At 45.1% G+C, this 144,179-nt stretch overlaps 1 protein-coding gene across 1 annotated transcript; it reads right to left on the bottom strand.

The window, feature by feature from the left end:
* Nucleotides 1-29,290: 29,290 nt before the first annotated feature.
* On the bottom strand, nucleotides 29,291-109,718 carry si:ch211-216l23.2 (uncharacterized protein LOC565061 homolog). Its single transcript, XM_056282734.1, has 9 exons — nucleotides 109,563-109,718; nucleotides 109,294-109,380; nucleotides 81,790-81,863; nucleotides 81,001-81,133; nucleotides 68,273-68,472; nucleotides 60,201-60,479; nucleotides 59,873-60,055; nucleotides 30,110-30,358; nucleotides 29,291-29,709 (listed from the first exon to the last, which is right to left on the bottom strand). The coding sequence occupies exons 1-9, from the start codon at nucleotides 109,622-109,624 to the stop codon at nucleotides 29,672-29,674; spliced, it is 1,305 nt and encodes a 434-aa protein (XP_056138709.1). The 5' UTR covers nucleotides 109,625-109,718; the 3' UTR covers nucleotides 29,291-29,671.
* Between the last annotated feature and the right edge of the window lie 34,461 nt (nucleotides 109,719-144,179).

Raw genomic sequence — 144,179 nt, 5'->3', positions numbered from 1 at the left:
GGTCGCGAACCATCTCGTCCTGAAGCGCGCCAAACTTGCATGAGCTAGCTAGCCCTCGCAAATTAGCTACATACTGCTGCACAGACTCACCAGGCAGTTGGTGTCGCTGACGGAATATAAATCGTCGAAGGAGGGCACTCTGTGGAGCAGCGAAATGGGTGCTCATAAGTCCCACAGCTTCGTCAAAGTTTGTGACGTTCCCCAGAGTCCCGAGCACACGATGACCCTCTGCTCCCAAGCAGTGTAGCAACAGAGCCGTCTTCCTAGTCTGGCTCACGTCGTCGAGCCCTGAGGCGATGATGTAATTTTCAAAACTATGTAGCCAGCGAGTCCATGGTACCGGAGGCTCGCCAGGTAATGCCAGGAAGGGGGCAGGTGGTGGGAGAGAGATATCAGCCATCCTCGTCGCCAATATTGTATTTAGAAATCACGTCAGGAGACAGCGCTGTCGCTCGACACAACCGCTGCGTTGCATTCTTTATTTGGACTGACACAGCATCACAGGCAGACCCGATCAAACAACCCAGAGCCCGCAAGCATCACCAATCGATCCCAGCACAATAGAACAGCACCAAATCAAATGCAGCACTGTCGATGTGTGCAGACATAACACATTGATCCTCGACCAATACTACCCCAAGTATTACTTCACACACTGCTCAGCCTCCCTGGGAAAGTCTATTCTAGTGTAGTGGAAAGGAGGCTCCGACCGACTGTCGAACCTCGGATCCAGGAGGAACAATGCGGATTCCGTCCTGGCCGCGGAGCAACGGACCAACTCTTTACCTTTGCAGAAGTGCTGAGGGAGGCATTAGAGTTTGACCTGCCAGTCTACATCTTGTTTTGTGGGCTAGGAGAAGGCTTACGACCGTGTACCCCGGGGCACTCTGTGTGGGGTACTGCGGGAGTATGGGGTACCAGGGCCGTTGCTACAAGCCATCCGGTCCTCGTATAACCAAAGTGAGAGCTGTGCCCGCATTCTCGGCATAAATTCAGACTCGTTTTCGTTCGGTGTCAGACTCCGCCAAGGTTGTCCCTTGGCTCCGATTCTGTTTGTGATATTCATGGACAGGATCTCAACAAGCAGCCAAGGTGAGGAGTGTGTCCGTTTTGGGAACCTCAGAATTGCATCTCTGCTCTTCGCAGATGATGTGGTTTTGTTGGCTTCATCGCAACGCGACCTCCAGCGCGCACTGGGGTGGTTTGCAGCTGAGTGTGAAATGGCCAGGATGAGAGTCGGCACCTCCAAGTCTGAGACCATGGTTCTCTACTGGAAAATGGTGGCTTGCCCCTCAAAGTTAGGGTTGAGTGTTGCCTCAAGTGAAGGAGTTCAAGTATCTCGGGGACTTGTTCACGACTGAGTGTAGGATGGAGCGGAAGATTGACAGGCGCATTGGTGCAGCATCAGCAGTAATGCTGACGTTGTACCGGACCGTTGTCTTAAAGAGGGATCTGAGCTGGAAGGCAAAGCTTTCAATTTACCAGTCAATCTTCGTTCCACCCCTCATCTATTGTCATGAGCTTTGGGTAGTGACCGAAAGGGTGAGATCGCGGCTACAAGCGACTGAAATTAGTTTCCTCCGTAGATCTTGATGCATGCGCAATAATCCAGCGAAGAAAATCAAAGAAGGGGTGCCCGGATGGCGTGGCGGTCTCTTCCGTTGCCTATCAACACGGAGATCGCCGGCTCGAATCCCTGTGTTACCTCCACAGTTGGCTGTGTCTGCGGGTGGGAAGCCGGATGTGGGTATGTGTCCAGGTTGCTGCACTAGCGCCTCCTTTGGTCGGTTGGGGCACCTGCTCAGCGGGGAGGGGGGACTGGGGAGAATAGCGTGATCCTCCCACGTGCTTCATCCCCCTGGTGAAACTCCTCACTGTCAGGTGAAAAGAAGCGGCTGGCAACTCCATATGTAACCCAGGGTTGAGATTATATAATACATAGCCATAGAATAATAAATAAATAACAACTGATACATACATAAATAATTGATAGTAATAAATATTGTACCTAAAAACAACTGAAATCCATACCATGTGGTTTATATTAATTTCATGTGAGGTTAAAAATGTTTTGACAATCCCTTTAATCCAACCCTCACTGCCCCTTTAAGATGCCGTGTGCAGCGTGCGCCCGGCTCAGTCCCCAGAACGATCTAGCTACGACCGAAAGCAAACAGAAAAGATATCTTCTGAACATTCGATGAAAATATCTCAGAAACATCTGAAAAGTGAAGATAAATACTTATAAAACCGAAGTTGTGCCTGTGGGACAGCCACAGAACGGTTTTGGTGAGTTTTGTTATAGTTTATGTCGAATTTCATTGCATGTGCTAGCCTGTGAAAGTAGCTAACTGTGCTAGTCTGTAAAAGTAGCTAACCGCTCTAGCCTGGAAAAGTACAGTAAACTAGCTAACGTCACAAGCAGAAACATTATAAGGACAAAGTCCAAATGTATTTTCGTTGTGTGGTGAAATATTGTTTATTTTGATTTGTTGGTTATGGACTGTTGATGAGAGGACTGTTTTGTGCATGGCCTGTTATGCAGGCCAGGTTTCTCAGGACTACGACAACGACGGATTCTTCTTCTGTGCGTGCACGTGAGAACGGCGCACACACGGACACTAGATGGCGAGCCCCACCCAAGGAACTCTTACCTATTGAAAGGACATATGGATCACCTCATCTACACCACCTCCATATGGTTTGACCTACCTGAACAGACCGTTGTTCCATCTTTCTGGTAGGATTGTGGAACTTTGGATTTCTCATTCTCAGTGAGGAACATAGACTGAGATTACAGAACTGATTATTCATTTGAACTTGAACCACAAGGACTATCCAAAGATTTAAAGGGTTACTTTCTTTATTTTGGTGTATTCTGATTGTTCAAGTTGATCTTGATTGGTGTTTCTCCTGTGAAAAAAGAGTGTTAAAGGGTTAGTCACCTCAAAAAGGTATTAGTGAATTTAAAGGTTAAAGTGAAGTTATACTTACCTGTAGTTACCTAGAAGGGAAAAAAGAATGTAACACTTACCTCGCACCTGAAAAAAAAAGATTATACTTACCGGTCATCTGCACCTGAAAAAGAAAATAAGAGTTAACTCAAGATAAAATAAATGGATCTAAACTTCAAATAAGTGATATAAATAGACGTCTATAACTTAAAAGAACTAAAGTTGATTAAATCAACCTAAAAACTTGAAATAACCTATTCTAAATTATAGAAAGGGTTAAATAAGAAACTGGTAACTCACCTGGTTTTGTGTAGTCTACCTTGTCAATACCTTTTGTATGTGTGTTGTTACGGCTCGCCCACCCCGCGCCATGGCCCGCCCACCCCGCGCCGGCAGCCAATCAGCTCGTCAGGGCCGGGCTTAGCCGTCAGGGCTGGGCTTAAGTTTGGTGGTCTCCAAGCGCCCGTTGTCAGTTCGTGCCGTAACCTCCTTGCAGTAGTGGCTACTCTTCCCTTATGGTGCTTTTCTCTCCGAGCTCACACCAGCCCTTGGTTTATGGTTTCCCTTGCAAAGTTTCCCCGTGGACGTATCCTGCCGTGTTCCCAGTTTGGATTACCCGCGAGTTTTTTCCCTTGGACTTCCGTTTTTCTTGTCGCTCATTGCCCTCCAGTGTTTGACCGTTGTATGAGCAAGGAATAAAGTACGCCAGTTTCGGCTAACCCCATCTCTCTCTGGTTTCGTGCGCTTGGGGTCTTCCACAAACCCTAACAGTACGAACTGACCATGACGACCCCAGCCGACACAGAGAGCATACCGACCAGTCCGGTTCAAGCGGCTCTCATCAGACAGATCCAACTGACCAACTCCCACAACCAGCAGCTAGAGGCGGCCTCTGCTGCGGTGAGAGATCTTCAGACTCAGGTCCAGCCCCTCCAGGCCTGTGTGGGTAACCTAACGAGCCAGCAGGCGGCGTTGGCGAGCCAACAAGCAGAGATCCTGCGGCAGTTGCAGACCATCACGGCGGCTCTCACCATCCAGCCGCCGGACCAGCCTGCCCCTGGAGTCGTGGGTAACCCGCGCCCTGGGCCCGCTGCCCCAGTTAACCCTGTGGGGCTCAACCCAGTTCCCCGGGAGCCCTGCCTCTCCAGCCCACGACCATTTGATGGCGACTTTGAGACCTGTGCCACGTTCATCATGCAGTGTGAGCTGGTCTTCCTGCACCAACCCAGCATTTTCACGTCTGATGCTGCCCGTGTCGCTTACGTGACCAACCTGCTCACAGGCCGAGCAGCTCAGTGGGCCACTGCTTTCTGGTCCATGAAGGCCAGTTTCTGCCTCACCTATGAGGACTTTGTGGCGGAACTACGGAAGGTTTTCCACCATCCAGTCGGTGGCCAGGACCCTGGTGCTCGGCTGAGCAGTATCCAGCAGGACAGTGGCAGTGTCACAGACTACTCGGTGGAGTTCAGGCTGGCCGCAGCTGAGAGCGGCTGGAACGACAAGTCACTTCGGGTCACCTTCCGGAGAGGTCTCAGCGATGCTGTCAAGGACCACCTAGCCACCCGGGAGGAGCCCACCTCCCTCGATGACCTGATCAAGCTCGCCATCCGCATCGACGGACGCCTCCAGGAGAGGAAGCGCGAGCGAGCCCTGCGTGGATCCCCGTCCATTCCCAAGTCGTCCAGCACTCCTAACAGGACCCCTACTCCTGCTCGCCCCACTTTCCCTGTGCCCGTTTCTCTCCTCGCGCCCCAGACCACGACGGGGGAGGAACCTATGCAGCTGGGGCGCACGCGCCTTAGTCCGGCCGAACGGGAGGCCCGGTTCAAGGTGGGTCAATGCCTCTACTGTGGCCGGAAGGGACATCTGATCAGCGGTTGCCCCACTCGGCCAAAAGACTAGGCTCACTGGGGCCCCGGGAGATCCTAGTGAGCCGCCTTTCCTGTTCCCGCCGTCCTGCCCCACAGAACCATCTAGTTAGCGTTACCCTGGCCTGGGCTGACCAGCGGCTCACGGTGGGATGCACTCCTCGACTCGGGGGCTGATGAGTGTTTCCTGGACTCAGAGTTTGCAGCCCAGGCTAACATCCCACTAGAGACGCTGGAGAAGCCCATGGAGGCCTTCGCGCTGGACGAGCGCTGCCTGGCAAGCGTCACCCAATGCACCCACCCTGTCTCTCTCACCATAGCAGGTAACCATGTGGAGAGACTTCGGTTCTACAGCATCCAGTCCCCGTTAGTCCCTGTGATCCTAGGGCGCCCCTGGTTTGTGCAGCATGAGCCACACATCGCCTGGGCCTCCGGTACATCATGGAGTGGAGCTCCTCCTGTCATGCTCAATGTCTCCAGGCTGCTCCCAGCCCATCCCCCCGACGTGCCCCTAGTGCCCCGCTTCCCGACCTCTCCTCTGTTCCCCCCTGAGTACCATGAGCTAGGTGAGGTTTTCAGCAAGACCCTTGCCCAATCTCTTCCTCCTCATCGGCCTTATGACTGTGCTATCGACCTCCACTCTGGGGCACCCCTTCCCAGCAGTCGTCTGTACAGTCTGACCATCCCCGAGAAGGCTGCGATGGACGAGTACATCTCCAAGTCCTTGGCAGCGGGGCTCATTCAGCCCTCGTCCTCCCAGGTGGCAGCTGGATTATTTTTCGTGAAGAAGAAGGACGGGGGCCTCCGACCCTGCATTGACTATCGCCAACTCAATGAGATAACCGTCAAGAACAAGTACCCCCTTCCTCTCATGAGTTCCACCCTTGAGCCCCTCACCCAGGCTACAGTCTTCACTAAGCTCCGGTGTGCCTATCATCTGGTCCGGATCCGGAAGGGGGACGAGTGGAAGACAGTCTTTAAGACGCCCCGGGGTCATTATGAGTACCTGGTCATGCCGTTCGGCCTCACCAACGCTCCGGCGGTATTCCAGGCTCTCATGAATGACATTCTCCGCGACATGCTCGACGAGTTTGTGGTGGTCTACCTCGATGATATCCTCATCTTCTCCAGGACCCTCGAGGAACATGTCCAGCATGTCCGCCGGGTACTCGAACGTCTCCTCTGGAACCGGCTCTTCGTCAAGGCAGAGAAGTGCCGGTTCCATTCCCCTTCTGTTGACTACCTGGGCTTCGTCGTTGAGAGGGGACAGACCCAGGCCGACCCCCGTAAGATCCAGGCTGTGGTGGACTTGGACTGGCCTGATCCCACATCATGGAAAGAATTACAGAGCTTCCTCGGGTTTGCGAACTTCTATAGGAGGTTCATCAGGAACTACAGCCGCATGGCAGAACCTCTCACCAGGCTGACCTCCCCCTCCCAGTCGTTCATCTGGTCCCCGGCTGCCCGCTCTGCATTCCAGTCCCTCAAGAAGAGGTTCACCAGCGCCCCGGTCCTGCTCCACCCCGACCCCAAGAGGCAGTTCATCGTGGAGGTGGACGCTTCGGACAACGGGTTGGGGGCTGTCCTCTCCCAGCGGTCAGTGTCTGACCAGAAGGTCCATCCATGCGCCTTCTTCTCTCGCTGGTTCCTCCCCGCCGAGGAGAACTACGATGTCGGGAACCGGGAGCTGCTGGCAGTGGTGGCTTCTCTGGAGGAGTAGCGCCAGCCGTTCACCATCTGGACTGATCATAAGAACTTGACGTTCATCCGAGCAACCAAGCGCCTCAATGGTCGGCAGGCATGGTGGGCCAGCTTCCTCAGTCGGTTTGACTTCACACTGACTTATCGCCCTGGGTCCCGCAACATGAAGGCAGACTCCCTGTCCCGACAACACTCGAGGAGGGAGCCAGCTACAGAGGAGCCTACTCCCATCCTTCCTGAGGCCAGGGTGGTTGGCGTGATTACCTGGGGCATCGAGACCGTGGTCAGGCAGGCGTTGCGCTCCCATTCCTGTTGATGAAGCAGTGGAGGTGCTCCATATGAAATTATAAAACGACCCCACCCTTAGCAAAAAGACCACCCTTAACACTGACCAAGTGTGTCTGCTCCTAAAACTGTCTTCAGCCCACATACTTCACATACAGGGGGCAGTACTATAGGCAGAGGCATAGGTGTGCTATGGGTTCCCCAGTCCCACCTGTAGTGGCCAACTTGTATATGGAAGAAGTGAAAAAGAGGGCTCTGATGTCCTATCCAGAGATACCACCTAACCATTGGTTCGGATTTGTGGATGACACTTGGGTTAAAATTAAACCTCACGATGTACCACGTTTCACCAACCACATACACTCTATGGACAACCACATCAAGTTCACCAGGGAGGATGTGAAAAATGACATGTTAGCCTTCTTAGACTGTGAAATTGCAATTGGTGATGGGGGACATTTGATTATTGATGTTTACCATAAACCAATACATACTGATCAGTACCTAAGGTGTGACTCTCATCATCCACCGGAGCACAAACTAGGAGTCATCAGGATGCTGTACCGCCGAGCTGACAACATTCCCACCGACAAAGTGGCCGAGGTAGGGGAGAAATCCCACATTAAACAGGCCCTGGTTAAATGTGGTTATCCTAACTGGGCATTTGTCAAAGCCAGGAAGACACCCAAACAGTGCACTAGCCGATCGAAGAGAGAAGGACAACAGCTGCCTGAACATAAACCAGTGGTGATTCCGTACGTGGCAGGCGTGTCAGAGAAACTGAAATGCATATTTTTCAAACACCACATCTCCGTTGCTTTCAAACCCCAAAACACGCTGTGCCAGAAGTTGGTCCACCCCAAAAACCGGGTCCCCTGGCACACACAGAGCAATACAGTGTACGCTGTTAAGTGCCAGGAGGATTGCAGTGACTTTTACATTGCAGTGGCGAACCATGGCCCTGGACCCTGGGCCTTCAGTAGGACCACATATGGCAATAATATGTTTCCCCAATGTACTACACTGGGGAAACTAAACAGACGCTACATTCACACACATACACACACACACACACACACACACACACACACACACACACACACACACACACACACACACACATATATATATATATATATATATATATATATATATATGATTGACAGTTGATGATTGCTTATGGCATGAAACAGATTTGTACTGTCAATTAAAGAATTATTTGAATAACTGGATTATTTTGCTCCTTGTTTGTTGAGCACTTTACCTACCATTGAGTGTTTCATTTAACAAAGTTAAATATATATATAGTATGTATATATAGTTTTTATTCTCCGGAAATCATCAATGGTGTTGGTCAGAGTGCTTAACAAATGAGGAGTGGAATATTATGACAGATGTAGGAAAAAACTTTAATTCATAGCAGAACAAGCCTGTTTCATGTGCCACGCACTTATCAGCTGCAAAGGTGGTGCACGAAACAGGCTTGTTCTGCTATGAATTTGTTTTTTTCCTACACCTATCTTTATATGTATTGTAGTGAATTCGGAGGGCAGTCCAAGACGGTCACCACAACCGGGACGCGAACCCGTGTCTCCCACTCACACGCAAAGTGATCCTTACCCTGACACTTGTGGCATGTCTGGCCGCGTGCGGGGCATTTTGGATCTCGGCCAATGTGATCAGAATTTCCACATCTATAGCACTTTCCGTCATTTTTATTGTCTCTGTTCGGTTTACCTTTTGTTCCGTGCTTTCCCTTTTTTCCTTTATGGTCAACTCTGTGTACAGTCCCTGGGGTAGCTCCGGTCGATGTGCACGACATGTTAGCCATTCACTCCTCGATGCTCTCACAACGAGCAGCTATGTCCAGTGTTACTGCTAGCGTCAGCCCACGACCCTCTTCCAACAGCTTCCTGCGCACATACTCCGATGTTCCCTTACTTAGAATAGCATCCCTTATTTGGTTATCAGAATCTCCCCCATATCCCCAGTCTCTCACAGCCTGTCTCAGGCGTGTAGCAAATTGCTGAACTGTCTCACCTGGGTTCTGGTGCATTTTTTGAAATGCGTGCCTTGCTAGCGCTGTGTTGACTTTGGGCACGACGTATGCATTCAAAGGCTCGACCGCCTTCTTGTAGTCCGTTGCATCACCAGTGTGCGGTAAAGTTGAAAAAACGTCCTGAACGTCTGGTCCAGCTAGATGTAGTAATAGTGCACGTCTCCTTTGCTTTGTAGCTTCAGGTATCTCTGCTTTACTACTGAATTAAGCAGCTTATACAGAATTTAATCTCAATAACTTGGACGACACATCGAAATTGCGGTCTCTTGCTAGGCGCGCTTTATTAGAGAGCGAACTGGCATGAGCATACCCACAATGCCCTTTCCACCCTGAGGGGCGTGGTAACCATAGACATGACAGTTGGTGTCAGTCATTATACATCTGTCGCCATTTTATGATGCTGTGATTGCAACAATCCCTAATCCTTTGTGAATAGTACACATGGCCTCTGAAACTCTAGTTAAAAGTCACACCCATATTTGTACAAGAAACTGGTTGTTGGTTTCAGTCGTTAGACACTGTATGGTACTGTATTGTTTATAAGGCTGGCGATACCTGCAGTCAGTTTAGACTGAAGACGTCACTTAGTTGAGTGATGAAACATATCTGTCAATAAACGTTGTATCCGGACGAATTGATTCAACCTTCTTTGATTTCCTCCGCAGGGTGTCTGGGCTCAGCCTTGGAGATAGGGTGAGGAGCTCGGAATAGAGCCGCTGCTCCTTCGCGTCGAAAGGAGCCAGTGGAGGTGGTTCGGACGATAAGGATGCCTCCTGCGCGCCTTCCTTTGGAGGAACGACTTGCTGGAAGGACATGTCCAATCTGGCCTAGGAACGCATTGGGATCCACCAGAAGGAGCTGGAGCGTGTTGCTGGGGAGAGGGTCGTCTGGAGTGCCCTACTTAGCTTGCTGCCACCGCGACCCTACCCCGGAGAGGCGACTGACAATGAGATCAATTTCAAATCAAATCAAATCAATTTTGTTTGTATAGCCCAATATCACAAATTACAAATTTGCCTCAGTGGGCTTAACAGCAACGCAACATCCTGTCCTTAGACCCTCTCATCGGATAAGGAAAAACTCCCTAAAAAAAAACCTTTAACAGGGAGAAAAAATAGGAAGAAACCTCAGGGAGAGCAACAGAGGTGAGTGATGAGATAAGATTTTTTTTAAGTCTTTTGGGTTTTTTTTTTTTTAAACTTAATCTGGGATAGGCTCCAGCATACCCACGACCCTGAGAGCAGGATGAGCGGCTTGGATAATGGGTGGATGTGTAGAGGAGCTCAATCAGGAGTCGTGACAACTTTCTCTTTCGGCTTCACAACGTGCACCATTTATTCCTTCGCCATAACAACAACGAAAAACCCGCGCAGCGGAAGTGTATCACTGTAAACGCGAACCGAGAAAACAGCAGCTGTAAACAAACGTTCCTACTAGCCCAATAAGGGGAATTATGTATCCCTATAACCACTACACACGTCCCCCCAGAATTCGCCTTAATACGAAAAGTCAGTGTGGCGAGGGGGGCGGATCTCTCTGCCCCAACGGCTCCACTGAACAGGAACTTGGGGCTGGTTAACCGGAAGCAGGGGGCGGCTCGCCGGGGGAGGGGAGCAGGGCCGGGGGGCGCCCCCGCCGTGGGGGCGGGGCCAGACCAACAGGGCGGTCTAAGTCCAGGTGAGCAGGCTTGAGGTGGTCCACAGAAACCCGCTCCAGCCTGCTGCCAACCTCCACCACAAAGTGCTTATCTCCAGTGTCCCGTACCTGAAATGGGCCGTCGTGCGCGTCGTGACGGATGAAAACATACTCCGCCGACCGCAGCTCCGTGGGGACATAGGACTGAGAACCGCCATGCTGAGAAGTGGGGACCGGTGCAAAAGCCCTGGCTTCCTCCTGCAGCGCAGTCCTTTGGCAGCTGGCGGACCAGGGAGCTGTGGCGGTGGGAAGGAAATCCCCCGGGACCCGAAGTGGCTGTCCGTAGACCAGTTCGGCGGATGAGGACTGGAGGTCCTCCTTGGGGACCGTCCTGAGCCCAAGCATGACCCAAGGCAGTTTGTCGACCCAGCGGTCGTCCTTGAGGGTAGCCCGCAATGCGGCCTTCATCGAGCGATGGAACCTCTCGACCAATCCATTAGCTTGAGGGTGATATGCTGTGGTGCGATGGAGCCTCATCCCTAAACCCGCGGCGATCTCCTCCCAGAGCGCTGACATGAATTGCGGCCCTCTGTCCGAGGAGAGGCCAGATGGGGTGCCAAAGCGGGCGACCCAGGTTCCGATGAACACTCGGGCAACCTCAGGCGCTGTCGTGGACGAAAGCGGGACGGCCTCTGGCCATCGCGTGGTCCTGTCGACCATGGTGAGCAGGTATGTGAAACCACGGGAGGGGGGTAGGGGGCCTACCAGGTCCACATTCACGTGGTCGAACCTCCTCTCGGGTACCATGAAAGGTATCAGGGGCGCTTTGACGTGCACCTTGGAGCGTTGGCACTCCACACAGGTGTCAGCCCAGTCCCTCACATCCTTTTTGAGTCCATGCCAGACAATCTTTGCCGCCACCAGCCTCTGTGAAGGCTTTCTGCCAGGGTGAGACGGCCCATGGACTGCGTCGAAGACCCGCCACCTCCAAGCAGTCGGAACGACGGGGCGGGGCTGACCCGTAGAGACATTGCACAGGAGCGTGGCGCCGGCGTCGTCGAAAGCCACATCCTCCAACTGCAGCCCTGTGACGGCGGTCCTGCATGCCTGCACTCCTGGGTCGGCGGCCTGGTCAGCTGCCATCTGGCTGTAGTCGAGTCCCAAATGGGCGGCCCCAGCGATGGCCCTGGAGAGACAGTCGGCGAACGGGTTGGACTTCCCAGCGACATGCCTCACGTCGGTGGTAAACTCTGAGATGTAGGCCAACTGTCGCTGCTGGCGGGCTGACCACGGCTCTGCCACCTTTGGCCATCGCGAACACCAGCGGTTTGTGATCGACGAAAGCCGTGAACTGACGGCCCTCCAGTAGGAAACGAAAGCGCCTAACAGCGAGGAAAAGGCCAAGCAGCTCACGATCAAAGGTGCTATATTTGCACTCTCTCAGGTTCAACTGCCGGCTGAAGAAGGCAAGCGGCTGCCACGCGCCGCTCACCCACTGCTCGTAAACCGCGCCGACAGCGTAGTCCGAAGCATCTGTCGTGATGGCGATGGGCGCTCCAGACACAGGGTGTGCCAGCATCGCCGCGTCAGCCAGGGCGGCCTTCACATCCTTAAAAGCCTTGTCCCTCTCTGCAGACCAGTCCACGGCGTGTTTGGGGGCTGTGCCCTTCAGAGCCTCATATAGGGGGTGGAGGAGATTGGCAGCCCGGGGGATGAACCGGTGGTGAAAGGACACCATGCCAATGAACTCCTGGAGGGACTGGGCCGTGTGTGGGCGTGGAAAGTCTGCGACGGCCTCCACCTTAGATGGAAGGGGGGCCGCCCCGTCCTTGGTGACCAGGGGGCCCAGGAAGTCGATGGTGCTCAAAGCAAACTGGCATTTGGCCGGGTTAACTATCAACCCCTGCAGGCTGAGCCTCTCAAAAAGGGCTCTGAGGTGGGACAAGTGCTCGGACACGGAGGCGCTAGCGACCAGGATGTCATCCAGGTACACAAAGAGGAAAGGCAGGTCCCGCAACACTGAGTCCATGAGGCGTTGGAAGGACTGCGCGGCGTTCTTGAGCCCAAACGGCATGCGCAGGAACTCGAACAGTCCGAACGGAGTTGTCACAGCCGTTGTGGGGACATCAGCGGGATGGACGGGCACCTGGTGGTATCCACGGATGAGGTCCACCTTGGAAAAGATCACTTTCCCAGCCAGGTGGGCGGAGAAACCTTGGATGTGAGGGACCGGGTAGCGGTCCGGTGTGATTGCGTCATTGCGCCGACGGTAGTCACCACGTGGACGCCACCCACCGCCAGGCTTAGGCACTATGCGGAGGGGTGACGCCCACGGGCTGCTAGAGCAGCGGATGATGCCGAGGCGCTCCATGTTCTCAAACTCCGCCTTGGCGACAGAGCGCTTGGTCGGGTCGAGGCGCACCGGGGGGCCAGTGGTGACGATGTGGTGCTCAACCCCATGTTTGGTCGCAGATGACGAGAATGTAGGCTGAGTGAGGTCAGCGAACTCAAAGAGAAGATGGAGAAACACGTCCTCGTTGGAGAGCATGCTGGACAGCCTGACGGAGCCTGTATCGCTGGGTGTACACGCGTGTGAAGCGAAGATGACAGCGTCAATCAGGCGTCGATTCCTGACGTCCACCAGCAGCCCATGAGCACAAAGGAAATCTGCACCGAGGAGGGGAAATGCCACGTCGGCGGGGACAAAATCCCAGCTGAACCGCTGTCAGTTAAAACACATGTCATTGTGCCTCGTCCCGTACGTACGGATAGAGCTGCCGTTAGCAGCTTCCATGGGAGGGCCGTGAGCGCCCGACAGGGCGTCCACACTCGATGTAGGTACGACACTCCTCTGCGCCCCAGTGTCGCACAGGAAACGCCGCCCCGAGATGGAGTCCTGCAGGAAAAGTAGCCTGTTGTCCTCCACGCCAACGCCCATGGCCACTAATGAGCGCTGGCCTTGGCGTTTCCCGACGAGCTGAAATTGCACGGGGTGTTGCACTTTCTTCGCCTTGGCCCCGAACGTTGCATGGTAAAAGCACTGTTGCCGGCCGGGGGTTGCCGCAGCGACCACCATTGAGTCACCAGGTGGTGGCGTGTGGGGGTGGGCAGGGGTGAGCGTGGACGTGCAGTGCTGCTGTTGGCTGGCCAGGAAGAACTTGTCAGCTTCTTCAGCTAGCTTGCGGCAATCGGTAATGCTGGTGTTAGCCAAAGCGGCCCGCACCTGAGCAGGCAGTTGTCACAGAAACAGTTGGACAAAGAGGAAATCAGGTGTGTGCGCCGGTCCCAGCAGATTCAGCATTTTGTCCATGAGCTCGGATGGCTTGCTGTCACCCAAGCCTTGCAGAGAAAAGAGACGGTGGGCCCTCTCGGCGTCGGAAAGTTCAAAAATCTTCAAGAGGTGATCTTTGAGCCCCTTGTATTTGTCTGCCGCCGGAGGATTTGTAAGGAGACTCACCACTCTAGTTGCAGTCGAACACCCGAGCGCCGATACCACGTCGTAGTATTTAGTAGCATCATCTGTTATTTTGCGGATAGCAAACTGTGCTTCCGCCTGGGCGAACCATGTCGTTGACGATGACTCCCAGAACTCTGGCAATTTGAGAGAAACCGCGTTGATTTCGTCAAACATGTTCGTTTGAAAGATTGTCTCTGATAACTACCAAGAGACAAACGTCGGGGTCACCAGTGTAGAGGAGCTCAATCAGGAGTCGTGACAACTTTCTCTTTCGGCTACACAACGTGCACCATTTATTCCTTCACCATAACAACAACCAATAACCCGCGCAGCTGAAGTGTATCACTGTAAACGCGAACCGAGAAAACAGCAGCTGTAAACAAACGTTCCTACTATAGTCCATGGGCCAGAGCCCAAAATTTCCTATTTCGGTACACTCAAGGTGGCAAAACTTACTTATAATTTTTGAAAGGATCCATGTCTGTAGATGATATTTTGGTATGATAACCATTCCTGAGTGGCAGCTGTATCACAGTTATCAGCTCATGAAGTTAACCACCCCCTAAAGTAAATTGCATTTTAGACGCTGGTGCATATCCTGGTTTAGCCTCATGGTCAGGACATTTTTCAATGTTCTATAATATTGTCTTTGGTATCATTTTAAAGGGGACCTTCTTAGCTTTCATTCAAGCCCTGTTGTGGATATTTCTCACAAATATAGAGGTCACTTGAGCTCTTCAACCCGTCAATAACACACATCTTTCTGCAATGTTCGCCTAAACTATATACTTTCTTTTAGCCCTGTGGCATCTAGGAATATCAGGGACACAAAACACAAAAACTGGAATACTCACAGGACTGTAAAGATTCAGGAAATGTATAATATACCCATACTATTTCATTGTGTGAGGTGATTGTGAACCTTAAATTAGAAGGGCATTATTACTAAGAAACTAACTAGACCAAAGCCAGTTAGTCCATGGGTCAGACCAGATATCGATATCACCCAAGGTGACACAACTTCACTGGTGCCATTTTATTTGGTACACTAACAGAAGTAAAATAATGCATGATAACCTTTCCAAATGAGCAGCTATTTCCTTTTTCTTTCAGGAAACCTGTTTCTGTGCCTCTCACGATTGTGTATTTGCCCAGATTTTTACAAATATAGCATTTCAACACCCCTGGTACTGATTAGCCTAGCTTAAACTCTGGGACAGTTCTTACTTGGCCAACAACCAAGGATAACCAGTACTGTGTACTTCCATTCATTGTGCTAAGCTAGGCTAACGTGCAGCCAGATAGCTTTCTACTAAACACATATAGAGGAAACTGATATCTATCTTCTTGTCTCACTCTGGAGAAGATTGTAAGCTAATTTCCCATAATGTTAGCATGTTCTTTTAATGTATATGTTAATATGATTAGTTAAAGTGGCTACAAGGAACTTTCATCTTGTGTTGATTTTAGCGGCTTCATGTGGACAAAATACAGCTGTTGCATAGCAACTAGGTAATGTATCTATTTGTGGCTATGTAAGATAAATAATGGTAATATGATGCTGGTGAAGCAAAGTAAACTTTGTTTTAGTAGTGTTCATACACCTAAGTTACATGTATTTGTTTGTATGTGGCAGGTGAAAACTGACTGAATATGGCCACTGGTGAACAAGCAAGTTTTTACCCAATACCAAAGCGCCCACGGGTGGAGTGCATTATCCACTGTTCTGATGATACAGATAAGCTGGTTTCACTACAAAGTGTCGACTCATGGAGAACTCTGCTCAGGGCAGCTCAGATACGAAATCATGCACCAGTTTTGAAACTGGCAAAATACATTCCTGAGGGACAGATTCCAGCAATCTACTACCACAGAAAGTGTCGCAGTATCTTCACTATGAAGCAAATTCTTGATGGCCTCCTTGCAAAAGAAAAGAAAAGTTGTGTCTCTGCTGAAGAGAAACAATCTAAGAGAGTAGCTCGACATGCTCCAAGTACATCTAGGACTTATGATGCAGAGTGCATATTTTGTCAGAAAAACAGCAAATATTCCAAGAGACCGAATACGAGAGAAGTACTGGTGCAGTGTCGAGAACTGCGAGCTGATGCAAAGATCAGGAGTGCAGCCACAAAGAAAAGGGACAGCAGAATCCTTGCCATTGTGAGTAGAGACCTTGTAGCAGCTGAAGGGCACTACCACAGGTCATGCTATAGACTTTACACCAAAGAAGAGGTTTCCAAAGGAGAGGTTGCCAGCAATGAAGATGATGATGCTGCAGCCCAGTATGAAGCTGCTGTGAATAAGGCATACAATGAGCTGTTCCTCTTCATCAGGATGGAGCTTTTTGGCAATCCTCAAGTGATGACAATGACTGATCTCTCTTCTAGACTGGTAGCTTCAATGAACTCCCAAGGCATTGCCCAAGTCAAGGAATCAACCAAGAAGCACATAAGGCGAAACCTGGAGAGTGAGTTTGCTGGAGCCTTGCAGATATTCCCTGATGAGAAAGGAAAATTCCTCCTCTATCCCGATAACTTGTCCATGAGGGAACTTGCCAAAGAAAATCAGTCTCTCAAAAGGGAGCTGCAGACCCTGAAAAGTGTCAGTGCACAAGATGTTATAGCCAAAGCAGCCATCAAATTGAGAGCAGACATTAAAAGTCAAGATGTTCCTCAAACCTGGCCGCCTGAAGTCAAACCAGAAGCAGAATGTCCTACCATTCCAGAGTCGCTCATTATCTTCCTGTACTCTCTACTCACAGGCTCAAATGATCCTGATCATGCATCCCAGAGAGTGCAGTGCCTTCTGCAGTCATTTGGCCATGACATAGTATATGCAGTGACATGTGGAAATACCAAGCCTTCCAAGCACATTGTTCTGCCATTCAGTGTCAAATCGTTGACAGGAAATGTAGAGTTGATAAACATCCTCAACCGACTTGGTCACAGTGTGTCCTATTCACAGATGGAAGAGATCAACACTGCCCTGTGTCTCCAGAAACTCTCATCATCAGGGAGTGGCATTGCCCTTCCAGCTAACATCCATCCTGGCATATTCACAACTTTAGCCTGGGACAATATCGACCGTCTTGAAGAAACTGTCAGTGGTGAGGGAACATCTCACAGAGTCAATGGGATTGCTGTGCAAGCAAAGCCAGTCAACCCACTTCCTGTCCAACCCATGCCCACTGTTCCCAAAACAAAGAAGAGAAGCATTGATGGACCCCCACCAATGTTACCAACTTACAATGCTGGACAACGGGTAGGGCCACCACAAAGCAAAAAGTCAGATGCCGATACTGCAGCCAATACTAAGCTTGCCAGAGAGAAAAACCTTCTTTGGGTCCTAGCACGCATGTCACAACAAGAAGAACAGTCAGTCAGCAGCTGGACAGGCTTCAACATCCTGACTCGAGGAGAGATGACGGTCATCCCCGACAATATAGGCTATCTGCCTACCATCAATGCTCCAGCGACACAAATGTCTACTGTCAACGAGGTGCTTAACCAGTCACTGAGCATCATGCAGTGCTTAGGCCTGAGGAAGATTGTCTGTGTCTTTGACCAAGCCCTGTATGCGAAGGCTGTCGAGATCACATGGAAACACCATGACAAGTTCCATGATATCATCGTTAGGCTTGGGGTATTCCACACCATCTGCACACTGCTGGCAATAATAGGAAAGCGTTTCCAAGATGCTGGACTCAAAGACCTCTGCATTGAGTCTGGCATGATTGCAGAAGGCACAGTTGCTGGTGTTATGGATGGCCGCAAGTACAACAGGGCAGTGCGACTACACAAGCTCCTGTATGAGGCTCTCATGCGACTGACCTTGAATGGTTTCCTGTCCTGGTTGGAAGAAACTCACAGGAATGACATGGTTCACCTGAATGAGACACTGAAGACCATTGACAGCCTTGGGAAAGAAGTCTCACAACATGCTTTGAAGGAGGTCCTCGAGAACAGCTCTTGTACACGCATCATGGATCTATTTGAAGTCTACCGTGAGTTCCTTAGAGGTGGAAACGGCAGCCTCTCGAACTTCTGGATGTCCTATTTGGACATGGTTGAAATCTTGTTGGGGCTCATCCGAGCATCCAGAGAGGGAGACTGGATGCTACACTTGGCTAGCATTCGAGCAATGATCCCATGGTGCTTTGCTTATGACAGGATGAATTATGCACGCTACCTCCCCTGCTACTACGCCCAGATGTCTGAGCTGCCCATCACACACCCAGATGTGTACACAGAATTCATGGAAGGAGGCTTGTCAGTCCAACTGGGCTCCACCAATCCCTTTGGCCGAATCCCTGTTGACCAAGCTATAGAAGAAACGGTGAACAAAGACACCCAAACAGCTGGAGGGACAAAGGGATTCAGCTTGAAGCCAGGAGCTGTGACCAAATATTATCTCACAGCTGAGTATAGAAGCATGTACCTCAGACAGCTGAGAGACCTGACAGGTCAAGGCAGGTGCAAATGGTCTCATCCAGATCTACAGAGTCCAAGGATCAAGAGAGATGAAGCAGATGTCCAGTCTCTCATGGACCTTACGGAGAATAACTGGCTCAATCCTATGTCCCCTGATGAGATTGATTTGGTTAGCCTCTCCACTGGCAACATGGCTCCACCTGATGTGACCATAGATCTCTTGAGAGCTCTTGAGAAAGGAGAAGAGGCCTACCAAGCATTCCAGCAAATAAGGTTAGATGCAGACCCACCACCTGTGAAATTCCACGACAAGATGACCAACCAAAGTCTGAAAACATTCTCCAATGTCAGCACAAAACAAGCTCATGGAAAGAAAGCACAAGATGTGGTTCTGAAGGCAGATAGAAACCTTTTCAGTCACATGATCCTGGTGGCTGAAAGCAGGAAGGTGAATCTGAAGGATGTCCTTGCCTACCCATTGGGCCCACTACCATGGGCACTGGCAAATGCTGATGGGTCCTTACGAAAAACAAACAAGGCTGCACTTGCCAGAGAGCTTGAAAAGAATGTATCTCCTGCAGAAGACATCCCAATCCCATCTACTTCCATCATTGATGGGATGAGCCTGGTCCAAAAAATGAATGGCACCAACAAAACCTTTGCACAGGTGGCAGAGTCAGCCTTGACCCAGGTCCTCCATGAGGGAGCACAGAGTGGGAGGATTGATGTTGTTTTTGATGTCTATCACCAGACTTCGATCAAAGATGCTGAACGACTGAACTGGGGTGGAGACATCACTCTCCAGTACAAGAATCTTGCAGGGGGACACCACGTCCAGCAGTGGAGAAAATTTCTGTGCAGTTCCTCCAACAAGACCAGTCTCATCAAGTTTCTGGTGGAAGAGTGGAAACTCCCACGATACAGAGCTATGCTGCATGGCAAGGTGTTGTACATGACCTGTGAGGAAACCTGCTACAAGTTGACAGAAGATGGGTGTGAGGAAGCAGCAGAACTGCACTCCACACATGAAGAAGCTGACACCCGTCTGCTCCTGCATGCATTGCATGCAGCAAATGCGGGCTCAAAGTCAGTTATCATCACAGCTGAGGATACTGATGTCATGGTGCTTTGTCTTGGCTTCCAGAAGGACATCACCTGTCCCATCTACCAGAAGTGTGGGACTCAGAACCGCACACGGTTTGTCGACATCACCAAACTGGCAAGTTCACTTGGAGACAGCATCTGTGACAGCCTAATTGGCTTACATGTCTTCACAGGCTGCGACACTGTCAGTGCATTCGCTGGTCGAGGGAAGCTGAATGCCCTGAAGATAGTGAGAAAGCACACTTCCTGCCAAGAGACTTGTAGTCAACTGGGACAGACATGGAATGTGAGTGATGAGCTGTTCCAGAAAATTGAGCAGTTCACCTGTCGGATGTATGTTGCTAATAGCAGCACTGCTGAGGTGAACAAACTGCGTTACCAGCTCTTCTGCACCAAAAGGGGAGAGGTTGAGTCCAGCCAGCTGCCACCATGTAGAGACTGTCTCTTTATGCATGTTCAACGAGCCAACTATCAGGCAGCAATATGGAAGTGCTGTCTGCAGGCTAACCCTGTGGTGCCAAGCCCTACTGAGTATGGATGGACAGACGATGAAGGCAAGCTGGCCATTTACTGGATGCGCTCCCCACCTGCACCAGATGTGGTCTTGGAAATGCTAACATGCAAGTGTGTGCATTCATGCAAAATGCCAAGCTGCATGTGCCTGTCAAATGGACTTCCATGCACAGACATGTGCAGGTTACAGACCTGCAGTAACCAAAAACAGCAGGATGGTTCCAGAACTGGACTTTGAACTTGGGGAGTCAGATGATGAGAGAAACGAGCAGTTTGATGAATGACAGTGTGATGATTCTGATGGTATTACTGTGGTAGTAGTCTACTGATGCACAGGATGTTGATTCTGGACTTGGTTACCCAGAGCTTGATAACAATAATGTAACCATATTCACATATACCCATTACCCTACCCATTACCATTACATATACCTACTAATGATATGGGATTACATGTATCATTGACTAAGTATATGTAAATGTCAATGTTGTTTAAAATATTAAAATAGTTCATTACCTCACTATGGTATTCCTTTTTATCATGTATTTTGATTGTGTATTTAAACAAATGTATAGAGACCAGTTTGTGACCTAACTGGCTTTGGTCTAGTTCTCATTTAAGGCTCACAATCACCTCACACAATGAAATAGTATGGGTATATTATACATTTTCTGAATCTTTACAGTCCTGTGAGTATTCCAGTTTTTGTGTTTTGTGTCCCCGATATTCCTAGATGCCACAGGGCTAAAAGAAAGTATATAGTTTAGGCGAAAATTGCAGAAAGATGTGTGTTATTGACGGGTTGAAGAGCTCAAGTGACCTCTATATTTGTGAGAAATATCCACAACAGGGCTTGAATGAAAGCCAAGAAGGTCCCCTTTAAAATGATACCAAAGACAATATTATAGAACATTGAAAAATGTCCTGACCATGAGGCTAAACCAGGATATGCACCAGCGTCTAAAATGCAATTTAGTTTAGCGGGTGGTTAACTTCATGAGCTGATAACTGTGATACAGCTGCCACTCAGGAATGGTTATCATACCAAAATATCATCTACAGACATGGATCCTTTCAAAAATTATAAGTAAGTTTTGCCACCTTGAGTGTACCGAAATATCGTCTGGCCCATGGACTACTAGCCCAATAAGGGGAATTATGTATCCCTATAACCACTACACATGGATTTTAATGTCATATTCTTCACCTTTTTTGAGGATGACCTGACGCCTGTCACGCTGTATTGTTGCGCATTTGACAAATAAAACAAGTTTTGAATACGTGTGTACAAACTGTGCTAGGAGAGGCGAGGTTAAAGACAAACGTGGGAGGACACACACTGGACGCCTCCGTTTTCCACCGGTTGACAGGATGGGGATCTACCGAGTACATATGAAGTAGTATGTAACTCGAAGTCATTTGTGCCATATCCACCATTATCAGACAAGACCAACACGGATTTATCCGATACTATAACGGGATATCAACGACTGCTGTCGCTTTTCGTGTCCACAATCCTTGATAATGCGTAACTTCGCATGGTGTTTCATCCCAGTTTACATTGTGTGTATTAGTTTAATAATCCTGTTCAGTGTGGAGTCGCAGCCAGAAATTCAGGAGAAGCCCGCATTATGTATTTCACCGGTTTACTTCAGGAGAGGAAGTTGCCCTCTTTTAAATGAAACGTGAGAACAATAACGATACGCTTATGAGTGTAAAAACGACGGTGAAAATATGTACTTTAGGACAGGCACGATATTCTATTTTGTTTATAGTTTGTCCTTAACAAGAAAAGTGAAGTCGCCATCTAGCGGACCAAATGTTCCTTCACGACCAGGTGTGAATCGCCCTGTACATGACTTTCTTTACCGTGGTTGTAGTATTCGTATTTGGAAGCACATTTTCAAGTCCAGAGAAAGCACTCCTAATGGAGTCAGCTGTATACTGCGTTAGTACATAACCTGGGCACAAAAAAAATCAGAAATATCACACACGCACGCACACACACAAACACCTTATTTAATTGCAGTGTGTGTGTGCCGCACAATGACTGCTGGGATAGGCTCCAGCGACCCTGAGAGCAGGATAAGCGGTTCGGATAATGGATGGATGGAAAATAACATTAGTGACCCAAGATCGGTGAAGGTTTAGCCTACCATATCAAAAGCTCAGCGAGTGGAAGTAACATCTAAAATGAAGTGGATGATACAGACGGCATTTTCCACCATCTATTATATTATAGTCTATATCTGAACGGTATGTACTATTTGTATGGCTCGCTTAATATTCAGCTCAGGCAGACTGGTGCACCTGTACTCATGGATGTAACAGCAGGCTAACAATCACTTAAAAAGCAGCTCCTATGCTGGTGGATCCCCTTACTGGATTGTGTGTCACAATTCGATCTTTGCTCTGTTTTAACGGTTCTCCTTCAAACAAACTTGGGAATTTTCATGTTGCAAGGATGACTGCCGCTTCGATCGATTCTGCAATCCATTCCCTCCCAGGCCATAAGGTAGAGATGGAGGGTCAGCTGCTAAAAAGAAAACACATAGCACCCACCAGAGGTATGGCCCCGAGTCACAACTCTGCCGACTTTAGACTTGCCAACACTGAAAATGACTTCCAACTCCACTTTTACTTCAGCACCAATGACTCGAGACTTCGCTTGGGCTTGAACTTTTCCCCCACACAGAAACGGCGGATGGGCACGCTCACATTAACCATAATGCCATTGAAATGCACCGTGAAAGGTCTAGTGTATACACAGTGGACATAAAAAGATACCCCTGTTAAAATGGCAGGGTTGTGTGATGTAAAAATATGAAACCAAGATAAATCATGTCAGAACGTTTTTTTAAACCAATAAAAATGGGGGGGGGGACACATACAAAACTTAGAATAACCTGGTTGCATAAGTGTGCACACCCTTTTACAAATGGGGATATGTGTTCAGAATTAACCAATCACATTAAAACGCATGTTAAATTGTAGTTAGTATACACCTGTCAATCAAAGTGACTGGTTAACCCCAAATAAAGTCCAGCTGTTCCTGTAAGATTTTCCTGTCATCTTCTTGGTTGCATCCAACAGCAAAAGCCTTGGTCAACAAAGAGCTTACAAAGCATGAAAGGGAACTCATTGTTGAAAGGTATCAAAAGGTACAAAAGAGTTTCCAAGCTATACCTTCTATGGAACACAGTGAAGACAATCATCAACAAATGGAGAAAACATAGCACAACTGCGACATTACCAAGACAGGACGTCCCTCCAAAATTGATGAGAAGACAAGGAGAAAACTGGACAGGGATGCTGCCAAGAGGCGTACGGCAATATTAAAGGAGCTGCAGGAATTTCTGCCAAGTCCTCGTTGCTCCCTACATGTTACAACAATCTCCCGTATTCTCCATATGTCTGGGCTATGGGGTAGGGTGGCAAGACAGGCCTTTTACTAGACTGATGTCTGTCGGACGTAGACACAAACCGCAACGAAAAGCAACACTATGCTCCAACTTACAATAGGCTAGCCAACAGTCTTGTTTATTTATTAATTTATCTTTTCATCGGCCTTCCCCGTTGGTGCTCTGGTCGGAGCCTGTGGCGGGACGGAGCGGGTTTTACCTGCTACACCAACTGCGCGTGCCGGCTGTTTTCTGAGATTTCAAGTAAGCTACTTTGTAAAACGGCTATGTGGCAAATGCTTTAACTGGTACTGAATTAAACGGATCGTTTTAACTACAGGATCATGAATACACATTAAATTATTTTAATGTGCAATGAAAAAACCCACAAGGTTGTATTGCCTCTGGTACAATGAGGTATTTAAATATATCTAAAAAAAATTTTTTCACATGATGATGCTGGTCGCGTGGCTTGGGTCCTGGACTGTTCTGATGGCATCCTGCGCATCATGTTCTTCATAAATTTTATAAGTCCATTATAATTGTGTTATCCTCTTTCAAATGTTGTATTCTGTAAATTGTGTAAACACAACATCCATTGCACGCTGTCCGTCTTGGGAGAGAGATCCCTCCTCTGTTGCTCTCCCTGAGGTTTCTTCCTATTTTTTTCTCCCTGTTAAAGGGTTGTTTTTGTTGTTTTTAGGGAGTTGTTCCTTATCCGATGAGAGGGTCTAAGGACAGGATGTTGTGTCGCTGTAAAGCCCACTGAGGCAAAATTGTAATTTGTAATATTGGGCTATACAAATAAAATTGATTTGATTAAAGAGATTGTACTCATGTTTTACACAGTTCTATGTTGTTTAGACCATCCAGAGATCGGGTGCGCGCGGCTCCCGTGGTCAGTGTAGTAGCTTCAGCTCAGTCCACTTCAGGACACTTGACGTTCTCTGTAATTAGGTGGAACCGTGGAACAATATGTGCAGGTATCGGCAATCGGCCAAAAATCAGTTGGAAAATATCGGCAGAAATCCAATATCGCACCTCCCTACTTTTTATATCCACTGTGTATAAGAACACACACATTTGGCTGTATTGGGGGTACAAGGCTCCTTCGTAGTTTCTGGATGGGGTGGATTGCATCATAAACCAATCATACCTAAGGATGTAGAAACCTGAATAAACAGGTGATGACAAAAAGTTTTACTAGAAATCCGTTATTCTTACAAGGAGTTTTAATAATTACTGGTGCCCTTAATTCAAACACAGCAAGTCTGACAATGCTCGCGACGTTTCCCTTAAATTGGTATAGCCTCCTCAACTTTGAAAACTCAATTAGCTCTGCGGTGATATTTTTAAGGATGCTGAAGCAAGCATTCAATGCCATCGCTTGCATTTTGAAGCATTTCAATGTGCTTCATATGCATGCGTTTATCCATTATTTAATGATGTGGTTGATGACACAAAAATACAAATATTGACATGTAACCTTTAATTGAAAAAAAACTTCATAATACTTTCACTTTTAACAAAAATGAAATAGGTAAGGTAACATTTTTTCTGTCAGGTAAATTACACATTTCCATGTACTTTTGATGTCCCAGAGGTTAACAACATTTTTCAAAACACACCTGAGAGAATGGAAGATTGCTGAGACTAACAGAGATCAACACTCATTCACATCCTGGACAGGTTCAGTTGAGCATTATGAGCTTATAGAATTTAGTAAATTACACAAATTGCATTTGAGGCAGTTGGATACAAAATAAGTTACTTATTCTGAAGCAACCAAGATAACCCAGCCACTGAGGATGCACAAGCCAGTGCATTTTTAGTGTGGTCCCAAATGGGAAGGGTTGCGTCATTAAGGGCATCCGGCGGAAAATCTTTGCTAAATCAAATATGCGGATCATAAATCAAGAGTTCCATACCAGATCAGTCAAGTCCCGGGTTACCAACGACTGCCACCAGTACTGTTGGCCAGCAGAGTGCTGGTGGAAACTATGCTACTCTCAGGCGAAGGAGAAGGAAGAGAGGGAAGGCATGTCCAGAGGCAGCGGGAGAGGAGGAAGGGTAAGGTGGGTATGTAGCACCCAAGAGTGGCTACTAATGAACAAGTATTATTGTATAAACTGTGTAAGTATTATTGAGCGGCACAGTGGTTAGCGCTGTCACCTCACGGCAAGAAGGTCCTGGGTTCGAACCCCGGGGTTGTCCAACCATGGGGGTCATCTAACCTTGGGGGGGGGGGGGGTCATCCAGGGAGAATATGCAAACGCCTCTGTGTGGCGTTTGCATATTCTCCCATGTCTGTGGTGGGTTTTCTCCGGGTGCTCCGGTTTCCCCCACCATCAAAAAGGCATGCATGTTAGGGTTAATACTCCTGTCTGTGCCCGTGACCAAGGCATTGGCAAGACAAACTGGAGTTGGTCCCCGGGTGCTGCACGGTGGCTGCCCACTGCTCCTAGCTACACAGCTAGGACGGGTTAAATGCTGAGTGTAATTTCCCCACGGGGATCAATAAATCATCTCAAAATCAAAAAAGAGTGTGGAGGTGAGAGTCGGAACTTTGAATGTTGGCACTATGACTGGTAAAGGGAGAGAGCTGGCTGATATGATGGAAAGAAGAAAGGTAGCTATACTGTGTGTGCAAGACACCAGGTGGAAGGGGAGTAAGGCCAGGAGCATCAGAAGTGGGTTCAAACTCTTCTACCATGGTGCGAATGGGAGGAGAAATGGGGTAGGGGTAATTCTGAAGGAAGAGTATGTCAAGAGCGTGTTGGAGATGAAGAACGTGTCAGACAGAGTGATGAATATGACGCTGGAAATCGAGGGTGTGTTGATGAATGTTATCAGCACATACGACCCGCAAGTTGGGTGGGAGATAGAAGAGAAAGAAAAATTCTGGAGTGAGTTAGATGAAGTGATGGAGCGTGTACCTAAGGAGGAGAGAGTGGTGATTGGAGGGGACTAGAAGGGCATGTTGGTGAAGGGAACAGAGGTGATGAGGAGGTGATGGGTAGGTATGGTGTCAAGGAGAGGTATAAGGAAGGACAGATGATGATGAATTTTGCAAAAAGGATGGAAATGGCTGTGGTGAATACATATTTCAAGAAGAGGGATGAACACAGGGTGATGTAGAAGAGTGGAGGAAGTGCACACAGGTGGACTATAGCTTATGAAGGAGGCGCGATCTGAAAGGGATTGGAGACTGCAAGGTGGTGACAGGGGAGAATGTAGCTAGGCAGCATCAGATGGTGGTCTATAGGATGACTTTGGAGACCAAGGATCAAATGGTGGAAGATGAAGAAGGAAGACTGTTGTGTGGAATTCAGGGAGGAGTTAAGACGGGCACTGGTTAGTAGTGAAGAGTGGCTGGATGGCTGGGCAAGCACTGCAGAAATAGTGAGGGGGACAGCTAGAAATTTACTTGGTGTGTCATCTGGACAGAGGAAGGAAGGCCAGGACACTTGGTGGTGGAATGAGGAAGTACAGCAAAGTATACAGAGGAAGAGGCTGGTAAAGAAAAAGTGGGATACTCCAAGAGATGAAGAAAGTAGACAGGAGTACAAGGAGATGCAGCATAAAGTGAAGAGAAAAGTGGCAAAGGCAAAGGAAAAGGCGTATGGCGAGTTGTATGAAACGTTAGACAGTAAAGAAGGAGAAAAGGACTTGTATCGATTGGATAGACAGAGGGACCGAGCAGGGAAGGATGTGCAGCAGGTTAGGGTGATCAAGGATTGAAATGGAAATGTGCTGACAAGCGAGGAGAGTGTGTTGAGAAGGTGGAAGGAGTACTTTGAAGGGTTGATGAATGAAGAAAGTGAGAGAGAGAAGGTTGGATGATGTGGGGATAGTGAATCATGAAGTGCGGTGGATTAGCAAGGAGGAAGTGAGAGCAGCTATGAAGAGGAAGAAGAGTGGAAAGGCAGTTGGTCCAGATGACATACGTGTGGAGGCATGAGGTATTTAGGAGAGATAGCAGTGGATTTTTTAAACTAAATTGTTTAACACAATCTTGGAAAGGAAAAGGATGCCTGAGGAGTGGAGAAGAAGCATACTGGTACTGATTTTCAAGAATAAGGGTGATGTGCAGAACTGTAGCAACTACAGAGGTATAAAGTTGGTAAGCCACAGCATGAAGATATGGGAAAGAGTAGTAGAAGCTAGGTTAAGAGGAGAGGTGGCGATTAGTGAGCAGCAGTATGGTTTCATGCCACAAGAGCACTACAGACGCGATGTTTGCTTTGAGAGTGTTGATGAATAAGTATAGAGAAGGGTCAGAAGGAGTTACACTGTGTCTTTGTGGATTTAGAAAGAGAAAGCATATGACAAGGTGCTGTGAGAGGAGGTATGGTTACAGAGAAGTATGTAGGAGTGGAGCAGGATATGTATGAGGGAAATGTGACAGTTGAAGGGTGTGCAGTTGGAATGACACATGGGTTCAAGGTGGAGATGGGATTACATCAAGGATCAGCTCTGGGCCCTTTCTTCTTTGCAATGGTGATGGACAGGTTGACAGACGAGATAAGGCAGGGGACTCCGTAGCCTATGATGTTCCCGAATGACATTGTGATCTGTAGCGAGAGAAGGCTGCAGGATGTTGAGAGCCTGGAGAAGTGGAGGTATGCACTGGAGAGAAGAGGAATGAAGGTCAGTAGGAGCAAGACGGAATACATATGCGTGAATAAGAGGGAGGACAGCGGAATGGTGAGGATAGAAGGAGTAGAGATGATGAAGGTGGGTGGATGAGTTTAAATACTTGGGGTCAACTGTTCAAAGTAATGGTGAGTGCAGAAGAAAGGTGAAGAAGAGCGTGCAGGCAGAGTGGAGTGAGTGGAGAAGAGTGTCAGGAGAGATTGCGGCAGAAGGGTACCAGCAAGAGGTAAAGGGAAGATTTACAAGATAGTAGTGAGACCAGCTAGGTTATATGGTTTGGAGACAGTGGCACTGACAAAAAGACAGGAGGCAGCGCTGGAGGTGGCAGAATTGAAGATGCTGAGATTTTCATTGGGAGTGACGAAGGACAGGATTAGGAACGAGTATATTGGAGGGACTGCTCAGGCTGGACTGGTTGAAGACAAAGCAAGCGAGGCAAGATTGAGATGGTTTGGACCTGTGCGGAGAGATACTGGGTATATTGGGAGAAGGATGCTGAATATGGAGCTGCCAGGGAAGAGGAAAAGAGGCAGGCCAAAGAGGTTTATCGATGTGGTGAAGAAGGACATGCAAATGGCTGGTGTGACAGAGGAAGATGCAGAGGACAGGAAGAGATGGAAACGGATGATCCGCTGTGGCGACCCCTAATGGGAGCAGCTGAAAGTAGTAGTAGATTCTGAAGCAAGCAAGCTGCTTTGAACAGCCTAGTGTCAAAAGGGTGACAATACATCTTTTCAAAAAATTACCTTCAAAGTTGACTCTAAAATACAGAGGTCTCTTAACACTCAGAATGTCATTCATGTTCAAAAACTGAAAACTCACCTCAGGTCTTTTAAAATGGTTGCACTTTGAGGCCAACAGGGGGAGCCATCAATTAAATCTAGAATTCAGCTGCCTACCATCTACTTACAAAGGTTTTGAACAGATTGTTCACTGGTGAGAGATTTGCATAAAAGCAAAAAATTAGTACTTGCAGACACTGGGGATTAAAAATCGCTAAACACCACCCTTACCCTTGGCTATGGAGCCACAATGACCAGGGGTTGGAAGCAGTGAACGAGGTAAAAAATACAGAGGCTAATTAAGTTCAGCTATAAAACAGTGGGTTCCCTTTGTTTATTAGCTGTGCTGTTTAAACCTTGAAGCAAGCACTTCAGTAGTATGAAGTCTGTGTGTGCTGAAAAGAAAATGTTATAATGAGTAAAGATGTGAACAACAAGAATTCAGGTAACACTTGCTATACGGGCTAGGCAGAACTAAGTGGGACACTGGACATTGAATATCCAAGATGATAAGCAGTGATGGTGGCAGGATTTTAATTAAAAAACCAACATACAGTTAAAATTTTTAGACATTAGAATACTTCATCAGGTTCTTTTGCAAGATCCTCTTCCTCACAGAGAGTAAGTAAAAACAAAAAAATCACGAGAGCTAACATGTTGGCAGCTCTGAAGTGAGGGTGGTTTATGAGATCCTAGATCTGCAGATCCTACGAGTGCAGATCCTGCACTCCTTCACAACTGCAAAGAACAAATATAATTTGCTCTGGTGACGTGAGCTATTCAGAACACTGTCACTCTGTGTGTGTCACTATCTCTTGTCATTTCTTAGCGGCGGGGTCCATTGGGTCGTGGAGGAGGGCCGCCTGAATAGAAGGCAAGAGAGGCAGAGAGGTGAATGAGGAAAGCGGAATTGGACAGAGATGACAAGCATGACAAGGTATTGTGAAAAGAAATCTTTCAGGTTATCCTCTACTTTAAAAAGTCCTGCTCCCCAACTTCTGAATTCTACTATACTGCTAACAAGTACTTTGTGTTATTAGGACTCTTGATGTAGGGGAATTTCTTCGATTTCTCCAACTTATTCAAGAGTATGTATCTAAAAGGAACGCTTATTGTAAAGTGGGAAAATTGCAACGGTATCCTTCTCAGGGCTGTGGTCCAGATGGAAAAATAAAGATTATATTAAAAAATCCTTTTAACTCCCATGTTCGAGAGAAAAGGTGTGAAATAACAGGCCTAACAGAAATACTGAATGTCACCAACCTTGAACCAGTGGGGCATGTGGACGTAGACTCTTGAGAGACGGAGGCGTTCCTCTGGGTCCGTGAGGGCCAGGTTGGTACAGTGAAGCATGGTGATGTGGAGCTCCACGGGGCAGAGGAGAACCATAGGAGCTGTGTGAAGAGGGTGGCCCACGAGGAGAGGGGCCTAATGGAGCTGGGGCCCCATGAGAGGGGCCAGGGGCCCGTTGCAAAGACAACAGAGGAGGAGGTTTACTCTTGGGATAGGAGCCTAGCATCAGACATGAGAAAGACATGACATAAGGTTTGAATTTAATCTTTAATGAGTAAATATAACCTTTCACACATTGAGCCTGTTTCCAAATTGTATGAATTGAGTTTTTTTTTTTCCTGTGGATTTTTTTTTCTCTCCCTTTTCTCCCCAATTGCATCCGGTCAATTACCCCATTCTTCCGAGCTGTCCCGGTCGCTGCTCTACTCCCTCTATCGATCCAAGGAGGGCTGCAGACTACCACACGCTTCCTCCGATACATGTGGAGTCGCCAGCCACTTCTTTTCATCTGACAGTGAGGAGTTTCCCCCCATTCCCCCACACCATAGGAGGCACTAGTGCAGCGACTAGGACACATACCCGCATCCGGCTTCCCACCGGCAGACACGGCCAATTGTGTCTGTAGGGACGCCTGACCAAACCAGAGGTAACATGGGGATTTGATCCAGCAATCCCCATGTTGGTAGGCAACAGAATACACCACCACGCCACCCGGACGCCATTAATTTAGTTTTTTCAAGATTCTGACATTTCATTCATGAATCCCAAAAAGAATAATGGGGTGAGGGGTGCTTTGGCAAGAAACATTAAACAAAATCATAGATTAACTATGAGATCTTCACTTCAATGTAGACTAAAACACTCAATAGATTTTAGTCAAACATGTCATGGAGAGCCATGTGTATGCAAGTTTTCATTCAAACCAAATACGACACCAACTGATTAGGTTTTAGCATAAGGTTTGCCAATAACAAATCAGCGGGGACTGTGCAAAACAAATTGTTTAAGGCTTCAGACATGTGGTTATGATACAGACTGACAGATCAGTATTGGACTTAAAAACTGTTGCTCAATTCAAGATATACTAATAGATTACTCCTTTCAGAAAAATTTAAATTTGGACTTAACAAGCCAAAAATCTCATGACCTCAAATTGGCATTGCAATTTGAGGTCATGAGATTTTTTCTTTTTCTTTTCATGAATCAGGGTTGAAAATTGGTAAGTTTAAGACCCCCGACATGTGATATGTGAACTAATGTAGCACAGCACTGCCAATATTGCCCCGTTGAGGCATTTTCTTGCTGAAGCCATGAGCAGATTGAGCTTTTCATGTCTTTATTGAGCAGGTAACAAATACTTTTTGTTAGCCTGACTTAAGTGGCTATCAGCCACTTTAATTCAGAACACTTTTTATAATATTTGGTCAAACTTTCTGGTGCTGTCAATGGAGGCAGAAAATGTTCCCTGTACCCGCTCCTTATCCGCTAATCAGGACTTTGGGAGCCAAGTTACGTTTATATATGTTTAGTTCTATAAATAAGTGCAGTCTGTATTGGATTAATAGCTTACGTAAACTGAGATAAATAAGTGATTTCATTGAATAAGTTAATTAATAGTAGTTGTTAAAAGTCAGCTAATAATCATTTGATTTAATTCATGTTGATGTAAGCGCGATAGTTTGTGAAAGGCAACACTATGTGAACTTTCTGTTAGAACGGTGATTTAGGTTACAGTCACTTTAAGGGATAGGTCTTGTGAGTTTACAAAGGGAACTCAGGAGAGCACACATTTTGTTTTGTGAAGTTGAGGCTCAAGTAGCAACCGAGCCACACGTGTTTCTTACCGTGGTACAGTTGCTGATTAAGGAGAACTTAACCTCGAACATTCCTGTAAGAAGATATGACAAACTGTGGAATAAAATACTTGTTTTATCCTTTCTTACATTAGAGTCCTGTGGAAGTTTTTTTCCTTCTTAAGTTAACGTACACGAGTTAAGTCCAGGCAATCATTAAGCTTCAACCCCCACATTCATTAAGAAACACTGCTCCAATTGGATGACGGACATTTGTTGAAGGGTTTAAAACCACAAGGAAAGAAGAATTACAACTAATTCAAGATACGGTGGCTGTGAATAAAGTTCAATTCTCAACTCTCCATATATACTAAAGGCGCCATCTGTTCCCAAGTGTTAGCTAGTGGACTAGCCCGACATCATCATAAAAGGAAATATACAGTTTCTTGTGGTTAGCCATGCTACTTTGTGGACGGTAATTATTAGACTCTGAACCGTCACACCGTCATCAGATTTAAGCCAGCTGGTGCATAAATTATGGAGCACGGAGTTGAAGATTCAGCTACAGTTGTGAAGCCAAGGGTGGTGAATGTCACAGCTAAGGCAGTGGAAGAAAGGTTGCAATGTGTCGTTAGCTCATGGAAGGCCAAGCTAGCTATGACAATAGGTAAAATGAATCAGATACACCGATTAATGGACGATATTAATTCAAACCAAATGAATGGTGGCGTTCAACAGGCTGTTTGGGGAGTTTTGTGAATTGCATGCCAATGTTAAAGGGATACTTAAACAAATTTCTGAAGAAGAAATGAACAAAGATCAAGCTAACTGGTTTGAACCCAAGGTAAACGCCTTCAGGGATTTTGCAGTGAGGGCTAAGGCTTGGATAGATGAGGTTCATCTACGCATTGTAGAAGCTACAAAATGCAATGAAGAGGTGCAGCCATCAGATAGCATATCCATGACATCTTTCTCAACATTAAAGCATGGTTCCAAGGTAGTTTCTGTGCATTCTTCTCATGCATTATCTTAAGCTTCATCTACTCGTCTAAAGACAGAATTGGAGAGAGCTACATTGCTAGCCCACGCATCCACTCTAAAACAGAGACAAATCTTAGAGGAACAGGAAGCTAAACTAAAAAGAGAAAGAGAGGAGCTAGAGATACAAACTGCTTTAGCAGCATCTGATGTTAAAATTAAGCTCTTGAACAAGTTTGAAGGGCTTGTTACCTCATCCAGAGCATCAATTCATGATGGAATGAACTCCTTCTTGTATTCAAACAAATCTATAGATTTTCTAACTCACAGGCAAGTAGTGTTTATCGCTCACAAACAGGCAAGGAGCGCAGAGTAATGACATTCTACACAATGTTTGAAGATCAACTGCTGCTACCACTCAGGCATGGGCAGACACACCAGACACTTTACAAGGTGTTGCTGAAATGTTAGTCTTTGCTAAGTAGCAAAGACTAACCAGTCTGCCCCCTCAGAACATTCCTGTGTTTAAGGGAGACCCCTTAGAATATTGGCTGTTCTTGCAGGCATTCAAACACGGAGTAGATGAAAAGACAGATAGCAGCAAAGACCAGCTCTACTTTATGGAGCAGTATACTAGCAGACAGCCCAGGGAGCTGATAAGGAGCTGTCTCCATATGGAACTCGAGTGTAGCTATCGAGAAGCCAAGAGACTTCTGGAAGAAAATTTTGGAAACGCTTAGAAGATTTCAGTGGCGTATATCAACAAGGCCCTGAACTGGCCTACCATCAAGTCAGACGACGGAGAAACTCTCCATTCATTCAGCCTCTATCTCACAGGATATCGTAATGCTATGACTGACGTGGAGTACATGGAAGAGTTCGACAATGCAGCTAACATGCATGCTATCATTGTCAAGCTCCCGTACAAGTTGAGGGAAAGCTGGAGAATTGTGGTCTGTGGTATTCAGGACAGGGAAAAGAGCAGAGCCAAGTTCAACAACCTTGTGGACTTTGTCAACAAGCAAGCAAAGGAAGCCTTGCACCCACTATTTGGTGACATAAAGGACTTTGCCTCAAAGAGCCAAGCTAAAGGTCAAGTGAATGAGAGGTTGCACAGGAAAAGTGGTAACAAGAGAGGCTTCACCACAGCTGCAACTATCGCCAGTAATCAAGCAGTGAGTCCCCAGTCTAAATTAGAATGTAAAGTTACTGGCAGCCGAGTCTGTGTATTTTCCAAACCCTGTCTCTTCTGTCAGGGTGGAGAACATGCTATGGAAAAGTACAAGATGAAGAAGAAGTCTCTTCATAAGGAAAAGATTGACTTCTTATGAGCAAAAAGCCTGTGCTTCAGCTGCCTGAAACAGGGGCATATGAATAAATCATGTAAGGAGAAAAAGAACTGCCAAGTCTGCACAGTCTCACCCTACAGTGTTGCACATAAAGGCCAAAAACGATGTTACGAACAAGGAGGTAGGGCTTAAAGAGGAGTCATTACAAGGTGAGGAAAGACTGTCAAGATTCAATTGTAAGTGGGCTTGTGGGTACAGATACAAGGACTTGTGGAGCGACAAGTGCTGAAAACACACTGAGCATCTTAGCAATAGTTCCAGTTCAAACCAAAACCAACAAGTGCCAAAGCATGACAACAACTTACGTTTTCCTCGACATTGGTAGTACTGCCTGCTTTTGTACTGAGGAATGAAAGAACTCAATCTGACTTCCGGTATGGCGACCGAATGAAGCAGACGCACAGAGAGCAGCTCCCGAGTGATTTCGTAAATCCTTACTATTCACATCAACAGTAAATCTCGAATTTATTCAGCGTTGCAGGAACGGGCTACAATATAAATTTTAACAATGTCTGGCAAAAATAAGACCAGTGCCCAGAGAGGAAAAACTACGATCACGGGCCCTACCATACCTCCAGAGCCTAAGCTAACAATGGCTACCGCAGAAGTAGCTAACTCCACTCTGACCATCGCCATCCTGATAGTTGAACTGGAGAATAGAGCAGCAATTTCTGCCGAAATACAAGCTTCAGGGGGCACTGCTGAGCAGGCTTGATGTAGGACGTGTTTTGCAGGTGCTCCGCCGAAATGTGACTTAATTTCTACTTTTTTGCACTAGTTTACACTTTTGTAGCCTTTCAAGCTTTATTTTTGCAGCTACTTGCTTTAAGTGACTTTTTTTTCAACTGAGCACGATCTATGATGGCAAATAGAGGGAAATCCGAAATCAGGTCGCAGCAACAAGCCTCAGCCTTTTCCTGAGCCAGAACCCCAGCAGCAGCCAGATGCTAATGAAGCCCTGCTAATGAATATGAGGCAGATGATGGACGAAATGCACTCCGATATCATCAGTAAATTTGACTCCATCATCTCAGGTGCTGTCAAAAGAGAGATTACGGCAGCTCTGGAGTCAATTGAAGCTAAACTCGCCTCTCAGACTGAGACTATAACTGACCTTGAGCGTTCGGCTAACGACCACGATAGCAGGCTAGCCGACCTTCAAGCTAATGTTAGCACACTTAACACCCTGGTCGACTCTCTCTCCAAGAAATGCGAGGACCTGGAGGGGCGGTCAAGATGGAATAATGTACGCCTGGTGGGCCTGCCTGAGGGTCTGGAAGGCCAGCAACCCACCAAGTTTACTGCCAAACTCTTACAAAGACCTATTGGGACTTGATGACAAACGTGTACTGGATTGGGCCCATTGCACCCTCCGTACAAGGCCCAAAGATGGAGAACCTCCACGCCCGCTTGTTATTCGGGTTAACCTGTTTCAAGTTCGGAACCAGATTCTGCGACACGCCGGGGAAGCCTCTCCTCTCTCCTACAATGGCAGGAGGATCTCGATTTTCCCGGATTTCAGTCCAGCGGTGGTCAAGAAACGGGCCGCCTTTGCCAAAGTAAAGAAGGAACTCCACTCTTGCCCAAACATCAAGTTTGGTCTTCTCTACCCGGCAACGCTTCGCATTACCTTACCCAGCGGACAAACTCACAGGTTTGATGACCCTGCTTTGGCATCAGCTTTTGTTAAGAAAAACATTAAAAAAGTTGTCGATCCTGATACAGTTTAGCTGACATGCTAACTGGCTAGTTGGTTAGCCGCTACTGTCAGGCGATAAGACTACATTTCCCATAGTACCTTGCTTCAGTGAAGTTAGATTTCCTATATGCCTATTTCACGCCGTGGCCATCTTGGATTTAAAAAAACCCAAGCGGTGGGAACTTAGCCACGCCCCCTTCTTGCTTCATTGAAAACACTGCTGGAAGCAACATGTTGTACTGCTGTGTACCGTCCTAAATTCATCTGACACATTAAGATGCCATATGGCTAAATGTTTACTCCTCCTGCTATTATTGCAACAGACATTATGTACATGTAGGCCTACTGTATGCATTGAGCTGCAGAGGTTGCGTGTACATTTAACTTTACTGTATGCATTGAGCTGCAGAGGTTGCACCATGTACAGCCAGTTAAATAATATTGGGGTGACCAGTTTCACTGTGACTAAAACATTAGAAGGGAGACAGAAGTTTGACGTTGAAAAATGTTTGCTCCTGTTTGTAGTCGCATTGGTGACTTAATAGCGGAAGAACATGAAGAGGAACATGAGGGAAATAGGTGAGTTGTTACTGTCAGTACAGTACAATTTTTCAAACATGTAGATTACTGCATTGTATAATATGTATATATATATATATATATATATATATATATATATATATATATATATATATATATATATATACACTCACTGGCCACTTTATTAGGTACACCTTGCTAGTACCGGGTTGGACCCCCTTTTGCCTTCAGAACTGCCTTAATCCTTCGTGGCACAGATTCAACAAGGTACTGGAAACATTCCTCAGAGAGTTTGGTCCATATTGACATGATAGCATCACGCAGTTGCTGCAGATTTGTCGGCTGCACATCCATGATGCGAATCTCCCGGTCCACAACATCCCAAAGGCGCTCTATTGGATTGAGATCTGGTGACTGTTGAGGCCATTTGAGTACAGTGAATTCATTGTCATGTTCAAGAAACCAGTCTGAGATGATTCGAGCTTTATGACATGGCGCGTTATCCTGCTGGAAGTAGCCATCAGAAGATGGGAACACTGTGGTCATATAGGGATGGACATGGTCAGCAACAATACTCAGGTAGGCTGTGACGTTGACACGATGCTCAGTTGGTACTAAGGGGCCCAAAGTGTGCCAAGAAAATATCCCCCACACCATTACACCACCACCACCAGCCTGAACCGTTGATACAAGGCAGGATGGATCCATGCTTTCATGTTGTTGACGCCAAATTCTGACCCTACCATCCGAATGTCACAGCAGAAATCGAGACTCATCAGACCAGGCAACGTTTTTCCAATCTTCTATTGTCCAATTTTGGTGAGCCTGTGCGAATTGTAGCCTCAGTTTCCTGTTCTTAGCTGACAGGAGTGGCACCCGGTGTGGTCTTCTGCTGCTGTAGCCCATCTGCCTCAAGGTTCGACGTGTTGTGCGTTCAGAGATGCTCTTCTGCATACCTCGGTTGTAATGAGTGGTTATTTGAGTTACTGTTGCCCTTCTATCAGCTCGAACCAGTCTGGCCATTCTCCTCCGACCTCTGGCATCAACAATGCATTTTCGCCCACAGAACTGCCGCTCACCGGATATTTTCTCTTTCTCGGACCATTCTCTGTAAACCCTAGAGATGGTTGTGCGTGAAAATCCCAGTAGATCAGCAGTTTCTGAAATACTCAGACCAGCCCGTCTGGCACCAACAACCATGCCACTTTCAAAGTCAGTTAAATCACCTTTCTTCCCCATTCTGATGCTCGGTTTGAACTGCAGCAGATCGTCTTGACCATGTCTACATGCCTAAATGCATTGAGTTGCTGCCCTGTGATTGGCTGATTAGAAATTTGCGTTAACGAGCAGTTGGACAGGTGTGTCTAATAAAGTGGCCGGTGAGTGTATATATTCACTAATCTTTCAATAGTGGATAGCTCTGTTCTGACACATCATCTTGATAACAGGAAAATGTGTGGATTTATAATGCTTCCCACATGTATGACATATCCTCATGTGTCCAGTGAGGTTTGGGCGACTCTACCTGATCATGACTACGACGTGAAGCCCCTTTCTGCGGAAGACCAGCTTGACGCAGTAAGAAACGCATCGCTTTCCTGGAGGACGAAAATAAAAAGCTGAAAAGTGAGCGTTTTGGTCTAGAATGCTTCCAGTGTGCCCCCAATCTGATCAGGTTTTACACTGGTTTTAAGGATTACCACACCCTCAAAGCACTCTTCCTAGCTTTACAGCCTACTGCAGAGTCCATGGTGCGATGGACTCAAATGCAAAGGAACAGCCATAACCTAGAACACATTTCTGTGTCTGGCTTCCATGCAGAGCATTTATCGCTGATTGATCAGTTTTTCCTGTCCTTGTGCCGTGTGAGGCAGGGCTTTTTTGCTCTGGATTTATCTGTACGATTCAATGTGTCGCCGGCCACAGTCAGCAGGAACTGTACGACGTGGGCCAACTATTTGCTCTTTATGTTAGGGACCCTCCCAATATGGCCTAGTAGAGCAGCAGTAGACGAGCTAATGCCACCAGTATTCAGGGAATTCTACCCAAACACAAGAGTGATACTAGACTGCACAGAGATCCGCATCAAGACAGCTAGTTCGAAGGTTTTGAACACCATGACATACTCCCATTATAAAAGTAACACTACACTGAAATCCCTAATTGGGATCACTCCCTCAGGGTCAGTTAGCCTGGTAAGTAATCTATACACAGGATGTATTTCTGATAAGGAGATAACTAAGAGGTCAGGTGTTCTGGACCTCTTAGAGTCAGGTGATGAGGTCATGGCCGATAAGGGCTTCCTTATCAAAGACCTGCTCGATGAAATAGATGTAAAACTTGTCATCCCTGCATTTTTAGGCTCAAGTGGACAGTTTAGCTGTGATGAGCTCACAGACACACAGAGTATTGCTGGCTTGAGAATACACGTCGAACGGTCAATAAGACGCATAAAGGAGTACCACATTTTTGATGGAGTCATACCCCTTTCACTAAGTGGAACAGTCAACCAACTGTGAACTGTGTGTGCTCTCCTAACAAATTTTCAGGGACCACTGTTTTAAACCTTTGTTAAATTCAGCTGACAAGAAATTACTGCACACAAACCTTAGATAGATTGAAACATATTTAACTTCATTTCAGTACAGTCCCATTTTTTAGCCCACACCTTGAGATGAGCAATCACTATCTTAGTTTAGTAAACAATTGATGATTTGAGTTGGTAGCGAGTTCCAGTTTATTGCTACACCAGAATGACAAGTTGACCGAACATATTTTAGATTAAAATTAACCAACAGTTTTGTTATTAAAGGACAAAGAATGAAAATATTGTAGATGGGACAATCTAATGTATAAATATTGAATGTACTGTATAAAAATGAAATGTATCTTATTTTTTATTTTATTGTGATTAAACAGCTTCTTTGAATACAGCCCTGTGTGTGTGTCTCTCCTCACTGGCACAGGAGAGGCAGAAAGTACTCGAAAAAGAAAAGATCCAGCTTAGTTTTCATATTGTGGTAAATGACGGTAGGTGCTCGAGGTTGGTAGTCCAAACCAGGTTTGCTGCTGGCCCCGGCTGCATTGATTTCCGAATGAGTAAGAAGGGAGGGTGGCTTAATTCCCACCGCTTGGTTTTTTAAAAATCCAAGATGGCCGCGGCGTGAAATGGGCGTATGGTTAGAGACCAGTCTATGCTAGAGACTGATGTTACCACTGTTTTCTGTTCACTTTTTGCTGTTTTTTTTTTAATCTTAAATTGTTTACAGTGAAAACTTGAATACACGTTTGCTGTTTAATTATGCATGAATACCTCAACTTCGAAGTTTTAACAACAGGAGTCACTTTTATGTTAAGCTTGTTTGATGCTGCAAATTCATGCTGCTTGTCTACTTTTTCTAGGGTGCAATAGTTACATGTAGCTGCTTAGACCTACATATTTACATTATCAGGCTATAAGCCTGTTTATTGTTGTATATTTTTATTGTTTCCTTAAAATGTCACATTTTCTTAGTGGACGCCGAGTAGTGTTTGGTGGGTTTTTATCAGAGCTACTAGGAGGCGTGATAGTTTGTGTGTTTTTTGGGGTCAAGTTGCGCGCATCCCGTTTGGGGGGATGCTTCTGCCAGTGGGTGGGTGGAAGGGCTTTTGGTTTTGGTTCGGTTTTGTTTTTCGTTTTTGTTCTTGGTCCTCTCTTTTTTTTCCCCTTTTTCCCCCATCTGTCAGGCATTTGTTTTCAATGTTTTTATGCTCTACTACTGTCACACTACTACCCTTGTATATAGCACTGTATAGGCTTAGTCTTGTCTCATACTAATTTAAAAGTGCCTTCATGGGGGGGGCATTAAATCCATTAGTTTAACTGTAAAGGACTCAATAACCACATAAAACGTAGCAAGGTGTTGCATCATCTTCACACTCGTGGTGCTCAGGTGATCTTTTTACAAGAAACCCATCTTAAAGCTTCTGATCACGCCAGATTGAAAAGGGCATGGGTGGGTCAGATATACCATTCTACATTCCAGGGCAAATCACGGGGGTTGCCATTCTGCTGCATAAATCTGTTCCATTTATTCATTCCTCTGTTATTTCTGATCCAAATGGTAGATTCGTTATTGTTACTGGCCAAATACATAACACTCACTTGATTTTGGGAAATGTATATGCTCTAAATTATGACGATGAGGTCTTTTTTAAACGTCTCTTCTCAACTCTCCCTGATATGTCTTCACACTGTTTGATTTTAGGGGGTGACTTTAATTGCTGGCTCAATCCTCAGTTGGAACGCTCCTCCTCTAAGGTTTGCTCACTTTCGAAATCTGCCAGAGTAACCCAGTCTTTCATGGAAGAGTTTGCAGTTTCTGATGCCTGGCGCTTTTTCAACCCTTCTAAAAGGGAATATTCTTTCTTCTCTCATGTGCATCACACTTTCACCTGTATTGACTTTTTCTTGGTTGATAATAAACTACTTTCATCTGTGTCAGACTGTAAATACAATGCTATTGTTATATCTGACCATGCTCCAATCTCAATGAACATTGTTTTTAAAAACATAATCAACACGCACTTACCATGGCGCTTACTATCGAATGAGGATTTTGTTAATTTTGTTAATTTTGTTTCACAACAGACTGACTTTTTTGTGAGTGTAAACAAAACACCTGACGTGTCTGCTTCTTTGCTGTGGGAGACATTAAAGGCATATATTAGGGGGGAAATAATTTCTTATTCAAGACATGACAGAAAAGTTAGAAAGGAAAAATTATCTAGGCTGGCAAAGAGTATTTCTCAACTTGACAACTTGTATGCTTCCTCCCAGTCCCCTGATATTTACAAGGAACGTCTCTCCTTACAAGCAGAGTATGATGCCCTCATGACTCATTGCACTACTGAGCTCTTGCTCCAGTTGAGATCCCGGTTCTATGAACATGGTGATAAGGCCAGCAAGCTACTAGCACACTAGTTGCACCAGTTGCGCCTTTAGAAATTAATAATATTTTTAAAGAATTTTATATATCTCTTTACTCTTGCTGATCAAGGTCCATCTCCTCCTAATTATGATACCATCTTTGACAATTTAGCTATTCCCTCTATTGGTCTATCAGACGTGAAAGTATTAGAGAATCCAATTACTATTTCAGAACTTAACACAGCTGCTACATCTCTGCAAAATGGAAAGTGCCCAGGCCCAGATGGTTTTCCGTCTGAATTTTATAACAGGTTTTGGCACAAGCTGGCCCCTTTACTATTAGATATGCTTAACGAATCACTTGTCGCTGGTCGTCTTCCTCAAACTCTTAATCAAGCCTCTATTTCTCTCTGTTGACTATTAAACTTGTTCTGAATAAACACGACGTTTATCTTCAGTGAAACCGACTTTATTCACTCCATTTCTTCACGATACCAAGCGACCAGCAACTTGCTCTCAGCATGAGCACCACCACAACTGCGCATGACAAGAGACTCCCGCCTAGAAGGGGCAATACACTGCACATGCATAACCTGACCAGAAGGGGAGCTGTCCTCCATTACATTAACTAAATAGGGATGCATAGAGATAACAACATGTTAACAATCTCATTCTCTTTTTTTAAAGAAATAAACAGAAAACAAAAAATGAAATTCACAGCGTGAATTATGGAACATACATTTCCAGAGAAATCAACATGTCATGGAAACATTTGAGAACAAAATCAATTGTCCATCCAACACCCTTTTAACCCAGGTCCCATTGTCCTTCACAGAGTGCCTTTAAGAGCACAAGAGCCGATGCTCCTTTCTTTGTGAGACAGTCAGCGAGCTGAGTTTTCGTGTCTGACCAACGCACCTCCTTGATCTTCTTGCTTTGTATGAGTTCTTTAATGCTACTGATTTCCAGCCTAAGTCTTTTCTCTGTGACTTGCTTTGTAGACTTGAGAGCATCATACAGAGAGTGGTTATCAGTCACACAGAGCACGGAGGGAGCATTCAGTTCAGCATTGCCAGTAGTTAGTTCAGAAAATAGTGTGGCCAGAAACATTGCATTGTCTACTCCATCTGACATAGCAAGAGTTTCCCCTGCGAGTGTACTGCGGACCACACGTCTGATTTTCTTAGAGTGCCAGCTGAGTGGGGAAAACTTCCCTCTTTCTCCCATAAGTGTTATCAAAGTACCTCCCTGTGAACCTCCATCAGGGAGGTTCCCAAACGAAGCATCACTGAATACTATCAAGTTCAAAGCATCAGTGTTTCCCAGATGTTGGAATCTGAGTGTTACCTTTTCAGATTTAAGCTTACGGATAACCTTATTAGCCTCATGAATAGATTGTACTGTTGCCCCTTTTATATTAGAAGCCAAACAACACGAGTCAAACATAACATCAAGTCTTGTTTGTTTAGCAACCCATAGGATTTGTCCTATTTTTGACCGTAGCTGCTCTCTTTCAGTGTCATTAAGGGGCTCACTTCTCTGTGTGGCCCGACCTGCTTGAATGGGTATAGGCTGCAGATTGTCAATGTAACTTTGTTGGTGTACCTGTACCTCACCGTTTACCGTTACAAAATCCATTCCTACATAAGAAAACTTTTCATGCTCCTCACGACCGACCTTAAACACAGATTTCAGTTGCGGAATTACGTTTGATGAAAAGTTTGATGTGCCTGCCCAGAGAAAATCATCTACATGACATGCAAGCACCCCAGTGACCTTACATTGCTCATCCAACCAATAAAATATTGCTGGATCCACCTGAGACACTCTACCACCAGTAGTCTGCATGATTTCCTTCACTTTGTTGTACCAATATAGTGATGCGTCTCCAAGTCCATAAACACATTTCTTAAGTTTCCATACAACATGTTCACAGCCTGCTTCTGTAGGGGGGCGGATATAAATATCCCTGGATAGCTCCATACCCTGTAAAAATGCCGATTTGATGTCCATAGAATGCACTTCCCACTGGTTTTGACATATCACTGATAACATAAGTCTAAGTGAATCAGTAGCACATGTAGGGGAATCCTTTTGTAGCTCTTGAATATTTATCTCTTCAAAACCCCTGGCAACCAGTCGTGCTTTAGGCACAATACCCTTAGGTGTTTCTTTAAGACTACAAACCCATCTAGTAGAGATACATTTCTGACCTGCATCTTTAACTACCTCGAAGACATTATTGTGCCAGTTCTTTATTTCTTCCTGTTTAGCTGCATCAAATGAGATGTCTTTCGTTATAAGTACATCAGCTTCTCTGTCTTTTTCTATGTGGAGATTATCAACTTCTGAGATATCAACTGATACCTTTTGCCCATCACTTCCATTATTCTGTAGATGTTGCATGTTATACCATGTTTTATATTTCCCTGTAGCTTTGCCTGCTCTCCCCAAGACTCTTGCTCTAAGTAGAGTATTGTCACCTCTGTTCATATATGTTACAGTCTGTCCTGTTTTTAAACTCATACCTACAGAGGGGACAGGATTATCATGTGCATTAGGCTTATGGGCCATTTCAGTTTGTGCAACATTACTTTCAGGTAACTCATTCTCTCTATTTTGTTCACTGGCTAAATCATCAGCTACATTGTTTATACCTTGTTGATCATTTCCTGTTTCTGTGTCTTGTTGATCATTTACTGTTTCAGCATCATTTTCATTTTGTACCATTTGTTCTTCGTTAACCCTTGTGTTCACCTTGGAAAGTCTAGAGTGATGTACTCGCACTAAGATTCCACCATGCCTTACAAAAACAACAGCTCCATCCTGACCAATAACAATTCCTGGTCCTTTCCACTCATTACATTCAGCTCGTTTGTAATACACCTTGTCACCCATGTCATATTTTTCATCTGTAGCTCTGAGCTGTTTACGTAGTGCTCGTCTTATCCTTTCTGAGCACTCTGCTTCAGTGAATGCTTTTCTAGCAGCATGTAGGGCCGAAATGTGCTCTCCTACTCTAGCACTCATAGTAGTACCCTCTAGTGCGGGTGGTTTATCAACCAGTACAGAAGGAAGGTTAGGATTCAAACCATACACAAGTTGACGTGGACTGTAGCCGTGCACATTATGCATACTGTTCTTAGCCATAAGAGCCCAGTCCAGGGCCGTTTCCCAGTCACAGCCACTTTCTCGCCTGACCTTCAGAATGATGTCGGTGAGGGTCTGATTATGCCTCTCCAGTAGTCCGTTGCTCCAGGGACTGTATCCCGCTGTTGTTTTCGTCTCAATGTTAAAGTTCTCAGTCATATCACGGAACTCTGCATTATTGAATTCTCCTCCGTTATCGCTGTAGAGCCTCTGGGGGGCGCTGTGGATTCCTATCCATGTATGAAGAAATGACTTGACGATCTCTGAGGACTTCTTGGTTTTTACAATGCTTCCTGCGCTGAACCTTGTGAATTGATCAATGATGTGGAGGTACCATACCCCTGGTTCCAACTCATGCAAATCTACTGCCACCGTTTCATTAAACGTTGAAGCAAGAGGCAAGCCCACAGCAGGCTTTGGCTTCGTCTTGCTGTATCTCTGGCAAATGTCACAGTCCTGTACTATGTGCTGCAAAATCGTGTCACACTCTGTGTCTTTATTTCCAGAGCTATGGATGAGCCGCTGTAGCCTCTCGGCGGAGGCGTGACCGAACTGTTTATGCAATTTCAGAAGAACTTTGTGTTTCTCATTTGCGGTTATATTTTCTGTGACTGTGAGGACCTCATCTTCATTCAGGCTGTTCTCTGGAGCCGTCAGTGCTTCAGTTTCTATTGGCTTTGTTTCTGTGCTCTTGTCTCTGATATCTATACAATAGTGTCCCGAGCTGGTTAATTCAAGAGGGATATTTTGATTAAACATCACAGCACTATCATTCTCCATATCCAAAATGGTCCCTGCCCTTTTCAGTGAAGTCTTACTCAGAAGCAGTGGGATATCAGCTTTAACTACTTCAGTTTCCACTTGACATTTTGTCTGTCCTATTTTTGCAGGCAGTTTCAGTATTTTGGAGGAATGTACTATATTCCCATCTCCAAAGCGAAATGGTCTGCTGCTTGGAATTTCACTTTGCGCTATCTGGTTCACTTGGCTTTGACTGAGGTCTGCGACAAAATTTTCCAACCACTTTTCTCCGCATACTGTGCGGGTACATGCAGTATCAATGATAGCTGTCCCTAACGACTCAGTCAGAAAGATCTCTGATGCTGATTCAGACAGCGAGGCTTTGGTAAACAATGTGTCCTCTACTTTTGCTGGCTCTTCAGTTAGCTTTACTGGCTCGCTATTCTTGTGGGGACAGTCCTTGGCCCAATGGAACGTGCTCTGACATACAGCACATTTTGATCGCCTACCGAACCTATCCAGTGGGTTAGTACCTTGTAACGGTGGCTTTTGTTGTCCAACCTGTGTTGTCTGTGACTCTTGTCCAGCTTGCTGCACAACGTTACTTGTTCGTTTAAATCTTCCTCGCGAGCGCTGCTCTGTGTAGAACACTTCATCTTTTACTTGTATGCCATTAGTCGCGTCGACTTGTATTTTCCCTCCAAAAATCCTCCTGAGCGCGGACTTCATTGCCGCAAACGTTAGATCCATACATGCTGTCAGCGCCATTTGCCTACTCCTCTCGTCTAGACAAGCCGTATCCAAAAGTTTAAAAGCCAATACGGCATCGGGAAGAGTCATATCATACTTTTTCATTCTATTGTATCGCTGCTCAAAGTCAATCACATAGTCCGCCATGGACACAGAACTGTCCTTCTTGATACAGTCAAAATACTAATAAGCATCGTAAGCGCGGTCCCTCTCTTCTCTGAGAAACATTCCATCTAGTTTTGCAATTAAAACGTCCATACCCCCATCTGTATTCAAGTCTGCAGCGGGTATTTCCATGGCGATATCCCTTGCCCTTCCTTCAAGCCCCAGGACGACAGCAAGGGCCTGTTTCTTCTTATCCAGCTCAGTAACGAGCTTCCACATAGCAACTTCATTTTTCCAACTCTCGTACGGTCGGGACTCATCGAACTTCGGTGGAACTTTGTAGCTAGCAGAAGCCATTTTCTGCTAACCATCGACTGCTACCAATGTTGACTATTAAACTTGTTCTGAATAAACACGACGTTTATCTTCAGTGAAACCGACTTTATTCACTCCATTTCTTCACGATACCAAGCGACCAGCAACTTGCTCTCAGCATGAGCACCACCACAACTGCGCATGACAAGAGACTCCCGCCTAGAAGGGGCAATACACTGCACATGCATAACCTGACCAGAAGGGGAGCTGTCCTCCATTACATTAACTAAATAGGGATGCATAGAGATAACATGTTAACACTCTCCTCTTGAAAAAAGACAAAGATCCCTTAGCTTGCTCCTCTTATTGCCCAATAAGTTTACTGAATGCTGACTTTAAATTGTTATCCAAATTAATAGCACTATGCCTTGAATCTGTTCTCCCTTCTATAATTTCTCAAGATCAAACAGGATTTATTCGAAATAGGCATTCATTCTCTAATCTTAGACGTTTGTTCAATGTAATTTATACTATTCCGCCTTCTGACACTCAAGAAAGAGACCTTGATATCTGTAACAGCCATTTATTTATGTGTTTATTTGGAGTCAATTCACCTTTTGGTCAGTGGATGGCAGTTTCTTATTGTGGGAAGTGCATTTATACAAGTGGGTTAATGAGGTCAGGTGTGGATGCTAGGTGGCATCCAGTTTTTTGACCGCGTCCGAGGCGTCAAGGATAGAGTAGCAGTGTAAAGTTACTATAGGCTACCTAACTGTGAGAAAGATGAAGTTTGATGTACTTGAATGCAAAGAAACGCTGTAAAAGAAGTGTGAGTAATAAATGAAGAAGCAAATCAACAGTAACGTCTGGACATTGTTTGTGTATGCAAACAGCTGATGACGGCACACGTTAATTACTTTCACTGGCATGCACCAGTGACTTATTGGAAAGCCATTTACAATATCTTTAGATGCCGAGAAGGCGTTCAATAGAGTGGAGTGGAATTATCTTTTCTTCGCTTTAGAGAAATTTGGCTTTGGAAAAAAACTTTATTTCATGGATTCGGTTACTCTATTCTTCTTCACATGCTTCAATTAGGACGAATAATATTAACTCTGACTACTTTTGCCTTTTCCGCTCTAAAAGACAGGGCTGCCCCTTAAGTCCTTTGTTATTTGCTATCGCCATTGAACCCCTTTCAGTAGCACTCCAATCCAATCCCCATATTACAGGCCCAGTAAGAAATGGTATGGAACTGAAAGCCTCACTTTACGCGGATGATCTCCTTTTATACGTTTCTGGCTTGCCCACCTCTGTCCCTGCTATACTCGCCACTCTTCAGTCGTTTAGCGTGATATCGGGATACAAACTGAATTTGAGCAAAAGTGAAATATTTCCCATTAATACCGCTGCTAAAGATTATCCCTTGCATAATCTACCCTTTAAGATTGCCCAACACAGTTTCACATATTTGAGAGTTAAAGTCACGCAAAAAATGGAGGATCTTTATAAAGCAAATTTTGCCCTTTTGCTGACCCGAATTAAAGGGGATTTGGATCGCTGGTCTGTTCTTCATCTTTCTTTGGATGCACAAGTCAATACGGTCAAAATGAATATTCTCCCATGCTTTTCCTATCTATTTCAATGTATACTGCTTTTCCTCCCTCAGACGTTTTTCCACAAAGTGGAAAGTATGATCCTGGAGTTTGTATGGAATAAGAAGGTTCCTAGAATGCATAAGCAAAATCTACAAAGGCCTAAACTGCTCGGTGGCATGGCACTGCCTAACTTTAGATTTTATTATTATCCACTATAAGAATTTTTAAATATTGGCTTCAACTTGAGGCCTTTCAACCCCCTACAGCATGGCTTATCATAGAATCCAATTCTGCTAAACCTGCGTCGTTAAAAGCTTTGCTACACTCCCCTATCCATTCCTCCACTTCTCCATATACTAAGAATGTAATTGTTAAAACATCTCTTAGAATCTGGGTTCAGTTTAAGCGCTTCTTTGGCCTACAGACTTTTTCTACCTATGCTCCACTAGCCGCCAATCATGTTTTCCCTCCTTCCCTGATGGATAGTGTCTTTTTAAGGTGGGAAAGGCTTGGCATCAACACCTTTAAAGACTTGTATATTGATAATGTTTCTGCCTCTTTTCAGCAATTGTCAGACAAATTTTCACTTCCTAAGCAAAATTTTTTCAGATATCTGCAGGTCCGGAGCTTTGCTCATAACACGCTTCCCATGTTTCCCCACCTACCTAACGATTCTGTTCTAGATAGTTTCCCGACACCAATCCCAACCTCCCAACCTTAAAAGGCTCCATCTCATATATTTATAACCAAATTTATCTTTTACATCCAGACTCCTTAAATTCCATTAAGATGTTATGGGAGAAGGATCTGGGGAAGGCAATATCAGAGGACATTTGGGCGGAGATTTTAAAACGAGTTCATAAATCCTCTATTTGCGCGAGGCATAGCCTTATTCAGTGTAAATTGGTTCATCGCACCTATTATACTAACGCCCATTTGTCAAAGTTCTATGATGGGATGTCCCCTGTATGCAACAGATGCCAGCATTCACCTGCAGATCTTATACATATGCCCTGGCTTTGCCCATCTTTGTATAAATATTGGACAGAAGTTTTTAATATAATTTCTGTAATAAGTGGGGGAAAAGTCGAGCCTGACGCTTTTGGTGCATTGTTTGGAGTCTTTCCTATGTTACCAACTCTCTCTGCAGTTAAAAAAGACCTCCTGGCTTTTACCACATTTTTAGCCCGGAGACTAATAGTAATTAAATGGAAGTCACAGGTGTCACCTTCTCATATTCACTGGGCTTGAGACGTTCTCTATTTTCTCAAATTAGAAAAACTTCGACTTTTACTGAGTGGTTCTGCTGGTAAATTCCAGAAATTATGGGGTCCGTTTTTTCAATTTATTAATCACATAAGTTTCCCATTTATTTCGGACTGATAAACTTTTTATGGTTTACAGTGGTACTAATACTGGGCTGGGTGCAGTTTAACTGCTGTTATACCAATTTATTGTCTAGTAGGGACACCACTGTTTGCTGACTGATGTTTTGTTTTTGTTTTGTTTTGTTTGTTTTTTTCCCCCCTCTCTCTTTTGGCTGCTTTTTTTTTTTTTGCTTTATTTTTTTATTGTTATTTTCAGTTTATTTTCTGAGGCAGTAATGCTGTTTTTGTGTATAACATTTTGATTGTCACTTTTTTTACAGTATTTTGATAATAGGGAAGTTTATTGTATATGTACATGTACATTTATACCTGTTTTGGATAATTTTTTTGTAATGCACTGGAGGCGCACTTGTATTTTCATGTACAACTTAACAAACAAAGTTTGGGGGGAAAAAAAGAAATACAAGCTTCACTGTCTCCTATTCAAGTGAGCTTAAATGCGGTTCAAATCAAGGTGGAGGATTGGGGCTCTCGTATGATTACAATGGATACTGCCCTCTCTGACCATAGCGACAGGCTAACCAGCATTGAAACAGCTGAAACAACTCCAAACTGAAAACAGTCATCTTAAACACAAGACAGAACACCTCGAAAATTGCTCTCGTTGGAACAACGTCAGAGTAGTTGGACTACCTGATGGTTATGAGGGACGTTAAGCCACAGATTTTCTGTCTACATTTTTCACTGACATTTTGCAAGACGAATCGTTCACCTCACCACCAGAGCTTGAAATGGCACACCGCATGTTGAGAGCGAAACCAGGGGAAGGAGAACGGCCCCTACCCATGATCATTCGTTTTCTACGCCACAAACAGAGGGACCAGGTACTAACCGTAGCGAGAAAACGAGGGCAACTTGTATATCAGGGTCAAAGGATCTTTATTTTTCCAGACATGAGCAGCGAGCTGGCCAAGAAGCATGCCACATTCCTAACAATCAAGTCCAAACTCTACTAGAGAGGTATTAAGTTCACACTCCGCCATCCAGCTATACTTACACTAACACACCAGGGTGTGGAGCACAAGTTTCACACTGCAGAAGAGGCTGAAATGTTCTACAATCAACACCTGGCGAACTGAGTTGAGTAAACAAGCTCGCAACGTACACAGCTCCTGAAATACTGCTGAGGCTTTCCTATTCAGTCCGGGCCATGCATCAGTTATATAAACAATTAAATAATTCCAGGTGTCACGGTGGTTGGCTGATTTGGCTACCGCGCACCTCAGCCCTTTTTTGAAATGTGATTATTTCAACTGGACAAAAGTTCCTCGTTATAACACTAACGTTTGATTTTGGATTGTGGACCTCTGCCATTGGAATATGGACATGTGGACTAAACATTAATTCCGGACACTACAATTGGACTTTTTCACCACTGCCGCGATCGCCATGATATCAGCTTCCTCAAACCAAGTACACAAAAAACTGAGTCCCTTCGGCCAACTACGCCACCCACCGAACATAGTAATCTACTTCGGACTTTTCTTTTTTCAAACTGCAATCATCTCAAAATCAGAACCTGCTTCTTAAATGGCCTTGACCCTTCAAGGTAATGGTGTGGAGTCTGTGTGTGTTTGTGTGTGCGATTAAGCGTGTGCGTACGTGTATGTGTATATAGTTGCATGTGCATATGTATGGGTATGTAGATGTGGACGTGCACACATATACATATACTAGGTTATTTTTTTCTGGCATTTTTGTGCTACTCTGCTCTGTTCCTGTTTTATTTCTAAATCTGTTGATGTGTGCTTACAGTACATATGCAAGCTCGGTAGTGCTCTCTGTTCTAAGGATAGAGGAATAAGAAGGATAGTGCTTTCATTTAGTTATTCCAGAGGTTAATAAATAGTTTTGACTGCAGCTCATCATAGGTGGGAAGATGAGCATAGGTACGGGGGGGGGTATGGGGGTATGTTTTTGTTTTGCTTGCTTTTTGTTTTGCTTGTTTTTTGTTTTGTCTTGTTTTTTTGTTATTTTCCTCCCCATTACCTGTTTTTGCATTCGGATTGGCATGTGTCTGTCACTCTTCTTGCTGCAGTACCTTACTGGGTTTGCATGTATGCCCGACGACTTTTCAACTGAACCAAATCATCGTATCTCATAATCATTTGACTTTCAGAGACTGTTATGACGAATAACCCAAGCAGTTCGGTGGGAGTGAGAGGCTCGATCAAAATTATCTCATGGAACGTAGGGGGCCTGAATGGACCTGTGAAGCATGCTAGAGTATTTTCTCACCTGAATCATTTAAACACAGACGTCACATTCTTACAAGAAACACACTTGCATAAAATAGACCACCAACGACTTAGCAGACCCTGGATAGGTCATATTTTTCACTCTACATTCAACCTTAAAAACGAGAGGCACAGCCATCTTGATAAATAAAAAAGTAAATTTCATTCCCTCTAACATCATCTGTGACTCTAACGGGCGATATATTATAGTAGCTGGCTCCCTTTATCAAACCCTGGTTGTTCTTGTCTCTGTATATGACCCAAAATAGGATGATGAAGATTTTATGAAGAAACTTATATCGTCACGTCCCAATTTACACACTCACAAGCTAATATTTGGAGGAGACATTAATTGTGTGATGGATTCCAGTCTAGACAGATCTAGCTCTAGAACAGTTACACCTTCCAAGATGTCGCAAGAGCTGGCTACCTTTATGGATCAGTGCGGCTGTGTCGACCAATGGAGATTCTCTCATCCAACTGATAGGCACTATTCTTTTTATTCACATGTCCATAATTCTTACTCCTGTATATATTATTTTTTTATAGATAAGACACTTCTTCCCACAGTAACCTCAGTTGAATACTCCTCTATAGTTAATTCTGACCACTACCCTGTGATACTTGACTTGAGCCTTGAAAACCATCATAGAGAGAGTCACTTCTGGAGACTGGATTCCACATTTTTGACCGACGCTAAATTTTGTAATCTTATCACCCAGTCTATTGACCTCTTTGTGGAGACTAAAAAAACTGACGATACCAGTCCATCTTTATCATGGGAAACCCTTAAGGCATTCCTTGGGGGCGAGATAATTTCATATACCACTCACCATAATAAGGTGCGAAAGAGATGACAACGTGAGCTTACAGAGGCAATAGCTGATCTAGACTTTCTCCATCTCCTGAACTGTTCAAGGAGAGACTTGCTCTCCAAACTGAATCCAATCTTTTGTCCACAAAGGATGCAGAGAAGATGCTGCTTAAAGCTCGGGGAACATTGTACAAACATGAGGATAAGGCAGGGCGCCTTCTCGCACATCAGTTGAAGGGGAGTATGGCCTCACAGCAAATTTCTCAAATAACCAATAACTCAGGTTCACTGACATCTAACCCCTCTGAAATTCATGAGACTTTCAGAGCCTATTATTCTGATCTATACAAATCTGTTTTACCTGATAATGCTGACATGTTAAATTTCTTTAATGGGCTCAATATTACTAAATTAACGCCAGCACAACACAAAAACCTGGAGACACCTCTAAATATAAATGAAATAATGGATGCCATCAAGTCAATGCAAAGTGGGAAATCCCCAAGACTGGACGGCTATCCTGCGGAATTTTATAAGAAGTTTTCCAATCGGTTGGCACCTTTGCTTTTGGAGATGTTCGAGGACTCTCTCTGAAATGGCACACGACCACCAAAACTTACCCAAGCCTCTATTTCACTGATGCTTAAAAAGGACAAAGATCCCAATTTATGCTCTTCTTATCGACTTATTTCGCTTCTTAATGTTGACGAAAAGTTACTTGCTAAAGTCCTTGCAGCTAGAAACGAGACTATTTTGCCCTCTATAATTTCAGTTGACCAAACAGGATTTATTAAAAACCGTCACTCCTTCGCAAACATACGGAGACTTCTTAACATCATTCACTCCCCAGCCCCTCCATCTAATCCTGAGGTGGTTATATCTCTCGATGCAGAAAAAGCTTTTTATCGAGTTGAGTGGAGCCATCTGTTCTTCACATTAAATCAATTTGGGTTCGGAGAGAAATTCACATCCTGGATACGCTTACTGTATGCTTCCCCACAGACCTGCGTATGTACCAACAATCAGCGATCACAATTCTTTCCCCTCTCAAGGATGCCCGATTTCCCCCCCTCCTTTTTGCCATTGTTATTGAACCTTTATCAATTGCTCTTAAGACTGATAAGTTATTTTCAGGTATCAAAAGAGGTGATGCCAAGCACAAAGTATCCTTGTATGCAGATGACCTACTCCTTTGCGTTTCCGATCCAATAAGTTCCATTCAGCATATTTTAGCCACTCTCCAATCCTTTAGTAACTTCTCTGGGTACAAACTAAATATACAGAAAAGTGAATGCTTTCCTATTAATCAATTGGCCCAGGAAATACCCCAGTCTAATATTCCCTTCAGATTATCTAACACCAGGCTTAAATACTTAGGAATAAATATTACAACTTCCATCCACTCTCTATGTGAGGAAAATCTTACAGCTCTAACAGCAAAGGTGAAAACTGATCTGCAGAGATGGAACAGCCTACCCCTCTCCCTAGCAGGTAGAGTACAATCCATTAAAATGCTCCCCAGATACTTATACTTATTTCAAAGCCTACCTATTTTTTTACCAAAACATTTCTTTTGTCAATTGGATTCAATAATTTCCAATTTCATATGGGGGGGTAAAATCCGACGAATTCGTAAATCTATGCTCCAGAGAGGGAGGTTACAGGGGGGACTCAGTCTACCAAATTTTCAATTATATTACTGGGCTGCTAACATGCATAAAATTGCGCTCTGGATCTCAGACACTGATTATAATTTGATTTGGTTAGAAGCTAACTCTTTTCATTCTTCATCCCTAAAAGCATTGGTGTGTAGCAGTCTTCCATTTAAGCCTAAACAGCACTCCTCTAACCCCATAGTAAATACCACTCTGAAAATCTGGCAACAAATTAGGCAACAGTTCAGCTGGACTTCTCTGTCCCTAGCTACACCTATCTGCAACAATCAACTCTTTCAACCAGCCAAGATTGATTCGAGATTTGCCGTCTGGCGCATTCAAGGCCTATCCTGCCTGGGTGATCTTTACGTTGATGGCCTGTTTGCTAGCTTTGCACAATTAGGTTCCACATTCAAACTTGAACATTCTGATCTGTTTCGGTATTTTCAAATTCGCAACTTTGCCAAATCCAGCACCCCAGCATTTCCGCAGGCTCCGCTGACCTTGGGCATTGACCATCTTCTTGCAGTTACTGACTTGTCAAAAGGCCATATTTCTTTTGTATACAATCTTTTATCAGCAACAACTTCCCCTGCTCTGCTTAAGATCAAGACAGGCTGGGAGACTGAACTATGTATCACTCTGTTCGATGATTGGTGGGACACTGCAATACGTTCAATACACTCATCCGCCTCTTGTGTGAGGCTTGGTCTCATTCAATTCAAAGTCCTTCAAAGGATCCATTTTAGCAAAGCAAAACTATCAAAGATTTACCCAAACCTCTATGGTTTTTGTAACAGGTGCTCTCAAGCACCAGCAGACTTGACTCATATGTTCTGGTCATGCCCGAGTTTGACGGAATACTGGAGGTCTTTCTTTAACCTTATATCGGAGATATTGGAATTGAAACTGGACCCATCGCCTCAAATTGCTATCTTTGGTGTCCCTGAGGAGGGAGTTAAAATGACTGCTAAATAAATTAATGTAATCTCCTTTGCCTCTTTAATTGCCTGTCGCCGTATTCTCCTCCTATGGAAGAATCGCTCAACCCCCTCAAACATGTCCTGGCTACGGGACTTAATGTCATTTTTGAAACGGAAAAAGATCAAATTTGCTGTCCGGGACTCAGGTGAAAATTTTTACAAACACTGGCAGCCTCTTATCTCTCACTTTGAAACGATGCGCTCTATCCCATTGGACTAGGGCAGTGGATGTGTGATTTGGTTTAGACAACGGTGTACTATTCTGAGATGTGCATTTGCATGCATATACATATAATGTATATATAGGTACATTGGGCATGCGTTTATGTTGGTGGGTATGCATGCAAATATATCAATATGCGAGTGCATACACCTTCGACTGTGGCCTCATGGGGTGCAGGCGGCGTTTGGGGGCAGATTGTCATGTGGATTTGGTGTATTACCAATTGTCCATACCTTTTTTTTTTCTTTTCTTTTTTTGTTATGTATGTTTTATGTATGTACAAGTATGTTGTACTTTGTCTTTGCTTATTTAATTCACTCATTTATTATTATTATTATTATTATCATTATTATTATTATTGCTGTTGTTGTGGTTGTTTTTGATGTTAGCTATTAGGGGGGAGACAATGGTTATCGATGTCTTCCCCTTTTATATACGTATACGTATATGGGTTTTTTTTCTTTGTATTGTGTGCTTTTGTTGAGATGCAGGGGTTGGGTGGGGTGGAAGGGTGGGTGGGTGGGTGGGTGGGTGGGTGGGAGAAGAAAATATGAAAAATGGTGACTTGTATTCCCAGTATTGTTTGTTGTTTGCTTGTGTTTCACCAATAAAAAAAAATTTTTTTAATTAAAAAAAAAAGAACTCAACCCCATAAGCAGAAAGACACGCATCTTATTAAAGACCATAGGGGAGAAAAAGATAGTTAGCAGTCACATGGTGTCTGGCTTGGAGGTGAACAGCTTAGATTGCAACAATTTTCTGGGGCTCCCAGATACAGACCATTCTAGTAACAAAAGGTAACATTCTTTTACAAGAGGATGTCGACAAGTGGCCTCATCTTCAGCAGGTGTTACTCCCAAAAATAGATGCAGCGATAAGACTGCTTATTGGGACTAATGCACCCAAGGCTATTGAACCCTGGCAGATCACTGCCAGCGTAGATGACAGCCCATATGCTGTAAGAGCACGACTTGGCTGGATCATCAATGGACCTCCCCGGGAAGGCACTGGCCACAGTACAATAGGTGGGCTGATACAGGTTTCAGCCAACCGTATGTCAGTTGCCAGACTAGATGAACTCTGGAGTCAGCAGTTCAAGAGTGACTTCCCTGAGCGCGAGCAAGACGATAAGCTGGAGATGTCCAGAGAGGATCTTCAGTTCCTTGACATGACCTCACAGTCAGCTAGACTTCTGGAGGGACATTACAACATCACCCTGCCACTGAGCAATAAGGACATGAAGATACCCAACAACCATAAGATAGCTGAACAGCACGCTCTGAATTTAAGGTGGAAGTTTGTAAAGAATCCAACATTCCATGCAGAGTACTCAACGTTCATGGGTGGCATCATTGATAAGGGCTACGCCATGAAGGTACCCAGCAAAGACCTCAGCCGTGATGATGGTAGAGTTTGGTACCTACCGCACCACGGGGTATATCACCCCAAGAAGCAGAAGGTCAGAGGGGTCTTTGATTGTGGAGCATCTTACCAGGGCACCACTCTGAATGACGAGCTTCTTCAGGGAACAAATCTCACTGGCACTCTCCTTGGTGTCATCACCAGGTTCAGGCAAGAGCAAGTGGCAGTGATAGCCGACGTGGAAGCAATGTTCCACCAGGTTAGGTGCCAGATAAAGACTCTGACCTTCTCTGGTTCCTCTGGTGGACATCAGGTGACATCAATCAGGAGATGGAGGAGTACAAGATGGTGGTGCACTTATTCGGTGCAGCCTCATCTCTGAGCTGTGCCAGCTTCACCCTGCGGAAATGTGCCGAAGACAGCAGCGATCAATCCAATGTCCAAGCAGTTGACATGGTGCTGCACAACTTCTACGTGGATGACTGTCTTAAATCAGTCCATTCAGGAGAAGAGGCAGTGTTGCTGTACCACACCTCTTAAATCAATCCATTCAGGAGAAGAGGCAGTGTTGCTGTACCACACCTTGCGAGCTGTATGTGGAAAGGGTAGATTCAGACTCACCAAGTGGGTAAGCAACAGCAGGGCTGTGCTGTCTGCCATCCCAGAAGATGTGAGGGCAACAGAGGTTAAAAGCCTTGACCTGGATCAAGATGCGCTTCCCATAGAGCGTTGGGAGTTCACTAGTGTACCCAGTCCAACAGCTTCAGGTTCAAGATCATCATACCAGACAAAGTGCCCACCAGGAGAAACATCCTATCCTTCATCAGTTCTGTTTACGATCCATTAGGTATCTTGGCACCAGTTGTGCTCCCAGTGAAGGGAATCCTGCAAAGGCTCTGCAGACTAAAGCTACGCTGGGATGTCCTGATAGCTGATGAGTTTGCTCGAGAGTGGTCTGCTTGGAGGACAGGGCTTCACCAGCTAGTTGACCTCAGTATCACTAGGTGTTTCAAACCTGCAGGTTTTGGTGAAGCAGTATTCAGCCAACTGCACCACTTTGCTAATGCTAGTGAAGAAGGTTATGGGACAGTTAGTTACATCCTACTGAAGAACAGCAGCAACGAAGTCCACTGTGTGTTTGTCATGGGGAAGGCCAGACTGGCTCCACTTAAGCCCATGACTATCCCGCATGGACAGGGAGCAGAACTGCAGCTGAATCTCCAAGAGTCTGTGTTCTGGTCAGACAGCACAATTGTGCTGAAGTATATCAGAAACAGAGAAAGCAGATTCCGCACTTTCGTTGCTAACTGATTAGAGACTATCTTGAAGATCTCTAAACCATATCAGTGGAGATATGTTAATACCTGACAGAACCCTGCAAACTACACGTCAAGTAAAGAGCGAAACAGAGAAACCCATCCAAAGTCATACTTGGTTGCTGGGGCCAGGTTTTCTTACCAAGCCTATGGCTCCCACCACGGAGGAGTCTCGGAGAGGTTGATCAGGTCTTCAAGGAAGATCATGAGCATCACCCTTAAGCTACAGACACTCGACGAGGAGGGCCTACACACCCTGTTACGTGAGGCAGAGGCCATCATCAACTGTTGGTCTATAACCAAGGTGTCCAGCGATCCAAATGATCTGGAAGCACTTACACCTAATCATCTCTTGCTCCTCAAGACCAAGCCATCTCTACCCCCAGGCCTGCTCGATAAGCAGGATCCCTATGCACGCAGGAGGTGGAAACAGATCCAGTATATGGCAGACATATTCCGAAAGCAATGGACAAGATAATATCTACCACAGCTGCAAGAGCGCCACAAGTGGTCCCATCCATCTCACAACTTCACCACTGGAGATCAAGACTAAGACCAGTACACTGGATAGGCCCATCATGAAGATTTGTCTCCTACAGGAGGCTGAATGAGGCAGTGGTAAAGACTGTCCTCCAACTGGGGCCAAATGCTAGTAACCTCTGAGCCCCAAGGGAAATGGTAAATCAAGCAACGAAGAAAGAAGACTGCTTAAATAGGAGGAGTTCGATTTCTTTGGCGCCGCGTGTTGTATATAGTTCGAAACTGTCCCCGGTTAAGAGTACAATTAGGGGCTGGTATGTGGGAGCCAAGTTTTGTTTATATGTGTGTAGTTCTATAAGTAAGTGCAGTCTGTATTGGGTTAATAGCTTATGTAAATTGAGATAAATAAGTGATTTCATTGAATAAGTTAATAGTACTTGTTAAAAGACAACTAATAATTATTTGATTTAATTCATGTTGATGCAAGTATGATATTTTGTAAAAGGCAACACTATGTGAACTTTCTGTTAGAACGGCGATTTAGGTTACTGTCACTTTAAGAGACAGGTTTTGTGGGTTTACGAAGGGGACTCGGGAGAGCACACATTTTGTTTTGTGGAGTTGAGGCTGAAGTAGCGACCAAGCCACACGTTTCTTACCATAGTACAGTTGTTGATTAAGGAGAACTTAACCTTGAACATTCCTGTAAGAAGATACGACCAACTGTGAAATAAAATACTTGTTTTATCCTTTCTTACATCAGAGTCCTGTGGAAGTTTTTTCCTTCTCAAGTTAATGTACACGAGTAAAGTCCAGGCAATCGTTGAGCTTCAACCCCCACAAGGACAGTTCTTGGCAAGCCAGCATCTTCACTGGTCTCTACTTACTGTCAATCAGTTTGCGTATTCATGAGAGTCTTAGAAGTGAGGAGGTGTTTTCTTTGCAGAATGTTTTCAAAATATAGCTAGCTCTTGCAAATTCCTGCACAGGATCGATTGACCTCAATATAAGCCTGATATTTATAATAATGAACTGATAATATTTTATAATCATGTTTTTGAACTTAGACTCATACATGAAGAAATTAAGAGAAAAATTCAGCTCAAACTGACTAAAGCACACCAAGAACAATTTGACCAAGGCTTGGACTAGTTTCCTATGGCCCATAGGCTAGGCCTCCTGCATAGGGTGCATTTACTTAGGAAACTTTACTTCCCCCAAAATACTGAGCAACAAAAACAGTGAATTAATGTGTTAAAAATGCAGGCCAATTTGGCAGCAAAAAAAAAAATCTACTTTGGAAATGGGATAAAATCTTGAGCAAGGGGGAAAATGTGTTCAGTCTAACCTGGTGAAGGCAAGAGAGGAGTGGGCTTAGGCTGGGAGATGTCCCCCATGGGCCCAGGCAACTGCCCCCCTGCACCTGGTCCAGGTTGGGACTGAGAGGGTCCAGGTGGAGTAGGGAGCAATGGAGGAGGCTTCCCCAGGCCTGGAGGTAACATGTTGTCCCTCGCCCCCTCTTCAGTGGAGGCTGGAGTGAGAAGGAAAGTAAGTTGAAGACAAAAAAAAAGCACAAAAAGAAGATCAAGAATTCTATGAATTCATAGATGTGTGTCTGTGGAAGAGCAGCAAGAGTATGGGTGTTTAAAGGTATTAATATGTTTTCAGTGTGACACCCTGTTGATGGTCTTGACGGGAGCGCAAATATTCTGCGATGGTTGCCAGCTCTTCTGAGTATAGGTGCATCCCGTCTGCCAACAGCAAGAGAAGCTGGCGTGTGTCCGAGGGCACAGCATGGCGCTCAATCTTCTCTCGATCTAGAAAGTCATCCAGCAGCTGGGATGCCCGTGCCGCCACATCTGCAGGGTCCCTCAGTGTGGGTTCTTTAACAAGTCCACGTCGGTACTCTGCTGTGACAAAGTCCATGGCTTGGTCCTTGGGCATGTTACGGTGGACTAGGTGGAAAATGGTTGGATTATTAGTGAGGTGTCAAGGTTTAAGGGGAAAAGGAGAAATGATAAGTCAAAAACAACATCACCTGCAATAAAAGCAATCACAGTTCTGACTGGTTTGTGATGATGAGTCCTTGCGGATATATATACATTTTTAAAATGGCATGTTAATTAAGCTATTTTAAGATGAAAGCGTTTTGATGCGCTTGGAGCGATAATCAGTTAAATCTTTTTGATATGTTGTTAAGGAAGTGATTTTATCAATTGTTCAACATTTTGTTATTTACAGACCATATTCCTGCACATTTTTACTGGTAGTATAGGCCTGATGTGATGGTGCAGAAAATAACCAGTGCAGTGTGGTTATTGTTCACATGATGCAAGTGCAGCTTGCATCAACTTAGTGGGCCATTACATCATATATCATTTTTCATGTATTTGCTCAGAATGTATTTTTTTGTTTAAACTGAGTAATTAAACCTAATTTTACAGTTTGTAAAGACAATTAGGACATTAACAGTTTGGGTTATTAATATACTGAGTGGTATGAAGCATGTTAGTGATACAATAATATTACCTGGTACAGTATTGTTATTTTTATACTTGAGTATGAATATTTCACAATTTATTTCTATTTAAAAACGTGAAGATGGTTTTTTGTAAGTTGTTAACACAACATATTGTCATGAAAAACTTTAAAATGAGAAAATAAAAAAATTACGTTGGATTTTCTCGTGTGCAAATGTCAATGATATTGGTTGTGAAAACACATTTTAGTGTATTAAAAAATTGCAACAGTCACCATCACAAATGGTGGACCTAATCAGATTATGTATATTTTTATCAACTGAAAAAGCACAAGAATATGCAATGAGTATTGGCCAAGTATTTCATTTGCCGTCCATAAGTACCTCATAAGGAAAACTTGAAAATGGTATCAAAGTTAACCCATGTAGTTTTTTTAGTTGATTTTGGTAAGCCTTTGAGACAAGTGGCAGTATTTCTCCAAAATCAATACCAAATTTAAATCTTGTTGCACTACGTGTTTTCCTGGTTTACCCATTTAAATCCACGAGAGGCAAGAGAGGGAGTAAGACTGCAAACGCCTGATGTTTACTGAAGGGGTAAAGCAAAAATAAATCACTGAACTGTTGTGTATTACTTTTGTAAAAAACTGCACTTGATAGACAGAAATGTTGGAAAGTCTGCATACAGCTCAGTGGAGTTCAGAAAGGTTGAGAATGACAACTCTACTATCTGTCATGGTTGTGTGGTCTGGGCCATTGGGGCTCGTCTGTTGCCCATCCCCCAATTAGTATTTCCGCTCACCATTTACCTGAGTAACCCTGATTGCCCCATTTACCTGATTGCCCATGCTGTACTCACCTGATCCCCAGCCCTTATTTGGCTTGTGGTTCCTGTTCCTGCCCTGCTCACCTGTTCCCCATTTCCCTGATTGGCTCTCCAGCAGGTTATATGTTCCCCCTGGCGCTTTGTCGGATCGTCTCACACAGACACACATAAACACATATTGACTCTTGGTCACCGGATGCGCCACGTCCTGTACACGTCCTGTACCCTGAGCGGTCGTGCCGCCACCTCTAATGTCTGTGCCCCGAGCGACTGTCCCGCCACCTCAAGACACCTGTACCCTGAACGGCTGTCCTGCCACCTCAGCTGCCTGTGTCCCAAGCAGTCCTGCCTCTGTCCAGTCCATGCAGCTGGCCTCACAGGCAGCTGCCCTGCTTGTGCCGCCAGCCTCCCGAGCGGCTGCCCTGCCTACGTCGCTGGCCTCCCAAGCAGCGGTCCTGTCTGCGTCGCCGATCTCCCGAGCAGCTGACCCCATCCGCCGGAGCTGCTCTGCCCTTCAGTCCTGCATCCTGGTCACCCTCCAGATCAGTTGCATCCATCGGTCCAGTCCTCAGGCCATCCGCCTGAGATCCTTGGCCCCATTCATCCACTCCCAGACCTCTTGGTCCCGAAGCCCTGCCCCAGACCCCTCTGTCCCCCCGCTTTGTGCTCCTGGTCCGTTTGTTTGGGACGTCTGGAATCCGTCCCTTGGGGCGGGGGTCCTGTCATGGTTGTGTGGTCTGGGCCATCGGGGCTCGCCTGTTCCCCATCCCCTGATTAGTATTTCGGCTCACCTTTGCCCCATTTACCTGAGTAACCCTGATTGCCCATGCTGTACTCACCTGATCCTCAGCCCTTATTTGGCTTGCGGTTCCTGCCCTGCCCTGCACACCTGTTCACCATTCACTAGTTGGCAAGCCCGTTCCTGCCCTGCTCACCTGTTCCACATTTCCCTGATTGGCTCTCCGGCAGGTTATATGTTCCCCCTGGTTGCCCTGGTGCTTTGTTGGATCGTCACAAACATACACACAAATGACTCTTGGTCACCGGATGCGCCACGTCCTGTTTCGAGCCTTCCCTGCTGTCTGTAGCGTCTGTTCATGCTGCCTATAAGTTCATTTATTTTATTAAAACGTTTTTCTAGCCCAGTCTGTTCCTGAGTCGTGCATATGGGTCCTCTGTTCCTGCTCCTGGTGTGACACTATCTAGTCAAACAGAATAAAACATCACCTCAAAGTCAGTCTTGAATCCATTGAAACAGTGGAGCTCTCTCCAAGAGGTCAACACTTGACCAAGGTTCAATATCCCCCATTAATCTAAGGAGCCTGCAATAAAACACTAATTTCCATCCTCAACTGCATCATTACATTTGCACATTTTTATCTAACTAATTGTCGACGAGTCATGATTAGAATATTAATGTGGAAAGAAACCGACCTTAAAAGAAACAAGTCCACAGAATTCTATGCATCAGATTCAGGACTCATGACTCTCAAGTCCATGAAAGTGGAAGCCCACGTCTACTTAACACCACTCACCGGCCAGCTAGGGGCGTATTAGCTATGGCTCTGGCCAAGAATGGAAAAGCTCCCTTCTCAACATTGTCTCAAATCATCCTACCATTAGCTAACTTGTCTATAACAGAGGAGGAGGAAGCCCAGTGTAACAGCCCAAGATATACCCCCTGGCCAGACTATTCCTGGGCATAAACTTGACTAGCTTGTTTTATACCCTGGGTATATTATGGGCAAGTCCAGTTTATACCCTGGGGTATTATTTAGGCTAGGCTATTTCATACCCCCATAGGCCAGATTATACCCCCCACATTCAGACCCGGGGTTAAAGTGGGCTAGCCTGTTTTATACCCCGGGTATATTCTGGGCTAGTCCAGTTTATTACTCTGGGTATTATTTAGGCTAGGCTATTTCATACCCTTCTAAAACAGATTATACCCAATTACATTACATTAAATTACATCACAGTCATTTAGCTGACAATTTTACCCAAAGTTACTTACAATAAGTGCATTTAACATAGGAAATCAGGAGAACTACTAGTCATCAAAGGTCATAAGTGCATCTTCACTCTAAACAGCATCTAAGAGCAAAACCAGTGCTAAAGTAAAAGCGCAAGAAAGACTTTTTCTTTTTAAATGAGGTAATACAATAAGTGCTAAGAGCAAGTAACAGGGTAGTAGTTCTTGAAGAGGTGAGTTTTCAACCTGCGCCGAAAGATGGGCAGTGACTCCGCTGTCCTGACATCATTGGGGAGTTCATTCTGCCACTGTGGAGCCAGGACAAAAAAGAGCCGTGACCGGGTCGATCGGCAGCAAGGGCCTCTGAGTGACGGGGCAACCAGGCGTCCCGAGGCAGAAGAGCGAAGTGGTCGGGCGGGGGTGTAGGGCTTGACCATGGCCTGGAGATAGGAAGGAGCTGTTCTTTTCACTGCCCTGTAGGCTAGCACCAGAGTCTTAAACTGGATGCGAGCAGTTACTGGGAGCCAGTGTAGGAACATGAGAAGGGGAGCTGTGTGGGAGAACTTAGGAGGGTTGAACACCAGACGAGCTGCAGCTTTCTGAACAAACTCCAGAGGTCTGATGACTGACGTCGGGGCACCAGCAAGGAAGGAGTTGTCATAGTCCAGCCGGATGACCAGAGCCTGGATGAGCACCTGTGCCATTTCGTCAGTGAGGAATGGGCGAATCCTCCTGATGTTACAGAGGAGAAATCTGCAGGAGCGAGCAACTGATGCAACGTTTGCAGCAAATGACAGTTGGTCGTCCAGGATCACACCCAGATTCCTCGCAGTCCAAGTTGGCGTCATCACGGTGTTGTCAATGGTGATGGCCAGGTCTCAGTAAGGGCAACTTCTCCCTGGGAGGAACATCAGCTCTGTCTTGTCCAGATTGAGCTTCAGGTGGTGTGTCGCCATCCACTCCGACATGCCAGTCAAGCACGCAGCAATGCAGGTCTCTACTTGTGTGTCAGAGGGAGGGAAGGACAAGATCAACTGGGTGTCATCGGCATAACAATGGTAAGAGAAGTCATGCGAGCGACTAACAGAACCCAGGGATGTCGTGTACAGGGAGAACAGGAGAGGACCCAGAAGCGAACCTTGTGGAATGCCTATAGTCCGTCTGCAAGGCTCTGACACAGATCCCCTCCATGTCACCTGGTAGGAGCAACCCGTCAGGTAGGATGCAAACATTGAGAGTGCAGAGCCTGTGACACCCAGCCCCTCGAGGGTAGAGAGGGGCTGGGTGTTAATATTAATTATCCAGATTAATACAACGTATTCCATTGTGTCACTGATCTCACCTAGCACCTCCATTGGTCTCTTGGGTTGCTGGGCTTTGTCCTCTATGGTGTCACAGGGGCGGTCAGGAATGGTTGGGTGCTCGAGGTCATGGAGAATATCTGATGATGATGTGGCATTTGTGTAGTAGATATTGAGGTTACTGGCGTGGTAGGTGTTACTTAGGATCTTCTTGGTTTTTACATTTTTTTGCTTGAAATGGCCTTTGCTGAGTGACTCAACAGTATATGGACCAGTCCAGCGAGGCTCCAACTTGGATCCAATCCTGTTGATATGTCGACTGTTTTTGATGTAGACTATGGACCCTGTAATAATCTCTTTGTTGCTTTCATGGCGACGATCATAATTCTCCTTCTGACGAGACTGCACTGGCGATGCTGTTGGAGACTGTGGAACAGGGGTCTTTACAAATGGTGTGAAGTGTCTGCAGAACATCAGGGCTGGCTGAGTCTGGAAGTGGTGCAGGTCGATGGGCAGCTTGGCAGTGCGGCCGTACATCACTTGGAAGGGCATGCACTTTGTTGAGGCATGAATAGATGTATGATAAGCAAACAAAATGCCTGGAATGTAACTGATCCCAATCATCGGCTTGGTCGCTGACAAGGTTACTCAATGCAGCCTTGAGTGTCCTGATATCACGTTCCTTTTGGCCGTTTGACTGTGGGTGGTATGCAGAGGCTACATGTTGATCTGTCTGGAAACAGTCCATAAGCAAGTCAATAACTTTGGTCACGAATTCACGACCTTGGTCACTGATAAGGGTGTCAGTGCAGCCTAGTTGACATACAACAGAATAAAGGAACTCTGCCACTGACTTTGTGCTCTTGTCCGAGATAGCTGAGGCTTCAGACCACTTGGAGAAATGGTCAATAATGGCGACGATGTACTTGTTACCGCTCTTAGTTTCTTGAAGAGGGCTGATAATGTCAATCCCAACCAGACTCCAGATCTTGGCAAATACAGGTATGGGGTTGAGTGACGAAGCTTCTTTGCTAACTTTGGAATTACTGACAAAATACTTCGGACATGCCTTCACGTATTCTTGTGCATCATTCGTCCTGCCTCCAGTAATATCACTGAGATGTTTTACTGAAGGTTTTCTCTCTGCCAAAGTGCCCTCCTGTAGCTGGATTGTCATAACAGGCCTTCAGACTGTTGGGCACACGGGTTTTGACAAGAGCCTCCTTATCTCTATGGAAGAGAGTTCCACTGTCAGCACAAAGTGGCTTTGCTGTTTGACGAAACTGAGACTTTGCATTCATGTGCTTGGCAGGATCCAGGTCATAGATATGCTGAGGATACTTTCAGACAGAGCTGGTGTAGAAGTTCAAAATCTGGTTGTACAGGTTATCATCCATGATGGATTTTTGTTTGAAAAAAATGAATAAAATTGAATAATACACATGTAGGCACCCAAAACTTCACACTTCCCTTTGCCCTTCCTTCCTTCTTTATTTTCTTCCTTCTGTTTGCTATTCCTACAAAAACATATTTTATCATTGTAATTATTTAATTACATGTATAACAGTTACTAGGGCAAATTGTCACATGGCCATTCCTAGCTATAGTTATTAAAAATATAAAATTAAAGTATTCACTGCAGCGCCACCTAGTGATGCAGTTCCATGAGTACTGAGGTGCATGATAAAACGGAGGTGTACTACATACATGTAAACTTTCAAATCTCTATCACCTTCCTAGCCAATTAGCTTTTGGCTAACTAGCAACTGTTTTTAGCCCTTTTAGCTAAGCTAATACATATTTTAGCTTAAAAACAACGAAATGACAGCAAGAACTTGCTTTTTAACACATATATGTTCACTAGGAACCTTCCTAACCTTGATCTATCAATCTGAAGGACATTTGCATGCATTAACAGTGTGGGGGGGTATAATCTGGACTAGAGGGGTATAGTTTGGCGGGGGGTTAATCTGGCCTGCTACACCAGATCACCCAAGGGAACGAAAAGGGTAAAAAGGAGTCACAGCCTGGGGCTGAAGTTGTAGAGGCACCGAACCTGAAATGCTCCCTTCCAAGAAGCTGAGACGACATAATAAATCTAACAGTTAGCCTAACGTTAGCTGTATACACCACACGTTAGCTGTCTACATCACATTTGCGTTATGACAGAAAATGAGAATTGACATGCAGACAGAGCAAGAAAGAGCAAGCAAACTTTTAGCATCTTTTTCAAAGAAAATGAATTAATTCAATATTAATAAATGTCACCAAATCCTGCTTCTAGCATTATATTAAGTGTTTTTAATGCCTTAGAATCCATGAAATGGTACTTTAGGTTTTATTAAAAATCAACCACCCCCAGCATAATACAATTACCATCAAGCCACTTTCATAGTTTAATAAGTCAAGTCTTCTGATATTTTTAAGACATGGGCAATGAAAAATGTTTAAATTCATGCCAACAGATTTCTTGGGAACTCTTGGGCCTAATCCAAGAAATCATTTAGGTAGATTCTGCAAAGAACTTGTGTGGCAAGAATTAAAATGACAACAGAAGAATTGAGATGACACTTAGGGAAAGCAAAAGAAAGCAACTCCTATGTGTTTGACAATGGAATACTAATGGGTTTTGTCACAACCAATATAAGAGAAAATCCAACATAGATATGTTTGACCAAGTTTAAGCTTTAAACTCATGTCAGATTGTAATTCAAAATGAAATTTCAACATTGAATGTCTTTTTTCAAGGGCTGATTAGGTGTGTGCAATTTTCTGTGTAAATCTTGAAATGCACTGACCAAGTTTTTTTTTTTTCAGATTAAAGAGGGCATAAAGGATTTCCTATTTGAAGAGAACTAGAACACATATTGTTATGACTTTTTTGGAGTGCAAATCCACTCATCAGAGTTTGGCTAAAAGTGGTTAAGTGTTCCAGTAGGGAAACTAAATGCATTTTTGGTGGATGCACAATCCTCATTTTGGATTTGATCCATTTTCAAATTAAGTGACAATATAGAACATTTGTTTTAACAAATCAAGAACGACATTTTTACATTAAGATTTCAGATGTTTTCTTTTTGTGTGATAATGCCTCAAAGAAGCATAGGATGGTGGTGCGACCATTTAAGGAGGTTTTGTTTGATTTAAAGGGTTGAGGCATAGGGACTTACTTTTGAGGGAATCGGAGAATATGATAACAGTGCAGGAGGAGAGCGCTACATTTGTCTGCTCCACCAGAATACATAACGGTGAGCCGTCTGCTCGAACATCCTGCAGGGCCCGGGTTAGGCCCGACTCCGACTGAAGGTAGAGCATTTCCACAGACAAGCCACGCTCCTGCAAACACTGGCCTAGCGTTTTGGGGTAATCCCTTTGAGAGGAAGAAAAACACTTATGTCATTCAGAAATTATGAACTTGGCGATTAACCTGGAATGTGGGGAAACCTGGTAAGTGAGTAATCAACTCACTTTGAACCTTGTACTGGAAAATCGGTGATTTGTGTTGGTTTACATAATGAAAACGTCCAAAGTATTCATTATTTGTGCAATGAAATCTATATGAACATGATGTTTTTAGATTTAGCCAGCACTTAAGAGTATGTTGCGTAATACAGTAGAGACAAATTTTTTGACTCTCTCGAAAGGCATTTTATAATGCAAGTATTATTTGGGTTAATCTCTTACTGAAAGAATGAACAAAAATGTATTTATTGCCAGGCTAAAATACTGGCATTTTATGCAATATTCATTTATCAATATACTAATAAATTTGGTCAAAAGACTTTTTTGCGAGCTTTGTTATTTATGCAAACGTAGTGGTTTTGTGCCAACATTGTAGCTTATGTGAAAAACAATGCTTTATAAAATCAGTGTTTTTGTTGCCAATAGAGTACATAACATATCTGCCAACAGCGATTTATTTACTCAATAGTTACACATTATATAGATTAAAGCACTGTTAGCGTTGTCACAAATTTTGATTCTGTACAGATACAAGTCCAAATGTCATGGTTCCAATTTAAAGCAAACTATAAATTAAAAAAAGTAATGTGAAAATTAAAATTTACAAAATATGGATATTGGCGAAATCAATTCAGATGTCATAGGACCAGAGATACAAGAAAGAAGGTGCAGTTTAGGGATATGAACTAAAACCGTTTTATAGCTTGCTTTCAATCGACAAGATACAGTCATTAGGATAAAGTCAATTTACCATTTAACCTAGTTTAGATTCATTTCATCATTTTGCAAGGATATGTTTGGGGAAAAAAACCTATTAAAGAGGGAAATATTTTGCCACAATGACATGTGTGTGTGTGTGTGTGTGTGTGTGTGTGTGGGGTTCTGTTTTGGAGTTCATATAACAAATGAAGATGTGTCACAGATTTTGAAAGCAATACCCCTGCTCACCCCATTATCTTAAACCATTATCAGCCCAATGCTTATGCTCACTTGGATAACTGCACCCTTGGAAGGAGGATAAATCAGCAAAAAAAAAAAAAACCGGTGAACTCATTTTTACATCATCGTCATCGGTGGTCACTCAGGGTCGAGTCGGACTGTCCTCCTTCTAGGTCCTCATGGGTATCCTTGTGGGAGGATGCCTACAGGTGACAGCTTTATACGTGGAGAGGCTGATGTGCCTGCAGCCACCACATGGTCCTTGGCAGGGGGTGGCCAGAGTCCAATGGCATGGAGAACCAAGACGATTGGGGACCACTCTCTGTTACAGCCATCATCCACCTTCACTGCCGTTGTGACCTGGAGACATATTCCGCCAGTTCGGCCGTTGAGGTCTTTGTTGGATCACGCTTCGCCTGGAACCTCCCCCTTGACCTATCAGCCTTGGGTGACCCTACCAGGAGCCAAGCTCTGGATGGCATAGCTTTGGGGATCATTAGTACACGCAAGCTTCTCCATGGCAAGGTGGCGATCCAGAAGATTTTACGTCATACAGCTTAACTCAAACCATGCAGGTTGCCTGATGCTGTCCAAAAGATTAGCTGTTGATGTGGCAAAATCAACTATTATTCTGCCTTTTGAATAAACTAGGTTAGAGCACTTTGAAATATAAAATTCACCAAAATTAACAATTTTAACAATTTATCTGTGAAATATACAATAGTTGACTAAATTGTTAAAACTGCATTATAGATTGAAGTGTTTTGTTCATAAGCCATTTAACATGCAGCTGTTTCAACTGTGTCTGTCATTTGTATTTAATACCACTAACCTTCACTAGTCAGTCTTCACATGTTCAGTTCAGTTTATTCCTTTTTCAGTCTAATATTTAACATTTGTTTTATCAATATATTGTGTATCTTTTTCAAAATGACAAATACTATATTATTGTCAAATGAAGTCCTTGCATTTTCCCGCAACAAGGAGTAAATGCAAAGCAATTTGCTTCTTCATTTAGCATCAGCTCAGTAGAGCATCAATGTGAAAATGTCACCATGTTTTGAAAATGTGTTATTTTGATTTATCAATGCACAAAAACAAAAAATAAAAAGTTGTACATTAACGATATCAAGTTTAAGTCTGTTTGAGATGAGTCATTTTGTGAAAAAATGTAATATAAGACCCATTCCAGCTGTTGAATCAACCCAACAGCAATGGGCCCCAATAATGGTCTCCGATTCAAGAACGTTCAAATTTAGGTAAGCAGACTGAATGAAAATGTTGCAGTTGGAATGAATAACAGTTAATTTGTTAAAATTAAATTTAGGATGGTGGCATACACTGCACATTCCTAAGTGCTGAAATTTTAAATTTGATTTAAGAAACATTGTTACAATGGCTTAACGTAAAGGAAGACAGGGGTATAATAATGTGAATATGCGTTTTTATTATGAGAATCTATTCCTAGCTGTTTTTTAAGAACGTGTTTCAATGTCAGTCTGCTGATCGGCAGTGTTTTTTGAATAATTATTTTTCAAACTGAATACTTAAAAAAGCACCTGGGATTCAACTGATTAAGTATATGATACTATGTGTGAGTGATGGCCTTAGTCAACCTTTTCCCTTATTTTTGACTTTTTAAAAAAAAGTGCCATGCGATATATTTTGGCTTTCCTGAGGAGCAATATGACTAGTAAATTTGAGCAGAGGGTGCTGAATGTTACCAACTAAAACAAAGTAAAAGGGGCCAAAGTGCTTTGTATCCGCTACCTTTCTAATGTTTTTTTTCTGTTAGATTTTGTTTGTCTTGCTTGCTTTGATTTATTTTTATCTACAACACTGAAGGATAAAAGTCAGACTTCAAGGAAAAATTACAGCATCTTTAATGCAGACAAAATATGTACTTCCCGTGAAACTGCAGACTGTTGCAAATCTGCTGCAATTTTAAAAATACCATTAAAGGGAACAGAATTAGAAAGCTCCAGCCATATATATACACCATTAAAGGGAACAGAATTAAAAAGCGCCAGCCAAAGCTCCAGAATACTCTAAGTGTTCTGGATATGCCTTAAGCATATCTAGAATACTAAGTGATCATTTGATCGTGGAGTAACTGTCAGTGAAGTACGTCCACATGGTATGCAGAAAACAAGATGCCTTTTCAAGGTTATCCACGTAAGTGCACTGTAAAAAATTAAGTGAACCATAACAACACTTGGAACTAATTTTCACACTTTTACGCATTTAGACCATTTATGGAATTCAAGAACAATGTTCAAGCTGGTGTAAAAATCCAAACTGTGGATATAGTGATATGTTTCCAAAGATGGGGCCACGTGGGCCACAAGAACCATTTATTTCGATTCTCTGAATTAACCCATCTCTAGATGAAGGGTGAAGGGATCAAATAAAACAGCCCAGGGGACCACGCTGTCCATCAACTCAAATCCAGTTGATAATATGGGGTTAACACTCAAACTATATTCTTTCAATTTCTTTATGCATGCTCAATAATCCAGGTAAAAAACTCAAAGAAAGAAAGGTGAATCACTTCATCTGGACATGACGTTTATTGAGAGAAACATTTCATCACTCATCTAAGTGACCTCTTCTGTCACAAGTGACTGTAGGTATCCCCACCCATATAAACAACACAGTGAAATAACAACCGAAAACGATCAGTTTCATATGCAAATTGCCGTGAGCATTAACTAGAGTTTCAATGGCAATGTGTACTATTCACACAGGATTTGGGAATGGAGGGGGATGAAATTGTCTTGTATGATGTTACGTCTGTCTTCATGTGCATGCCTGCTGATGAAGCAGTGGAGGTGGTCTGTATGAAATTACAAAATGACACCACCTTTTGCAATAGACCACTCTTAAAACTGACAAAGTGTGTCTGCTCCTGAAGCTGTGTCTTCTGTCCACGTACTTCACATATGAGGGACAGTACTATAGGCAGAGGCATGGGTGTGCTATGGGTTCCCCCCCAGTCTCCCCTACAGTGGCCAACTTGTATATGGAGGATGTGGAAAAGAGGGCTCTTATGTCCTATCCAGGGATACCACCTAACCATTGGTTCAGATTTTTGGACAACACGTGGGTTAAAATCAAATCTCAGGATGTACCACATTTCACCGACCACATCAACTCTGTGGACAACCACATCAAGTTCACCAGGGAGGATGTGAAAAATGACAGGTTAGCCTTCTTAGACTGTGAAATTGCAATTGGTGATGGGGGACATTTGATTGTTGATTTTTACTGCAAACAAACGCATACTGATCAGTACTTAAGGTTTGACTCTCATCATCCACTGGAGATACTAGGAGTCATCAGGACACTGTACCACCGAGCTGACAACGTCCCCAGCAACACAGCAGGCCCTGGTTAAGTGTGGTTATCCTAACTGAGTGGTTGTCAAAGCCAAAAAGACATCCAAACAGTGCACCAGCCAATCAAAGAAAGGAAAAGGACAACAGCTGCCTGAGCATAAACCAGTGGTGATTCCGTATGTGGCGGGAGTGTCGGAACAGTTGAAACGCGCATTCCAAATATCACGTCTCAGTTGCTTTCAAACCCCAAAACATGCTGCACCAGAAATTGGTCTACCCCAAGGATCGGGTTCTGCGGCACAAACAGAGCAATATAGTATATGCTGTTAAGTGCCAGGAGGATTGCCATGACTTGTACATTAGGGAAACCAAACAGACGGTGGCGAAAAGGATGGCACAACACATAAGAGCTAACACGTCAGGCCAGGACTCCGCAGTCTACACCCATCTACAGGCCAGCGGCCACTCTTTCAGGGGTGAGGATGTGCACACCCTTGATAGGGAGGAACACTGGTTTCAACGGGGAGTCAAAGAGGCCATCTATGTGAAGAGGGAATGACCATCCCTGAACCGGGGGGTGGGGGGGGGCAAGCGTAAATCTGTCGCCATCTTACAATGCTGTGATTGCAACCATTCCCCAATCCTCTGTGAATAGTACACGTGGCCACTGAAACGTTAGTTAATGCTCACTGAAACGTTAGTTAATGCTCACGGTAATTAGCATATGAAACCGATCATTTTCATTCATTATGCCACTGTATTGTTTATAGGGTTGGGGATACCTATAGTCAGTTGAGACTGAAGAGGTCACTTGAGGGTGATGAAAATAATAAATAAACGTTGTGTCCAAAAGAACTGATTCAACTTTCTTTCTATATTCATTCAAAAACACTACATTCACCAACAAAACCTTTTCCTTAGCACAAATCAATTTGCTTTCTCAATTCAACCATATGTGGCACCGTTTATGAAAAAAAATTAGTGGTACCAATAGGATTGGGTATCACGCTTTCTAAAACAGTGTTTTAAAGAGGACTTTAATTCTACAATTGCCAATTTTGATCGAGTGCTTTGAAAACTGAAAAGGAAGCAAAAACTCAAAATGAAAATTTACTTTTAAAATTCACTTGGCAAATTGATAAAAAATTTAACAATCTTAAAAAAACAAAAACAAATCAAAAAAAGAACGAACATGTTTTTCTCTAGTTCAGGTATGGGATAATACTAGGTGGCATGATGCTTCTGGAGTAAGGAACTATTTGGTTCCAAGGAACACAAAACAAGTACCAGTCTAGGATGTGAATCTTGACCAACAAAACAGAGGAGCTGGGCGTCCAGGTAGCATTGCGGTCTATTCCGTTGCCTACCAATCAATCAATCAATCAATTAATCAATCAGGATTGGCGGTTCATATCCCGCGTTACCTCCGGCTTGGTCGGGCCCCCCTACAGACAAAATTGGACGTGTCTGCGGGTGGGAAGTCGGATGTGGATATGTGTCCTGGTCACTGCACTAGTGCCTCCTCTGGTCGGTCAGGGCGCCTGTTTGTGGGGGGGGGGGGGGAACTGGCGGGAATAGCATGATCCTCCTACACGCTACATCCCCCTAGCAAAACTCCTCACTGTCTGATGAAAAGAAGTGGCTGGCGACTCTACATGTATCGGAGGAAGCATTTGGTAGTCTGCAGCCCTCCCCGGATCGGCAGAGTGGATGGAGCAGCGACCGGGAAGGCTTGGAAGAGTGGGGAAACAATGCCAGATACAATTGGGGAGGAAGAGAGGGAAAAAACCCAAACAGGGGACCTTACAAATCATCAGGCCACCCTCCTTTAGGTACAGTACTATGGCATCTCCAAAGGGGTTAATTATACACCTTTCACTTAGTTCTTGGGAATTACAGATGAAGTTAATTAATGTCAGTGTTTTGGCATTTGATGTCATACTCATTTAGTTCTACTAATACTACTTTCAGCTGCTCCCATTAGGGGTCGCCACAGCGGATCATCCGTTTCCATTTCTTCCTGTCTTCCTCTGTCACACCAGCCACCTGCATGTCCTCCCTCACCACATCCATAAACCTCCTCTTTGGCCTTCCTCTTTTCCTTTCCTGGCAGCTCCATATTCAGCATCCTTCTCCCAATATACACAGCATCTCTCCTCCACACATGTCCAAGCCATCTCAATCTTGCCTCTCTTGCTTTGTCTCCAAACCGTCCAACTTGACCGGTCCCTCTAATATAATCATTCCTAATCCTGTCCTTCTTCGTCACGCCCACTGAAAATCTTAGCATCTTCAACTCTACCACCTCCACCTCCACCTCCTGTCTTTTCGTCAGTGCCACTGTCTCCAAACCATATAACATAGCTGGTCTCACAACCATCTTGTAAACCTTCCCTTAAACTCTTGCTGGTACCCTTCTGTCGCAAATCACTCCTGACACTCTTCTCCACCCACTCACCCTGCCTGCACTCTCTTCTTCACCTCTCTACTGCACTCCCCGTTACTTTGGACAGTTGACCCCAAGTATTTAAACTCATATGCCTTCGTCACCTCCACCCCTTGCATCCTGGCCATTCCACTGTCCTCCCTCTCATTCACGCATAGGTATTCCGTCTTGCTCCTACTGACTTTCATTCCTCTTCTCTCCAGTGCATACCTCCACCTCTCCAGGCTCTCCTCAACCTGCACCCAAATCTTGCTACAGATCACGATGTCATCCGCGAACATCATCGTCCATGGAGACTCCTGCCTGATCTTGTCCGTCAACCTGTCCATCACCATTGCAAACAAGAAAGGGCTCAGAGCCGATCCTTGATGTTATCCCACCTCCACCTTGAACCCATCTGTCATTCCAACCGCACACCTCACCATTGTCACACTTCCCTCATACATATCCTGCACCACTCCTACATACTTCTCTGCAACTCCCGACTTCCTCATACAATACCACACCTCCTCTCTCGGCATCCTGTCGTATGCTTTCTCTAAATCTACAAAGACACAATGCAAACTCTTTCTGGCCTTCTCTATACTTCTCAATCAACATTCTCAAAGCAAACATCACATCTGTGGTGCTCTTTCGTGGCACGAAACCATACTGCTGCTCACTAATCGTCACCTCTCCTCTTAACCTAACTCCCATTACTCTTTCCCAAATCTTCATGCTGTGGCTGATCAACTTTATACCTCTGTAGTTGCTACAGTTCTGCACATCGCCCTTGTTCTTGAAAATCGATACCAGTATGCTTCTTCTCGACTCCTCAGGCATCCTCTCACTTTCCAAGATTGTGTTAAACAATCTAGTTAAAAACCCCACTGCCATCTCTCCTAAACATCTCCATGCCTCCACATGAAGTTCCCTAATGATATTAAATATTTGTTTAGCCACTTCTACTTACTATATGATTTCGACAACATAATCATACATCTCAGGGGTTTGTTTACCTGTTAAGACTACAGGCTTACATGTATTTGCATATTACCATAACTTGGATCTACCGGCAGCACCTAAACCAAATTGAGTGCACAAATCATCAGAATGAGAATTATTATGACATGCCAACCATTGACCTTAATAGTCGATTGGCATGTCATGTAATGATATGATGTAAACCCTGACAAGGTAACTTGATATCATCTGATCATTTGATATCCTTTAGCAAAGCAAGGGTTGTGTTTAAAAAGTCTTAAGAGCCTATTTTACCAAGTGCACTGACGTCATTTGTCCAACCTATGTAGGAGTCGTTAAATAATATCAATTCATGCTGTCATTTTCTGAGACTGAAAGAAACCCAGCCTCTGAGGATGCACAAACCAGTGCATTCTTAGTGCCGGTCCCAAGCCCGGATACATGGGGAGGATTGCATCAGGAAAGGCATCTGGTGTAAAACCTTTGCCAAATCAAGTATGTAGATCATAAATCAGATTTCCATACCGGAGTGGTCGAGGCACAGGTTGCCAACGACTGCCACCAGTACTGTTGGCTAGCAAGGTGCCGATAGAAACTATGCTACTGTCGGGAGAAGGAGAGGGGTAAGGCATGTCCAGAGGCAGCGGGAGAGGAGGAAGGGTCAGAACTTTGAATGATGGCATTATGACTAGGGATGGGTTATCGTTAAGATTTTAATGGTACTACTACTCTAACAAATACTGCTTATCGAGTCGGTACTTTAATAATACCCTTATGGGTTTTTTGTTATTTTTTTAAGAGAAAAAAAACCCCAGATGTGACATTGCTTTATTTTCTCATGTCTGGACAGAGCGTTGCCTTTAATCATTAACTCATGTTTGTATAATTTATGTAACCCCATGTGGGCTCTAGGCTGCTAGCATATGTAACATACCTGAGGTGGATGGGAACACGAGAGATGAACTACAAGTTGAGTAGTCGAAAACTGCCTTTCTCCACCTGTATTTGATGCACTTTCACTAGATGTTTCTAAAGACCGCTTGTGTTTCCGCCCTTAAATGCAACAAAAAAAAAAGACTTGTTGCACTTGTGATGAACATTGTCAGCATCGAATCTAGTCAAGTATAACCAAACTTTTGACCATTTAGTTCTCTCCGCTATCGTCGCGAAAAGCAGGCTCTGTGAGTCTGTGTGTGTGAGTCTGAGAGCTGACCCTGGCTTACAGGTCGCACAGACGACAAGGATCCGAGAGAGAGAGGGCTCTCTTCTGGATTGGGAATAGCAAAAATGCATCATAGACGATGTCTTAATCTTATTGCAAATTAGAAATGGAGTTGGTGAGATAAAAGTTACAATAAAGCGTTTATGTAGCCTAAATAAATAGGAAATTTATTTTCTTAATTTCTCCAATACCGATAACAGGACCGTTAATGTCAGAGATTATTAATACTATGGTCTTTATTTATTTAGCACTGTTGCCCGTTTAATACTGGGTTTCGGTACCCATCCCTAACTATGACTGGTAAAAGGAGAAAGCTGGCTGATATGATAGAGGAAAAAAAGGTAATTATACTGTGTGCAACACACCAGGTGGAAGGGGAGTAAGGCCGGGAGCATCGGTGGTGGGCTTTGAACTCTTCTACCATGGTGTGGATGGGAGGAGAATGGGGTAGGGGTAATCCTGAAGGAAGAGTATGTCAAGAGCATGTTGGAGGTGAAGAGTGTCGGACAGAGTGATGAGCATGAAGCTGGAAATCAAAGTGTGAGATAGAAGAGAAAGAAGAATCCCGGAGTAAATTGGATGAAGTGGCGGTGAGAGAGTGGTGATTGGAGCAGACTTCAAGGGGCATGCTGGTGAAGGGAATGGAGGTAATGAGGATGTGATGGGTAGGTATGGTGTTAAGGAGAGGAATGTGGAAGAACAGATAGATGGTAGTGGATTTTGCAAAAAGGATGGAAATGTCTGTGGTGAATACATATTTCAAGAAGAGGGAGGAACACAGGGGGACGCAAGAGTGGAGGAAGGTGCACACAGGTGGACTATATCTTATTTAAGAGGTGCAATCTGAAAAGGGATTGGAGACTGCAAGTTGGTGACAGGGGAGAACTTAGCCAGGCAGCATCAGATGGTGGTCTGTAGGATGACTTTGGAGATCAAGAAAAGGGACAGAGTGAAGGCAGAACCTAGGTTCAAATGGTGGAAGTTGAAGAAGGAAGACTGTTGTTTGGTGTTCAGGAATGAGTTAAGACAGGCACTGGGTGGTAGTGAAGAGCTGCCGGATGGCTGGGCAACCACTGCAGAAATAGTGAGGGAGACAGCTAGGAAAGTACTTGGTGTGGCATCTGGACAGAGGAAGGAAGACAAGGAGACTCGGTAGTGGAATGAGGAAGTACAGTAAATCATACAGAGGAGGAGGTTGGCAAAGAAGAAGTGGGATAGTCAGAGAGATGAAGAAAGTCGACAAGAGAAAAATGAGATGCGATGTAAGGTGAAGAGAGAGGTGACAAAGGCAAAGCAAAACGCATATGGCAAATGAGAAAAGGACTTGTACCGATTGGCTAGACAGAGGGACTGAGCTGGGAAGGATGTGCAGCAGGTTAGGGTGATGAAGGATAGCGATGGAAATATGCTGACAAGCAAAGAGAGTGTGTTGAGAAGATGGGAGGAGTACTTTGAGGGGCTAATGAATGAAGAAAATTAGAGAGCTAAGGTAGGATGATGTGGGGATAGTGAATCAGGAAGCAGTGGATTAGAAAGGAGGACGTGAGGGCAGCTATGAAGAGGATGAAGAGCAAAAAGCGGTTGGTCCAGATGACATACTTGTGGAGGCATGGAGATGTTTAGGAGAGATGGCAGTTTTTAACTAGATTGTTTAACACAGTCTTGGAAAATGAGAGGATACCTGAGGAGTTGGGATATGTGTGCTGGTACCGATTTTCAAGAATAAGGGTGATGTGCAGAGGTTTAACTACAGAGGTATAAAGGTGATCAGCCACAGCATGACGTTATGGGAAAAAGTAGTAGAAGCTAGGTTAAGAGGAGAGGTGATTACTAGTGAGAAGCAGCATGGTTTCATGCCAGGAAAGACCACTACAGATGCGATTTCTGCTTTGAGAGTGTTGATGGCGAAGTATAGAAAAGGTCAGATGGCGTTACATTGTGTCTTTGTGGATTTAGTGAAAGCATACGACGGTACCGAGAGGGGTGTGGTATTGTATGAGGAAGTCGGGAGTTGCACAGAAGTAGGGAAAAGTGGTGCAGGATATGAGGGCAGTGTGATGGTGGTATGGTGTGCGGTAGTAATGACGGATGGTTCAATGTGGAGTTGGGATTACATCAAGGATCGGCTCTGAGCTCTTTCTTGTTTGTAATGGTGATGGACAAGCTGATGGATGAGATCAGACAGGAGTCTCCATGGACTATGATGTTCACGTATGACATTGTGATCTGTAGTGAAAGTAGCGAGCAGGTTGAGAAGTGCCTAGACGTGGAGGTATGCACTGGAAAGAAGAGGAATGAAAGTCAGTAGGAGCAAGACAGAATACATATGCGTGAATGAGAAGGAGGAGAGTGGAAAAGTGAGGATGCAAGTAGAGGTGGCGAAGGTGGATGGGTTTAAATACTTGAGGTCAACTGTTCAAAGTAATGGGGAGTGTGGAAGAGAGGTGAAGAAGAGAGTGCAGGCAGGGTGAAGTGGGCGGAGAATAGTGTCAGTAGTGATTTGCGACAGAAGAGTACCAGATAGAGTGAAAGGGAAGGTTTACAAGATGGTAGTGAGACCAGCTATGTTGGTATGGTTTGGAGATGGCAGCACTGACGAAAAGACAGGAGGCGGAGCTGGAAGTGGCAGAGTTGAAAATGCTCAGATTTTCGTTGGGAGTGACAAAGATGGACAGGATTAGGAATGAGCATATCAGAGGGACAGCTCAGGCTGGATGGTTTGGATACAAAACAAGAGAGGTGAGATTGAGATGGTTTGGACATACGTATGTGGAGGAGAAATGCTGGACATATTAGGAGAAGTATGCTGAAGTTGAAGCTGCCAGGCAAGAGGAAATGAGGAAGGCCAAAGAGGAGGTTTATGGATGTGGTGAGGGAGGACATGCACCTGCATGTCCTCCCTCACCACAGAGGAAGATCCAGAGGACAGGAAGAGATGGAAATGGACGATCCACTGTGGCGACCCCTAACGGGAGAAGCCATAACAAGAACATTTCCAGAGAATTAAGAAAACAAATCACTTTAATAACTGTCATAAATCAACTTCCAAGACAAAGAAGTGAGCAGATCTCAGCAGTTGTCGTTTTGAGGGGTGGGCAGAGGCCACTTTAGCTCAGAGCGTATACAGTCTATCAGCAAGGATAACTAGAGTGATAGGATTACACGGGATCATTTTTGGTCCTACAATAGAATGGGAAGCCACTCCACTTACGTGGTGTGCTCAACTGTTTTCTATAACAAGAAAGCACGCAGTCATACTAGGGATTATCTTGAATATACGAGTATGTCACATGATAATAGTAGGTGGCCTATGGTTAAACCTTGACCAATACTTGTAATGACATGGACAATGGTAGAAGTTATCTCCTTTCATAACACAAGTACTACCATGTAGGAGTACCTGAAGAACCTCAGTCCAATGTAATCCAATAAACCTGAGGAAAAAACACATCTCTAATTCTCTGTCTTACACACACCTCTTGATGTGGGCATACATTTTTCTTTATTCATATCTTTGGAAATACTCACATGCACTGGTTAGTGACAGAGAGCACTACACAGTTGGCAGGCTTCTTCTCCTCCTGTACCTGTCTGTAGAACTTCTGGTACAGAGACTTGCGTCTGTCCGCTGGGCTGTAGCCCTCAGTCTTGGCTTTTGAAGCTGGTGAAGATGGGAAAAATGGACGGAAACAAAGCAGAACAAAGAATAAACTCTCGTCTAGAATGGTGTGTATTTAAGTGAAAAATCTTGACAAGCTCTACCATGTACCATTATATGGTCTTAACCCACAAAGCAGAAGTTGAATTCAGTGAGTGCCAATCCTCACATCCGTGATGTTGCAAATTGGCAACAGTTTAAATAAAATTTGAGTATTTTTAGTTTCTATTTCCAATTTAACACAAACTGCTTGATTCTCAAATCTTTTTACAAAAATCGAACTATCACTGGATGATAACAGTAATAAACAGTGCTCGTCACACCATAAAATATTTAACATTGCCATCCTGAAATTATAGGCCAGAGGCCAAACGCTTTCATGGCCTTTTAAGTAGTATTGTTCAAATAACAAAACAGAATAGGAATATGATCACTCTAGATTTCCTAAGACATCAGAAATTTCAAAACATGAAGCAGTCCTTTGTGCTTGTTAAATCTACTATAAAATAAATGAAATTAAAAAATATGTATGAACAGTTTCATTAATAGGCATGTTATTTTTGGTTAAGCCAGTTTGCACTCTCAAATTGACTTCTGTGTTTAAAATGATACAAATCCTTTTTGTCAATTTACAGTAAATTGAGACAAGGAAACCTCACCATTTTGTTGATGCTGGAACCCTTCATACTGCTGGTTACCACTGAAGTTGTGTTGTTGATCTAGCTCTTCATAACTGAAATAACAGAATTAAATGAGCATTTTCTTAAATTACCATCAATGTAGTTACTGGTGCCAGGTAAAAATAGATTTTCCAATTCATTGCCATCTTTATTCAAATGATCCGATATCAATTCTCAAAATTCCCAGATCAATCTTTTATGTGTACTTTTTCCAGAGAATGCATGAAGAATTTCACTAAATATTAACTTCTGCACACCTTGCATCTCTCAGATGCTTTTAGTTTGCCTTGCGCTGATTTTCTGCTGAAATAGTATGGAAACTTAGTTTGCCAAATTACATTTTTGACAACAATGGCTGCTGCTGGCCCCACTATGCATTTTGCTGCCACTTCATCAGATCCTAAACCACCTCTGCTTGAGAAGGCATACATATCACAAAGTTACTGAGGCAAGATACATTTGAGGCTAGATCTACATACTTTAACTCCCAATATTTCTTAACTAGGTGTCAGGGTTCAAAAAAAGATTTTCTAACACCCAAGGTCCACAGCAAGAGTAATATGGAGCACTTGCTCAGCCAGCTTCAGTTTAAGGAAGTAACAAGACTGGGTAAACCTAGTATATGGCTGGACTACGTATGGTTAATGTATGACGTAGTGGCCAATTTGTTATTTGTTACAGGGCTAATCAGGGATAGTCAGTGGTAGTGTCTATAATGTGAATTACTGGATACTAAATGTTCATCTACCATTTTCTGTAGTGGTCCCAGTAATATTTTTTGTTAAATATTCCGCTCTTAGCATTTCAGTAGTATCCACAAGCAGCAATATAATCCATTCACTGGCATGTGATAAATGTGGAATGAGCTGGAACCGCTGTGTCGATTCATTTTGAAAGAGCAACGGCCAAAAGGGAAACTCTCACTTCCTTGTTTACCAGTGACATCGTTGGTCGGCCGACCTATCATGTAACTTCAGTTGTTGGTCACCTGATTCAGCAGCCCAATCATGTAGCTTGTTAGCCCACACCCCTTTTCCACCAAATTAGCTTTGGTTCTTGAACCAGTTTTGTTCAAGATTCTTGGAACCTTGGTACTATCTAGCAAACTAGCCCACCCAAAGAAATTGAATCAAGTGCAACTGGACTTAACCAAGTCCAGTTGCACTTGATTCAAATCCTTTGGATAACTGTGACCTGGATGAATGAGAACATTCACAGACAAACTAGCCCACGTTTCCAACAGTTTTGAACAGAACCATTGTAATTGTGGATGTGTCATCAACAGAAGGTGTTGCACAATATACAATGGAAGTAAACAATAATAGCAAGATGGAAGATCGCATTGATTACCTGTGAGCTTTTGTTCTGTCATTACAGATACTTGTTTTTATCCAAAAAACAAACATGGACCAACTATTAATGACAAGACGTAGAAGACTATTACGTGCAAGAGGAATGGTCATGACCAAATCGTAAACAAGCATTGGGTTTCGTTGGCAGACCACTGTATGCTCTTTTTTTCCAATTATTTCTCATGACTTTCCTCCATTGTTGCCTTCTCCACCCCTCTTTCCAACCTAGAATATGACACGCCCACAGATATCTGCACAGTTCCCACTTCAGGTCCTACTATTTTTTGGTTCCAGCTGGGATCAACTTTTTGGGTTCCAAACAAATTTATTCTTGGTTGAAATGCTCTGAACAGGTCAAAATTGGTTGTGCGAAATGGAACGGAACCCATTCCATGTTGGTGGAAAAGGGATACCAGTCACTAACATGATCACTGACTGGCATTCAAGACTGTAGGGCTGCCCTGCTGGCTAGTCCAGCCAAAAATCAGAATATGGATAGATACCTAAATAAAGTAAGATGACGTATTCGAATACCTAGCGGGGTACACTAATGACTATATCAATCACTAAACACTAGATTTTTCTTTTACTTAAAAAAACAAAAACAAACAGTAACCTGTTGAGCATTACATAAGATTAAAATAATCAAGAAATTAATACAGACTCAAACATTCATCTGTTTCTAGCAAGTTTTAAAGAAGGGGTATGGAATAGAGAGAGCCTTGTGTGGGACTGTTTAATCATATTCCCGCCCGCTCCTGCTGGATTTCTGACCATTACCTCCCACACCCTAAATGTATGTGTTACATTCCTGCCCGCTCCCGTAATGTGTGTGTCCACTCCTGCCTGCACCCACAAACTTTCTGACCATTCATGCCCGCACAATAGAGTTCCGTTGATTCTGTGTGTTCTCCCATCCTGCAGGGAAAACACGTTATTTTACTTTGTAGTATTAATAAAGTGATGCATACCTGTCAGTAATAACTTAGTGAAATTACATTCTAGTGAATAATTACATTATACTAGTGAAATTACAGTTACTACAGTGCAATAAGTACACCTATTCTTGAGCAAAATCACACTGTATTTACTTATTTTAGAACGTGTTGTTGGCTGTGGTTGATTGCTTTGCTGAGGTTGTTTTATTTCGTTTCATTTCCCTGTGTCTTCTAGCACACTGACCAGGAGTAGTGCTCCTAATTTCACTGTATTCTGTACCATGACAATAAAGGCTTTCCATTCTATGTCAATAAAGAGTATATTAGAGGGACAGCTCAGGTTGGATGGTTTGGAGACAAAGCAAGAGAGGTGAGATTGAGATGGTTTGGACATGTCTGGACATTTGATAAGTTTAGTTTTGTGTGATGTTTCTGGTTATTGCTGTTACATTGATATATGTTCTGTTTTTGCTTGTTGACTTTTAAATTAACTATTGTACTGTTAGACCCCAGGAAGAATAGTCGCTGCTGAGGCAGTGATTAATGGGGATCTGAAATAAAGAATAAATAATGTGTGGAGGAGATGCTGGGTGTATTGGGTGAAGGATGCTGAAGATAGAACTGCCAGGCAAGAGGAAAGAGGAAGGCCAAAGAGGAGGTTTATCAATGTGAGGGAGGATATGCAGGTGGCAGTGTTGTAGTCAAGACCACCTAAACGAGCCCAAGTCAGGGCAAGACCAAGTCAAGACCAAGACTTTGAGGGGTTGAGACCGAGTCAAAACCAAGACCAAGGCAGGGTGAGACCGAGTCAAGACCAGGACTAGACTAATGCGAGTCCCACACTGCATGACACATGTACAATAAAATGCGGAACATGCAAACCATGGGGGCATTTAAAGATGGCGTAGAGGATAGATGCAGTGAAACCAGCTCCTATTCCAATTCCTTTATTTTAACCCATTTCTGTGCTACGCAAGTACCGAAACAACTACTGCTGGCTTTTACCACAATTCAACACCATTATATTGGATATGTCCCCGAAAAAAGCTGAAGCGGAAGGAAGACAAAAGCAGAAAGACAAAACTCTGACCATGGCTAGCACTAGCATTAGCTCAACCAAAGCTAATACCAAAGTGCCACCGACATGGTTTCTTGAGGAAATGGACAAAGCGATTAACAAAATTCAAACCTTGTTGGACCACAAGTTGAATGTTATATCTGAGTCGGTGGAAACACTTATCAGCGAAAACCGTGTTAGTTTCAAATAAGACAACTGTACTTATTTAAATTAGCTTTATTTGCGCTCTCAACAGCAAGTGGCCACAGCCTACCGAACATTTCAACAAATGCCTTTCACTAGCAGCGCGCCTTTCTCATAACAGGAGGGTTACCATAAAGACTGCAGTAGAAGTGACTAACAAAACAGGCTACCGTATGAACTGTATTATAGGCACCAACAAACATTAACTTAACAAACTTAACAATCTCCCCTCTTTTTTAAAAACAAAAACTGCAAGGATAATATGTCAGGAAAACAAAACAAATGCTTAGCTATCAACAGTCAGACTCGGTCATCTAGCTTCCATTGTCCATTATTCAGTGCCTTAAGCAATACCAGGGAAGAGGCTCCCTTTTTGGTCAGACAGTCTGCCAGCTGTTCCTTTGTAGCTGACCACAGAATACGATGAATCCTTTTCTTCTGGATAAGTTCTTTGATGCCACTTACTTCTAGTCTCAGTCGTTTCTCAGTCACTGACTTAGTGGACTTGATGGCATCCACAAGGGAGTAGTTGTCTGTTACACACATCACAGGTAGGGTGTGCTGTTGGACCTTTCCGGTGGCAAGTTCAGAGTAGAGCAGTGTTTCTCAACCCCGTCCTCAAGGAACCCCTATCCTGCATATTTTCTTTGCAACCCTGAATAGGTACCTGTTTGTAGTTATTAAACCAATCAGCAATGAATTTTGTCAGATGTTGCACACCTTCCATAATTAAGTGCTGCAAGATGATTGGTTGAGTAAGTACAAGCAGGGCTACCTATGCAGGGTTACAATGAAAATCTGCAGGATAGGGGTTCCTTGAGGACTGGGTTGAGAAACACTGGAGTAGAGGGAGGACAGAAATATGGCATTATCAATACCATCAGCAAGGGCAAGTGTCTCTCCTGCCAGCGTGCTCCGAACCACTCTTCTGATCCTTTTTGATTGCCAGCAGATTGGCGAGAATCTTCCTTCCTCGCCCATCAGCACAATGAGATGTCCTCCTTGTGTTCCCCCATCTGGGAGGTTTCCCATGGAAGTCACTGAAAACAACAAACTTCAAAGAGTCCTCATTTCCTAAGTTCTGAAACTTTAGGGTGACACGTTCTGATTTCAGTTTTCCTACTACCTTATTTGCTTCATGCATGGTCTGTACAGTAGCATGTTTTAGATTGGCTGCAAGGGCGTATGTATCAAACATGATATCTGGCCTACTCTGTCTAGCCACCTATAGGAGTTGTCCTATCTTTGACCTTAGTTTGTCAGTCTCACACTCTGTGAGAAGAGCATCACGCTCCAATGCTCTTGATGAGTCTATGAGAATGGGCTGAAGATTCTTTATGTAGATCTCTTGTTGTATGTGCACTTCTCCATCTACTGTGGCTAGTTCCATCCCCACATAGCAAAAGTTGTCCTGTTCTTCACGTCCCACTTGGAAAACTGTTTTGAGATGGGGAATGATTGTCGTGGCAAATTTGAGAGAGCCACCCCAGATAAAATCATTCACATGACAGACAAGGACACCAGTCACATTACAATATTCATCAACCCAGTAAAAAACAGCAGAATCAACTTGTGACATTGTGGTCCCTTTTTTTAGCATCGTTGCTTTGACTCTGTTATACCAGTAGAGTGATGCATCAGTGAGTCCATAGACACATTTTTTGAGCTTCCACAATGTTCCCTCACTTTTAGCCTCAGGAGGTGGGTGAACGTGGATGTCCCGAGACAGCTCCATTCCCTGAAGAAAAGCTGACTTGATGTCCATAGAGTTTAATGTCCACTTTTTCTGACATAAACTGACATGAGTAGTCTGAGGGACTTTGATGAGCATGTAGGGGAGTCCTTCTGTAGATCTTTAGTGTTGAATTCTTCAAAACCCCTAGCCACAAGACGCACCTTGGGTATTATACCATCAGGGGTTTCTTTCAGTGTACACACCCATCTAGTGGACAAATGCCTTTGACCCATATCTTTTACCTCCTCAAACACCCCATTATTCTTCCAGCTACTGATTTCATCTAGTTTAGCCTTATCAAATGAAACACCATCTGTGACTAATACATCATTTTCCTGCATATCAGAGCATAGTTCTACACTATCCAGTGGATTAACCTGAAGATTGTCTACCTTAGGACCTTAGTCTGTCCTTTTGTAGAACACCTTGTCCCCAGTTTCATACTTCTCATCTGTTGGACGAAGTTGCTTTCGTAGAGCTCTTCCGATTCTCTGTGAGCACTCTGCCTCTGTGAAAGCTTTCCTTGCTGCATGTAATGCTTTTATGTGCTGTCCCACCCATGCACTCATGCACCCATGAGTGCATGGGTGGGACAGCATCTCAAATTTACGGATCCTGTTGTATTTCTGTTCATAATCAACAATAAAGTCCACCATCAAGATGCCATTTTCCCTCGATATTCGAGGAATAGGCTTCATAGGCCCGGTCCTTCTCTTCTCTCAAAAAACCTTGTCAAGTTCCCCAATCAAAATGGTCATTCCATCATCCTTATTTAGATCATCCATATTTATTCCTAAAGCAGTCTCCCTCGCTCTACCTGTCAACGATAGAGCCACAGCCAACGCTTGCTTTTTCTTCTCCAAGTTCATCACCCGTCTCCATATTTTCACTTCATTTTTCCAGTTTTCATACGGCTTCTTTTCATCAAATCCAGGAGGCTGTCTGAAGTCATTCGAGGCAGCCATCCTCTGCTACCAATTGTTAGTTTCAAATAAGACAACTGTACTTATTTAACTGAGCTTTATTTGCGCTCTCAACAGCAAGTGGCCACAGCCTACCGAACATTTCAACAAATGCCTTTCACTAGCAAGCACGCCTTCCTCATAACATGAGGGTTACTGTAAAGACTGCAGTAGAAGTGACTAACAAAACAGGCTACCGTATTAACTGTATTATAGGCACCAACAAAAGTTAACTTAACAAACTTAACACCGTGCACTGGGGCAACGTGTTAAAGAGATCGAAGACAAGCAGGATAGCTACATGGAAAGCATCAACTTCGTACTCCAAGATCTCGATGACTACAAAAAAAAGGACAGAGGGAGAAATTAACAATCTAAAAGAAAAGCTTGATGATTTGGAAAACAGGGAGAGAAGGCAAAATCTAAGACTGGTTGGCTTTCCAGAAAGAGTTGAGGGGAAAAACGCAATCGCCTTCCTACAAGAATGGCTGCCGAAAATACTAGGTCTAGAGCAGGGGTCTCCAACATGTTGCTTGCGAGCTACCGGTAGCTTTCAAAGTAGCTTGCCAAAGGGTTAATGAATCATTCATAAATTTGAAAACTTGATGAGTCAAATTTGTTTGGTCACTTGGAAAACCTGCTTACATTTATATCCAATCAAATTCACTGGTGTCCCGCCCCCTCCTTATACAAAATGATTACTTGCCAAGTAGTTGTCAATCAAACAGTTGCGCTGCTGTCAAGCTTGATGAGTCAGTGGTGATGTGAGACGGACAGCAACCGTGACCGCGGCAGCTGCCCATACCAATAAGAGGCTAAAGACATACCATTTTCAAGAAGACTGGGAAACTTTTGTTTCATGAATGTAAATGACAAGTGTGTGTGTCTGATCTGCGGAGCTAGCGTGTCAGTCGGTAAAAGATGTAACGTGGAGCACCATTTCACCAAAGTCCACAGCAATTTTTCACGGGACTTTCCTGCAGGTAGCAGTCTACGAAAAGAGAAGATAAAGGAACTGAAAACTACGCTTCAAAGACAACAGTCTCTGTTCACAAGACCAATGAAGAAGGCCATTGCAGCAACAGAGGCTTCGTTTAAAATGGCGCACATCTTAACGAAGCACAAAAAGCCCTTCACCGATGGCGGGATTGTTAAAGGAGGCTACGACTGCGGTGGCTGAAACGTTATTCAGGGATCATAAAAGTGAGACAGAAATTTTGTCTGCTATTGCCGATGTACAACTTGGTGCTAATACTGTGGCAAGGAGACTGTCTGCGCTGTCTGTGGATGTGGTAAAACAGCTGGACTCGGACATGAACAGGTGCAAATGGTTTTCAATTCATTATAATGAGTCTGTCGACTCCAGTGATACAGCCCAGCTAGCCGTTTTCATTCGGATGGTGTTTAATGACTTTTCCACCAAAGAAGAGTTTTTGACCTTACTTCCACTGAAAACCACAACCAGGGGAGTTGATATTTACAATGCAGTGAAGGACTACTTTTGTAGAAAAAAATATCCCTATTGAAAACCTGGTGTCTGTAACAACTGATGGAGCCCCTACTATGACAGGTCATCACTTGGGATTTATTGCGCACTGCACAGCGGACCTGGACTTTCCAAAGTTTCTGAACTATCACTGCATCATTCACCAACAGGCTATATGCGCAAAAGTTATGAAATTTGACCATGTGATGGCGCCTGTTGTTAAGATCATCAGCTCCATTCGAGCAAAGGCTAAGCAACATCGGAGCTTCAAGTGTTCCTGGAGGAATGCTCTGCGAAGTATGAGGATCTTCTCCTCCACACTGAAGTCAGATGGCTAAGTCGGGGTAAGATACAACAGCGCTTTCTTTCCTTACTGGGTGAAATCAAGGCATTTATGGAAACGAGGGAGGAGGATACCACCCTATTATCTGATGCAGAGTGGCTACTTGATCTTGCTTTCCTGACAGACGTAACTGAGAAAATTAATGACCTGAACCTACAGTTACAAGGCAAAGATAAAAAACATATCGGATATGATCAGTGCTGTCAATGTGTTCAGTGCAAAACTGTCATTGTACATTCAGCAAGTGAAAAACAAAAGGTTTCAGCACTTCCCCTGTGTCTCAAAGATGTTGGAAAGTCACACAGGTGCAGCCAGCGCTTTAAATGTTTCCAAGTATTGTGACCTCGTCAAGGCTTGGACAGAAGTTTGCAGACAGATTCAGTGACTTTGAGAAACTTGAGCCCTGTGTGACATTTATGGCCAACCCCTTCATGGATGTGGACATACGTGAGATTTCAGCACAGATTGCTGAACTTTTCTGTGTTGATCTTGTAGAAATGGAAATTGAGGTAATAAACCTTCAAAATAATGTGCAGGTAAAGGCTCAACAGCATTCTCAGCATTCCTGGAGCTCTGAAGCAGCTCTGAAAATGTCTGCTTTGTTTGGGTCTACATACCTCTGTGAGTCGGCCTTTTCTGACATGAATGTCATGAAATCAAAGTTCAGAACAAGACTGAGAGATGAACATTTAAATGACTCCATAAGAGTGAACCTGAGTGGATACACTCCAGCATACACCTCTCTTGTTGACTCCATGCAGTGCCAGTCATCTCACTAACTACAAAAGACTGAATGTGACATGTGGACAGATATAACAAAATGACAAGTGAGTAAGAAATAATATCTGTGTATTTCTAATTGCGTTTTGTTTTGACAACATTCATATTTTAATTTAATAGTGTGAGATGGACTAGAAAGAAATGCACGCAGAAATACAAAACGCACATGCAGGTGAATTAAATACTTTTTCTGATGTTTTAATACAAAATGTGAGTTGTGGAAACCAAAATTTGTGAATGTCCAGGCAAAACAAGCTTATTCAGTTTGTTTGGGTTGAAATAAGCTATGAGAATAAATGTTACAAAACACGAGTGGCTCTCGGCCATTTTCATTTTGTAAAAGTAGCTCTCAGAGGAAAAAAGGTTGGAGACCCCTGGTCTACAGACTGGGGGCTCAATTGAGATTAGAGCAGGCTCACCGTACACTCCAGTGGCATCCCGATGAAGGTGGCCGACCTCGGGCCCTAGTGATCCGTCTGCTTCACTTTGCAGATGTGATGGAAATCTTCATCATAATAATAATAATAATAATCATACCCCAAGGATATGATTGATAAGGTATGATATGGCCAAACCAGTTTCTTACCGTAACACTGAAATAATCATATTTAAGGTGATTAAACTTCCACGGAAAGGGGGTAGATGGGTATTTTTCTTTTAAGTATCTAACACCCAGTGTGGGAAAGATCGAGTGATTCAGCGACCCGGAGAGAGAGAAGTTCACAACACTCAAACGCACACAAGTACTAGGGTTTGACTAGGTAAACAGTTATAAACAGGCGGCGTGTAGCGTTTATGTCGGGAGCAATATGCAACTGACATTAGCCAACGTTGATGTAACGTAACTTTATATACAGTAGTTGCATAACTTTATGTGGCCTGTCTCGTCATTGTTTATCACAAGCAAAAATGTAACTTGAGAACAACAATTTGTCACAACGTGCCCTGTCCCCGCAATCTCTCACAAAGGTAACACTGCATTAGCTACATCCCTCAATATATGTTAACTAAATTAGGTAGCTTGCGCACCTAGTTAGGTGGCATATAGCTGGCAAGCAACTCAAACTAGCGCCCTGAAACATACAGTAATACATAGGTAGCTAATATGTATAGCTAATATTCGCTAAACCTCGGAGGCCATTTTCCATAAGAAGAACTACACGAACTCCCAGGCTGGCGTGAACTACAAGTGGAACTACCCCGTAATCGGCCCTCTTAAGTGTCGTGTTTCCATAGCGATGTAGGAACCACCAGGCTCATAAGACCCCCTCTGAACCTCGTCGGTGGTGTAGTAAGCCAAAAAAGCCTGCATCTCCTTGTCTGTACATTTTTCAGCTGATTTCTCCATTACGCTTGATCAAAATTCTCTAGTGTTGTGCTTGCTACCACACAGCTTGGTTGCTGGCTTATAAAAATGGCGCTTGTTGAAACCGAAGTAGTAGGCTGGTTGCGTCCGACCAGCTTGTTACTTCTGTTCAACCAATCACCGTCGAGCCCCGCCCAGCAGGTTTTCAGGGCCGCTCAGAAGTACCTACCCCAGAGCAGCGACTACAGACGTTCCAGTAAAAGTCCCATTAAGAGTGCCGGTCAGGGGTAGTTCCTCAAGTGGAAACACGAGCAAAGCTGCTGGCCCCCTAAAAAGTTCGGGTAGTTCCGCTGGTGGAAAAGTGGCTTTTGGGTAAGGGGCTAAGAGAGTTCTGATGAGTTTTGGTACAGAGGCAGATCACCAACATTAGCTTTGCTAGCGTTACTTAAACTTAGCTTACCTTTCTTTATGCTTTCTTTCTAAGTGCCGATAAAAGTTTGATGTGGTCCCAGCCATCTCAGTAAGCGTTGCATTGCAGAATTTACATATTGCTGTGTATTTCCTTTTGGATGCCGTTTTGCAGATGAACTCTTTGTGGTTTAGGTAGCCAAAATGTATAACAAAAGATTTTGCGGATATCTCCTCCCAGACAGCCACAGCTTGTTGTGGTCTTGACTGATCTTGAAATAAAAGCCCAAGTCCTCTTTGTCTGAGACCAACACAAAACTGAGTAAAAATGCAGTCGATTCCGAGATGAGACTCTCAAAAAATGGTCTTGAGATCGGTCTCGAAACCAAGACCGAGCTCAAGTACTACAACACTAGCAGATGGGTTGGTGTGACAGAGGAAGATGCAGATGACAGGAAGAGATGGAAATGTTTGATCCACGCTGGCAACCCCTAACAGGAGCAGCCAAAAGAAGAAGATTTGTTTATACTAAGACGGTCACAAATTACTATTTTCTTATCAAATTATTGATTACTCAAGTTAATTTGATAAGAAAAAAGTAGTGACGTGTTTCAAAGCCAACAATGTAACAAGATTCAGCCTTAATTTTCTTGACAAAAACTGCCCAAAAAAAAAGTCATCAGCAACATTTTTCCTTTAAAAAAAACCAAAGGGATTACCTAAAAGAATTTGGTAATACCTTTTGCAAGAACTTGCAAGGTGGGTACTTGCAGATGATTGGATAATGTTATAGCCAAAAATAACACAATGCTCATGCTATGAAGCCAGAAACAAAAGTTTGCATTTAATGTCCTTGCCACCACAGATAGTTTTGGGACAAAGAGGAGAAATTATATATGGACAAACATTGCATATGACCCCAAGGAAAACAAACTGCAATGAAAGCCATGTGGAATGGAAAAATCATTGCAAAAAACAAAACACAGCAATCATCAAAATGCAGAGCATTAACCCAGCTCTGCTTACGTTAGCATGAATTTCAGGATGGCACACCCGCAAATGCCTCTTCAGTTTAGTTGTTTTTTTCTACCAATTTTCATTTCACACTGCTTATACACTGCGTTTTGTTTTATGGCCTGGGATACACAGCGAGGTGGTTTATAATGTGATGTCTGTGTGAGGGACTATCACCTCTGTGTGGAACAACCCACAACCTCCCAATCACAAGTCCAGAGGTCTACCACATAACTGTACTGCTGGATACTTACGTCACTATTAATTCCATGAGAAAATTCCAGGGAATTTCAGTCGACTAAAACTGTTTGTTGATTAAAACTACTTTGTTGATTAAAACTACTTTAGTTTTTATCGACTAAAACTAAGCTAAAACTAACAATGACTTTATGCATACTCAATAATCCAAGTATTCAAATCCTTTTCGACCTATATTCAATTGAATACACTACAAAGACAAGACATTTAATGTTCAAACTGATAAACTTTATTGATTTGCAAATATTCACTCATTTTGAATTTGATGCCTGCAACATGTTCCAAAGAAGCTGGGACAGGGGCAACAAAAGACTGGGAAAGTTGAGAAATGCTCAAAAAACACCTGTTTGGAACATTCCGCAGGTGAACAGGTTAATTGGAAACAGGTGAGTGTCATGATTGGGTATAAAAGGAGCATCCCCGAAAGGCTCAGTCGTTCACAAGCAAGGATGGGGTGAGGTTCCCCACTTTGTGAACAACTGCGTGAGCAAATAGTCCCAACAGTTTAAGAACGTTTCTCAATGTACAATTGCAAGGAATTTAGGGATTTCATCATCTACAGTCCATAATATCATCAAAAGATTCAGAGAATCCAGAGAAATCTCTGTACATAAGCGGCAAGGCCGAAAACCAACATTGAATGCCCGTGACCTTCGATTCCTCAGGCAGCACTGCATTAAAAACCGACATCGATTACGCCTGCATCAGCAGAACCAGACGGATGTTCTGCGGTTGAGAGAACGTAGTTATGGAGGCCGATAGCTGACATTTGGGGCCAATATTCAGTTGCAGTAAATGTAAAAAAAAAAGTTGTGCCAGTCACGTGACGCGGAGTTTGAGAATGGCTGCTTGAAGACCGTCTCCGACCAGCGTGGCTTTTAAAATAAGTTTTAAATTATAGTTGAACGACACCATAGTTAACTTTTGCTGAGCTAAAACAAAGTTACAACCAAAGAAATGTCGGGAAAAGAAAAGAAACACCAAGGAAAGAACGCAACGTCAAAAAGAGCAGACTCTCCTGATCGACCTAGCAGCGACAAGCGTGGTGGGTTGGCTGACGTAACTGCTAACATCACAGACAACAAGCCTACTGCTAGCAACGTGGCCACTGATAAAGAATATATACACCCTCCTGACAAACATGTCCACTGGGCACAACAACAAGCTTGATGAAATCCAACGAACCATCACCTCCATGGAGTCCAAACTCACTGCCATTAATACACTCATGTCCGACGTCGAAGGTTGGCTAGGCTTCCTGGAGGATAGTGAAAAGGCCCTGAAAAAGGACCTGCCTGCCACCCGGGCCGAACTTGAGCAACTCCGGCTGCGGGTGGAGGATCTAGACTCCCGAGGCCACCACAACAACTTTGTGTTCGTAGGCTTTCCCAAGTCCTGTGAGGATAAAGGGGCTCTCTCATTTCTAACCGAGGTGATCCCGGATATCTTGGGTCTGGACTTTCCCAAAGGTTTGGAACTGGACAGAGCCCATCGCACACTAGCCCCACGGAGAACAGACGACCAACCACCAAGGGCCATTGTGGCTAGGTTCCTGCGCTTTCAGGACCGTGAGTGGATCATGCAAGCAAGCCGAAACAAGGGTAAACTGGAATGGAGAGGGCATCGCATCATGATCTTCCCTGACTACGCAAAGGCGGTGAATGACAAACGCAGACAATTCAAGCAATGCAAGGAGATGCTCCATGAACACCGAGTTGCATTTTCCCTGCGTTTTCCAGCAGTGTTGGTCATCAACCCTAAGGGTCAGGGAGGACAGCGACATGAGTTCGAGGACCCGAGAAAAGCCCTAGAGTACATCAAGACCCTGTGACTGACTTAACTTGAGCCCACACACTTGACCACTGATCCATATGGGCCATAGACTTCTGAACATCGTTCCTCACTGCCCATAGCCTACATGGCGCAGCCAGTAGGCTAAAATTAGAACATAACTGTTTTTCCCCTAAATCAAGCCTTGGGCAGGATTGCCAATCGCCCAAAGACGTAACGTACAGGTAACGTCCAAGCTCATTTGAAACGTCTGTTCTACTTTACAATGAGCTGGCCTGTGTTTACCTGACTAAGTCAGGGTTTATTTTATTAGTCTATACTTTAGTTTTCATTTCTTCACTTAGGCTAAAGCCGTATTAGGCTATTGTTTTCTGTTCTCCATTTGTTGGATGTGAATTTTGATTTTAGCTTTAAATGTTGTAAGGCAATCGTCTGACCACATGGGGGGGTGTATGAGTGCGTGTGAAGGAGTTGGTTACAGGCAGAGCATAATGTTAACTCGCCTGACAGCCTAATAGTTTTGTTATGTCAGTGCACTTTGCTCGAGGTTGAAAACAGGCTTTGCATACTTGCGTAGTGTTGGTAACATTAACATGTTTGCTCATGGTTAATTGTGTTAAATTAGGCTACCATTTTGCTCTTTAGTTCATGAGCGTTGACGTCGTTCAATCATCTGCAATAGTTGAAAGCCATGCCCGTTTGGTCTGAGAGCAGCGTATTTCTACGAGTTGCGGACCATTCTGTTTTGTTTTAGAGCTAAGCAGTGTTACTGCATGGCAGAGTTTACACAACTCACAGCTGTTCATGTGTTTGTTTCTTTGAATGCCCACGCTATGTGTTGTTCTTGTTTTTTGTGTGAGTCTACTAAGGCAGATAGGGGTATGAAAAAACATATTGCACACGCGCAGTATGCAGTCACATAAGGGAGTGTGCTACTTGAGCCTAAATGTTAAGGGTCTACATTCGCCGTTTAAGAGGAAAAAAGTTTTGTCTTATCTGAAATCTAAACACTGTGATGTAGGGTTTCTCCAGGAAACGCATTTACTAGATCAGGAGGCAAGAAAACTACGTACTGGGTGGATGGGATATGTGTCTGTAGCGTGTGGATCTAGCCGCAATAGGGGGGTGGCTATACTGATTAATAAGCATCTCCAATATAAATGCATTAAGGAGACCACAGATGATTCAGGGAGGATCTTAGTAGTTCTAGCTGAAATACAGGGCCACTCAGTTATTCTAGCTAATGCCTACGCGCCCAACATTGAAGACCCATCCTTTATTGGTAGGTTGGCGTGTAAATTGAGGGAGATGGGAGACCACCCAGTCATCATGGGGGGAGATTTTAATCAGGTGTGGGATCCTGTTTTGGATCGTCAGCCTTCAAGGCCCCAACCCCGTAGGTCAGTGAGTGTATTGAAGGATATGTGCAAGGATCTGGGCCTGGTAGATGTATGGCGCCTACATAATCCAACTTCCAGAGAATATACATACTACTCCCCACCTCATGGCACACTCTCTATGATTGATTACCTCTTTATCTCAGACTCCATTGTATCCTCTCCAATATCCTCTAGTATTGGTAGTATTCACATTTCAGACCACGCTCACGTAATGGTCAGCATTCCCCCCTTTAACAAGTTGAATAGGACTCCAAGATGGAGGATGAATTCAAGCCTTCTTCTGGATGCTGGCTTCAGAGAATCCTTAAAAGCCCAAATAAACCTCTATAAGGAAACTAATCTACTAACATCCCCATCAATGGGAACAGCATGGGAAGCCATGAAAGCCTTCCTAAGAGGACATGTCATTCAACATGCCTCTTTTAAGAAAAAACGGAATATGGCTAAACAAATTGAATTAGAAAAACAAATTGAGACAGCTGAGACCGCCTATATACAAAACATGACGCCTACTAATTTAACCTCACTTACACGTCTTAAATATCAATTTAACTCCATTCTCACTGAGAAAGCAGAGTTTGCCCTATTCAGAGCCAGGCAAAAACAATTTGAAGAGGGAGACAAAGCAGGGAGAATGCTGGCCAGATACATAAAGCAGAACGAGACAATGAGCGCCATAACAGTGATTGGAGATCAGGGGGGTACCCTATTATCAGACTCCTCAGATATCAATGCAGAGTTTAGACAATTTTACACCAGCCTGTATACCTCTGAATTGCAGGCGAACAGTGAGGAAATCCAAACCTTCCTTGGTAGTCTGAACTTCCCCACTCTGTCTGATGAGCAGCGTGAGTTATTAGACGGGCCCATCACTGTTGAGGAGATAGTAGAGGTCATTAGAAGCCTACCATCAGGTAAAGCCCCTGGCCTTGACGGCTTCACAGCTGAATTCTACAAGTGCTATGCACTGGAGTTAGCCCCCATGCTATTAGATATGTACACAGAGGCGTTTCAAAATGGCTCCCTTCCCCCCTCGCTGATGGAAGCAGTTATTACTGTAATTTTAAAAAATGGTAAAGATCCAGTAGATTGTAAAAGCTACAGCCCCATCTCATTGCTTGGCTATGATGAAAAGGTGCTATTGAAACTACTAGCCAACAGACTCAACAAAGTCATCACTACCCTGATCCACCCTGATCAGGTGGGCTTTATCCCCAAATGTAGCTATGCTGACAACATCAGACGCCTGATAAGACATTATGTGGGCCACTCGTGATGCGAACTCCCCCTCAGCGGCCATATCTCTGGATGCAGAAAAGGCGTTCGACAGGGTTGAGTGGCTTTACCTATTCCTCACCCTGGAGTCATTTGGTTTTAGGAATACATTCATCACCTGGTTACAACTCCTGTACACACATCCCAAAGCTGCTGTGCAAACTAATGGCCTGATCTCACCCTGGTTTGAGCTAGGTAGGGGGACCTGGCAGGGCGACGGCATCTCTCTGGGCCTATTTGCGCTTGCTCTGGAACCACTGGCGGCGGCCATTCGATTAGAACCAGCATTCCCAGGGATACAAATTGGTCAATCAATACACAAGCTGATGCTTTATGCGGATGACATCCTAGTTCTAGTCTCAGACCCTGAGCGCTCCCTTCCTGCACTGCTTACAATTATAGACAGATTCTCTCATTTATCAGGTTACAAAGTTAATTGGCAAAAATCAGAATCCCTCCCCTTAACCTCGTTACTGCCCCAAGACCTTGTTCCAGGGAGGTAAATTCTCCTGGCCCAGCAATGGCATTAAATACCTGGGTGTGACTTTCCCCCCTAAATTAGATGATCTAGCGAAGGTCAATATCGAACCTCTACTGAGTCAATTTAGTGCAGACATTGAAAGATGGACTCTTCTTTACTTGTCACTATGGAGAAAAGCTAATGTTTTGAAAATGACCTGTACACCGAAGTTCAATTACATTCTCCAAGCACTCCCAGTGAGAATCCCGCTTAAATATTTCAAACAATTTGACAAGCTACGTAGCAGATTCCTCTGGGATGGTAAATGCCCCCGACTTAATTTGAAAAAACTACAAAGGCCAGTGGACCAGGGTGGGCTGGGTATCCCAAACTTACTGTTATACTACCAAGCATTTGGTCTCAGGCATCTTGCCCACTGGACTTTACCTCCCGAGCGCGCCCCCCCGGCTTGGCATCGAAAGTACACTTTGTGATGCTCTCCCTCCCCTCCATCTTATAACCGCTGCACTGCCTACAGAAGCTATCCGATAGTTGTCAACACTCAGTGGATTTGGAAACAAATCTCAGTTAGACTCAAATTCAATCCCCACCTCAATTTTGCAGCCAGTATCTGGTTGAATCCCAAGTTGAAGATTGACAAAAAAACATTTATTTGGACACAATGGGCAGGAAAAGGAATATTGGTTATAGGAGATTTATATGATGAAAGTGGTACGATGAAATCATTCACGGCGCTTGTGCAACAGTATGGCCTCCCCCAACAGCAGTTCTGGAGATATCTTCAACTAAGACACCTCTTGTCTCAAACTTTTGGGTCTATCTCCACAAACCCGCCTAGTTCAGATGTACTGTCGGATATAGTTTAGGTGTTTGGCACAGGCCATGAAGCTTCAAAATATTACTTGTTGTTGACTAAACACTGATGGTTTGGGATCCAATTTAAAGTTAATCTGGGAGATCGAACTTAATCTTACCTTTACTAGTAAGGAGTGGGAAAACATTTTAAGGAATTATAGGAAAACATCACGGGAACTCAGGACAAGATTAGTACAGTTCAAAATAATTAACAGGGTATACTGGACCCCCTCAAGATTATACAGGGTGAAACTAAGAGACAGCCCTGACTGCTGGAGGTTTGGGGAGGGCCCGGGTACGCTTATCCACATGCTGTGGTCTTGCCGTGTTGCACAAGAATTCTGGACAGCTATATACGAGAATATCAAACTTATACTAACAACAGACATCCCATTTTCTCCAAGCCTCTTTGTTCTGGGAGACCCTACTCCTTTAAAAGCCCTTCCACGACCACGGGCAGAGTGAGTCCAGACAGCCCTGATGTTGGGTAGAAAGCTCATGGTAACAGAGTGGAGGTCGGCCACCCTACCTCACACTAATGTCTGGTTCTCCCATCTGGGAATTGTGGCAGCACACGAGCGACTCTCCTTTAGACTCATCAACCAGGTGGAGAAATACGAGGCCAAGTGGATGCACTATATTTCCTTCATTAAAGGCCCCGTGTAATCTGTGAAAACTTATCTCTTAACATCATCTATTTATAGACTACTCTCTATCTGCCAACTATGTTTTTATTTGGGGGTTTTTTCTCTCTCTCTGCTGTTCCTATTGTCTTGTATACTGTTAAGGCTCGTCTTATGATCACCCTTAATCCAAATGTGTCTGTCTCTTGATATTATCTAGTAGGCCCTGTTAAATTGCTCCTTCCATCTCTGTAATCCATGTGTGATGTCATGGCCTGTATTTGTTTTAAAGGAAAATAAAAACTACTGATCATAAAATTTGTTTTTTAAAACGACATCATTCTGTAGAGGATATTACCACGTGAGCTCAGGAACACTTCGGAAAACCATTGTCAGTTAACCCAGTTCATCGCTACATCTACAAGTGCAAGTTAAAACTCTACAATGCAAAGCAAAAGCCATATATCAACAACACCCAGAAATGCCGCCAGCTTCTCTGGGCCCGAGCTCATCTTGACTGAAGCAAACTGGAAAAGTGTGATGTGGTCTGACGAGTCCACATTTCAAATTGTTTTTGGAAATCGTGGACATCGTGTCCTCCGGGCTAAAGAGGAAAAGGATCATCCAGATTGTTATCAGTGCAAAGTTCAAAAGCCAGCATCTGTGATGGTATTGTGGTGTGTTGCATGGGTAGCTTGCACATCTGTGAAGGCACCATTAATGCTGAAGGTACATATAGGTTTTGGAGCAACATATGCTGCCATCCAGTTGAGCAACTGAAGTCGTACATCAAGCAAGAATGGGAAAGAATTCCACCTACAAAGCTTCAACAATTCGTGTCCTCAGTTCCCAAATGCTTATTGAGTGTTGTTAAAAGGAAAGGTGATGTAACACAGTGGTAAACATGCCCCTGTCCCAGCTTTTTTGGAACGTGCTACAGGCATCAAATTCAAAATGAGTGAATATTTGCAAAAAAAACAATAAAGTTTATCAATTTGAACATTAAATAGCTTGTTTTTGTAGTGTATTCAACTGAATATAGGTCGAAAAGGATTTACAAATCATTGTATTCTGTTTTTATTTACGTTTTACACAATTTCCCAACTTCACTGGAATTGGGGTTTGTAGAACAAAAGAGCGCACGAACAAGGGGAAAAAAATTGTGTAACTACTCAGTCATCTCAATTGAAAACAAATTGGCACAGTCAACTTCATTTGATGATATATTTAAGAAATGGGCAAGTGCAAAGGCAAGAAATGTCCCAATTTAGTTGGCAACTACAGAGTGGTGTCCATCCTATGGGTCCGGTATGAATGGTCGAACAAACATGTAAATTTACTGTAAAATATGTACATATGTACAGTACTTTTTAATGGTTGCTAAATACTAGTGCAGAGTGCAAATGTAACTTAATGATTAAAATAGTTAAACTGATCAATCAATCAATCAATCAAGTTGCATTTTATATAGTGCTTGTCTAACTGCAGCAACCACTTAAAGCACTTCACAATTCACACACACACACACACACACACACACACACACACACACTTGCTCTGTTCAAGCAAATAATTTTTGCCTTTTGTATCCCATGAACATAAGTAAGGCTGCTGGCCCCGATGCTGCTGACCAGCTCAGTGAGGTCTTTACTCAACTCTTTCAGATGTGTGTCAATTGTTGCCAGTTACCTTCAATCTGGAAAACTTCCACTATAATCCCTATTCTGAAAACAAAAAATTCCAGAGAACTAAATGAGTTCAGACCTGTTGCACTTACATCACTTGCAATGAAAAACTTTGAGACATTTTTAAAAGATGAGGTTGTCTCCGTAGTTGACGGCAAACTGGACCCCTTGCAGTTTGCTTATCAAACTGGCAAGGGTGTGGAGGATGCAAAACTCTTTATCCTTGACAAAGTATATAAGCACCTGGAGAAACCCAATTCTCATGTGAGACTTTTATTTGCTGATTTCTTTTCGGCTTTTAACGAGATGCAACCTCACACTTGGATCGAGCGGCTTGCTTCTTATTTTAATTTACCTGATCAGCTGTTAATATTGCTTTTAAACTTTTTAAAAGACAGAATCCAGCAGGTTTTAGTTAAGGGAGTTATGTCCAATGTCCTGGTCTCAAACATCGGCTCACCCCAGGGTTGCGTTCTTTACCCTCTACTTTTTATTTTGTATACAGACAGCTGCAGCTCTTCTAAAGAGGGGAGCTACTTGGTGAAATTCTGACGATACTGCAATTTTGTCTCTTCTTCAGGGCTCGGAGTTGGATCACAATTGTGACCTACCTGCCTTTGTTGCTTGTTGCGATAACTTCCTTGACCTTAATGTGTCAAAAACTAAGGAAATGATCATTGATTTTTGGAGAAACAGTGATAAACCCAAACCTAGCTCTATACATGGTGAGGATGTTCAAATTGTTGACACTTTTAAGTACTTGGGAACCGTGTTCGACTCCCAACTCAAGTTCAATGTGAACACATTCTATTGTCAAGTGTGGACAACAAAAAATTCACTTACTGTGGAAGTCCAAAGAAGTTGAATCAAGTGCAACTGGACTTGGTATATATCCGTGAAGAAGTTTCGCCTCTCATCCAAGAGGCTTCCTCAGTTCGTGCCTTTCTGACTAGACAAAGCTAATCTGACTGGCTGGTGATGAGACTCAGAATTTATCCTCCTCCACCATATTTTACTGTTGGTATGATGTTCCTTTTCTGAAATGTTGTGTTACTTTTACGCCAGATGTAATGGGACACACACCTTCCAAAAAGTTCAACTTTTGTCTCATCAGTCCACAGAGTATTATCCCAAAAGTCTTGGGGATCATCAAGATGTTTTCTGGCAAAACTGAGATGAGCCTTTATGTTCTTTTTGCTCAGCAGTGGTTTTCGTCTTGGAACTCTGCCATGCAGGCCATTTTTGCCCAGTCTCTTTCTTATGGTGGAATCATGAACACTGACCTTAACTAAGGCAAGTGAGGCCTGCAGTTCTTTGGATGTTGTTGTGGGGTCTTTTGTGACCTCTTGGATGAGTCGTCGCTGCGCTCTTGGGGTAAATTGGTCGGCCGGCCACTCCTGGGAAGGTTCACTGTTCCATGTTTTCACCATTTGTGGATAATGGCTCTCACTGTGGTTTGCTGGAGTCCCAAAGCTTTAGAAATGGCTTTATAACCTTTTCCAGACTGATAGATTTCAATTACTTTGTTTCTCACTTGTTCCTGAATTTCTTTGGATCGCAGCATGATATCTAGCTTTTGAGGATCTTTTGGTCTACTTCACTTTGTCAGGCAGGTCCTATTTAAGTGATTTCTTGATTGAGAAGAGGTGTGACAGTAATCAGGCCTGGGTATGGCTAGAGAAATTGAACTCAGCTTTCCAAAGATGTGATAAACCACACTTAATTTATGTTTTAACAGGGGGGGGGGCAATCACTTTTTCACAAAGGGCCATGTAGGTTTGGATTTTTCTTTTCCCTTAATAATAAAAACCTTCATTAAAAAACTGCATTTTGTGTTTACTTGCGTTATCTTTGTCTAATATTTAAATTTGTTTGATGATCTGAAACATTTAAGTGTGACAAACATGCAAAAAAATAAGAAATCAGGAAGGGGGCAAACACTTTTTCACACCACTGTATACCAAGTCCAGTTGCACTTGATTCAACTCCTTTGGATAACCATGACCTGGATGAATGAGAACATTCAGACTTACTGTGGAAGCTTAACTCCTTTATTGTCTGTAACACAATCTTATGTATTTTCTACCAGTTATTTATTGAAAGTCTTTCAACTTTTTCCTTTATGTGTTGGTTTAATGGGTTGACTGTGAAGGACAGGAATAGCCTAAACAGTATTGTTAAGGTCTGCTCCAAGATAATCTGAGTCCAGCAGAGAGACTTGTGCTCCCTCTGGGCGAAATGTGTGGCCCAGAAAGCAAAAGGAATTATTAGCTAATCTGACCGTGTCCTGTCCAATGAATTCACTGTAATGCCCTCAGGCCAGCGCTATAGAGCGCCCCCTAGGAAAACAAATCACTATTCTCAGCCCTTCATTCCTTCTGCTATCAGGCTGTTAAATGCTGAGAGCAGTCATTTTAAATAAAGGCTTTATCTTGTTTTAAACCACAAAAGTTGGTTTATACCTTGACTATTTTTCACATGGCTTGTGGGCCTGTACATTCACTGAATGTTGTATTGGAATGTAACGTGCAATGCATCTTAGGATCCTTCATTTATTTATTTTATTCTTTTAACTTGTGTGAATTTTTATCCTTCTGCAGGGCCACACGAGGGTAACAGTGTGCATTGTTTGCCCATGTACTGATGTGTCTATTGTCTCTGACATACTGCTGATTGCCGCTCGTCTGTGAGCTTGTGTATGGTCTGGGTAGATTGTAGAACTGAATTGCCCTTCTGGGATAAATAAAGTTGTCTGAATCTGAATGCCGTTCTGACAAGAATGAAATTTGATGATGAGGGGGGCAATGCTGATGTTGCATAACCCGCCAAAAAAAAAAATCATCAAAGAAGGTTGCATCAGTTCATCTGGACACAACATTTATTGACAGATTCGTTTCATCACTCAACTAAGGGACATCTTCAGTCTAAACTGACTGCAGGTATCCCCCTACTCCTTATAAACAATCGAGTTGCATAATGACCGACACCATCGACCAGTTGCAAATATGGATGTGACCATTAACTAGTTTCAATGACCAAGTGTACTATTCACGGACGATTTGGGAATGTTTGCAATAAGATAGTGAGAATGCAGATGAGTTGTGATTGAAGATGAATAGCACACATGACCACTGAAACTCTAGTTAATGGTCACGCCCATATTTGCATATGATTGTTTCGGTCATTATGCAACTTTATTGCTTATAAGGGAGTGGTGATACCTGCAGTCAGTTTAGACTGAAGATGTCACTTAGCTGAGTGATGAAACTTATCTGTCAATAAACGTACCCAGATGAACTGATTCAACCTTCTTTGATTTTCTCACGTGGATTATTGAGCAAGCATCAAGACTCAAAGAATTGGTAGTTATCTGTTAATAAACGTATCATGATGAACTGATTCAACCTTCTTTGATTACCTGTATTATTGACCATGCATCAAAACTCAAACAATGGGTAGTTGCAGCCCTTAACACTCAGTAATGACACTTCAAATCAAACTTTGATAGGAATTAAATGGTTTTATCAGCACATACTTAACCATTTGAAACGCCACGTTCATTTTTCCACATTTAAAAACATAATTTTAGCGTAACTATCTGAAATCCTATGCTTAAAAACAAATTGAAAGAAAAAAAACGAAGAGTTCGCCCTGAGAAATAAGAAAAATTGAGAGATCAATCAAGGAAACCTTGTAAATTTCAGACCAATCGTATCAAGAAAATGCTACTACTAATAACATTGATGACTCTAAACGTTCAAAAACCATAGACTTCAGATCATTTATCATCACTGATGAACCTAATAAAGATGTCATTTCTAAACAGTGTGTGATGACCCCTCCGCTCCACTAGGGGCGCCTGTGGTTTTGTGTTTTTTCTTTTGTCTTGCAGGAGCTTGGTCAGGGGCGGAGGCTCGTAATTTCTGCTCATGAGCCGAGTATGGAGTACCATGTTTATTTCGTTGTTCTTTATCTTTTTTTTTTTATATATATAAATGTGCTTGGGCAAAATTGCAAACTCGTCTGGTCTCCCATCTTTGTCGCAGCCTAGTTGGGCAGGGGACCATGCGTCCGGTACAGGCAAAAGTGACTGCAATTGAGCAGTATCCAGTGCCAGCAACCAAGAAGGAACTCCAGCATTTTCTGTGTCTTGTGGGTTACTACTGCAGTTTTTGTAAAAACTTTTCAACTGTGGTAGCTCCTTTGACAGATTTACTTAAAAGCAAGGCAAAGTTCATTTGGTCAGTTTCGTGTCAACAAGCCTTTGACAATGTTAAATTTGTTTTTTGTTCACCCCTATTCTTGCAGCTCCATGCATGGACAGGCCCTTCAGGCTGCATGTGGATGCAAGTGATGTAGGAACAGATGTCCTGTTTCAGTGTGATGGCAGTGGTGTGGAACGCAAAGAAATTTAACTCTTTTCAGTTAAATTAATCTGTTATCGAGAAGGAGACGCTTGCACTTATTTGGGCACTACAACATTTTGAAGTCTATGTTGATTCTGGTTCTGTCCCTCTGATGGTCTACACAGACCATAACCCAATAATCTTTTTGCATTCTCTACGCTGCCCAAACCGTAGGTTGATGCGATTGATTTTGTTTTTGCAGCCTTATTGTCTGTATATCCGCCACATTAAAGGCTCTGAAAATATTGTGGCAGATGCTTTGTCAAGAGCACTCTGCTCTTAAGTTGTACTGTACTGTTTAATGTGTAACCTCTCTGGCCTTCTATCTCTCTTTGTCACTCTTAAATGCTTCTCCAGGTGCCAGGGTTGCAGGGTGTAGTTGGTCGGCTGGGGGAGACTCTTTAAGAACCGGTCTATACAGAAAATGTATATGGTTAAGGGCAGTAAAGTCATAAAGTTGTGCCTATTCACTATTTTGATTTTTGAAGTAGCTGTGGTCTGTCGGCTTCCCGGTGGGAATCTTGTTTTTATGGGGGGGGGGGTGATGACCCCTCCGCTCCACTAGCGGCACCTGTGGTTCTGTGTTTTTCTTTGTCTTGCAGGATCTTGGTTAGGGGCGGAGGCTCGTCATTTTTGCTCATGAGCTGAGTACAGACTACCATGTTTATTTCGTTGTTCTTCATCCTTCTTTTTTTTTTTAAAATAAATGTGCTTGGGCAAAATTGCAAACTCATCTGGTCTTCGATCTTTGTCGCAGCCAGGCTGTGACAAGTGCTTTGCCTTAAAAATCATTACAATGTCTGATAGGTTTCCCTGTGCGCACTCCCACTTTCATTCAATAACTGGGTGGTTGTCAAAGCCAAGAAGACGCCCAAACCAGCCAATCGAAGAGAGGAGGACAACAGCTGCCTAAGCATAAATCAGTGCCGAACAGTTGAGATGCATATTTTCCAAACACCGTGTCATCTCAGTTGCTTTCAAACCCCACAACACGCTGAGACAGACGTTGGTCCAAGGATTCGGTCCCCCAGCACAAACGGAGCAATAAAGTGTACTCTGTTAAGCGCCAGGAGGATTGCCGTAACTTATACATTGGGGAAACCGAACAGATGCTGGCCAAGAAGATGGCACAACACAAAAGAGCTAATGCGTCAGGCCAGACTGCAGTTGACACCAATCTACAGGCCAGTGGCCACTCTTTCAAGGATGAGAATGTGCACATCCTTGATAGGGAGGAACACTGGTTTGAACATGAAGTCAAAGAGGCCATATATGTGAAGAGGGAAAGACCTTCCCTGAAACGAGGGGGGCTGGGGGTACATCTGTCCACATCTTACAATGCTTTGATTGCAACTATTCCCCAATCCTATGTGAATAGTACACATTTGCCATTGAAACTCTAGTTAATGCTCATGACAATTTGCATATGAAACCAATCGTTGTTTTCAGTCATTATGCCACTGTATTGTTTATAAAGGTGGAGACATCTGCAGTCAGTTAAGACAGAAGAGGTCACTTAGATGAGTGATGAAACGTTTCTCTCAATAAAAGTTGTGTCCAGATGAATTGATTCAACTTTGGGAAATTTCAGTAAAATTTCTTAAAAATCAGGATTTTAGTAGTCAATTATACAGACTGTGATGCTACAGTGTCAGATTGTTGAGACTTTTTTATATTAAGGAGGGACAGCCATTGTAATTAAGCAGAAAGTTCAATCACATTGCATTATTGTCGAATTGCATAATGTTGAAGGTGTCTGGCTGGGAGAGCTGGCATTGGATCGGCTGAGGGAGCCTGGTCTGCTGTGTCCTGTGGGCCCATGAACCACAGCCTTGCTTGGAGCAGCGCCCGAAGAAGCACCTAGAGCAGTCTGACAGGATACGAAGCTGGGCAGGCTAAGCTAACTGCTAGCCCATGCAGACCAGCAGTTCCGACAGTCATCCTGGCTGGCGTTCATTATCCCGACAGTGAAATTTTTGGACTCGGTTGTACTGAATGGACTTTGTTGTTAACTGTTGGGGGTTTTTGTTTAGTTTTTGTTTTGTTTGTTTGGTTTTTTTTTTGGTTTTTTTTTCGTTTTTTTGCTTTGTTTTCTGTTTTTGGTGGTGTTTTTGGAAATTTGGATATGTTTTTATCTTTTGTGTTACACTGCTGTGGGCTGGGTGAAACGAAATCTCGTTTCTTTTGTGTACTCAAGTACATGATACAAATGACAATAAATTGTTATTTATTCTTATGACCATATAATCACATGCCATGGCCACAGGGTACTAATAAAAAAAAGCTATATAAAGATTTCTTAAAATTCAGGACTTTTGTAGTCAGTTATACAGAATGTGACACCACAATGTCAGATAACGGACTTTTTTCTTATTAAGGCGAACCACTGCAGAAAGTGCACACTGCTTATGTCCATATTAACACATGCCATGTTCAGACTCATAAAAGAAATGCTACAGTAAAACACTGTATAACTCAGAATTTTGATTGTCAGTCATAAAGCATGAGACACCACAGTATCAGATTGTTCAGACTTTTTGATATTTAGGAACAAGAACCATGATAAGTAAGCAGAAAGTGCAATCACTTTATTTAATCATTTAATTACAATCTAACATGCCATGTTTTGTTATTCTGAGATTTTTTGTAATATTGATTTTCCACATTCTGAAATGCATTCCATACAATGCAATCTGGACAGTCACTGTTTATTTCATTTTTTCTTTTGATCGAAGACGGTTACAGTATTCCTTATGGAGTAGTCTTGAAAAAGTACTAGACAGAGCTCCCTATACGCGACATAACGTCACTTTTAATGTGAAACGGAAATTCGAATAAGAAGCTGTTGAAAAAGAATCCAAGTTCAGCCTCGTGATTATGGGATATACAAACAAACCTGACAATACAAACTGCCTAAGCTGCATACAGGGTTTTCCCTGTATACGAACAGCAACACAAAAAAACGATAGCTTGCCCAAGACATGTGGCTGCTACATTTTCTTTTTAAACACAGAGTGATGTTTGCAGCGATTCAATCGCAAGGCCCACCTTCACCGACAAATGTGATATAAAACTATGTTGGGCTTTACCGAATGAATACATAAACTAGTTAATTTTGTCTCACCTTTCCAGTGCATCCTTGCGATCATCCGTCCTTTCCTCTCTCGAAGGGTATGGGGCTGCTCTCCGGAAAGGTCGAAGTGCTTGGGCGCTATGAAACAAGAGGTACCAGTGTTAAACAATTACTATAAATCTGGGCGCAAACGTACTAATGGAAAGTACTTTCCGATCGGTTGTTTATATGATTGTTTGGCTGTGCTGCTAGCGTGAACTAGCACACTTAGCGGGTTAGGCCCACTTGCTCGGAGAAACCATTTATTTAACGCCACAAACCTTCCATTTGGGTTGGACGGTGGCCGCCTTCCGCTTCCAGACGATTTAACCCAAGAAGTCATTATATTTATATCTTGCTTCACCCCAATAACTGCAGACGTTTATTCACCAAAAACAGAGAAAGACGCTAGCGTGCTTAAATTTGTTCTACTATGAGCAGCGATGTACGGCTTAGTAAGCTACATTGTAATTGGTCAGATCAACTACAACCCGACCCTATTCCGCCCTCTGGTTGGTGAGGCCAAGGCCAATAGCTCTGCGTTAACGGGCAGGGCGGGGGAGTGTGTGCGTGTTTGTTTAAAATCAGCATACGTGCAAGTATACAATGTGCTGACATACTTCTCTACATCTTGCGTGGCCTCGTGGGGTGCAGGCGGTATTTGAGGGCAGACTGACATGTTGATTTGGTGTATTACCAATTGTCCATACCTTTTTTCTTCTCTTTTTTATATGTTTTTATGTATGTACAAGTATTTTGTACTTTATCTTTGCTTATTTAAGTCACTAATTTATTATTATTGTTATTATTATTGCTGTTGTTGTGGTTGTTTTTTATGTTAGCTATTAGGGGGAGACAATGTTTATCGGTGTCTTCCCCTTTTTATATATTTTTTTTCTTCGTATTGTGTGTTTTTGTTGAGGTGCAAGGGTTGGGCGGGGTGGAAGGGCCGATGGGGAAAAGAAAATGTGAAAAATTGTGACATGTAATCCCAGGTATTGTGTTTATTATTTACTTGTTTTTCACCAATAAAAAATATATTAAAAACAATCAGCGTCCCTCTTTGATGGTCACATAGGCCTAACAAACAAATCCTATTATAATGTTTTACGGGTATTTATTTGCACTATTTATCACATTAACAGCCATGGGCAGCGCCAGGAATTTTTCACTGCAGTGGCTTAGCAGTTCATTGGGGTTTGGCGATCGTTTCTATTTTCATATCGCCCAGTCGTGGCTACCCGAGAGGAGCTCCAAAGGCCTGGGGCGGGGGCGGGGGCGGGGGCGGGGGCGGGGGCGGGGAGGTAGAGATGGCAAACTGGTTCGTAGTAGCAGTATATTTTATACTCTATTTAGCATTTTTAAAATTATCATTGAGGTTAGAATTTAACGATTTTGAATAATCATCTTGTCTGTGGCTAAGCGTCTGACAGAGCTTTGAAATAATCGAAACTTTTAATGAAATTTATTGAAAATTTTTCTGGCACAGGATACAAATCCTCTATACCAGACTCAACAAATCAAAACAAACAACCATACAAAAAGAACCACCATATAGTTATTAAAATCACAATAAGCTCACAAATAATCACAAATACAATAGTCTAACAAATACATTAGTCTCACAAATAATCACAGTCACACAATACTCACAATAACCACAACTCAGCTTTATAATTGTATAAAAAGTCCTTTGTTGGCTTTTAGCTTTCTGCAAGCAATACAGTTAAAGTTACGTGAATAAACATTTGTAAAAGATTTGAACATTGTATTTAAAAGTATTTAAACATCAAAAATCTATTAGATAGATAGATTCCGTTTATTTCGAACGTTAGACAATAAAATGAAAATGTATAATAAAAGAAAACAAAATCAGAACAAGCAAGCGATGTCATCATCAAACATTTGTTTCAAATCTCGGCAGTTCGAAAAGGATTAGGCAGAAGTTAAAAAAAACGTTTCTAGTCCTACCCCTTCTTCTATTTTAATATTTCAACAGTGATTTAAATGAAAACTCAATCATCTACCAGCAGTGACCATGGTGTCTAGTAAATCAAACAAAGATAATTCATTCAACAAAACAAGATCAAAGCAATCAAAGCAAGTGCAGAGCAAACATTAAAACAACTCAAGAACAACTCAAACAAGATGTCACAGCTCCATCCCATATCTGTTCGAAATATTAGTTTTAAAGAGTCTTTTAAATTTGATTATTCATTCTCATGTTTTCATTTCATCACTGCAATTGTTCCATATCTTGACTCTTTTGGTTTGGTTTGTTTAAATGTACATGTTCCTCTCAGGTCATAATTACTTCCCCTCAACTGGAACAACCCCTGGATACTGTTGGGTACTTTATGATTTAATACTTTGTACATGATTTGAGCAGTTTTAAAGTCCACCAGATCTTTGAATTTTAGTGTTTTTAGTTTGATAAAGAGTTGGTTTGTTGGTTCTCTGTAATTGGCTTTGTTTACTATCCTTATTGTTGTGGTTACACCGCCCCGAGCTGCCTCCCCGGCACGTTCAAGCCACTCCCCCAGCTCGGACGTGCCGGAAACATCCGAGCGCTCGGCTCGCGCTCTGAGGAGACGAGCGCTGCACTGCACCAGGTGTTTGCCATCATCCATCAGGCACACCTGTGGCAATCAGGCAGCCTTCTACAAGAAGCCCCCCAGAACACCACTCCGTGCTTCGACGTACTGAACCCTGCGGTAAAGTTCTGACAAGCCCTCCAGCGTTCCTTGCATTCTGTTTATTCCCCAGTGTCTTATCTTCGTGTCTCTGTTTCCTCCCAAGACTCTCCCTCCGCGATTTCCACGGCTCCCCGCGTCTCCCTCGTCCCCAGCGACCTTCACGTTTCTCCCCGGACCTCTCCTGCGATCTCCCCCCTTGTCCCTCTATCTGGACCCCTCCTTTCGGACTCGACTTCCCGGATCTCGGACCTGGACTTTCTCGGACAACCCCCCTTGGATCACGGACTGGACTTTCTCGCCAGGTGCACGCACATTTTTTCAACACCTCCTGGTCATTTACATACCGCACCACACATTGGCTAAAAACACTCACACGTAGTTATTCACGCAAACCACGGGACACCACACATAGTTTACTCACACATCCCACTAACAGAACGCCTTTTTTCACCATACATTTCCCTCCCACAATAAAACCTCCCTTTGGAAGTTATCTCGTGTCTGTCTGTCTTGGGTTTCGCCACACGGGTCAGGTTCTGGTGCGCGAGCATAACAGAACGTCGAAGCCATTATGGACCCAGGCAAACCCAAGGAGCGGACGGTCCCTGTGACGCCCCAGAGCTCCGTCCCCCTAGAGGCAGTAGTAAGAAGTCACAGTTGCCAACTTGCCTCTCTCTGCTCAGAGCTTACTACTGCCTTCACCCGTGTCACCGGAGAGATCAGCGATCTTCAGTCCGGCTCCCAGGCCGCGACGAGCGCGTTAGATACCCTCACCGCGCAGATCGCTGCACTCTCCACAGCGGTCTCCAGGATGAGCGACCACCCTGCCCTGGCCTCGGTCTCTGCCCCCAGCTCGGCCTCCGGTTTCCCCGTTCCTGGTCCCGACGTTCCCCCTCCGAGTCAACCCCCACTGGACCCCCGGTGCGAGCCTAACCTCCCCTGCCCCAAGGCCTTCGGTGGGGAGTTCGAGCTGTGCAGGGGTTTCCTTGGTCAGTGTGAGCTCCTGTTCAAACACCAGCCAGCTAGGTATAGGACAGGAGAGACCAAGGTAGCCCTTGTCATGTCCCTCCTCACCGGCAAAGCCCTCAGCTGGGCCATAGCGGCGGTAGGCCATACCGAGCAGCTCGCCTCGGACTATGGTGCCTTCCGCCGCGAGTTCAATCTGGTGTTCGACCACCCAGCTGACGGGCAGGACGCTGCCGGCCGCCTCCATTCCATCCAACAGGGAGCCAGGTCGGTGGCAGATTATTCCCTGGAGGTAAGGATACTCGCGGCAGACAGTGGGTGGGATGACACTGCGCTCAAGAGCGCGTACAGGAGGGGGCTGAGCGAGCCCATCAAAGATCTTATCGTTCGGGACCGCCCTGCCTCCTTCAACGAGCTCGTCACCCTCGCCCTCCAGATGGACGAACGGCTGCGGGAGCGGCGCCAGGAACGCGCCCCGCGCGCTGGCCCCTCCCATAGACCAACCCCCGTCCGTCCTACCGGTGCCTTCCCTGGGTCAGCGTCCCGTGGGCTCTCTCCACCCTCACACTCCCCCTCGCAACCCTGGGTGGCTTCTGGATCCAGGCCGGAGGAGGAGCCCATGCAGTTGGGTCGGTCACGGCTCCACCTGGAAGTTAGGGAGCAGAGGATGCATGGCCACCTCTGCCTCTACTGCGGGAGGTCGGGCCACTATATCGAGGCCTGCCCGACTCGCCCAAAAAGACCCGGCTCACTAGTGAGGGGTGTCCAAGTGAGCCTGACGACCCTGCCCCAGCCCAAGAAGGAGCACAACCACCTTTTTCCGGTCACTCTCACCTGGGGTAACCGCTCACTGTCTGTTGGTACACTCCTGGATTCGGGGGCGGACGAGTGTTTGATGGACACCTCGCTGGCCCGGCAGGCCGGCATTCCACTCGTCCCCCTAGACACACCCCTCACAGCCCAAGCCCTAGATGGACGTTCACTTGGTAAAATCACACACAGCACTGCTTCCCTCACCCTCACTCTTTCGGGTAATCACGTGGAAGCTATCCGTTTCTTGGTTTTGCGCGCCCCTGGTGTTAGGAAGACCGTGGTTGGAACGGCACGATCCCTACATCTCTTGGTCTACTGGGCGGATTTTGGGTTGGAGCGTTGCGTGTCATGCCAACTGCCTTCGCTCCGCCCACTCCCCGTCCAGCGGCCTCAGACCCGTGCCTCCTCCCACGGATCTCACTGGTGTTCCTTCCATTTATCACGATTTAGCCCCTGTATTTAGCAAAGAGAGTGCACTTTCCCTCACCGTCCCTATGATTGTGCCATAGATCTCTTTCCCGGGGCCGCCCTTCCCACCGGTCGGTTGTATAACCTCTCCGTCCCAGAGAAGGAGGCTATGCGCAATTATATCAGAGTCCCTGGCCTCAGGAATCATAAGGCCCTCGTCTTCCCCGGTGGCGGCGGGCTTCTTTTTTGTGGCAAAGAATGAGGGCAGCCTGAGGCCTTGCATAGATAATCGAATGTTAAATAATATCACGGTGAAAAATAAATACACACTCCCCCTTATGAGTTCCACGTTCGAGCCACTCACTCACGCCACGGTGTTCACGAAGCTGGACCTGCGCAGCGCGTACCACCTGGTGCGCATCCGGGAAGGGGATGAATGGAAGACGGCCTTCAACACCCACCTAGGGCATTTCGAGTACCTCGTTATGCCCTTCGGCCTCACCAACGCCCCGGCCGTCTTCCAGGCATTGGTCAACGACGTGCTCCGGGACATGCTGAACACGTTCGCGGTGGTGTACCTGGATGACATACTCGTGTTCTCCAGGACTGAGGAGGAACACCACCAGCATGTCCGCCTGGTCCTCCAACGGCTGCTGGAGAACAGGCTCTTCGTGAAAGCCGAGAAGTGCGTGTTCCACTCCGCCTCCGTGGAGTTCCTTGGCCACATCGTGGAGAAGGGGCTCGTCCGCACTGACCCCAGGAAGACCCGAGCGGTGGAGGAGTGGGCGCGGCCCACCAACAGGACGCAACTCCAGCGCTTCCTGGGGTTTGCAAACTTCTACCGGCGCTTCATCAGGGGGTTCAGCCGTGTGGCCGCCCCCCTCACTGCACTCACCTCCAACCTCCGCCCCTTCTCCTGGACCTCGGAGGCGGAAGCCGCCTTCTTGGCCCTGAAGAGGCTGTTCACAACGGCTCCGGTGCTCGCCCACCCGGACCCGTGCAGACAGTTCATCGTGGAGGTGGACGCATCGGAGCCGTCCTCTCCCAGCGGTCGGAGGAGGACCAGAAGATCCACCCGTGCGCCTTCTCCCGGCGTTTCAGTCCTGCGGAGAAGAATTATGACATCGGCAACAGGGAGTTGCTGGCCGTCCACGCCGCCCTAGAGGAGTGGAGACACTGGCTGGAGGGAGCAGGGCAGCCGTTCATCGTATGGTCCGATCACAAAAACCTGACCTACGTACGGACGGCTAAGAGACTCAACCCCAGGCAGGCGCGCTGGGCTCTCTTCTTCAGCCGGTTCGACTTCACCCTCACCTACCGCCCGGGCACCAAGAACGTCAGGGCAGACGCCCTCTCCCGTCTGTTTCCCGAGGGGTCCCCTGACGCCCCAGACACCATCCTTCCCCCGGCCCGGGTGGTGGGTGCCGTCACCTGGGCCATCGAATCAGTGGTGAGAAGGGCCCAGCGCGCCCATCCCGACCCAGGCAATGGACCCCGGAACCGGCTATTTGTGCCTCCCTCTGTCCGGCCCCAGGTGCTGGAGTGGGGCCACTCCAGCCATCTTGCCTGCCACCCCGGTGTCTACCGAACGGCGGCCTTCATCCGCAGGGGTTTCTGGTGGCCCACCATGGAGGCAGACACCAGAGAGTTCGTGGCAGCCTGCACCACCTGCGCCCGCAGCAAGGCTCTCCATCGCCCTCCAGCAGGTCTCCTGCGCCCCCTTCCTGTCCCCGGCCGACCTTGGTCCCACATTGCCTTGGACTTCGTAACTGGCCTCCCCGTGTCCCAAGGCAATGACACCATTCTGACCATTGTCGACCGGTTTTCCAAGGCCGTCCATTTTGTTGCCCTCACCAAACTCCCCTCTGCAGCCGAGACGGCGGACCTTCTCGTCTCCCACGTCGTCCGACCTCATGGGATTCCCCTGGACATTGTCTCTGACCGTGGTCCCCAGTTCACTTCGAAGGTATGGCAGGCCTTCTGTAAGGGGATTGGGGCCACGGTCAGCCTCTCCTCCGGGTATCACCCCCAGACCAATGGGCAGGCAGAGCGGGCCAATCAAGCCCTGGAGGCGGCTTTGCGTTGCGTTACCACCAGCAACCCCGCCTCCTGGAGCAAGTACCTGCCCTGGGTGGAGTACTCGCTCAACTCCATGGAGAGTTGGGCTACCGGTTTGTCCCCTCGAGTGTTCCCTGGGCTATCAACCCCCTCTGTTCCCCCATCAGGAGTTGGAGGTGGCGGTCCCGTCCACGAGGGCCCATCTCCGCCGATGTCGGCGCGTTTGGAAGACCGCCCGGGCCGCTATGTTGCGAGCTACAGAGCGGGCCCGGCGCAGCGCCAACCGGCGGAGAGTGCCGGCTCCAGCTTATCGACCTGGCCAGAGGGTATGGCTCCTGGCCCGGGACCTGCCCCTCCCTACCCTCAACCGGAAGCTGGCTCCCCGCTACGTCGGTCCCTACACCATCGACCGCATCGTCAACCCTTCGGCGGTGCGTCTCCATCTCCCTACCTCACTCAAGATCCATCCCGTCTTCCATGTCTCGCGCCTCAAACCGGTAGCCACCAGCCCCCTGTCTCCCCCTGTCCAAGCTCCTCCACCCCCCAGGGTCCTCGACGGTGGTGACATGGTCTGGGATGTCGACCAGCTGCTCGCCGTACGCCGCCGGGGGCGTGGGTACCAATACCTGGTGGACTGGGTTGGCTATGGGCCCGAGGACCGCAGCTGGGTTCCCCGGTCCTACCTGGCCGACCCCGCACTCCTGGAGGAGTTCTATCGGGCCCACCCCAACGCCATCGGACGGTCGCCCGGTGTCTCCCGTAGGAGGGGGGGTCCTGTTGTGGTTACACCGCCCCGAGCTGCCTCCCCGGCACGTTCAAGCCACTCCCCCAGCTCGGACGTGCCGGAAACATCCGAGCGCTCGGCTCGCGCTCTGAGGAGACGAGCGCTGCACTGCACCAGGTGTTTGCCATCATCCATCAGGCACACCTGTGGCAATCAGGCAGCCTTCTACAAGAAGCCCCCCAGAACACCACTCCGTGCTTCGACGTACTGAACCCTGCGGTAAAGTTCTGACAAGCCCTCCAGCGTTCCTTGCATTCTGTTTATTCCCCAGTGTCTTATCTTCGTGTCTCTGTTTCCTCCCAAGACTCTCCCTCCGCGATTTCCACGGCTCCCTCGTCCCCAGCGACCTTCACGTTTCTCCCCGGACCTCTCCTGCGATCTCCCCCCTTGTCCCTCTATCTGGACCCCTCCTTTCGGACTCGACTTCCCGGATCTCGGACCTGGACTTTCTCGGACAACCCCTCTTGGATCACGGACTGGACTTTCTCGCCAGGTGCACGCACATTTTTTCAACACCTCCTGGTCATTTGCATACCGCACCACACATTGGCTAAAAACACTCACACATAGTTATTCACGCAAACCACGGGACACCACACATAGTTTACTCACACATCCCACTAAAAGAACGCCTTTTTTCACCATACATTTCCCTCCCACAATAAAACCTCCCTTTGGAAGTTATCTCGTGTCTGTCTGTCTTGGGTTTCGCCACACGGGTCAGGTTCTGGTGCGCGAGCATAACTTATGGCTCTTTTTTGAATAATTAAGATTGAATCAGTGTTGGTTTTATATGTGCTCCCCCACACTTCCACACAATTAAATAGCAACATCTCCTCTATTCAAACAACGGCTCCCTTTTAAATATCAGTGTGTCTGTGCTTGGTGCTACAATATCACAGCATCATGTTGCATGTAACATTATCTTGCCTTTAATGTCACAATCAAATTCAAAAAGAGCCATAAGAATAGTTAATAATGTAGGATATCGTGAACACAAGTTATTTTTAAGTCAAGTGCCTTGAAGTTCAGGGATTTAGTAGAATTTAACACAGCACAAATGTTCAAAGCAAGAAAAAAATCTACCGAGTAATACACCAAAATATTCTCAGATAGAGAAGGGGAATATAATCTGAGAGGGAAATTAAACTTAAAAAAATGATGCGTTCAAACAACTTTTAAAAGCATAGGCATTTCAATCTGTGGGGTATAATTGTGGAACAGTTTTAGCATGGAACTCAAAGTACAAACATTATGTAGTTCAAGAAGTACAAAGGTCTGATGTTCAAGAGATATAGGGACGATGAAGAGTTGTGTTAACTGTTAAAGTTTTACTTATTTCCAAACATTCCTCATTACATTTTTTCCTTTATATGACACTGAGTGGATATCTGGGTTGTTGTGTGTGTATAAAACTTTGTTAAAAGTGGTACGGCAAGTGCTCAACAAATAAGGCGCAAACTAATCCAGTGAGTCAGCTGATGATTGCTTATGGCATGAAACAGGCTTGTACTGTCTCAAAGAATTTACTTGACTCACTGGATTTTATATATATATGTGTGTGTGTAACCCCTTTTTCACTGGCGGGCAACGCCAAACACATTTAAACAAGACAAAAGCCTAATGCTACCAGTTACTAAAGTGTTACAATACAAATCAATAGCGCAACCGGATCCTGAGTTCTCAGCGGTGGAATGGTGAGCTGGCTGAACCTCCTGTGTACTAGTAGGCTAGTGCCACTAATGACAATATTAGTGATAATTGATAATAGAAATAATTAACCAAGATAATAATACATTTAGTAGCGTGGTGCCTCCACTGTGAAAATACTACACTTACCTAAGGCTAGTGAATGGTGTATCTTCCCAGAATTAAACAAACATGTGGTTAAATGCAGATCTTATAACCCTGCTGTGTACTGAATTACTGTACAAGCTTATTACCAGCACTCTATAAGTAACCTAGGCTTTGCATATGCGGAAAATTAGCTGCCAATACACCCGAAATATAATTAATAATAATAGGATTTATTTGATAATAATGAGAGAGAGAGAGAGAGAGAGAGAGAGAGAGAGAAAGAGTGAGTACCACACGAGTGTAGTATTGTTGATTAAATAAAGATTAATTGAAATTACACAGGGTGTGACAACCGGTCACAATAAACAGGAAGAAAGTATCAAAAGAACACAAAAATACCCAGCGCTTTCCGTTGGGGCCCGTTGGTGCACATTAAAGCAGTTCTCTGAGCGGAGGGCAAGGCAGCCACCGCTACGATGCCCAGGCGACGAGATAAAAGTGTGTGTGTGTGTGTGTCAGTATAAATGAAATGTTCGGGTTACTCACAACCCATCGCTCCCTCGACCGGGAGGCTGTGTGCAGTCCAGAGGATGGAAGGCGTAGTGCTAGCCTAGCAGCTGGCAGGTGTCAGCTCCCCGGTAGCGGCCTCCACCCGCAAAATGGCCACAGGTTGCAATGTTCAGACAACCCTGGCGAAGATAATGGTCCTCCGGTGGGCCCAGCGCCGGAGAGCAGATGAAGCGAGTCCTCTTTGGACAGCAGACAAGTCCCAGGAATGGAGCAGAGCAGCTCCCCTAGTTAGATCACTGTCCAGCGCAGCCCGATGACTTCTGGCTAGCCTCCACAACTCTAGTCGACTAACACACTAGCAACCCCACCAGCAAGCATATGACCGCGGGCCAATCGCAACACTCCTGACCTCAAATGAGGCCTAGTACACGGGCTGTGTATAAAGTCTCCGCGAAACAGGTACTTAGACGGAGCAGCAGAAAAATGGCCCTCTCTCTTCGTCGTACTCCTCGGACTCCCTATCTCCTCCCTCTCGGTGAGGAGATCGACCGTTGCGAACCTCGTGATTTCGCAGGCATAACAACTCCACACCACATCATTGGCTAATAACAAAAGTCAAATTAAAATACAAGGAGCAAACACATTCCATTGGTTTACATGTTTAGAAACTTATAAGAACATAGGATGTTTAAGACACAAAGCATGCTGGTAAATTAAGTACCACAACGTATGTACAGTAGATTTTAGAGGTCCTTACATATATATAGCGGTTTTTTCCGAAACCGTCAATGGTGTTATACGTGTTCAACTAATGAAGAGCGGAATCTTCCAGTGTAGATAAGAGGAAACACAAGAGCAGAGAAGGTGGCGGAGGAGTATGTGAACTTCGTAGCACAACACACCATACCCAAGGCAATGACTCTCACAGAGATAAAATACGAAACACTTAAAGACCCAGTCCTGCAGAAGGTCAGTAACCACATCAGAGACAATACATGGTACAAAGTTGCAAGTGACACACGGCACGCTGAAACACTCAAGAAGTAAAAACAAATCAGTAGTGAGCTCACTGTGTCACACACTGATGACATCATCCTGCGAGGCAAAAGATCATCCCCACAAAATAGAGATCGTACGGAAGTGCCAATGACGTTCGCGACGTAGAAGATGTAATGTGACGTCACTGGACCGCCGCCATTACTGTTCGACTGGAGCTAAAATCAAAATATTGCGAATTTTGCGTGTTTTCACACTGTTTTCGTGGATTTTCGGTCGTAATGAGTTGCGAAAATGCTGTTGTCGTTAATAAAGCGGCTAACTACTGCCATGGCATCCACTGCAGTAGTAACAGCAAAGTGTAATACTTAAAATATTATTGGAACCATAAACCATATATATCAAACGATGGTGGGGTAGTTAAATGTCATTATGAGAATTATATTACTTGCTACATGTAGATAGGAATGCTTGTGTAGCCAAGGCCAGCGAGAGGAGATAAGAAGTCTGGAACAGAGAGACCCTCGAGGTAGACACGACATGTCAACACAGGATGAACTCTCCCTACCCAAAAGGGGGATAGCTAACAGAAAGGGGGGTTATGCAGACAGAACGGATAGTGTAGAGAAGTAAAACAAGTCGGTAAGAATGCTCAAGGCCGTCTGTGACGCATGAACAAGGGAGGTTTAGCATATAAAGAAGCTCACACACAAAGAAAGACAGACACATAGGGAGGATTGGCTGTTTGTGTCTCCAGATATCTGTCAAAATAATTAACTGCGGAATTATCTCCAGAAACGTTTCGACTGTCTTTTCTTCACATTAACGGACTCGGATGAGGGGATAGCAAACGTATCCCCGACAATTTATGGGGGCTATTGTATTTTTAAATCACGTCAGGACACAGCGCTGTCGCTCGACACAACCTCTCCGTGGCATTCTTTATTTAGACTGACACAGCATCAAAGGCAGACCCGATCAAACAACCCAGAGCCCGCAGGCATCACCAATCGATCCCAGCACAATAGAACAGCACCAAATCAAATGCAGCACTGTCGATGTGTGCATACATAACATCCCCCCCCCCCCCCGGCAGGATTTCAAACATGAAAGGTTGACACAAAGTCCTCTAGGTGGCCAGGGCGTAAACGTGTGCGAACAGGTCGCGGGGCGGCCTGAGGCTGGGCAGGCCGAGGTGGGGAGGGAGATGGCAGGGGAAGCTGAGGCCCAGAAATGTCTGGGGCCCGTGTAGGAGCTGCATGAAGCCCCGGGGCGTCTCGCCATGCTGAGGGAATGGCTATGGTTGTGTCACCAGCTGTGTGTGGCGGAGCTGACACCTTCCGTAGATGACTGGAGTGCCACCGAGTGCCATCGCTGAGGAAGTAAGTGGCTGGGCCCAGCTGACGGGTGACTTGGAGAGGAGAGGACCAGTATGAAGCCATTTTATTGTCCCTGTGGGGCCTGCGGACCCTGACCCAGTCTTACACATTGATGTCTGGCACCCTGGTTCGTTTTGACTGGTCAAACCGTTGCTTCATCCGCGTCTGCTGACGAGTGACTGAGGCTCTGACCCCAGAGGGAGGTGCCTGAGGTGTGGAGGGGCGGAGCCTGTCAAGGGGCATGCACAGTTCCCGGCCTAGCATGAGAGAGGCTGGGGAGACGCCTGTGGTCGAGTGCTGTGTGGCCCGATAGTGCAGCAGAGTGTGACGGATGGCCTGCGTGAAAGAGCACCCTTGGGCCATGTGTGCTCTGAGGCCGTTCTTCAGTGACTGGTGAAAACGTTCAACGCCGCCATTGGCCTGGGGGTGGTAGTACGCAGTGCGTATATGACGGATGCCCTTGCTTTCGAGATAAGCAGTGAACTCAGCAGAGACCAGCTGAGGGCCGTTGTCAGTGGTGATGGCCTTTGGGAGGCCCCAGCGAGAGAAAAGAGAGTCCAGGAAGTCCATGATGATCTGTGAGGTCACAGTGCCGGAAGTGGTGAGTTCAGGCCATTTTGAGTGTAGATCGTAGGCGACCACTATGAAGCGTTGGTGGTGGGGAACTCCATGGATCTCACCACAAATGTCCAACTGCAGGTGTTCCCAGGGCTGAGAGGGCCAGGCGAGAGGTTGCAGGGGTGGGGGAGCCTGGTGGCCAGTCTTGCCACTCACAAGGCAGGCAGAAAAGTCCTTCACCAGAGCCTCAATATCTCTGTCTATCCCCGGCCACCACACCAGGTCTCGGCAGCGCTGTTTCAGTTTCACAATGCCCAGGTGGCCTTCATGCGCCGTATTCAAAACACGTGCACGGAGAGCAGCTGGGACCACTGTGCAAAACCCACGTGCCACGCAGGTGTCGTTCCAGCAGGAGAGCTCCTGTCTGACTCGGGCGAACGCAGCCAGCTCCCCTGGGACCTTGTGAGGCCAGCCGTTCTGGATGTAGGTGCGGAGCTGGGAGAGGACAGGGTCCTGTTCGGAGGCTGCCCTCAGCTCCTGCAGAGAGACAGTGGCCTGGAGGGGTGTGTGTAGCATTTGGACAATGTCCTTTTCCACACAGTCAGTGTCCGTCTGTGGAGCTGGGGTGGAGACAGAGCGAGAGAGCAGGTCGGCGACAACATTGTCTCTGCCTGGGGTGAACTGCAGGCTGAAGTTGTACTGGCGGAGGCGGTCAGACCAGCGGTGCAGCCTCAGGGGTTTGTGGCCTGTCCCAGATGTGGACAGCAGCGCTGTCAGGGCCTGGTGATCTGTCCTGAGGGTGAAGGAGCGGCCATAGAGGTAGAGGTGCCACCTTTCACAAGCCCAGATACAGGCTAACGCCTCATGCTCACCCACAGAGTACCGCTGCTCGGTCAGGTTGAGGGCACGGGAGGCGAAGGCAATGGGCTTCTCCACACCGTTCTGGGTTTGAGACAGCACAGCCCCTATCGCTGTGGCTGATGCGTCACAGGTCACAAAGGTGGAGCTGGAGATGTCGAAGTGAGCCAACACTGGTGGTGAAGTCAGTTGAGTCTTGAGATCACGCACAGCGTCACTGCATGCCTTTGACCACACCCATGGCTCGTCCTTACGCAGCAGCTGGCGCAGGGGGGCTGTGGTCGCAGAGTACTGGGGAAGAAACCTCAGGTAGTAACTTGTCATACCCAGGAAGGAGGCGACCTGGGCGGCCGAGCTGGGCTCAGGGATGGCCTGAATGGCGTCCACGTTGGATTGTAGTGGAGTTACACCGCTCGCTGACAGCCGGAACCCCACGAAGTCGATGGCTGGCACAGAGAGGACACATTTCTCAGCATTGAGATTTAGCTTGTGCTTGGACAGGGCTGCGAAGACCATGTTAAGGCGCTTGTCGTGGATTTCACTGGTGGGCCCGTGTACCACTATATCGTCCAGATAAATGGCCACGCCCAGTATGCCAGCCGGCACGGAGACCATGATTTTCTGGAAGCAGCTAGGGGCGGAGCTGAGACCGAAAGGCATCCTGGTGTAGCGAAACACTCCTGCATGTGTCACAAAGGCTGTGAGGTTTCAGCTGCTGGGGTGGAGGGGCACCTGTAAGTACCCCTGTCTGAGGTCGAGCTTGGAGAACACCTCAGAGCCATAGAACTGAGCAGTGAGTTCTTCTGAGGTGGGCAGTGGATACTTATCAGGGACCACTGCCTTATTTACTGCACGTAGATCGACGCAGACACGCAGGCCCCCCGACTTCTTAGCCACCACGAGGTTTGAGACCCAAGGTGACGCGTCCACCGGTTCAATGATGCCAGCTTCCAGCAGTTGTTGCAGCTCGGCGGAGACCCCATCACGGAGAGCCAACGGGATGTGGCGCAGTGGTTGGATGACAGATTTCACAGCAGGGTTGAGGAGAGGTTGATGGGTGAAGGCGGAGAGGCAGCCCAGCCCCATAAACAGCGATGGCCACTTCTGCTGCCAAGGTGTGGCGACAGTCAGGATTGCTGCCCCCCTTGTGTCTAAGAGGGAGAACCCCAGAGCGGAGAACAGGTCCAGGCCCATCAGGTTGGCCCCACGGCGTGCCACATGAAAAACTGCATTGGGCACCAGCTTGGTTCCATAGCGGACAGTCACTTGGAGAGAGCCAACCAGATCGATTTTGGAGTCACCATACCCACAGAGGACAGCTGAGGGTGCGGACAGTGGCAGTGAACCGAAAAATTGACTGTAGGTATCAACATTCAGGAGAGACACACTTGCACCGGTGTCCGACAGCAGGGGGATGCACACATCATTAATGTTGACTGTGCATGATTTGAATGACACTGGCCCAGAGCTCACCTTGTGAATGACGGCGGTTGAAGACTGGGGGGTGTGGCCCTCTGACCCAGCCGGGGAAGATCGACAGACGTTGGCGAAGTGATTGTGCTTACCGCAGCTACGGCACGTCTGGCCACGGGCAGGGCAGTTCTGAGCCCTTGAAACATGAGACCGAGACCCACAGTTACCACAGGACTGTTGAGGGCGGGGCCGAGAACGCCGTCGTTGCAGTTGCAAGACGTCCCCAGAGGAGTCGGCGCCCGCCTCGCTCTGGTTGGGTTGCGTCCCGAGGGGCAGCCGTGAGTAGAGGGAGGAGTCGTTGGCAGCTTGACTGGAGGTGGCCACTTGCTGTGTATTTAGCGTAGCAGCACACTCAGCTGCTCCCTCAACCTGTAGTGCGATGGTAATTGCTCTGGACAGCAGCAGATCGTCTTTTCCAGCAGGAGAGTCTCACGCACCTTTGCGTTGTTGGTGTGTTCGATTAGCTGGTCGCGAACCATCTCGTCCTGAAGCGCGCCAAACTTGCATGAGCTAGCTAGCCCTCGCAAATTAGCTACGTACTGCCGCACAGACTCACCAGGCAGTTGGTGTCGCTGACGGAATATAAATCGCCGAAGGAGGGCACTCTGTGGAGCAGCGAAATGGGTGCTCATAAGTCCCACAGCTTCGGCAAAGTTTGTGACGTTTCCCAGAGTCCCGAGCACACGATGACCCTCTGCTCCCAAGCAGTGTAGCAACAGAGCCGTCTTCCTAGCCTGGCTCACGTCGTCGAGCCCTGAGGCGATTATGTAATTTTCAAAACTATGTAGCCAGCGAGTCCATGGTACCGGAGGCTCGCCAGCTAATGCCAGGAAGGGGGCAGGTGGTGGGAGAGAGCTATCAGCCATCCTCGTCGCCAATATTGTATTTTTAAATCACGTCAGGACACAGCGCTGTCGCTCGACACAACCTCTCCGTGGCATTCTTTATTTAGACTGACACAGCATCAAAGGCAGACCCGATCAAACAACCCAGAGCCCGCAGGCATCACCAATCGATCCCAGCACAATAGAACAGCACCAAATCAAATGCAGCACTGTCGATGTGTGCATACATAACAGGGGCTTCGTCCGGGATGTGAAGAAAAATCTAGAATTGGACACCACGGCCGCCCGCTGACTTTCCGAGAGCTCAAGGTCGACCTGCAATAAAAAGGTAAGTAGAACATGTTTTATCGAACTCTGCATATTGACCAAAATGCCAAAATGATATGAGCTCATAAGGAGGGAAAGTGGGCAGACCAAGAAAAAGAAAAAAAGGGGGAGAAAAAAATAAATAATAAAAAATAAAAATAAAAAAGAGAGGAAAAGAAAAAAGGGGTTAGAGTCCCCGTAGAAAAAAGGGGTTAGAGTCCCCGTTAGGTCCTAGGTTGTGGCGAACCCACTCACCCCCTGACGAGGCAGTGAGGATAAGGCTGGGATAACGCTCCCGGGGAATTGAGGACCCCCAAAGAAAAAACTAGGAAGCCTAGAAGGGCTAAAAAGGGGTTAGAGTCCTCAGTGATAAGTCATAATAGTCCATGGGCCAGAGCCCAAAATTTCCTATTTCGGTACACTCAAGGTGGCAAAACTTACTTATAATTTTTGAAAGGATCCATGTCTGTAGATGATATTTTGGTATGATGACCATTCCTGAGTGGCAGCTGTATCACAGTTATCAGCTCATGAAGTTAACCACCCCCTAAAGTAAATTGCATTTTAGACGCTGGTGCATATCCTGGTTTAGCCTCATGGTCAGGACATTTTTCAATGTTCTATAATATTGTCTTTGGTATCATTTTAAAGGGGACCTTCTTTGCTTTCATTCAAGCCCTGTTGTGGATATTTCTCACAAATATAGAGGTCACTTGAGCTCTTCAACCCGTCAATAACACACATCTTTCTGCAATTTTCGCCTAAACTATATACTTTCTTTTAGCCCTGTGGCATCTAGGAATATCAGGGACACAAAACACAAAAACTGGAATACTCACAGGACTGTAAAGATTCAGGAAATGTATAATATACCCATACTATTTCATTGTGTGAGGTGATTGTGAACCTTAAATTAGAAGGGCATTATTACTAAGAAACTAACTAGACCAAAGCCAGTTAGTCCATGGGTCAGACCAGATATCGATATCACCCAAGGTGACACAACTTCGCTGGTGCCATTTTATTTGGTACACTAACAGAAGTAAAATAATACATGATAACCTTTCCAAATGAGCAGCTATTTCATTTTTCTTTCAGGAAACCTGTTTCTGTGCCTCTCACGATTGTGTATTTGCCCAGATTTTTACAAATATAGCATTTCAACACCCCTGGTACTGATTAGCCTAGCTTAAACTCTGGGACAGTTCTTACTTGGCCAACAACCAAGGATAACCAGTACTGTGTACTTCCATTCATTGTGCTAAGCTAGGCTAACGTGCAGCCAGATAGCTTTCTACTAAACACATATAGAGGAAACTGGTATCTATCTTCTTGTCTCACTCTGGAGAAGATTGTAATCTAATTTCCCATACTGTTAGCATGTTCTTTTAATGTATATGTTAATATGATTAGTTAAAGTGGCTACGAGGAACTTTCATCTTGTGTTGATTTTAGCGGCCTCATGTGGACAAAATACAGCTGCTGCATAGCAACTAGGTAATGTATCTATTTGTGGCTATGTAAGATAAATAATGGTAATATGACGCTGGTGAAGCAAAGTAAACTTTGTTTTAGTAGTGTTCATACACCTAAGTTACATGTATTTGTTTGTATGTGGCAGGTGAAAACTGACTGAATATGGCCACTGGTGAACAAGCAAGTTTTTACCCAATACCAAAGCGCCCACGGGTGGAGTGCATTATCCACTGTTCTGATGATACAGATAAGCTGGTTTCACTACAAAGTGTCGACTCATGGAGAACTCTGCTCAGGGCAGCTCAGATACGAAATCATGCACCAGTTTTGAAACTGGCAAAAGACATTCCTGAGGGACAGATTCCAGCAATCTACTACCACAGAAAGTGTCGCAGTATCTTCACTATGAAGCAAATTCTTGATGGCCTCCTTGCAAAAGAAAAGAAAAGTTGTGTCTCTGCTGAAGAGAAACAATCTAAGAGAGTAGCTCGACATGCTCCAAGTACATCTAGGACTTATGATGCAGAGTGCATATTTTGTCAGAAAAACAGCAAATATTCCAAGAGACAGAATACGAGAGAAGTACTGGTGCAGTGTCGAGAACTGCGAGCTGATGCAAAGATCAGGAGTGCAGCCACAAAGAAAAGGGACAGCAGAATCCTTGCCATTGTGAGTAGAGACCTTGTAGCAGCTGAAGGGCACTACCACAGGTCATGCTATAGACTTTACACCAAAGAAGAGGTTTCCAAAGGAGAGGTTGCCAGCAATGAAGATGATGATGCTGCAGCCCAGTATGAAGCTGCTGTGAATAAGGCATACAATGAGCTGTTCCTCTTCATCAGGATGGAGCTTTTTGGCAATCCTCAAGTGATGACAATGACTGATCTCTCTTCTAGACTGGTAGCTTCAATGAACTCCCAAGGCATTGCCCAAGTCAAGGAATCAACCAAGAAGCACATAAGGCGAAACCTGGAGAGTGAGTTTGCTGGAGCCTTGCAGATATTCCCTGATGAGAAAGGAAAATTCCTCCTCTATCCCGATAACTTGTCCATGAGGGAACTTGCCAAAGAAAATCAGTCTCTCAAAAGGGAGCTGCAGACCCTGAAAAGTGTCAGTGCACAAGATGTTATAGCCAAAGCAGCCATCAAATTGAGAGCAGACATTAAAAGTCAAGATGTTCCTCAAACCTGGCCGCCTGAAGTCAAACCAGAAGCAGAATGTCCTACCATTCCAGAGTCGCTCATTATCTTCCTGTACTCTCTACTCACAGGCTCAAATGATCCTGATCATGCATCCCAGAGAGTGCAGTGCCTTCTGCAGTCATTTGGCCATGACATAGTATATGCAGTGACATGTGGAAATACCAAGCCTTCCAAGCACATTGTTCTGCCATTCAATGTCAAATCGTTGACAGGAAATGTAGAGTTGATAAACATCCTCAACCGACTTGGTCACAGTGTGTCCTATTCACAGATGGAAGAGATCAACACTGCCCTGTGTCTCCAGAAACTCTCATCATCAGGGAGTGACATTGCCCTTCCAGCTAACATCCATCCTGGCATATTCACAACTTTAGCCTGGGACAATATCGACCGTCTTGAAGAAACTGTCAGTGGTGAGGGAACATCTCACAGAGTCAATGGGATTGCTGTGCAAGCAAAGCCAGTCAACCCACTTCCTGTCCAACCCATGCCCACTGTTCCCAAAACAAAGAAGAGAAGCATTGATGGACCCTCACCAATGTTACCAACGTACAATGCTGGACAACGGGTAGGGCCACCACAAAGCAAAAAGTCAGATGCCGATACTGCAGCCAATACTAAGCTTGCCAGAGAGAAAAACCTTCTTTGGGTCCTAGCACGCATGTCACAACAAGAAGAACAGTCAGTCAGCAGCTGGACAGGCTTCAACATCCTGACTCGAGGAGAGATGACGGTCATCCCCGACAATATAGGCTATCTGCCTACCATCAATGCTCCAGCGACACAAATGTCTACTGTCAACGAGGTGCTTAACCAGTCACTGAGCATCATGCAGTGCTTAGGCCTGAGGAAGATTGTCTGTGTCTTTGACCAAGCCCTGTATGCGAAGGCTGTCGAGATCACATGGAAACACCATGACAAGTTCCATGATATCATCGTTAGGCTTGGGGTATTCCACACCATCTGCACACTGCTGGCAATAATAGGAAAGCGTTTCCAAGATGCTGGACTCAAAGACCTCTGCATTGCGTCTGGCATGATTGCAGAAGGCTCAATTGCTGGTGTTATGGATGGCCGCAAGTACAACAGGGCAGTGCGACTACACAAGCTCCTGTATGAGGCTCTCATGCGACTGACCTTGAATGGTTTCCTGTCCTGGTTGGAAGAAACTCACAGGAATGACATGGTTCACCTGAATGAGACACTGAAGACCATTGACAGCCTTGGGAAAGAAGTCTCACATCATGCTTTGAAGGAGGTCCTCGAGAACAGCTCTTGTACACGCATCATGGATCTATTTGAAGTCTACCGCGAGTTCCTTAGAGGTGGAAACGGCAGCCTCTCGAACTTCTGGATGTCCTATTTGGACATGGTTGAAATCTTGTTGGGGCTCATCCGAGCATCCAGAGAGGGAGACTGGATGCTACACTTGGCTAGCATTCGAGCAATGATCCCATGGTGCTTTGCTTATGACAGGATGAATTATGCACGCTACCTCCCCTACTACTACGCCCAGATGTCTGAGCTGCCCATCACACACCCAGATGTGTACACAGAATTCATGGAAGGAGGCTTGTCAGTCCAACTGGGCTCCACCAATCCCTTTGGCCGAATCCCTGTTGACCAAGCTATAGAAGAAACGGTGAACAAAGACACCCAACCAGCTGGAGGGACAAAGGGATTCAGCTTGAAGCCAGGAGCTGTGACCAAATATTATCTCACAGCTGAGTATAGAAGCATGTACCTCAGACAGCTGAGAGACCTGACAGGTCAAGGCAGGTGCAAATGGTCTCATCCAGATCTACAGAGTCCAAGGATCAAGAGAGATGAAGCAGATGTCCAGTCTCTCATGGACCTTATGGAGAATAACTGGCTCAATCCTATGTCCCCTGATGAGATTGATTTGGTTAGCCTCTCCACTGGCAACATGGCTCCACCTGATGTGACCATAGATCTCTTGAGAGCTCTTGAGAAAGGAGAAGAGGCCTACCAAACATTCCAGCAAACAAGGTTAGATGCAGACCCACCACCTGTGAAATTCCACGACAAGATGACCAAGCAAAGTCTGAAAACATTCTCCAATGTCAGCACAAAACAAGCTCATGGAAAGAAAGCACAGGATGTGGTTCTGAAGGCAGATAGAAACCTTTTCAGTCACATGATCCTGGTGGCTGAAAGCAGGAAGGTGAATCTGAAGGATGTCCTTGCCTACCCATTGGGCCCACTACCATGGGCACTGGCAAATGCTGATGGGTCCTTACGAAAAACAAACAAGGCTGCACTTGCCAGAGAGCTTGAAAAGAATGTATCTCCTGCAGAAGACATCCCAATCCCATCTACTTCCATCATTGATGGGATGAGCCTGGTCCAAAAAATGAATGGCAACAACAAAACCTTTGCACAGGTGGCAGAGTCAGCCTTGACCCAGGTCCTCCATGAGGGAGCACAGAGTGGGAGGATTGATGTTGTTTTTGATGTCTATCACCAGACTTCGATCAAAGATGCTGAACGACTGAACCGGGGTGGAGACATCACTCTCCAGTACAAGAATCTTGCAGGGGGACACCACGTCCAGCAGTGGAGAACATTTCTGTGCAGTTCCTCCAACAAGACCAGTCTCATCAAGTTTCTGGTGGAAGAGTGGAAACTCCCACGATACAGAGCTATGCTGCATGGCAAGGTGTTGTACATGACCTGTGAGGAAACCTGCTACAAGTTGACAGAAGATGGGTGTGAGGAAGCAGCAGAACTGCACTCCACACATGAAGAAGCTGACACCCGTCTGCTCCTGCATGCAAATGCGGGCTCAAAGTCAGTTATCATCACAGCTGAGGACACTGATGTCATGGTGCTTTGTCTTGGCTTCCAGAAGGACATCACCTGTCCCATCTACCAGAAGTGTGGGACTCAGAACCGCACACGGTTTGTCGACATCACCAAACTGGCAAGTTCACTTGGAGACAGCATCTGTGACAGCCTAATTGGCTTACATGCCTTCACAGGCTGCGACACTGTCAGTGCATTCGCTGGTCGAGGGAAGCTGAATGCCCTGAAGATAGTGAGAAAGCACACTTCCTGCCAAGAGACTTGTAGTCAACTGGGACAGACATGGAATGTGAGTGATGAGCTGTTCCAGAAAATTGAGCAGTTCACCTGTCGGATGTATGTTGCTAATAGCAGCACTGCTGAGGTGAACAAACTGCGTTACCAGCTCTTCTGCACCAAAAGGGGAGAGGTTGAGTCCAGCCAGCTGCCACCATGTAGAGACTGTCTCTTTATGCATGTTCAACGAGCCAACTATCAGGCAGCAATATGGAAGTGCTGTCTGCAGGCTAACCCTGTGGTGCCAAGCCCTACTGAGTATGGATGGACAGACGATGAAGGCAAGCTGGCCATTTACTGGATGCGCTCCCCACCTGCACCAGATGTGGTCTTGGAAATGCTAACATGCAAGTGTGTGCATTCATGCAAAATGCCAAGCTGCATGTGCCTGTCAAATGGACTTCCATGCACAGACATGTGCAGGTTACAGACCTGCAGTAACCAAAAACAGCAGGATGGTCCAGAACTGGACTTTGAACTTGGGGAGTCAGATGATGAGAGAAACGAGCAGTTTGATGAATGACAGTGTGATGATTCTGATGGTATTACTGTGGTAGTAGTCTATTGATGCACAGGATGTTGATTCTGGACTTGGTTACCCAGAGCTTGATAACAATAATGTAACCATATTCACATATACCCATTACCCTACCCATTACCATTACATATACCCACTAATGATATGGGATTACATGTATCATTGACTAAGTATATGTAAATGTCAATGTTGTTTAAAATATTAAAATAGTTCATTACCTCACTATGGTATTCCTTTTTATCATGTATTTTGATTGTGTATTTAAACAAATGTATAGAGACCAGTTTGTGACCTAACTCCTAACTGGCTTTGGTCTAGTTCTCATTTAAGGCTCACAATCACCTCACACAATGAAATAGTATGGGTATATTATACATTTCCTGAATCTTTACAGTCCTGTGAGTATTCCAGTTTTTGTGTTTTGTGTCCCTGATATTCCTAGATGCCACAGGGCTAAAAGAAAGTATATAGTTTAGGCGAACATTGCAGAAAGATGTGTGTTATTGACGGGTTGAAGAGCTCAAGTGACCTCTATATTTGTGAGAAATATCCACAACAGGGCTTGAATGAAAGCTAAGAAGGTCCCCTTTAAAATGATACCAAAGACAATATTATAGAACATTGAAAAATGTCCTGACCATGAGGCTAAACCAGGATATGCACCAGCATCTAAAATGTAATTTAGTTTAGCGGGTGGTTAACTTCATGAGCTGATAACTGTGATACAGCTGCCAATCAGGAATGGTTATCATACCAAAATATCACCTAGAGACATGGATCCTTTCAAAAATTATAAGTAAGTTTTGCCACCTTGAGTGTACCGAAATATCGTCTGGCCCATGGACTATTATGGCTGTTCCTTTGCATTTGAGTCCATCGCACCATGGACTCTGCAGTAGGCTGTAAAGCTAGGAAGAGTGCTTTGAGGGTGTGGTAATCCTTAAAACCAGTGTAAAACCTGATCAGATTGGGCGCACACTGGAAGCGTTCTAGCCCAAAACGCTCACTTTTCAGCTTTTTATTTTCATCCTCCAGGAAAGCGATGCGTTTCTTTACTGCGTCAAGCTGGTCCTCCACAGAAAGGGGCTTCACATCGTAGTCATGATCAGGTAGAGTCGCCCAAACCTCACTGGACGCATGAGGATATGTCATACATGTGGGAAGCAATATAAATCCACACATTTTCCTGTTATCAAGATGATGTGTCAGAACAGAGTTATCCACTATTGAAAAAAAAAATATATGTACATATTATACAATGCAGTAATGTACATGTTTGAAAAATTGTATTGTACTGACAGTAACAACTCACCTATCTCCCTCATGTTCCTCTTCATCTTCTTCCGCTATTAAGTCACCAATGCGACTACAAACAGGAGCAAACATTTTTCAACGTCAAACTTCTGTCTCCCTTCTAATGTTTTAGTCACAGTGAAACTGGTCACCCCAATATTATTTAACTGGCTGTACATGGTGCAACCTCTGCAGCTCAATGCATACAGTAACGTTAAATGTACATGCAACTTCTGCAGCTCAATGCATACAGTAGGCCTACATGTACATAATGTCTGTTGTAATACTAGCAGGAGGAGTAAACATTTAGCCATATGGCATCTTAATGTGGAATTTAGTTGTAAACATGAGTGCACAACTGTAAACGTTACTCACTCATCTGCTGACTCGGGTGTCACCTCCCCAGCAGGTTGACCACCACGATCAGGAACCCTAAAAATACAAGCTATTAATGGCAGGTATTATGTTTCATTTCATCAACATCCTAAAATCATTTTCATGACAACATCCAGCTAACGTTATTATAGCTCTGCATGACCTACCGTGATGTCTGTCTGCTAGTAAAGTTAGTACACTTAGCTACCTCCTCGGCGTAGGTTGCTTTGACCATGGGAAAATGGTCGGTAGAGTTCCCGGTTTCAGTTTTGTCAGCCCAAGAAACATCTTGCGAAAACAGTCCTCGGTGAAGTGCTTTGAGCACACCCTGGTGTTGTCTGTGATCTATTGTCAGATGTATCGGCGTAGCGGTGGAGATTGATACAACTTGACACTATTAGTATCTTTAGCCTTTGGCATAATTATTTTCCATCAGGCTCATCATGCGACCATGTTGTCGCATGATCTTGAATCAACAAGTCTACCGGAACTGGTAGGCTACCAACAGAAGAAGTGGCAGTGACATCACATCCTGATGCACTGCCTAGTGTAAACATTGCCCTCTGGTGGACAAATAATATTATTGCCCTCTACTGGGCACAGGAGTTATATCCATTACTATGAACACAATAAGTAAGGGCGTACATTATATTATAATAAAACATTCAACACCCCCACTCGCACATAGCTTATTGTGGTATAACAGTGCAATGTAGAAAACAATAACCAAAAATATTCCCGCTATTTGGGGATTAGTTACCAAAATAACAAAAATACAATGAGTCACACCATACATGGCGTTTTAGCAGTTCAAGTACCAAACAAGTGCTGAGCAAACTTTTTAAGTTGTAGCTTTGTGGCTGGTTTGGTCATCAAGTCAGCGATCATGCTGTCAGTAGGACAGTATTCCAGAGATATCTTACCACTACTAACAGTCTCTCGTATGAAGTGATATTTAATATCAATGTGTTTACATCTTTGGCGATTAACTGGATTTCTTGCTAAAGCAATTGCTCCTTGGTTGTCATCATAAACCTTAGTTTGTGCATATTTGTATTTATCCATACCCTTGAGTAGCTGATGTAAATACATACACTCCTGAATAGCTGACGCTAAGGCCATGTATTCTGCCTCGCAGGTAGATAGTGCAACTGTCGGTTGTTTCCTACTCTTCCAAGAAATGAGAGAGCTTCTCTCACTTAGGCTGACACAATATCCCGTGGTGCTACGTCTATCAGAGACCTCTGAGGCCCAGTCAGCATCACTGTGGATTATAAGCCCTAGCTGACTTTTGTAATCCCTTTTAAAACATAAACCACGGTGACTTGTACCCTTGAGATACCTGAACACGTGCTTTACTGTGTTCCAGTGCTCCTCAGTTGGATCAGAGAAATGTTGGGAAAGTTTGCTGACCACAAAACTTAAATCTGGCCTAGTGCAAGTAGCCAAATAAATCAAACTCCCAACTGCCTCTCGATACAACCTTGGATCTTCCATTTTTTCTGCATCCTCTGTGTATTCTAGTTTTGCCTCGCATGGGGTCTCTCTAGACTTACAGTCTTGCATCCCAAACCTGGAGAGGATTTTATTCACATACCTCTCTTGTGACATAGTGACTTGGCTCCCTGACTGGTGAAAATCAATCCCTAGAAAATGATTGAGTTTCCCCAGGTCTTTCATTTTGAACCTAGCGGTGAGCATCATTTTTACAGTTTTCACAACATCCTCATTGTTAGCGGCAATGATTAGATCATCAACCCATACAATAATGATTACTTTTTCATTTTCCTTTTCCCTTGTGTATTGACAGTTATCAGCAGGATTTTGTTTGAAACCATTTTCTGTGAGGTATGCATGTAACAGAGCATACCAGTTCCTGCCGGACTGTTTAAGTCCATAAAGGGACTTCTGTAGTTTGCATACTAGTCGTTCTCCGGTTTTTGATACCTCCTCATAACCTTCTGGTTGTTCTAGGTATATCTCTTTATCTATTTTTGCATGCAGGTATGCAGTTTTTACATCCATCTGATGTAAAACTAAATCGTCCTGCACTGCTTTCTGCATGACAACTCTAACAGTAGTCATGTCAGCTGTCGGCGAGAAGGTTTCTTCGTAGTCAATACCTTCCTTTTGGCTGTAGCCCTTAGCTGCATATCTAGCCTTACATTTTTCTGACCCATTAGCGTCACTCTTTAGGGAATACACCCACCTGCCCCCCACTGTCTTTTTGCCTGGTGGCAACTGGGTGATTTTAAAAGTCTCATTCTCTTTCAGTGACTGCATTTCGTCATCCATAGCATTTTTCCACTGTTTTGACTTTGTTGACCTGATAGCTTCCTGAAAAGTTTGTGGTATGTCACAAACAGCTCTGTAACAAGCATCTACACAAATTACCAGTGTGTCTGTTGTATCAGTGTCGTATTCCTGTAAATGCGCTGGCATTCTCCTATTTCTAGGTGGGTTCCTTCTAACTCCCCCACTGCTTGGCTGTTCACTCTCGACCTCAGAAACATCACCACCAACACTTTGACCTGATGCATTTTCATCATCATTTATCTCATTGTCATAGACCATGGGTTCTACCTCCCTGTCCTGACATTCACTGTGTGGTCCCTGTGTCTGTGTTTCTTTCTCTTTAGGGGTCCTATTGTTGAACTTCACCAACCTGTGTCGTGATACCTTCTGTGTGTCAGGAAAATATACAAGATAAGCAGGACTATTCTTATCGTAGCCCACGAAAACACCCTCTTTACATCTGGAGTCCATCTTCCCTTTCTCTTGTGTGTATGTAAAACACACAGACCCGAATTTCTGAAGTCTGGACATGTCTGGTTTCTTGCCTGTAAGCATCTCATATGGTGTTTGCTGGGTGCGTTTACTATAGCACCTATTTCTTACGTGTGCTGCGGTCTGCACAGCATGACTCCACAGTGTATCTGGTAACTTGCTGTCTAGCAGCATACACCTACCCATCTCAAAGAGGGTTCGCCAACCTCTCTCCGCTGTACCGTTCTGGTGAGGTGAATAGGGTGCGGATGTTTCATGTTTTATGCCATTTTTGGTTAGCAGTGCTCTGAACTCTTTACTGGTGAATTCGCTCCCATTATCTGAGCGAATTATTTTGACCTTTCCAAAGGGGGCGGAGTCTGCTAAGTACCTCTCTGTGGCCTGTAAGGCATCACTTTTGGATTTGAGAAAATATACGGTCATCGCACCCGAATAATCGTCTGTAAAAGACTGTGCATACTTGTGACCTTCTAGACTTGGGGTTCTCATGGGACCAGCAAGATCCGTATGGACTAGCTGAAGAGGCTCTGTAGCCTTTTTATCTGCCTCTCTATTCCGTGTTTGTGTGAACTTTCCTTTAGTACATATCTCACACATCTGTGCTGGTCTAACAGCACTACCTCGTATTTCCATACCTCTTACCACACCCATTAGTTTGCTTACATCCTCGTAGTTGCAATGCCCTAAAATCTCATGCCATGTTTGCATGTCATGGCACACACTGCAAGTATCAACATTTTTCACAACAGTGGGTAGGTAGAACAAATTACCACTTTCATGGAAATCAAACCTGGTACCCTTCTTGGTGAGCATGTGACTGTCCCCTCTCTTAAAAGTCACTGTCGCCCCTGCATTGGTTGCTCTTGCCACTGAAAAGATGTCGTGCGGGTACGTCGGCATATACAATGCGTCCTGTAGCTGTGCGGTTTGTTCTCGTCCATCGCTGTCTAGTAGAGAGATCAGCGCCGTCCCTCTGCGTTGCGCTGTCCCCGTGCACTTAGTTCCATCTGCCAGCTCGATTGAATGGGCGTCGGGCTGGAAAGTGTTATCGAAGCTCTCGAACATGGCAATATCAGTCACAATGTGAGATGTCGCCCCAGCGTCCACCATGATCCCTTTCTTTTTCACATTGGCTGGTGGCCTGTCGTTGCTCGTCGTCATGAAGAGGAAGTCCCTGTCGTTCCTGCTCTCCTCCTCTTCGCCCTCTGCAACCTTTCGGGCTCCGTCTCCTTTTCCCTTCTTCCTGCACACTGAGTCAGCGTGCGAGTTGCTCCTGCAGTGACTGCACCACACTTTCTGGGTGCACTTGGTCCTGACATGTCCTTTAACACCACATCGGTAACACGTCAGAGTGGCTTCCCCATCTTTTCTTTGTGTCTTGGTGCCTTGTTTGCTTTGCTTAGTGTTAGTCTTCATCACAGTGTCCGCAGATCCAGACGTCCTCATCTTTTCGGACTCTTCATACACCCTCAATCTTCTCTTAAAGTCTTGGAATGTGACATTGTCCTCATTTTGTGTTACATGGACAGCCAGTGGTCTGAATGAGTCAGGCAGTCCATTCAAGATGGTGGCTACAAGTAGCCCATCACTTATATTCTCTCCTGCATCGCGGAGAGCTGTTATAATATTCTCTGCCCTTATTATGTAATCTGTAACAGTCTCAGTTCCTTCCATACTTATAGTGGTCAAGGATGTGTACAGATTCAGAATCCTTGGCTTGCTTTTACCTGTATAGTGCTCTCTTAATATTTTTAGAGCTTTGCGGCCATCTTCAGCAGCATCGTGTCTTATTAATGACAGACTCTTATCATCAAGTGAATTTACTAATTGTGCATAACAGTCTGCATTTCTTGCTACATCTGTAGCTATAGCGTTAGCATCGGCACCGTCGGCTGGTGCTTGTAAAATAGTGTCTTTTAATTTCAGAATGTGTAACCGGCTAAGAAATCTTGTCTCCCACAGATCGTACTTATCCTCTGCTCCGTCGAACACGGGCCTCATTAACTGCTGCTGTAACAAGGAGACCGTTCCTGCTGCAGCCGCCATTATCACTTTCTTTTCCAAGTTCAATCTCCAAACGTTGAACTGCGGCTTGTAGAAACTCTCGTTGCGCGCTTTTCACTGCATTTTCAGCGGGAGTCTCTCGGCGCCGTCTTCAGAAGCCCTTTTAGCCTAGCTAGTAGCTTCACTTGGCTAACAGACAAAAGTTCGTTTTTCTGTTACCTTTCCTTGCTCTAAACTGGCATGACTGGGCCCATAACCTGTCAGATGTATCGGCGTAGCGGTGGAGATTGATACAACTTGACACTATTAGTATCTTTAGCCTTTGGCATAATTATTTTCCATCAGGCTCATCATGCGACCATGTTGTCGCATGATCTTGAATCAACAAGTCTACCGGAACTGGTAGGCTACCAACAGAAGAAGTGGCAGTGACATCACATCCTGATGCACTGCCTAGTGTAAACATTGCCCTCTGGTGGACAAATAATATTATTGCCCTCTACTGGGCACAGGAGTTATATCCATTACTATGAACACAATAAGTAAGGGCGTACATTATATTATAATAAAACATTCAACATCTATAATGACAAATGATATCTGACGTTACTGTCAGCAACATGTTAACTGTTATGGTTGTAGTTAGACCAGAAAGCTAGCTAACAACGTTGCTAGGTGAAGGTATTGGTAGTTACCTGAAAATGTGGCCCTGTATCCCTCTTAATTTTCACCACCCATGCCTTATGGGTGTGCAGGCGTTTGGGGAAGCGGTAAAACGTCAAGGATTTATCTCTTTCCCTTCTTTGATAGGAGTTGCAGGATGGTACACACAGCAGTACGACATGTTGCTTCCAGCAGCGTTTTCAATTAAGTATGAAGGGGGCGTGACTAAGTTCCCACCGCTTGGTTTTTTTAAATCCAAGATGGCCGCGGCGTGAAATGGGCGTATAACGTGCTTTATTCAGCCGTCTGCTTCCAGTCCCCGACCCGGACAATCCCCCAGAATGCCCCAGTACAGAACCGCGCTAAAACATATCGTTGCGTGCCCCTCCTCTTACGTACACAGCATGCTGGGCACTGTAGTTCTCATCACATCTCCCTCCTTTTAAAGAACATGTATGTTCCAATGGAAACAATAACATTGCTAGATTATAAAACATAGCAACAGTAATACCATATTAGCAATTTGCTAATTAACAGCATAACCAGCTAACAATGAGGACATGCACTTCAAAATTCAAAAATTAACCTGAAGGGTGGGGTAGACTGCCCAGCCCTTCGACTGAGTGTGGGGATTATTCTGCCCCATTGCTCACTCAGTATCTAAACATCATACCGCTTTGGGGGTTTTACAACTCTGCCACTGGAGGTGATGGTGAACCCAGAGGGCCTTGCTGGCACATCCGGCTCCGTGGGAGTGCCCGATGAGGTGGCGACCGGTGGGCTGAGTTGTTCCTGCTGCAAGTCATTGCTGTCTCTGGCTGGTTGGGTTGCAACAGTTGCAGGGGCAGGTACGGATTGCAGGTGCCTGCGGTTCCATCTGACGGCAGCCCCGTCTTCCGTACGCACCGTGTAGGAGCGTGGTTCCCCTGAGGGATTCACTACGACTGCGGGCATGTTCCACCCCTTTTGCCCGTCTAGTTTGACTCGTACCCTCTCACCTGAGTGCAGTTCGGTTAGGGCACGTGCAGAGTGTCTCCTGTCGAAGAAAAACTTATAAGCCTCTTTTGCCCTTCTGTCATTCTTCTCCACCTCCTTGTGGTCGAAGAGCTGTGGCTGGAGTTTGCTCTCCAGCACAGGCATGTTGGTCCGGATCTGGCGGCCGGTCATGAGCTGCGCGGGGCTCGCACCTGTGGCAGCAATTGGTGTGGCGCGGTAGCACATCAGCGCTAGGTGAGGGTCAGGCTGCGGCAAAATTCTTTTGGCTGTCCCGACGGCCCTTTCGGCAGCTCCATTTGCCTGGGGGAAGTGGGGGCTGCAGGTTGTGTGGCGGAAATCATAGTTCCTACAAAACTGCCTAAATTCGGCTGACGTAAACTGTGTGGCATTGTCACTAATGAGTTCCCCAGGGACGCCCCATCGTGCGAACATACCTTTCAGCTGCTCAATCACCTGTAGACTGGAGGTGGTCCGTAGCTGGGTGATCTCAATGTCCCTGGAATAATAATCAACCACTACTGTAATGATCTGTGCCCTCTGGCTATGTTAACTTATAACATTAATAAAGCAAGGACGACTTCTCTCGTGCTGGGTGTTTATTCACCGACCGGATTCCGACTGACGTTGTTACGTACATCACGTGACTTTGTTGTGGCGCTACGGAAAGCCGTAAGGGACATTAGCAAATCAAATATTACTAGCAAATATTACATCTCCCTTTTTCTGAAAAGTGCTGCTTTCTCTGCAGAGATACAGACCACGTTGAGCACGTTTATAAACGAATACAATCTTAATAAGAAAGAATATGAAAATGGAACTCTTATATAACTGGACTGCAACAAAGTAGTGTAAAACATTTCCTTCCCTGTCTAAATGTGACACCGTAATAACATTTCATCTTTTTTTTTTTTTTTTTTTTTTACATTCATAAGTCAAGGATTTGTCTTGGTTTGACCGTGCGACCTGACCTCGTGGTGTAACCAGGCTGTGTGTCTGGTTGTCGCTGATTGTTCGTGTCTGGAGGTTCAGCATGCTCTTGCTGATGGGCTTGTGTGTTGTTGTTAGCGCTGGTAACAGTCTGCTGTGAAGTGTGTGTGTGTGTAGTGTGAGTGTTCACTCTGCTTTGTCGCAGGTGTTGACGGTTGCGTCGGTAGATCTGACCTTCTTTGGTTTGGATGTGGTAGCTCCTGTCTGTGTTCGCTGGTCTTTCCACAGTTGCAGGTCTCCAGGATCCATCCTCCTGCCGGAAGCGGATTGGTGTGCCTGCGGGCAGGTGGGGCAGAGGTTTGGCTGTTCGGTTGTAGTATGCCTGCTGGCGCTGTTGACATACCTCTCTCCTTTTGTGAACATCCTCCTGACTGGCGATCTGTGGCTGCAGGTGTTTTGCTGTTGATGGGAGAATGGACCGCAGCCTCCGACTCATCAGTAGCTGTGCCGGTGATTTCAGGTTGTCCACCGGTGTGTTGCGATACTCCAGTAAGCTCATGTAGGGGTCTTTGTTCTCAGCTTTGGCTTTGTCCAGGATGCGTTTGGCCGTCTGGACAGTCTTCTCGGAGAGGCCGTTGCTCTGTGGGTAGTGGGGGCTTGTGGTGGTGTGTGAGAAACCCCATGTCTGTGAGAAGTTGCGGAACTCACCAGAGCTGTAGCACGGACCGTTGTCGCTGATGATAGTCTCGGGGATTCCGTGTCGAGCCATTGCTGCTTTCAGCTTCATGATGACGGCAGATGAGGTGCAGCTGTAAAGTCTTTCTAGCTCGAAGAATCTGGAGTAGTAGTCCACAGTGACTATGAAGTCCTGTGAGTTCCATGTGAATAGGTCTGTGCCTATCACTTGCCACGGCCGCTCGGGTATGGCGTGTGACATCATTGGTTCCTTTGCATTTGCGCTGCGCCGTTCTTGGCATATGCTGCAGTCTGCTACCGCATCCTCGATCTGTTTCCCCATGCCAGGCCAGAACAGTAAGTCTCTTGCTCGGCATTTGCTTTTTTCCACGCCAAGGTGGCTGGCATGGATGCGCTGTATCATGTCCTTGCGAAGCTTTTGGGGGACAATGATTCTCTCACCTTTGAACAGGATACCGTCCATTTCTGATATTTCTGCTCTGTGGTTCCAGTATTCCTGGATGCTGGGCGGGCACTTTTTCTTTGTGTCTGGCCAGCCAGTGAGTGTGGCTCGTCTGAGTGCGGTGAGCTGTGGATCTTGCGCTGTTTCCTGCTTGATTTCTGTGAGTCTTGTGTCGCTCACAGGGATGTTGCTGAGGACTGTGTGCACTTGGGCCTCCATCCCTTCCTGTAGGTCACTGTCGTGGTGTTCTATTGACTTGCGTGACAGTGTGTCGGCCACCGGTATGTCCTTACCGGGGCGGTGGATGATTTGGATGTCGTATTTTTGGAGCGCCAGGATCATCCGTTGCAGCCGGGGTGGTGCTGCTGCCAGTGGCTTTTTTAGTATTGCCTCCAGAGGCTTGTGGTCTGACTCCACAATCACTTTTCGTCCATACATGTACTCGTGGAACCTCTTGCAGCCGAAGACCACAGCGTAGAGCTCCTTCTCTATCTGTGCGTAGTTTTCTTCAGTGCTGTTGAGTGACTTGGACGCATAGGCAATTGGTTTGCCATCTTGGAGCATGACAGCCCCAAGGCCACTTTTGGATGCATCCACTTGGAGTCGCAGCTCTTTCTGCGGGTCGAAATATGAGAGTACTGGACCTGGGTGCTGTGTAATGAGATTCTTCATCTCTTGGAACGCCTTGTCGTGGACTGCATCCCACACAAACTCACTGTCCTGTTTCAGAAGCTGTCTGAGGGGTGAGTTTATCTGTGAGAGGTGTGGAGCAAATCTGGCGAGGTAGTTGATCATGCCGAGGACTGTCTCCAGCTCTGCTTTGTTCTGTGGGGGTTGCATGTCCTTGACCGCCTTCACCTTGTGTGGGTCTGGTTTGATGCCTTCGTGTGAGAGCGTGTGGCCGAAGTAGCGTACCTCGGACACGCATATGTGACACTTGTCGGGGTTGAGCCGCACCCCTCGCTCCCTTGTGCGCTTCAGCATCGCTCTGAGACGCTGGTCATGTTCCTCTTTAGTCTTGCCGAACACTAGTATGTCGTCCACTATGGCCGTCACACCGTCCAATCCTTCATATGTTTCATCCACGCGTCTCTGGAACTCGTCTTGAGCGGACACGATTCCGAATGGCAGTCTGAGGAAACGATACCTGCCAAACACTGTGTTAAATGTCGTCAACATTGAGGATTCAGTGCTCAGTTTGATGGCCCAATAGCCTGACCGCGCGTCTAACACGCTAAAGTACTCAGCTCCAGCAAGCTTTGTGGTGGCGTCCTCCAGCGTGGGGAGGGGGTAGTGAGGTCGTTGTATCACTTTGTTAAGAGCTCTGGGGTCTAAACACACTCTAAGTTTGCCTGTCTTTGGCTTCTCAACAATGACGAGTGCGTTCACCCATTCTGTGGGTTCTGTTACCTTACAGATTATGCCGCCTTTCTCCATGCTGTCAAGCTCGTCCCTCAGTTTGCTGCGTAGGGCGATGGGGATTCTGCGTGGCGGGCAGACGACCGGCGTTGCATCTGGTGTGACGCGGAAGGTGCACTCGCCTGGGAACTCTCCTATTCCCTGGAAAACATCTGCATACTCATCCATTATGCTCTGTGATGTGACATTGTTTTCCTCGCTCACAGCCATCACTATTTTTACCAAGTTTAGGTCACGGCATGTTTTCATTGCCATGACTGGTGGGGCGTTTGTGTCAATGACGTAAAAGTCCAGCATCATTGCATTGTCTCTGTACTTACATTTGAGTTTGCATGTGCCTTTCACGCTCAGCGCGCCTCCTCCATATTCAGTGAGTCTGTGTATTGCTGGTTTCAGTGTCACATTTTTGAACAGCGCCTGGAACAGGTTGGTGGGAATAGTATTGGCCTGTGCCCCAGTGTCTAGTTTAAACTTTACCTTCTGTGGAGGTGTGCCAATTCCAACCTCTACGTAAGCCTGCTCGTTGCTTTT

The sequence above is a fragment of the Lampris incognitus genome, chromosome 6, assembly GCF_029633865.1.
Source record: "Lampris incognitus isolate fLamInc1 chromosome 6, fLamInc1.hap2, whole genome shotgun sequence".
Lineage (NCBI taxonomy): Eukaryota > Metazoa > Chordata > Actinopteri > Lampriformes > Lampridae > Lampris > Lampris incognitus.
The sequence above is the reverse complement of the archived record's forward strand: the minus strand, read 5'-3'. Positions and strand labels throughout refer to the sequence as shown.

Coding starts and splice junctions, on each gene's coding strand:
- si:ch211-216l23.2 (XM_056282734.1), bottom strand. CDS start 109,624: ATGACTTCTTGGGTTAAATCGTCTGGAAGCGGAAGGCGGCCACCGTCC. Junction 60,480..68,272: donor ATTCTCCGATTCCCTCAAAA/GTAAGTCCCTAT, acceptor TTTTCCACCTAG/TCCACCGTAACATGCCCAAG. Junction 29,710..30,109: donor ACATGCCCCACTGGTTCAAG/GTTGGTGACATT, acceptor CCTTCTATTCAG/GCGGCCCTCCTCCACGACCC.